Below are 144,179 nucleotides of genomic sequence, written 5' to 3' on the forward strand. Positions count from 1 at the left end.
CCACGTCATTTCATTGAAATTACGCTGACTCAACATGAAATAGAAGTTGAATTAACGTCTGTGCCCAGTGGGTTCTTATTTCGAGAAATGGCGCACCAGCCATCCACTTCCTGGGTCCTACTGTGGGTGGAATATTACAGACTAAAATCCATTACTTTAACTTAAATCCAAGAAGAATAAACACATGGTAAACCTTATCCCCCGAATGATGGCCTTGGAGCTTCAGCCCCGTAAGACATTCATCGTTTTAGGTATTCGAAGGAGGATTACGCACGGTGTTCATTTTCCTTACTAGCTTGTGTCCAGATTTTAAAACGGAAGTGTTGTGGGCATGCCATTTATGTAATACCACAGACAATGTGTTGGCATCTCTGTTTGAAATTGTACACGACTGGTATATAGGTATATCCCTGTTTCAGCGATTGGGCCTTTCAGTTAAGGCCTAGCTTGATTATCCTTCTCAAAATCAGTGTGCATATTAATTAGAGCGCATGCAGAAAACGCTGTTAGTGATTTCTGAGCTGGAGAATATCTGACAGTGTTGTGGACTACATGAAGGCTATTACAGGAAGGCTACTTGCACTTTGTTTGTTGTTGTCTTGCTATAGACGATAATGAATTCCACAAAGGAACTAATAATTAATTATTCTGCGTGGAGGCTTCGTTTACAGTAAATGTTGTTATTGGCTTTGGAGAATTAGCGCCATGTAGAACTCTTTATTGAAATGACTCAACAGCACAACGACAGTACATTTTCTGCAACCTGTCAATATGAATGGTTTATTATTATGTTTTCGACTAGTTTACTTTTTGGAATGTATGAAGTTCCCAATTAAACGTATTATATTACTTCTTGAGGCGCGCTTCTCCTAAATAATGCAAAGCGCCTTGAGCAAAAAGCGCTATTGTAATCCAATCATGATTTGTGATATTAATTATCCAAGATATAGAATTCCTTGCAAAATATGAATAATAAGCCTTCCTAAAACTGGATGGTAGCTTTAGGCCTATGCATTTGAGAGTCGAGCTATCGCTTCTTTGTGTGCGTTTATGGATTGTCTAAACCTGAATAATTAAATAGGCCTATATAATGCAATATACTTCTGTCATGGCCTGAATTCTATCCATATAGTTTATGGTCATGCGTCATGATATTCCAATGGTTTCCCAATATGGTATGCAAAGTCTTTGAATGTCATTATAGGATCCAAACTTTCACCATGTTCTATTAGGCTACAATATTAGACGCTACAAGCCTGAACGAGAGGGAATTGACTCACTGCGCTCTAGGCTATATATAGCCAGACTAACTAATGGTAGCTAAGTAACATTTGTACAACATAAGCTATTTTCGAAAATGCTTTCAACTTCTTTTACCCGTCCCTTGTGGTGTGACGTGTTATTGTCCATTTTGTGTTTTCATATAGAATCCTAAACGACGACTGCCTGGTTAGACTACTTCATATGTGCAGGGTAGCACTTATTAGTGTTCACAAATTTTTAACTCCTTACTCTCCCTCTCACTTTATTGTGTTCTATAGAACAAAGGGATTTAGCTTCTTCTTCCAGCCATTCGGCGTTTTATGGTTAGGCACGTAGAGGAGTTTAGTGGTCAAATTCAAGTGCTGTGTCTAGGCAGCTGTCTGCTTTCTTTGTACTTGGATGCAGGCATCGTGTACTTCAACCTTTTATCTTCTGAAAGGGGTCTGTAAACAAACATATGTCAATGCCACTGCAACATACCTCTCTCCAACATACCTAGGTCTACTTATTATAGTATTCTTTTTTCTGATGGTTTAAATGGAACAGCAGACGTGATGTGGGTTTTTCTTCCTATAATGTGCTTTAAGGTGACTACCAAAATGCGCCCACATGATAACATACTCTCAAAATCTTAAACGTTTAAACTATTGAAACAATAGGGTTTGGGCTATGCAATTATATCATTTGCATACAGATTACCCTTCAGAAAACATATTTTGGAACAGAGGAAGTTAATGATATTTATCATAATCAATACAATGATCATAGTTTTACTTTGTATTAATGATTGGCCAGTATGGTTCACGTGATTCAACAACAGTGAAAGTTTCCCACATAAGAGAAATCGCACACGGAGGTATTGTTTGAATAAATGCAATTACAGGATTTAAATACCATACATCCCTCTACTTGATCACATGGCCTAGCCAAGTTTGTGATGGGGATTCCAGACGTCATGTATATTTTGAAGGTAATAACCAATGTATGTCCTCTCTGGGAGCACTATAAAAACGAATCAATAACGAGATTTGTTTTCTCTCCGGAAAACAATGCATCTTTAATCGGGCATCTATGTACAGAAGTTACACGATGTAGTCCTAAAGATATACATACAGTAAAGGATTTCTTATTTCTCAACAGCTGTCAGAGTGAAAGTATTCCATGACAAATCGATTCATTTGTTGCCCAGTGAGACTGTAGGTCCTATGTAGAAATAGGTCCTCAAGCCTAATTCAAAACAAAATAAATGGTCTCCTGTAGACTTTTAGCTTGAATATAGCTAGGTCACCTCTCGAGTAGACTATCATTTTCTAAAACACTGTTCATTTCTGCAATTCAAAGTTAAGATTATTCTATATTTTACACTCTGCGGTTGGTGGATTACAGCTGTTTTGACAGCCGTCGTCGACCAAGGTTAAATTTCACTTGTTGCTCTTCTCTCTTCCACGTTCAGCCTGGAACCTTGGTCTTGAGTTTCTCGGCTATTCTCCTCCAGCTCTAACATGATCCAAGAGAAAGGAAATTAATGAAGAAAATTAGTGATTTTGTCGAACTAAGGTACCCTAAACGGTATGTTGTGTATTGTTTTATTCCCGTTTAGTTCACATTTATTTTGAGACAACACCAAGGATATAGGCTTCCATCAAGGCCATGTCTTGATAAAAATAAAATAAAATACCATCCCGAGAAAAACTAAATAGAAAAATGTCCCTCAAGCACGTGAATGTAGCCAAATGCGTATTCAAACATGTTTATTTTGAACATTGAGTTTTAGTGTTTTTTTTTCCTTATAGGGAAATGTTAGTCTGTTTAGTGGCTGTTAAAAATGTAAATATTGGCTATAAAACTGGTTTAGATGAAAAATACCCCACGTTTCAAAACTGCAATATTTTAAGCAAGACAACATCTATATCAATCAAAAACAGTCACAATCATTGCCTTGATCAGGAGCAGTTTCAGAGAGGTTAGTCATAGATTCACGAGAGATATTTACCTATAATCGCATAAAGCCTGCTAGGCTATGTGTGAAAACACACTTTTCAAAACAGGGCGCTTCGAGTGTGGTGTTGGAATCTTGGTCTCATTGTAAAGCATGGATTTGTTTTAACTTCGCAGTGATCTCGGTACACTTTGTTGGTAGTGTTTAGTCATACATTACAATGTGTGAGAGTAAATTCTGCTGTCTACCAGTAGGCTATATGCTATTGTACGATATACAACATGTAGTAAACTATGCTATAGTAGTAGTAGTAGTAATAATAATCATAATAGTCATAATAATAGTAAGGTCTTACCTGTAGAATTCAAAATCAAATTTAGTCTGCTATATCACATGCTAAACTATGCTACCCTAGCCCACTCTTATACATAAATAGCCTCATACTCAAGCTTATCTTTATAATTGCCATAACCTAAGCCAACAAACAGGATTATGTTACTGGTTTTCTTAGTGCTCCTGTGGTGTTTAAATGAATCGTTTGAACCTCCTAGATCTTACCTAAGTGAACTACTACACATCCAAGTGTTCCAAATTGATATATGACAATATCTACTTTCGATCACGTGTCTTTGGCGACTTAGACGGATTGCGCGTCATCTTGCCTTCCTAAATTTTCCCCTTCTGCAGTTCGAATCCAAAACATCTTTCTATAGTACGGAGTACGGGGGAAAGATGTTTAACTCGGTGAATCTGGGAAACTTCTGCCCCCAGACGCGCAAAGACCGGACATCCGAGTTTGGGGACAGAACGGGCTGCGCCTCAAACATCTACCTCCCGAACTGCACCTACTACGTCCCCGAATTTTCCGCCGTCTCTACGTTTCTTCCACAGGCCTCGTCGCGGCAGATAACCTACCCATATTCCTCAAATCTGCCTCAAGTGCAGCCGGTACGGGAAGTTTCCTATGGATTGGACCCTTCTAGTAAATGGCACCATAGAAGCAATTATGCATCATGCTACTCTGGAGAGGATCTGGTGCACAGGGACTGTCTTCCGTCATCCACCATGACAGAAATGCTTATGAAAACGAACGAGAGTGTGTACAGTCATCACCACCACCACCACCACCATCCCAGCTCCAACCATTCCTCCACAGGGTTCTACCCCGGCGTGGGGAAAAACAACGTCCTCCCTCAAGGTTTCGACCGCTTTTTTGAGACCGCATACTGCGGCGCGGACAATCAGTCAGCAGAGAATTGTTTACATAAGAGCGAGGCTAGTAAACTGGAAACAGAGTCCCAGCAGCCAGCGGCTCTACTGGGCGCCCCAGACCAGGACAAGGACCCAGAGGATGAGGAGGAACATACACATTCGGGCTCGTGTACTTCTTCAGCCACGAAGGACGGCAGTGCCAGCAAGAACAGCCACTCGAGTAGGTACCGAAGCTGTAAATGGGGAAAGGTTAAGGGACTAGCCGAGTGTTTTGTCGGTCAGATTTTATGTGGAGTTTTATAAGCATTCAAAGGATTTTATTATAACCTACAAAGCTCTTTCTTACAACGAGAATACTTTTTACGATGGGAAAGTGCTTTGAAAAAAAGCATGTTATACACAGACGCTTCTATCTTAGAGTCCGTGAAATTTTAAGAGCGCGCTATTGTGACAAATGCTAACTTTGATCATGAACTTGCGTTGGGAATTTTAAGGGATTTTCTCCTTGGTCTGTCGTGAGTAAAAACCAATTTGGCAGAACATTGCTTTTGGTATCTTGTTAATTTTCTTTTAGCAGCTTGCATGCAAACTAACCCCACTAAAAGATGCTGGGAGATTATTAGCCTTGTACACATGGAGGCAAACTAGTATTCTTAATTCAGCTATTGACCATATGACAGGCTCCATAAGTATCAATCTAGGCTATTTATATGTATCTGGAGACAAATTGAATTGGTCGTAGAGACTCGGTTATGTGTTTGTGTCCATATCTGGACCATGCTTGTGTCTGCAATTCAAGCTCTGTACCTCAGTATGAACAGTGCTGGGGAGTAGCGAACTACATGTGGGCTAGTTCAACTAGTAATTTCAATCAAATTTGCTGTAACTTTGGTCGTTGAAATAAATTCAAATCTTGGTACTGTTTTCAGTAGTTTATTACTGTTTTACCATGTAGCGGTGTAGCTAACTGCTGGAACTACACACGACTTTTTTGGCTAAAATAAATTATGGGTAAAGTAGGCAAGAATTTCCTTTCTTTTTCGGCATCAGACATCAGTCTCGGTAATGTCCTTTATCTGTCTCGGTAATATCCTTTATCTGTTTCGGTAATGTCCTTTGATATCTTGCCGGATTTTCCCTTGAAACATAGTTTTGGGGTTAAATAAGCTAAATTACACATTATGTTAACATCTAACTCCAGAGTGACCTGTTCTTGTCATTTGTAGTCAGATTAAGGTATGATACTTTTTCACGAAGTAGTTTGCATGATGCGAATTACTTTTTCAAAGTTACTTCAGTTAAGGTAACTATATGTTTCTTAAGGGTAGTTTTAGTGTATCTTAAGTTCTTCCAGTGTGAAGTAATTGATAGCTTGGTAAACTATATTTTCAAAGTAGCTTCCCCAACACTGAGTATGAAAACACATTCTGTATACACAGTCTATATAGCTACATTCTGTTAGCATCAATGCTACATCTATGTGTATTGAATTTAGTTATGAATTAGGGTATGCGTAAATTGTGGTCAGTTTGAACTGAGAACCCCTTTCCATTCGGTTAGCCCTGAGATATCTATGTCTGAATTTGCAGTGATTTATACAAACACACACACACACACACACATTGGCGTCTGTTTGTGTAGCCTGATGTTGCACAATCAGAGTATAACTGTAGAGATGTTTTATGTCGTTCTACTTTGTCTTTTTCATGAGATTTTGACCACAACTCTGATGTATTGCCATTTTGAGAGCCATTTTAGCTTTACAAGAGGATTAATATCTAATATAAACATGTCCATTTCAAACAACCATGAAGGAGTGTGCAAATGTATAGTTGAATTCCATGGGAATGCCCCGCAAACTGCAGCCATATACATTTTGTTATTGTATATTTGTAATAAATAAACACATACTTAGAGGCTGTAAGTTGATATTCTTTGCACTTTGAGTGCGTGGGATAATTTAACAGTCTTTATGGCTGATTGATTTGATCTATTACGTGCAGTGTTGGATGTTGACAGAATTGGTACCATTAAATTAATGCTTCTAGAAATACCTGAATAGTGTATTCACAGAAAGAGCCTACGTACTTTATGTTGATGTTAATACTGTTGGCTAGGCTACTTTAACTTCATGTGAATATCCGTGCGTGAATGACAAACTATTCCTTGAAACTTTCGCTGATCATGTCCTTCCTGTTTGATTACCCCAGGTACTCCTCGCACGAGGAAGAAGAGATGTCCATACTCCAAATTCCAGATTCGAGAATTGGAGCGGGAGTTCTTCTTTAACGTTTACATCAATAAAGAGAAACGGCTGCAGCTTTCCCGGATGCTGAACCTCACCGACCGACAGGTTAAAATCTGGTTTCAGAATCGAAGAATGAAAGAAAAGAAATTAAGCAGAGATCGTTTGCAATATTTTTCTGGAAACCCTCTATTGTGAACATGTGAGGAGTGTTAAAGCATAGGCCTAATGATTATAGTCAAAGGTCAATGACACTCTTTTCTCAGTGAATTCTTATCACCAGTAATAAACAAAGTTCAAGTTACAAAAAGTAGCCCAGATCAGCAGCCATGTTGAACAACTAAATGTTATGATGGGGTTATTTCTATTCCCAACATATGGGGTTTCTCTATGTATGCGTAATAAGCCGCCATTTTCCTGTAGCCTTCGTGCACAGAATAATTTCTATTTCAGATATAGGCCTACAGGTGATATAATAATCATTGATATGCCGTAGTTAATATGAATTTCCATGTATTTACCACGAATTTTAATTCTGTGTATTTACTTGTGCATTTCACAAGTATATTATTTGTTGAATATTAAATGTTACATCACAATTTGGAAGCAATGATAGGCCTGTATTGGATATTTAAAAATGTCCCTTCCCTCTGGTCGTTGTATAGGTATATGTATTGCCTATGTGTAGCCTACCATGAAACCACGATTCTCTTTTCGACTAGACTATTGAACACAAAATAGTATTTACAGGCTTCATTTTTGCCATTGAGAACAGTGACGTGTACAATTTGTAATAATGTTTTCCCTTGTACAGACTATGCAACTATGTGCATTCGTATTGTAAATATGATTTCATTTTTAATTTCCCACCCCCTTTCCGTGCTGCTATTTTCTTTACACCGCCCAAGCAAGCAGTGTACTTTAAAAGCTTTAATGTTAACGCTCCTTTAAATTATTTGCTTTATGCTCGGTGTTTGGCTATGGAAGAGGAGGAGGAAAATATGGAGCTGTGCCTGTGTATCATTAATATAAAGATACCTACGAAATAAACAGACATATAGACAACAAACAGACTCTGGTGGATTTTGTCATAGATTTCTATTATTGACCATGGCTATCTTCTGGTCATTTTTAAAGGGAATTGATTAAGAGTGGTAGCCAATGGTTGAAAAAGTATTGCCAAAACCTCTGACTGCATTTGAGTCTTAGGTTTTATTTTTTACCATTAAGTCTATCTGATGGTAATTCTAAAGGATTTGAGTGGGGGTTTCTATCCTGAATGGTTATCTTGTTAGTGGGGTATTTCTCGTGGTATTTATATATATCAACTATTGTCATCTAGGAATAGGCCTTCCCTTTTTACGCAAACATTTTCTGACAAAAAAGTTGAGTGAGTTTAGGAGTGCATATAGGAGCGCATATTTGAGCTTTTGCAAGCATACACAGGGTTAGACACAAACAACAACATGCAAACTAGGCTACATTTCAGATACGAAGAGAAAGAAAGAGGTACGGGATCCTTCTTTAGTGCCCACTAAATGGAATCGCCACTCTTGCAGTCTAGACACTGCCATAAAGACAAAGGCACTAAATTGACATTTTTGCTCTTAATTGCACCGTCTGTTCGTGGGGAATGGTGCTCACTTCCGCAGTAAATAGTAAACAAGTAAGACTGGCTGTCGGAACAAAAAAACTTGACAACTACACTGTTCAACCTGACCTCGGGCCGGTGTTGTGCACATACGACTGCACATTAGACACACACACACACACACACACACACACACACACACACACACACACACACACACACACACACACACACACACACACACACACACACACACACACACACACACACACACACACACACACACACACACACGCGAACACTAGCCATATGAGACAGACATTTCTGATAAAAACGGACCCCTAAAATTAAATCTTGGAATTCCAAGTCAATGGTGGTAGGTGTATGTGCATATCTATAAATATCGAGGACATTACTGGTGTGTGACTGATTTGATAGATTTTGTGTGTGTAGGTAGGCCTACGTGCCTGCGCCCGCGTGCTCACATAGCATATGTCTATGGAAGATTGCACGTGTATGTATTAACTACAATTTATAATTAAAAGTAGTCTTTGAACTTCAATAATGTCAAGGCTTTCACCTCTAACCCGCTGCAATAAAGTGGAATCAAGGAGCCCCTTTTGCCCGGAAATCTGTGCAGGAGGGGTATCGACCAATGGGAGTGAGTGGGAACAGAAAAAGGAATGTGTAGAGAGTCCAACTTTGACCCATGCCATTAAACTACAGCAGGTAACTTTTCCAGCTTTAGCACGCCCAGTAAATACACTTTATTGTCCCTGTAAAATGTATACGTTTTCACGCATGAGAAGTTTTATAACATGTTGGCATGAGCTTTAATACCTATTGTATATTTCCATCGTTTCTTGTGGAAAATAATGTATAGATAATGCATTTGGGTTATGTTCTTCTTTGAGAAGGATGCAGAATTCCATTCAATTTTGTTATCTCTCTCTCTCTCTCTTTGTGTGTGTGTTTGTCTGTTCTATGTAACACACTACCCACTCACCCTCCAAAATGAAGCTGAGGGCGGAAGAGGGGGGTGTTGGTTGTGACAGGGGATGAGGAGGGAGATGCTAGAAGGCAGAGATCAAGGCTAGAAGACTTCACTTGTCACACCCACCAACCTTGGCTCTGGGACGATGACGTCGGTAATTTGTTGGATTACTTTGCCACACGTATTCTCCGTCCTCTAACTGCAGAGGCTCGAGGCTCCTCAAACTGCCTATCGACCACAGGGGGCCAGAATTCACCCCGGAATGTGTTGGTCGCACAATGGGAGAGCAATGTTTTGTTTCCTTTCCTTCAATAGGCTTTATAAAGTTATAGGACATTAGAAACATCGTGTTATTCTTTTGATGGATGTTTTTATTCATACGTCATTAAAATGTAGGCCTACATGGAATCTTCGATATTGAATTACATTTTATTTTGTTTTGGTTGTCTTATAGTTTTAATGTGGTGACCGTGATTGATCCTGAGAGACAACGAGAGAGAGGATACTATGCAGCCGGCGGTTGGTTCAGTTGAGCTGACCCCGTTGGGCGCTTGGCTATTAGGAAGGAAAATGGCGGGTCTGTCACAGACGAATGCAATGAGACGGCCTGAAGAATGGCATTTCGTAAGAGCAACTACATGGCAGGTGATTCAATAAGGTTGAAAAGGAACTAACCTAACGAATAGCGAAATCTTTAATGACTCTTTTCGAAGTGATAGTAGCTAATGGTTATTTGAATGGATTGTATGTCATTTTAGGTACCGCTCAAATAATTAGAATGTATGTTTTTGACTCCATGTATGTGTCATTGTTATGGTTTATGTGTTTTGTGAGTACTGAAGGCCTATTTAATTTCTTTGATGTTTTTAACATTCCTTTATCTTATCCATACATGTTTTCAGTTGGGAAGGATAAATACACTGTCTAAATTACGTGTCGTTGTAATTAAACGTGGATTTCTTGAAATTATGTTTGTGCTCAATCATTTTCTCCACATTTTAGTCAGGTGCTATGTCAGGACTTTTGTGTGTGTCAGATTAAAGGGGAATGTTCAAGAAATAATGTGTTACCATGCTGGGCCTACCTCCACATTACACACGAACCTTTTCTCACACGCGATGCTTGTCAAATGTGTGCTGCTATTGATTTACACAGACGTTTTATGTAAACGTCTGTACAATAATAACCGTTGTCTCCCAAATTAGTACTGCTACCATGTTGTTTTGCTACCATGTTGTTTTGCTACCATGTTGTTGTCCTGTTGTGTTGCTACCATGCTGTTTTGCAATGTTTTGCTGCCTTGCTATGTTGTTGTCTTAGGTATCTCTTTAGGTATATATATATATATAATTATTATTTTTTGTAATTATTTTTTTAAATCCCAGCCTCCCTCCCATCAGGAGGTATTTTGCCTTTTGGTAGGCCGTCATTGTAAATAAGAATTTGTTCTTAACTGACTTGCCTAGTTAAATAAAGGTTAAATATTTAAAAATAAATAAAAAACGTGGTTTATAATAGGAGCGCAGTGTTTTGAAAGCACAAGCCCGCGCTATCAAGTTCCTCAGAGAGTAGCTTGTTATAGGCCTAGATATTGAAAATAATTCTGCAATGAGTTCTTACGTGAAGGGAGATAACGCACTCAACATATATCCTCTTGCATAAACAAATGAACGGGTGCTTACAACCAAAAAATAGATTACATCAAAAATGAAAAAGGGCCATTTGGATACAAATTGCAATTTAACATTTGTTTTGCAATGAGTTCTCGCCATAGTGCTTTCCAATGTACATACGCCTATACGTACATAGGTGGCTTACCTTCCCCCTATGTGATGAAAGCCCAAAGCTGTAGATATACAGTAGCCTACGTCGAAGAAACTAACCTGTGGTCCCTTGTGTGGTCGTAACCATATTGGAATGTAATATAATATCAATGTGTGCTTTCCGATTACCACCTTTGATTTATAATTGTCTTTAAGAAGCTACATGCCTCAACCATACATTCTCACATTCACAGGGTGTGGACGTCTGCTTGCAAGGAGCTCAACCTCGTTACATCAAATTGGAAAGATATATCATGGCGGTCATGGCGGCCTGCAATGCAAACTAGTTTTGGCGTCTCTCCGTCTCCATATGCGCGACATGGCAAGGGGATGGGCGGCATATGCGTAATCCTGAATGTGAGTAGCCTGTCTGTTTTCTTTACTCGGCATGATGGTACATATATTAGTAGACTGAATAAAGTTTAAAGACGTAAAACATAAATGTGCCTGTGCTTATTTTATACTAAATACAAATCAACAACTATTTAGTAATATAACGAATGGAGAGGACATACGTACGAGCAAATTAAACATTCCCCTACGTCTGTGTGTGCACGCACGCTTAAGTAGGCCGATACATACGTGCGTAAAGATCCATATGTGCACAAAAGAACATTAAAAAAACACAAAGAAAACATTTACACCTATAGGCATCCCAATCGACACAATTCACCCCCTCAAACACACATTGCAAAAAACAGGGGCAAATAGACACACATTGCCTACAAAGCTATAGTGATTCACATGTAGTAAAACATTCAGATTATGACGATACGTTTTATTATTGGGCTTATAGCTGAATAAATACATTGTTTATTGACCAATTACTGTTGTATGAGAAATGTTATGATAAGTACAGTTCATATTTATATTATGGAATGACCCAGATTCTAGGTGGGGTTTTAACCCAGCTAATCAAACTCCAAATGACCCGTTAAAGGTATCTGCGTCTCCGGGAATAATGCAATTGGGTCTGAATCTTCAATGTAGGCCAATTACAGAATTCATCCTTCTCTTAATTTAGATAATATGACTGGTAAGCGGGCATACACACACAGACACACACAGAGAGATAGCAGGGTAGCTACAAGCTCTCATATTCTCACGTCAGAATTAGACGTTCATCAATGTTCTTCAAACGCCAAATTTCGAAGTAGATAGAGAAAGGTACAACTCACACACACGCATTCTGCGTTTTCACTCAAGGTTATGACATCGGTGTTACACATATGAATGTCATGATTTCAGGATGCTGGTTTCAGTTTGCAAACTTAATAGCCTCCTAAAGGTGACATTACAGCAGCATTTAACATTATCTCTCTATCACAAAACAATAAAACCCCATTTGAGAATACTTTTTCATTTTATAGAAAATAATTGAATGCCATACCCATAGAGAATGATAGAGGCCTCTAGTGGCTAAAAGGCCATATCAGGATGGGCTCCCCATTGGAGTCATGTCCAACTGGGTCATCAGGAGGGATAAGAAATAGTCATGAAGAAAATTGACTACTTCAAAATAGAGATAGCCTCGATGGTGCTCATGCTGTCACAGGTGGCACAGATTCAAAGATGAGTCCTCTAAGTCTCTATAGCCATACTCCAGGGTCCATGTATTTGAAAACAAGAAAAGTGGTTTTAATGGAAATTGTAAGATCATAAACATAATATCCCTTTTATTTCATACATGTGTTCAATTATACTATGTTGGTGCACTAAACTTACTCTAAAAATTAAACATTGTTTTACATGTAGTTGCTTGTGTGTGGGTAATGTTCAGAACGAAATCAAGACACACAAAAATAGCGTTCAGCCTACAAGCTACATGTCATTGAAGAGCATGCATGGACAAAAACATAATTTTTATTGTAAATTTCAGTGTTAGATATTGTTAACTTTTTCTGAGACATATAAATACAAAAATTGAATTCTAGCTTTAGAATGGAAGACTGTGAGGCCTAGATTCAATCAGATCAAGCGCTAACCGGTGATAGCAGACACCTGCATAGCAGATGTTTTGGTGGTTTTGGAGGTGTAGCTGCGTTGGAGCTGTCAAAACGGTGAGCAGCTGCTCTTGTGATCATTGTATCGAAGCCACACCCACCTCACTCGCGTTAGAAGTTCAGAATGAGAAAGTGTAGGCGTTATAGAAATAATGACGCTCAAATGGAAATTCATTAAACGAAATAATGAAGGTTTCTATCATCCCAATGGAGTTGTAGATTACATCTCACATTCCAGGGTTCCAACTTGTAAACAAGGCCGCATGGATTTGCCAGGAGCCGCTTGTGGATTTGATAGCTCTAACGCAGTTCCACCTCGGACAACGCCTAAACAACCCCTATTCAAATGTTGGCTAAAGCGGATCTGATTGAATGGAGCCCTGGATTCCATTTCTAACAAGATGATGAAATGATGGACAGGTGAGGAAACCAATCAAAACAGTCTGGTATTACTTCTAGCGTTTAGTGGTTGGTAGATAAATATCTGCATTCTCCACAGCCTATATGTATTAGCCTAATCTTCCTATTTGAAATAGGCCACAGCATTTAGCTAATATTATTTATTTTAGGTGAAAATGGGCTTGGCATCACACCATTCAATATACATAAACATGAATAATGTACATGAATTTCTGTTAGGCTATTAGCTAGACTATTTGTTATTTGCTTCGAAATTAATCAAAGCGTCTCTAATTGTCAATATTTAAACCTTTTTCATCCGGTTCGTTTGAACTTTTTGCTATGCAACTGAAATTGCTCTGGTGTTATCTGAATTAGACTTAAGGAACAGAAGAAGTCGTGGGCCTATGGGCCAGACTTAAACAACCTCGAAATTCACGGACACGTTTCCTTCTATGTTCCAATTCAAATGAGACATAGGCCTAGTAACCATTCGTACATTTTTGCATCAGTTTAAAATACAAGACGTGCAAAGTCTGATAATCCCTACTTATCATTGCTCGTGGTGAAATGAAATGAAAAAAAAGAGGTTGGATTGCCCCTTTCATTATAAAGCGTCATAGCCAACACAAGAGCAATATCAACATTGATCACACAAGGGGCCCTGCATTGTTTGGCAGTAGTTGCTAAACCTGGTAGCCTACTGTTTGTCGATGTCACTGTACTACCTTAGTAATGGGAATATCAATCGTGTTGAGGATATATATTCGAGTATAAAACAACAAAACACTAGACATATTCCTTATGAATAGCCATTTTCATAGGCCTTCCTTCCTACTATGCGCATCTTTTTGATTCTGGTGTTGACTCACACTGTGAAGGTGATTCAAAATAAGGAAACACAATAATCTAATAACATGCAAACCGTCCAGCATATAGGATGTTTTAACTCGTCCTCTTACATTTGAACTTCAAAACAATATGTGAATAGGAATACAAAAAACACGAATTCAAAAATAAAATGTTACTTTCGCCTTGGTTTATCAATATCAGAAAATATGAACTAGAGCCCTTACTGGAAAACAAGATGATCGTTATGCAACGTCTTAAATGCTAGAACGTTATTTTCATGGGCAAACTATAGAATGTACCGTACACTCTGTGAAAAAGGTTCTGGGTAGAAGCAAAAAGGTTATATTGCTTGCTTCATATATGGCACCCCTAAAGGCTCTATACAAAACCCAGGGCTTCTTCTTCACTGCACCAAAACTGGTTCCACATAGAACCTTCGGGTTCCATATAGGGTTCTTTAATGGAATTAATCGATATAGAACCTTTGGGAACCCAATTTTGGTGATATATTGATCCTTAAGGGGTGCCATATATGAAGCAAGCATAGAACCGTTTTTGGTTCTATCCAGATTTTTTTTTCTAAGAATGGATATAAACGATATTATATATGTAGCAACATATATATTCGCAATGGATTTAAGAATGTCTGAGTCGAAGCTTCAATTAGTACTAAATTAAAAAACCTACACACATGTCTGCTTAATAGCCTACATGTACACTTGATATTTGTCTAAAAAAGTTCTGGTCCTTTGTCTTCAATTAACAATTTACACGTGGCATACATGTACATTTTTCTCCCTCAGTTTGATATCACCCTGCATTTATATGAATTAAATATTACACACGAATTACAAACGAGTTGGAGTGGAAAAGAAAGGACCAGGAGTGGAAAAGAAAGGGCCAGAACTATAATAATCCTTTATATAATTTTAAACGTAAAGAAAAAGATTTTGCCACCACCCATTCTTTATATCCTCATGATAAATTGTAGATGGATCATAGAGACCATATTTGATTGAATGTTCTTGCTTTTGGTCATAAAAAAACACCTACACATGCTTAGGCATTACTGGGACTACTAGGAGTATACATACAAGGAATAGCACTACCATAAAATGCTCTAGAAAAACAGGGCTGCTAAAGTAATTAAAGACAAAGATACACTTTGGAATACTCACATTGGTTAACATTTTAAATAGATTTTAATCGAACAAACGTTCTTATGCAACTGCTGGTGCAACAACGACTAGCTACAGTTATTTGATTGTATAGGTTAGGTTAATGCAAAGTCTACCTCTTATGAAAATCAGTTTGCCTAACAAGTCTAGGCCTACCCGAGAGTGGGGCTGGATTATCTTAATGTATTGACGAATACCAGAACGAAGTGACTTTCCTATAGTGGCATTTACACTTCCAAGAAATATTCAGATTTATCGAATTATTTGCGCGGTCTTGTTTTTATGTTAGCCTATCTTAACGATTACTTATCGAACTATATTTAATTTCGGCTATACTCACGTAACTGATTGCAAAATATTTTCTCCACCCCTTTGTTCCTTCCTCCCGTGGCATTCCCCCCTAAATCTCTCCGCTAGGTGGCGCCCTTTCACCGTGCAAAAATCTCTTTGCTTAACAACTTGACCGCGCTGACGTCACCTTAGTCTGGAGCGTCAATGCCACTTCCACGCCGCTATTGGTCTGAAAATCACATGACATGGCGCTCCAAGAATCCATAATTATGTTGCTGATATTTTTGGCTCCAAAAAGTTGTCAGTGTCCTACTGTCCTTATTCTCCTCGAGAAAAACCGTTACCACAGGAACACAAAAGACACCAACAACACCAACAATAAAAAATAATGTCATGCCAGGATAACATTGCTGCCGGTCATTTCCTGATGGATTCTTTGATGGGAGGATCATCATCTTCCTATAGAGGCGAGGGCTACTCCAGCAGCAACCCAGGAATGTACATCCACTCGGCTGCATCTGAGTATGGATGCTCAATGATGAGACATTTTGGAGTAGTTGGATCGCCCCTTCCCAAAAAAGAAGAGGTTCCTCCGAGTAGCCACCCTCTCGGCTCCTACCAAGATGCGCTTTACCTGTCATCCCAACTGGGCACTTGGACCTCAGTTCCTAAAACTAACAGTGAGGAGCAACCTGTTGCCCAGTCCAATTTACAACCGTGTTCGTTTCCAATCGACAACGTCAAAAAGGAGGCGTTCTGTTGTCTGTATCAGGGTGACAGTAGCAGCAGGGCTAATACGGACAATACAGAGTCGGCTACTTACATTCGGCTTGGGAACAATAGCAGCAGCCAGACGGACCAAACCGCTGTCTCGGAGGTGTCCGAATGTTATGGAGGAGTAAGACGGGTATACCCCGGAGAGAGCAGGGGACAGCGAGAGGCGCAGTTCGGGACAGGCTCTGCGTCTTTGGCCCCGGTGACGACATCTGTTGAATCACCAAGAGAATCAACGGTTAACAAATCTACGCAGGAAAAAGTTAGCGAGGAAACGGACCTCGAAGAGGAAGAACAGCGAAAGCGCAAGAAAGAAGAGAGAGCAAAGACTGACAGTTGTTCTGATAACTCTGACGAATTGAAAGGTAATCCAGAAAGCTCCCCCCCACTCTCTCTCTCTCTCTCTCTCTCTCCCTCTCCCTATCTCTCTCTCTCTCTCTTTCTCTCTCTCTCTCTCTCTCTCTCTCTCTCTCTCTCTCTCTCTCTCTCTCTCTCTCCCTCTCTCTCCCTCTCTAACACAAACACACACACAGTGCAATGTACTTACAATCCTACAATAAAGCCTCTGCTAGAGAGCATACTAAAATATCTTCTGCATGCATGTCATTCAGTGTTTGCGTTTTTATATTGTTGGTTTGCTACTGTATATCTACGCTATGTATATATCGGAGACATTCTGAACAGGCATTTCACGGTCTGGCCTAGCAGGGGTTACTGTGGCGACGGCACTTATCACCTTTCTATTTAATGTGCGAAGGTGAGTTGGGCAGTTATCATTGAAATAAACAAGCTCACACACTCATAACGCGCGTGCACCGTAAAACAGATAGACCAGACAGACACACACACGCCTCAATTTCCATAATTACTGTTTTTGGTAAAACAGTGACGGCCTGCGATTGACTTTTTAGACTGAAATAACATTCATAAAGATGGATAGGTAATACTACTTACCTTACATGAGATCTTTGATTGAGAAAAAAGCTTAAACGGCATTTTAATTATTATGGTGGAAAGATAGCGTATACAAGGAAGGAAAAATTATGAATATATATTGTTAACGAATCAATGTATTTTTATAATTATAATTATCATGACTATACAACTAAGATTCAACCAAACAACTATAAAATTCCAGTTGAAATTTGACTTTTAGTTAATTTATGCTGCTGCACTGTTTTCCTGTACCTCTATTTGTAGGCTAAATTCACCACACATAGGGTTATTTTTAACCGCTACAATGTAGCCTTCCATTTGATATTATGAACCATTCATTCAGCCTATATTATTCCCTTTGCGTCGTCTTTTAGGAGCGAAATAAGACCGTTGATGATCCAGAGATGCCCTTCTTATATTCTCCTCTTTTGTTTGAATTCATTTCATCAATCGTTTAAAAAGGTTGGGCATGTTTAAGTCAATCGAAGAGTAGGACTAACCAAACATGCTATCCGTGTACCCTGAAATATGGAATATGCGTAATTAATTATGAAACTATTTCCAATATAATTTCAAACCACATAAAGGCTGTATGGTGGCTGGGCTTGTATAGTACCCATATAGCCTCAAACCACATAAAGGCTGTATGGTGGCTGGGCTTGTATAGTACCCATATAGCCTCAAACCACATAAAGGCTATATGGTGGCTGGGCTTGTATAGTACACATATAGCCTCAAACCACATAAAGGCTATATGGTGGCTGGGCTTGTATAGTACACATATAGCTTCAAACCACATAAAGGCTATATGGTGGCTGGGCTTGTATAGTGTCTGTAGGCCTATAGCACAGGGACAGACCCTGTAGATTCCCGTCAAAATAAATAGGCCTATATGATGTTTCAATTAAAACTATTTGTATTTTCGTTCGAAGCGTTCAAAGAAAGTCCAAAAATAGATACTTATTAAACCCGTGTATTTAAAGAGCGTGGACATTTGATTCAAGCTCAAGAACTTGAATGTGCATTTGAGATTAAGACTGGCAGAGACCGTCCAGACATTGCGGTGCGGCAGTGCAGACCTGACGCAGACCAATTGGAATGCAGTATTTCTGATATAGTCTGTCTTGAACATGGAAGTAGACCTTCAGTAAGCCTATGCTCACCTTTTCCATGTTTTTATGTCTACAGATGATTTTACATTGGAAAATTCTCCAGGAAACTGGTTAAAAGCCAAAAGTGGACGGAAGAAGAGATGCCCGTACACGAAGCATCAGACACTCGAGCTGGAAAAGGAGTTCTTGTTTAACATGTATCTGTCTCGCGAGCGCCGCCTGGAGATCAGTAAGAGTATCGATCTGACCGATAGACAGGTAAAGATCTGGTTCCAGAACCGAAGGATGAAGCTCAAGAAACTCAATAGTGAAAGTCGGGGTCGCGATCATCTTATGGCGGCCTACAACTTCACCTGAAATTATATTATCTATAAAACATTTACACACACACACACACACACACACACACACACACACACACACACACACACACACACACACACACACACACACACACACACACACACACACACACACACACACACACACCGCACACACACACCGCACACACACACAAACAGTGTTCCGTCATACAATGACAATATTTCAACGATACCCAAGAGTACACGACTTTATGAAGGAAGGACTTCAGCACTTGAGTTTGCCTTTCCACACATGAACATGAAATAGTGGTGCGGTTGCTCTTGTCATCTAAAGCAAAAATATAAGTGAAGGCCTGTAATGAACACCAACACTCAAGCAGCTTAGAACTGCTGGAATGAAAAAATACTTTGTTTTGTTTGTTCTTGAGCAATGTCCCCTTACTCCCTAGCTTCATCGTGTCGTCTTTAGTTTTCTGCTGCTATGTGTGATAGGCTATTCGTGCACTGGACTTTTTGCATCCGCATTGTTGCTCGCGTCATATTTGTCCCGTTGATTATTCCTTATTCCTATAGAAAATATAGTTTGTCCTTCCCTTTATTATCAATTTGGCACTATGTTAAGAGAGAGAGAGAGAAAGAGAGGGAATGAGAGAGAGGCTGCGGATAAGAGAAATTGGGAAGATCATGGCCGTTTTAATAGGAGGGAGACCATTACGTTGATTTAATTATTATCCAGGTGAGCACAGTAAGTCAAGGTCATACAATTCTAACGTCAGGATCGTCTCGTGGTAGAAGCGCCCAGCTAGGGGTGGATTTTATGATCTGCAAATATAATGTGCTAGCTGGCTGCTGCAGTTAAGATGCATCGTTTAAAGGTGTGTGGAGGAGAGGAGGGACAGGCTACTCTACACAGAGGAGAGGGTCTGCTATGCCTACTGGATAGAACGAATGTGCTCGACGGGCTCCCTCTGCTATGGAGGCAGGCTGCAGCCTTCTATTTAGGATACTGCATCCCAGCAAGAAAGGAAACAGATGGATGATTATCAACAACAATAACAACGACAACAAGAACAGCATGGATAAATGAGGACCACCACGACAGAGTGTGTGTGAGGAAATGCAAGGTAGGACACAAATAGATATTTATTCTGCTGTGATTTGGAGATGAAGTAGCCTATGTCTGCCGGTTGCTCTGCCAATGGCGCTTGGTTGACAGCTCTTGTTATTGCTGCTACTGGTCTTGTCTATTATGTCTACATGATTGCGATTTCTGGAGACGTTAGAACTGTTTATGACATATTCTGATGTTCTTCAGAATTATGTCTAACGAGCTTTCCCGTTTATTGGTTGAGCCGTTTTTAGACACCATGTATTATTCTTATATTCATATTTTACACGATAAGCCTATTTAGGATAGCATGACAGAGACAAGAATATAATTCGGGTAATAGCTATGTTATTGTAGACAGACAATAAAATCCTTACTTGGCTTTGAATATTTTGCTGTTTGTTTTCTTTCCCTTCTGGTTGGAACACCACGTCTCGCGCAGCTGAAGCGTGGTTTAGGTAGTTTCATGTTGTTGGGATTCGCTTCCTGGCTCCGCAACAAGAAACTGCCTTGATTACGTCAGTTCGTCTTCATCAATGGCGACACTTTCCTTTAAATTACACCCTCGGCTCTGACTGAAGCCATCGCAAATGGCATTGTAAATGAACTGGAGCTTTGATAGCCGGGACGGACAATTTTTCTCCCCGGCTCTCATGTTTGTGGCGGGCTGTAAAAAGTACTTTAGCTACTCAGATGGAGAATGGGTTGTAAACAACATGGGGTAGACTTTAGACCGCTATTGTTACCTTATCATTGTGTTACTGGTTTTTGGTTAGGTTTCCCCTGATTTTGGTTTCGGTTGGGTTTTGGTTTCTAGACTATGAAATGATGGGAATGTCCTTTACAGACTTAGCTTGTTCGGCCACCATCTAAAGATCACATGGCTATCAGCCAGCCAAATGTTGACAGAATTTAGTTTTCTTTTCTCTAAAATGTGTAAAATGTTATTGATCTTAAAGCTGGAAACAATGTATGTTGCATTCATATGGGCTCTTTAATCTTCTTCTGAATATAAGTTTTCGTTGGTACACATGGTCCAGTATTTTTCTGATTGTGGCACTGTGTGTGTGTTTGGGTTAACTGAGTGGACCTTTGGATATCCCGTAGGTTTTGCTGACCTGTAACGCATTTGCCACCTGTTAAAATCAAGGGGAAATGACTCCATCGTCATAATATATTTACCATGACATTTTTATCTTATTTAACTAGGCAAGTCAGTTAAAGAACACATTCTTATTTTCAATGACGGCCTAGGAACAGTGGGTTAATTGCCTTGTTCAGGGGCAGAAGGACCGAGCTTTACCTTGTCACCTCGGGGATTCGATCTAGCAACCTTTCGGTTACTAGTCCAACGATCTAACCACTAGGCTATCTGCAGTCATAATTCCTTTGATTGTTTCCGTTTCCTCAACTTTCTCAAATGACAAAACGTATTCTGATTCAAGAAACTAGGTCATAGACTGGATTTAGACTATAATGCGTCCAGAGGAAGAAGTCGTGAATTAAAAAAAAAACAAATAATTTATAAAATGTTAATTCAATGGAAAGGAACTGGGTAGATTAGCCTATAGATGAAATACGCTGGGTATATTACATCATATTTCTTTATGTATTATGTCCTGTTCCTATTTCATTTGTGCATTTGTGGGCAAATTGTATTTCGCAGTTGTTATGTTATTATTCTTTATGAATCATGCATGTAACTAACTAGGTTATGTCAAGTTATGAGCATTGGAATGTTGGGCCATATAGGTTGATTTAATTTAATTTGAAATGTTTGTGGTAATAATTTAACTGATTTCATTCACATGACCCAAATGACAAGACGTGGCCGAGAAACATGTATTATCCCTTTTATTTGGAATATCAACTTTGTATTGTATTCATAATACACAACAAAATGATTTAATGTTGAAACGATTTCATGTTTAGCCAATAACTTTTTTACATGGCACAGTCAAAGTCCCCTCTCTGGGAGAGAAAGTGTTTATAAGTTCTTTCGCGGTTTTGTTTTCTCAACCCCCCATCATCACAGCAGTAAGTGAAACTAGCAGAGACCGTCTGGAATCCAAAGTCATTTTCATTCAGTTTAGTGAATAGGCGTCTCCCCCTGGAATGCATCACTCACAAAGAGTTTACACCACTCCAAATAGCACCCACAGGAAACACACATTGCTTACACCCTGAGACGTGCGTAATTCGCGCTAGTGCACAATTACGCACAGCCATTACGCACGTATGTAGCAACTTTTTTTTATAAAGGTTCTCGTTACATGGATAATACTTTTGCCTCTTTTGTCCACAAGTTATTCTTTCTCAAATTAATAGCAATTTCAATAGCAAATAGCATGCTGTCAGAAACTGCACAGTGGCATTTGAACAACCCATTTAAAATTCTAAAACAGGTAGAGCACGGAAGAAGAAAATAAGGGAATAGCTAGGCTAATGGAGGTATTTGTTATATAAGTCTTTACAGCCCACTAGGTCTGTATCTCTGTCTGTGGGCGGCTAGGGAAGTACTAGTTGTTAACTATTAATAAAGGGTAACTCATTGTCACAACCATCCGGGTGTCTGGGTATGTGTAGGCCTAATGCTGGCTGATGTAAGGCTGGATCGTGCGAGAGCGGATAGTACTGATTGTTGTGTGATTGCAAAACAAAATGTGAGCATGATTACTGCTATCTGAATAGGCATAACCAGAGGTATCTCGTACCGGATTCAAGCATTTGCGGTGGGCCTATATTCTGAAACGAAATGGTGCATCACAGTGGCAAGTAGCCTAGTGTAACCTTAGCGTGTGTGTGTGTGTGTGTGTGTGTGTGTGTGTGTGTGTGTGTGTTCGTGTGCGTATGCGTGTGTGTATCCATGCGTTATTAATTTTATGAATTGTCGAATATTATCAGAGTTATGAGGAGGTAATACACTATACAGGCACTATAGGCAATCATTTTCATAATTTCATAATTAATAAACATTATTTAAAAAAGGCGCCATAATATTTTTTAAAGCCACCGAAAATCCGTTATTTCTATGTCATGCGTTTGTGTTATCTTTCAGTCTTCTGTGATGTATATAAAGTGAAATATTGGAATGCAAAACTAAAAATGGAATACTATATCTGACATGGTACATGTGTCTTCTTTTTTTAAACCCATAACCATGTGTGTGAGGTGTATACTTGTTTCAAAGTAGATTTGTTTAAGACTGCCAAGAAACACTCTGTGACCCTGCCCACTGCAGTAAAACGTTCAATTAGGCCTATGCCTAAACCTGTGTAAAATGTTCAAATGCAACATGGATCCATCAAAACCCCTTCCTTATTCCTTAAACTACAAGCAGGCACGCAGTGCAAGCACATTGATTACATCATAATTTGTTTAAATATTGTTAATATTGTTTAGCAGTTTGTAAAATATATAATTAATGAACATTACAACAATGCTTGCATTCAACCATTTTTTATTTAATTAATAACAAATTCTTATTTACAATGAGGAACATTGGGTTAACTGCCTTGTCCAGGGGTAGAATGACAGATGTTTACCTAGCTCAGGGATTCGATCCAGCTACCTTTCGGGCCCAACGCTCTAACCACTAGGCTACCTGCCGCCCCACCTGCATAACTTTGTGCAGTAAAAATAAGCTATCTACACCACAGTAACCAGCTATATCTCTCTTCAGAATGTGCTAGTTTGTTATCAAATCACATGTTATTGGTCCATACACATATTTACCAGATGTTGTTGCGGGTGTAGGGAAATGCTTGTGTTTCTAGCTCCAACAGTGCAGTATATCTAACAATACACGACAATACACACAGATCTAAAAGAAAAATAATGGCATTAAAAAATATATAAATATTAGGATGAGCAATGTCATTAGGGTATGGCGTAAAGGCCCTTAAAGTTCCAATGCAGCCGTTTTTATCTCATATACAATTATTTCTGGGTAGCAATTTAGTTCCTTAATGTGATTGTTTTCAATTAAAATTGTCAAAAATAAACAAAAATATCTTCTTAGCCAAGGGCAATTTCTCAAGCAAGAATTTTGCTAGGACTGTCTAGGCAGCCCAGTCTCATAGGCCTATTAATTTGTCAATTCAAATGAGCTTTTGACAATACAACAACATGTCCCTTGTTCAAATATATGTATCATATAGGCTATGACAACAAGTATTTACTTGAGGTTCCTTCACGTAGTAATGCACGTAAATACACTGATCACTGTTTGTAATACGATATTTTCACAATTCATTCAGAATAATCTTAATCGGTTATGCGACATGGATGCAGGGTTCAGATCAAACCTAGAATTTACTCATGGAAAAATGTGGATTCAAATTCTAGTTAGCCAGTATACTATTCTCCTGATTTGTATATTATTTTAGCTCCACACATTTGCCATCATAGTTTCCAACAATGACTTTGATCCATATACGGTTACATAAGACGTTTAAAACTTTCCAAATGATTTAAGAGTAGGTCTATATCTAATCACATTTCAAATTAAGAATGGTTCCATGGATTCTGATGATTTTTTATTTAAACGTATTAGTGCGCAAAGTAGGCCTACTAACAAAGCGGAAAGGGACTTTTTTTTTTTTTTACAGTTTCCCTTCGTATTTATTGGAAATGATATCACCAACTTAAGGTCGTTATTATGTAGGCTAGCTAGTAGGCCTATGTATCGTAAACAGTAGCTTTATGTTTTGGACATACTTATGTTTTGGTTATTGATTGACTGAAACATGCATGCGCAAAAAATATGGATTTCTAATTAGCGTCTCTTGTAGCATTTCTGAATGAAGAGTTGGGAATCCGACTGCTAACAATATATTGCAGTCTGACCCCTGCACTGAGACGACAGCACCTTTGGACACTATTGTTGTCTACGGTGACAGTCTGCACCTTTTCATCTCCTGCAGGCCTCGCCCTAAATAATTCACCATATTTGGACAATGAATTCCAATGCCATTGCTCTAAACAAATGTCAAACCACAAGTTGACTGTCAGTGTAAATACATTATTTCAAAGCATTTCCTAATATTGAATGTCCAAGATACATGTACAACATTAGTGGAATTTGATAGAATAACATTGTTAGTGATGATAAAGTAGGCTATGGAGAAAATACAAAATATTTGGCTATTTAGTTAGACTCTTTTGATTCAACCAGAACAAATGACAAATAAAAAGGATCGCTTTTGGGTCGCACAGCATACGGATTGCTCTTGCGTATCATATCATGAAATGTATTTCATACATTGGTCAATAACAGAAAAGGAAATAAGCCTAGTATCCACAAAATATTATGAAAACCAGGATACATACATTGGATATTTTATTTTATTATCAATAATCATTAGGACAATAAATACATTCAAATATAAATAACAAGACAGCAAAGTAATGGCAAAAATAAGGGCTTAACCATGCTCAAATTAATATTTGTCTCCTGATATAATTAGCTAGCATGCTAGCAGATACCCATAGACTCCCAGTCATTGCGCTAACGCTAGTTAGCATTGGATTGTGAAACTACCTCTTAACTTCCTTCATACTGGACACAGAGACATAAAAGTGGTATCCACGAGTTCATCTGACTCTGGGGACGTATATAAAGGGCCTCATTGCCAAAATCCCGAAGTATCCCTTTAAATAAATGAATGTAATTTCTACTAATAAAATTGTAAATTAAATTACTAAACAATAGCCTACCCTTTTCCAAGGCTGTATGAGGAAGATCTGTTTAGTCAAAACGTGTTGCAAAATGCCGACCAGCTGTAATATAACTGATCTGATCCTAACCACATATAAATATATATATTAGTAGATATTATTGTGAATAGTTCATTAGTTTCATTAGTACCAGCTGCCTTTTATGCGTAAAATGATAGAGCGTGCATTACGCATTGGTTTGGTACAGTATGACAGATAGATGTATTTTAGACTTTTGTTAATGAAAGATTACCTTGGCTTTAATAGATACGCTATATTTAGGATTTCATGGTGTTGATATCAAGGGAAACCCCTAGGGTTAAAATAGGCTTGTGCTCTCATTGGGCCTGAATGTTAACTGTGTATGAGAAAATACTCAACGTTAGTGAGCTCAAGGTTTATGCTTTTTAATTTGAGTAAAATAGTTTCTATTTGCCTGCTGTACAGCATATACATGTTTTCATTACAGGAAGTTCAAATTGTGCAGTAGTTAGTGAGATAATTAAATAATCACATTGTGAAATGTAAGTTTGCATACATTTATTCAGTTTAAAGCAAAAACGAATGACCTCCCTTGATCTTGCAGGTCACCAACTCAATGACTTCACACTAGCAGTTGTCAAATTAAAAAATAAGATACAGTCGAAGGGGCCATCAGTTATAGTCCCCTTGACGAATCTAATAAAAATCTACTCTTCAAAAGTTACATAATAGGCTATGTCTATTTTGTCATTTTGGAGGCAACATTGTGCATTGTTGTCTGTTATTCGTTTAGACTGCAAAAGCTCAAATGTAATATTTTGATTATTAAAGTATGTATCTTACCATAGCATGCATACAACGAACTACAACATGTATCCCCAATGTCAACCCTTATCCACTAACTACGCACTATCCCTTAGAGTAAAGTCCGTCGTCGTTATCGCAGTTAATCTGAATTAACCTTATATAGTCCTCGTGTCACTATTTTTGTTGTTGTTGTATCTTTATCTTTAAGTCTGCCTGGTTGGAAAAGGACCCGTAAGTAAGTAATTCACTGTTAGTCTACACCTGTTGTTTACGAAGCATGTGACAAATAACCTTTTGATGTTACATGTTATTTTTAGATAGGCCTATACATGGCTGAGATGAGAAGATACACATTCGAAATACAGAAATGCACCTTTTGTTTTTTTAAGTATTACTGCACTGTTGGAGAAACATAAGCATTTCGCTGCACCTGCTAAAACAAATTACTGGACAAATACAATTTCATTTGACTTGATTAATATGTTTAGCTGCGCTATTATAATATTCGCAGACTTCTTCTCTAGGCATTATAATATTCGCAGACTTCTTCTCTAGGCATATATGACAAGACAAAGGCTTATTCTCGGATCATAGATCAGTGTATGCCATATTAGTCTCACAAAACATGAACGTGTATTCCTCCTGTTGCAAGCCTACATCTCTAGCCTGATTCTTCCCTGCAGCACAACATTCCCTTAGTCCCCGTCGTGGCTGTCTGTCCTCACTGTTCCAGTGGTGGTTTTATGTTAAGCTAGGAACTCGACTGTAGTTTTATTAACGACACGTTTATGAACAATCAAATGATCCTCGTAAACATTTATTGAAGGGCATAAAAACGTGCACTGCCACTTGCCGAATATAGCCGCTGTAGTTGGCCATGTTTCAAGCATCGTAGTAGTAACTCTTTCCTCTATCTATCCAAACATCATTTGGGGGGGAAAAATATCCCACTTCTGCTTCTTTGTTGTCTGTGCAAACTTTTTTCTTGTATATACATTTTGGTGCAATGATAGTAGGATAGAATGTACAACATTATCTATGCAGGCTGCCCATAAAATCAAGTAGACTATATTTTCTCCAAATGAAAAGATAAATACCGTTATACAATGAACAACGCAGAATAATTCAAAGCCTAATGTGTTAGAGAGTGAGTTAAATGATCCATTTTACTACTGAACTATGTCTATACGCGCATAAACCTGGACTACGGAGACATTAGACAGAGATTGATTACATCAGCAAATAGTGCCTACGATTTCATAGTTTGACGACTAGTTTCACATATTCTACTAATTTTTGCTGCTATTTGATCAACGTCAGAACATAATACTGTTGAATTTACCTCTTATGCATCCAGGAAAAAAAACATCTGAATATGATTCTATAATCCATGTCTAGTGCAATGCTATGCCAGGATAACTCGCGCATTGATCCACAGTGCAATTTTTGTGGGGGTAAATATAATCACGTGTTGCTTCGGCAGCCAATAGCAGCCGGGGAAGCTTTGAGAAATAATTACCTGCCTTGATTGTTCTATGGGTAGATAAAAAAGTACACATACACTCCAAAAAATTATCGGATGCATGTAAAATAGACGGGCAGCATCGACATGTCGGCCACGGGTCCCTTAAGTAATTATTATGTAGATTCCTTGATAAACCACGAAAGCGAGGATGTTCTTGCGGCTCGATTCTCGGCTTCTGGTTCGCACCCTACCGGCCCTCGTCCGACGTCCCTCGTATCGGAGTGTGGTGACTATCCCTCCTGCAGCTTTGCCTCTAAACCATCCGTTTTCACTACATCCTGGACCCCTGTTCACTCCCAGTCCTCAGTGGTTTACCATCCATACAGCCATCAACCTCATCTAGGAACGGACTCAAGGTATGTGCGGTCATGGCTGGAGCCGATCTCGGGGGCAATGTCCTTTCCAGGCTACCCTGCCAACGCCAGACACTATGGGCTGAAGCCCGACGCCTTCCAGGAGCATCGAGCCAGTGACTGCCTCGCCTCCAACGGACGCACCTACACGGATTATATATATTGCACCACCGCTGACATCCGAGAAAAGACCCAACCTAACATCCCTTCTCCCGAGACCGAGCCTTTGGCTTTCGGGAAGCATAAAGAGGAGAAGCCAGAATTAGACCCGAGTAAGTTCGAGCCCCTTCTTCAAAACCGGGAATGGGAGTGGAAATGGGATTCTGTCTGTGTTCATTTAATTTGGTTTAGAGCTAGGCTATGGCGTCTCTCTGCCACAATTTCATCCCCTTTTCTTTCCTCGACTGAATCTACTCGGCTAGGGGGTCTACCTTGAGGGACTGTAAAGAGACAAACGCTAGTTGGATTGGGCTATAAAACGAAGAGCGGGTTATAAAATAGGACTACTTGAAAAACCTATGGACGTTGTAAATTTTAGGGACTCTGCAACATGCCCGCATCTCAGCAAATCTGTTTTGGTGTTTTAGATGGCAAATACTTTTTGCCCAAGAATTGGGACTGTCAATATTAATAATCATTATAAACCATGTTGTATGGCCACTATGGTTTATGCTACTATTTTACAATGCTAGTAGACTATGCCGCTATATCCCCCATAGTCTACTAGTAAATAAACTACAATTATATTTTAAAGAGATATTATGTTGCTATGTCAAGTATATCCAGTAAAACTGGACCCTCCCTAGAAAAACACCGAAGATAAACCCTGATAAGGAACTGCAGTAGCATGGCAACACATGAACACGCGGTGTAGCGTAAGTCTATGTTGTCTGTTGTCATCCTACATACTCTTTTTCCATTCCAAACCAAATGTCGATATAACTCCAACAGTTGAGGAATGTTTGCAACATATTCGAGGGACTTTCACTGACATGTAAAGGCTTGAAATACAGGCCGTTTTTATGGGCCTATAAAGCGAATAGGCATTGAGTATTTTACGATGGCATTTCTCAGAAGTCCAAGAAAAGGAAAAGCTGGAAGAGCATCACTAAATTGGACGTTTGTTTCCTACAGCATTATATTTACTAATAGATTTGAGGGACCACTACCTCTGAGATCTAGCATAGCTTTTGGAAAAGTACAAGGCCTTATCATGCGTCATAGCTTCAAGTTTGATATTATTGCTGACTGATAATGTGTTATCTGTTTTTATGTGTTGATTTTCAGATAACCCAGTTGCAAACTGGATTCACGCGCGTTCAACAAGGAAGAAGCGGTGCCCTTATTCAAAATACCAGACTCTCGAACTTGAAAAGGAGTTTTTGTTCAATATGTACCTAACCAGAGACCGTCGATACGAGATGGCAAGAGTCCTCAACCTCACGGAGAGGCAGGTCAAAATCTGGTTCCAGAACCGGCGCATGAAGATGAAGAAAATGAACAAGGAAAAAACTGACCGCAACAAAGAACAATAATAAAGGAATGGTTACAACAACGACAAAGGACAAAAACAAGAATCAGACAACAGTAAAATAACCACTATTGCCATGGATAACAACAAAGATAAACCAAAATACATGACGCCCCCTTCTTAATGTTGGATTTTGTGTTGGATGTTGTTTTTGTTTATGTTTTTTTATTAACCCCACCTTCCATGTTTGATGCTAAATATTTTTTGTTTCTCCACATGCACCTTTCCTTGTCCAGGTTTAAAATGACCTTTAAGGAAAGAAAACATTTGCACTTGTGAAGATACCTGTAGGCCTATATGTTTACTTACACAAGGGACATTTTAATTAAACATATTTTGAACAAATGTATAACTGTCCCGAAGTATAAGGAATGGAACACTGGAATGATTTTAATTTCTACCCTCCATAATTTATGATGTCCGTGCGAATATTCCTTACATGTGTGTTTCTTGTGAATGTTATGCAGGTGTTGTGGCATATTTTGTACAGAAAGAGAACATCTGCACTCTTAACAAATGTTTGTCTGTCTTGTGTATATGTGGTAACGTATCCGTTCGGTGTACCTATTTGTGCGTTTCGTATTATTTTGATTGTATAGACACGTGCCATTCATTATAGAAAGTGTAGATATAGACCTACTCAAATATAAAAATTATCATGAGGCTCTTGTGTTTTCTGTATTTTCAAGCAATGTCTCTTAACAAAACAGACGTAGATATGCATATAGTCTTACTACCCATGCAAACCAATGTAAAACTAAATATTGCGACGTAGAGCACACATTTGAGGCGCTTCAAATAGACCAAGCCAGTGTATTAATGATGTCAACACAAATGCACACAAACCAGATTTCTGTTAATCTGGAGAGAAACAGCTTTAATACGTTAAATAGCCCAATTTCCCCGCAAGTGGAATATTGGAAGCAGATGGAACGTTTCCTAATCTTCTGTTAGCATTTCCAGGCTAGGCAGACTCTTGGGGCTACCACGCGCGCCCGTAAATGGGTGATTATTTCGAGTAGGCCAACACCACAATGACGTAACTAAATTTAATTTAACGAAACTTTTGTGCACTCCTTTTATATGCTGTTGTGACACAACTTATATTTGAATGCATTACTATATGTTTACAAGTCCACTAGGTATGCACAGGCCACCACAAGTATCCACAAACAACCACATTTAGGTCTAATTGTAAACATCAAAGACATATAAATCAACATTTAGTAGTCAAATGTTTTATTGAACAAATTAGATACCGTCATTACTCATAACTTGGAAAAATATATACATTTATTTCGTGAAAAAAATGGCAGACAAACAACCGAAATGTGGTTGTCAACTTCATATGCAAATTTGACAAATAAACCAGTGTGTCATCACAGACCTATCATATCTGTGTCACTTGAAATACTTTTTCAAAACAGGAATACTAACAGCTGCTGGTTAAGATATTATTATATCTTTAACCTTTAACAATTTGCCACATTTTCTAAATTGAATAAGGCCCTATAACGTTACGTGTTTGTAAAGCTAAGGGAAAAGTTTAGGGCCTGTAAGAATCGTGCGACTGAGATCCTGGATTAAAACCTAAACCTTCTTTCAGTCAACTTGCTGATAAGAAAAAGAAAAAAGAAATATTTTTACCTCAACTAAATTACAGTTAGAAACACATTTCGAGCCATTGGACCTATTTGAAAGGTAACGAAATTAAAATGTTCTAACGTGAAAATAAATTCCCATGTCTGGCATTTGTTTACTGGGTCTTGGCCTAAATAGCCTTTTTGTGGTGTCGAACAATACGGATAGGATGCTGTAATTTCAAAGCCCAATCCAGTGCATTTCCGCACAGGACAAAAATGCTGCGTTTACAGCCCTGCTAGAACTCAGTTGCTTGTCTGAAATGCAGACGAACAAAGCAAACCCGACTAACTGGCTAGACGTCTGGCCTAAATGACTTTATGGTTTTAATGGTGGGACGGTGTGTGATGTTGGGCTCGTTCAAAGGGGGCTTGCTGCAGCTAGTTTGTCTGTTGGGCCCACCGCAAACATGCCGCTGACTTTAAAAAATAGTTTTATTTAACCTTAATTTAACTAGGCCGGTCAGTTAAGAACAAATTATTATTTACAATGACGGCCTATTGGGGAACAGTGGGTTAACTGCCTTGTTCAGGAGCAGAACGACAGTGTTTTACCTTGTCAGCTCGGGAATTCGATCCAGCAACCTTTTAGTTACTGGCCCAACGCGCCCCTAGGCTACATTTGCCAACCTCTAAGGGCAGCTCCCTTTCTGAGCAGGTCAGAGTAGACCTAGGCTATCTGACCGCAAGAAGAAACCAACGTCAAAAGCAGCATATTCGCATTGGACAATGTACATGTATCTATAGTGGTTAGCAGACAACCCATAGGACAGTATCATGAAAAGCAACAAATATCCTGAGTCTACTGAAATAAAAGCAGACGCTAAACGTAGGAAGCCTACTAATATAGTTTATTTGACGGATCGTGAAATATATATTCAACACATTTGTTATGTCGTCAACTGCATTTTTTCCCTCCTGTAATATATGTGGGTTTGATAAAACCATGCATGGTGCAGTTGAATGTTGGTGATCGACCTTAACACTAGATGCCGCTGTTGACCGACTCTTTGGGCCTGTACCGCTAGTGCCTCCGTGCTGTGAATTTGCGTGATGCAAAAACAGGGAGTAGGCTAGGCGTATGCCTGTAGGTCTACTGATGAAAGAAATGCTGCTTCGGTCGTTCATCACATTTTTAAGAAAATGTAGAACTGGGTACAGGATACATAGATTATGCCTATTTAACCTTTCATGCGCTTGTGTTGTGTGTATAGCCTAGTAATTGTAGGCTATTTCTAGGATAGGTCTTTTTTGCATTTGTACATTCCTTTACCTAAATGTCCCATTTACACATTTTATGACATTTACATTAGTAGAACATTAGCCTAATATTTGTTAACACACTAAAGCTGTTTTGTATACATGTTATGGATTCATTATGCATGATTGTAAACTGTTAACAACTGCTAGCAAATCGATTAGGTTGATTCTGTATATGTGCACCAACATTGATGCTCAATTAACATTCGGACTAACATTTGAAAACATCACACTTTTAAAGTTAAGCGCACTTCTTTGCCACTGTTTTTACGCCAGTGGCGTGGCCTAGTTTTCCTGTGGAGAGGCGTGGACCATGCACCATAAACTTGTATTAGCCACCATATATATACTTAATAGAATATGACACATTTCCGTATCAAACCACTTTAAAAAGAAAACATCTTCAAACAAGTAAAATGAACAAATAAAGAAAGTATTTATTTCAATTTATTGACAAATAACACTAAAGGCTTCAATAATCAATTACCCTAATACAAATTTTAACATTAATACTATATCCTAATAATAATATTATAATTCGAGAAGAATAATTATTGTAATAATATTGTTATAATTAGCAATTATAGGCCTACATCAGAAGCAGTATTATAATAGTAGCCTAGTATAGTGAGGTTTTTATAGTTATTTTCTGTGTTTTTGTTGTTGAAATATGTCTATAACAGCAGCTCGAATTTCCACGACGGTAAATTGCAACAAAGACTAGCAATCAGCATATTTATAGACTGTACGACAAGTCTATAAATTTTCTGTGTGCCTTTCCTATTTTACGATCATGTGTAAAAATCGTCAGTAACACCACAAAACCCACATGAGCGCATTCAGGGAGAGACGTTGCTGCAACTACACTAGACACAACTGAAATAAATATTGTACCAGCAATATGTACGCAGGAATAACGAGACATCTAATGCAAACGGCATATTTACTACATCTACTCATAGGTTTAACAGGGTCAGTACAGTGAGTCGGGTATTCACAACAGGTCGTGTTTATATTTGAGCGTTACGGTGTTTCACGGCCTTCTGTAGTTTAAGTGCGCGAGGGACATGGGACATCGCTTAGACCTATATATATCTCAAGTATGAACACGTAGCATGGGCTAATGTTGCGCAACAAGGGTTAGACATTTGTATATTTTTGTGATTTTGGTAAAGATGTCATTATAGCCTTATTATTGTATGCTATTATCAGTAGACTTACGCACGTTGTATATGCTAAGCCTGGTCTACTCGTTTTTTAAAGTTATATAGGACTATATGTTTTGATTCACTGTCATAATAGCAGGCAGTATAGCGGGCCCGCAAGCAGTGCTATTGTGTAGGCCAAGTATTTATGGTAGGCTACGCTAACAGCATCCAATTTAAACCATTAGTTGATATAAGCAATGGCTCAGAAACATGAGGACTTTATGAACAAAGCCTTTTTATTCTATTATTTAGGCTATATGTGTGTACTTCTATGTATCATGTAAGCACCGTGTAAGAGTAATATGACCACAACGATATTTTGATTTGATAATTTTCACATCTTATGCATCAATTTGAACTCCTCTATCTAATAGAATGGTTAGCGCTATGTTGCCTCTTAAGGGGTATGTAGCCTACCCGCTGACAGCTTGTGGAAAAATTAAGGGGGGGGGGTGATTGGTGTTGGGAGGGGGAATTGTGGTGGGGGTGGTTGGGTGGGAAGCAACAAAAAAAAAAGGAACGCTTGTGACTCTGTCCGCGGAGCAAGCCAGCTTGAACCTCAATGCATCCAAAGCACACACCATGAGCCGGATTTGAGGCTGAAAAATAGAAGATACTGGAGATAGTGAGAGAGACTCGATGAGAAGAGTATTGGAGCGGGAGAGAGCTGCCTTAGACTGTCCAAAGGGGCAGCGTTTCTCCATCTAGTTCCGGTTTGTCAGTCTGCGCTGTGTGCGACTGGGAACCTAAACAAAAGGCTGCCACAATCCAAAAGAGGATATTCTACAACGAAGAAACCTCGTCTGTTGTTTAATGCAAACTAAACAATGAGCTCATATTTTGTTAACCCTCTTTTCTCCAAATACAAAGGCTGTGAATCACTGGAGCCAGCTTACTACGACTGCAGGTTCCCACAAAGCGTTGCCCGTAGCCACGCGCTGGTCTACGGACCCGGGGCAGCTGCATCGGGCTTTCAACAGCCGTCCCATCATGTCCAGGATTTTTTCCACCATGGGACCACGGGGATCTCCAACCCTGCATACCAACAGAACCCCTGCGCACTGGCTTGCCATGGAGACGCAACGAAATTTTATGGATATGAAGCTCTTCCGAGACAACCGCTTTATGGTACCCAGCAAGAGCCAAGCCTCGCGCAATACCCAGACTGTAAATCGTCTAACGGCTCTAACCCCGGTGAAGGACAGGGCCATTTAAATCAGAACTCGTCTCCCACTCTTATGTTTCCTTGGATGAGACCCCACGGTTAGAATTATTTTGTGTTATTTTTTATATAGCTACAAATGTGTGTCATATGTGTGTGTGTGTGTGTGTGTGTGTGTGTGTGTGTGTGTGTGTGTGTGTGTGTGTGTGTGTGTGTGTGTGTGTGTGTGTAACCTACGTGCATAAAAGCAAAATATGTAATAAGGAATGGAGGCTGTATCTATTTATTTATTACATTTTTGTGCAACAAATATACATTTCACCCAAAGTAAATGGATTAGGCCTATCTATAGCTCTCGCAAGTATACACAACATTAGCACTGTAATATGTAGGGTATAACATAAACATATACCCTTCTTACAAACAACCATGTTCTCATGTAATAATTCCCAAATAATTAAAAACCAATGCTGGCTAACTTGACGAAGGTTTTGGTGATAAAGATTGTGTTTTGCCTGAGAAAATCTAAAATGACAAAAAAACAACAACAGAAATCCAGTTATTGGAAGTACCTGAAGTACAACTAAGTCCATCCGAAATCAAATTGAAACCTACTCACCAGAATGCCCTAAAAATGTTAGGACCAATATGACCAAGTTATTACAGTAACAATAAATGACTTTTAAAATAAATATGAGGTACTTTGTAATGCTTCTAACATTACCATTTTACGTGATAGTCATCCCGTTCACATTTCCTTACCCTAAACCAAGCTAATAGGCTAGTGGATGTTAAATAGTTAGAATGAAACCTTATGGACTAGATCGTTTAGATTGTTTTTAATGTGATACTAGATAGATGTTTTTTAGGCCTAAATATACTTTCCTCCACCTTCTGCAGAAGAACGTGTATCTATTGTGTGTGTGAGGTGTGTGTGTTTTTGTGTGTGGTGTGCGTGCGTGCTTGTGTGTGTGTGTGTGCGCGCGCGTGCGTACACAGTTACCTGTTACATCATTGAAAAAGCAAATGTTAGGTTGTACTTTCTAGCTCATGCACATTTCAATGGAATGTGGCTATAAGCTAAACCGACTCCAAATACAAACCATCATAGCTATTATTGTTTGTTCTTTTATCTTATCGCCCGAAGATGATCTCATTTATTTAAGTCATCGCACTATGGGCCTATACAGTATGTGATTGAGAGTTGTTTTTTCTTTCATCCTGAAATTTTAATGCCACCATCAAATTCATTGTTATTTACTAACCTTATTTACTATTTAATTTAAGCACCAGGGAGGCGAAATGGAAGACAAACCTACAGTCGCTACCAAACTCTGGAACTGGAGAAGGAGTTTCTCTTCAACCCTTATCTTACACGCAAGCGGCGGATCGAGGTGTCCCATGCCCTGAGTCTCACCGAGAGGCAGGTCAAGATATGGTTTCAAAATCGACGAATGAAGTGGAAAAAAGAAAACAACAAAGACAAGTTTCCTGGCCAGAGAGGAGAGGCGGATGCTGATGCCGAGCCTGAGGAGGAGGGCAACGAGGACGGTGACGGGGAACAGGGGGAAGAGAAAGAAGTGGAAGAGAAAAATAAAGTTGATCACAAGGAGTGATTTTATGGTCATTTATGGTTTAATGGCAGAAAAAGAGAAACAAGGGGTCCCATATAGTAGACGGGGAGAGGAGAGAAGAAGGCAGAGAGCGTCAACTTTATGGCCACGGTTTTATTAGTCAACAAAGGAAAGGGACAAAAGATCTTACAGATATTGCTGGCATAATCATTTATCTATTTCTCCCTCCTCACGATGCTTTAGGGATACAAATGAGTTATTTTGTAGTTTTGGACGTTTCCTTACAATATACATTTGCCAATATTACATCTGGGAAAGATAATGGTAGTACATAGGTGATCTTTGTATGGGTTAACTTTAAACGCATGTTTAATTAACAGAGTAGGGTACTTTTAGAATATGTTTGGTTTGGTTTATCTGACAAAAGCATAACCAAACAAATGCATATAGGAAGACCGCGCAAGGTCCACAAACCTTGACCAATGCCAATCTAATCTTGTAAATACACAACAAATTCACAATAGACATCTTTGCGAATATGTGATTTAAAATCGTAAGCAAAACGTAAATAAAAACAATGTTCAATGTCATGACAGCAGTGTGACTTCTGAGGGAAATAACATTGATTAGCAGCAGGCTCATATGTAAAATACATGTTTTTATTGTTTTTATTATACTTCATTGTCATTTGTGGTGAATGGCCAAGACAAGAATATGTGGTTCTTACTTCATATATAGTTTTGTTAGAATTACCAGGGACATGCAATCGTTTAAAATTCTTAAGACGCTACCTATAAAACAGGGAAAATTGCAATAGAGGTTTCTAAATGGAGATTTCAAATGACAATGTTTTTATAGTGTTATATTAACGTTATATGATTCAATTATATATCATTTGCCCAATATATACCTATGCTTGTTTAAGACAATTTGTGAGTCTTAGGAAGACACAGTTAGCTCAAAGCCAAGTAAACGATTTGTCGTTCGAGATTGTACCACGGCACTACCTACTAAAACAGAGCTTTGCCTTTTACTTCATTTGTATTCAATAATAATGGCACTGCTATGTTTAGATGAAAACCTATATTTCCCCAACAACTAAAACTGCCTATAGAAAACGCACATGACTGTGTGTGATAATAATACCTGCTACAATTGCAAGGGTTTTAAGAAGTAAGGAGTGTTCTTTTAATGTGCTGGTGATAATAGAGTAGTTTTTTTGCACTGAATATAATCTTTATGTACGTCTTGTTATATTCTTGATGTTAATATGCTCGTTTGCTGGTATTTCCCATGTGAACGACGGAATTGTGTGTCCCCGCCATTGTTGTTGACATAAAAAGATGAATAAACAAGATGGCTCACAATCGTTCCTCTTCTTGGCTGTAAGAACTTGTTGACTGAATGACTAAATGACTGAGCGTGCATGGGCTAGACTACTGTTTCTACTGTCTGTCCTCTACACAACACCGAGCAACCCCTCATGTACACTGCAACGGAAAACTCAATGATATGCTATTTGTTTTAAATTATGAACAGTAAAATACTCTGAAAAGTTTTACTGCTGCAAACTGTAAACTAAGGTGCATTGTGGGGAAATGTTGTGTTCAGGAAATAATGGCTGTATTTTGAATACTACTGTAATTCCACCCCACATAATACAGTACCATACCGTATTTTTGGGGCACCCACAACCTTTTGACCATTAGTGGGTGCATGGTATTGTTGTTTCTGGCTCAATAGCATATTTTGAGACATGCATTGTCAGAGGCTATATTTGTTGCACATGTGTGTGAGAATGCTGTACCAACTTAGCTCCTATGTGGTTATCGTGCTCCACCAACTTAAAATGTATAGGGGAAAGATTGGAGCGGCAGCAAGTCTTGAACCTTAACATTTGCCCTGTAGTCGCTGCTGGTTTATAAGCATTTGTTAAGGTCTATAAAAGTGCATGTGATATAAAAACCAAATATACATTTTTATAAACTGGCTTGTTCAAGCCCTGAATGCTGATTGACTGACAGCCGTGGTATATCAGACCATGTACCATAGGCATGACAAAACATGTATTTTTACTGCTCTAATTACACTGGTAACCAGTTTGTAATAGCAATAAGGCACCTTGGGGGTTTGTGGTATATGCCCAATATACCACAAAGCACAAATAGGGCTGTATCCAGGCACTCTGTGTTGAGTCTTGCATAAGAGCAGCCCTTGGCCGTAGTATATTGGCCATATACCACACCACCTCTGGCCCTATTGCTTAAATATGCTGGAATGTTTGTAAACACTTTACCTAGCAGCCAACCTGCTTGCACCAATCCCTCACAATTACAGTAAAATAATGTGAAATACAAACTCCTCCCCTCAATTTTATTCATTCCGATTATGGTAGACTTTACTTTTTTACAGTATAATGCAGTCAATTTTATTGTATTGTAGTGTGTGTCGTTACACAGTACTTGCTTTGATACCAAATTTATATTACAGTAAGTGTCATATGAAATGCAGAATTTTACATGCCACCGAGGTGCCTGTAAGCCACTGTCAAAATCACAGTAACCCCATTTACCATGTAGGCTACATAGTAGACAAGAGCTGCCCAATCCTCTTCCTGGAGATCTACCATCCTGTGGGTTTTCAATCCAACCCTAATTTAACACACCTTATTCTACTAATTGCTCAACAAGACCTTAACTAGCTGAATCAGACATGCTAAATTACGGTTGGGCTGAAAACCTACATGACAGTAGATCTCCAGGAAGAGGGTTGGGCAGCCCTGGACTAGACTATACCCTCAAATGAATCTTGACTCAAATGGTTTTTGACTATACCCCCTAGACAATACCCTCAAAACATTTTAGAGGAATGGCACACTGTTGATTATTATTGTGCCAATACCCATTAAACTACACTATAAAAAGTAACTGTCTAACTCATTAAAGAAATTGAGTAGTGGCGACTCAAACATCTCCAACAGTCAGTAGAACTCAAATCATAAAAGTCGTACTAACTCAGATGTCAATAAGATTTCTTATAACTTAATGTTTTTGAGTACAGTTAACAAATATTAGGTTATTGAGTAAGTATAACTTCATTTATTTATGTTCTGCTAATCTAAAGTGATTGAGATTTTACAAGTTATAATTATTTAATATTTTAAAGTAAATCTAAGGTTTATTTAATAAGTTGTTCTTGCTTGATTCTATTATGTTTTGCATCTTTACTTAAATTAATAAAGTAAGTGTCAGACACATTGATATTTGAGTAAAAAACACTTCTGTGTTGTGCTGATATAGAATTATTACGTTTTTGCAAGTTATGAATATACTAGTGCTACGTGGGTAATTGATATTTTTTTACTTTATGATACTTTTACACAATGTTGTATGCATGTTTAAAGAAAGAAATTCATATTTCTAAAATACTATTAAGCATATGCTATGCTACAAGTTGTAATTGATCATGATGAATAAATATCAAAACCGTCAGACAAATTGATGTTGAATAATGAGACAAGCCATTCCCACCATCTAGAAGGTGTGTGCCACTCTTAATGATAGAGGCTAATACAGCTTCCTGTAATGATTACCGGCCTCTCTCCAGCTACTGCTAGAGGAATGAGCACTGTGCTCAACAATGCCTGCTATAAAGTGGGATAAAATGACAAGTTGTCAAATATATAAAACAATGTTAAACATTAAGACACAACCACTGAAAATGACTAATCCGAATTTAAAAAGAGAACCAAAACACTTCATTACTTTCAGTTCAGTGGAGGCTGCTGAGGGGAGGACAGCTCATAATAACAGCTGAAATGGAGTAAATGGAATGGCATCAAACACATGGAAATCATGTTTCATGTATTTAATACCCTTCTACTGATTCCGTTCCAGCCATTACTATGAGCCCGTTCTCCCCAATTAAGGTGCAACCAACCTCCTTTGTTTGAGTTGGGTTACTCAGATGATTCTTTGCAACAGGTTTCCACAACAACGGAAAATTGTTAGCAGAACTAATTACTTTTTACAGTGTAGCTCTGATGCAATATTGCCACTTAACTTGAAGTTGTACTCGTAGCCTGCATATTTCTCCATAGTCCACTTCGACGACCAGAAGCTTCTCAGTGTCACAGCCCCTTGACTTATTTCACATTTTGTTGTGTTAAATCCGGAATTCAAATGTTTTTTCTCGTCCATTACCGCATAATGGAAGTGGAAACCTGTTTTGAGAAATGTTTGCAAATTTATTGAATTTACTGTACCTCTGCCCCTCAGGAACAGTCACTGTCTTCTTGGTAAGCAACTCCAGTGTAGATCTGGATTTGTGTTTTAGGTTATTGTCCTGCTGGTGGAAAGCTCCTTTCCATTTTCTATTTATCCTGAAAAACTCCCCTGTCCTTAACAATTACAAGCATACCCATAACATGATGCAGCCACCACCATGCTTGAAAATATGGAAGTGGCACTCAGTCATTTGTTGTATTGGATTTGCACAAACATAACACTTTGTATTCAGGGCGAAAAGTGAATTGCTTTGTCACATTTTTTTTGCAGTATTACTTTAGTGGCTTGTTGCAAACCGGATGTGACAAAAAAATATATTTAATCAATTTTAAATTCAGGCTGTAACACAACAAAATGTGGAACAAATAAATGGGTGTGAATACTTTCTGAAGGCACTGTACATAGGCCTACACTTGACCTGTTCCACTCTGTAATGTGAACAGGGAAGTCTGAAACATATTAGTTATTGATATGATGACTATGTAGTTACATCTAGTAACACTTTAATCACCATATACATTGAAATGACCAGTAAGTGTAATAAACAATTTCATACAGCGTTAGAAATCCATCACTCATATTACCAATAGACAAACACTCTGTGGCTCGACATGTTTTGAGAGATAGTTTTCCAGTACCATGTACAATGACAATTGTTCTATCGGTCTATTGGAGACACAGTCAACAATAGACCTAGTATCTCAAAATAATTGCCCTAATGCTATTGATATCAGTTGAAGCTGTGGTATCAATAGCTAAAGAGTAACTACGTCCTGTTCAAAAGCAATCACAGTATTTTAAAAATTAAGGGGTGCGTAGTCTTGGTTACCCCAAAGTAAACTTCTCTTGCCAAAGTTTGTCATTTCCTATTTGACTTCTTGGGGGGATGCCGTTAACAATTCTTATGACCTTTGTGCAAACGGAGGAAGCGAAGTCTCTTCCCTCACAAACAATCCCCCCCCTCCCCTTCCCCTAATATCACCAGTGTTTATCATGGCCAAAGGGGACATTTTAGTTTTCATTCATTTTTACAATATTGCCCATTTTGACTTTGTGGCTGTGGAAACAGTTTATCCTCCTCACACGGGCTTGAAAATCACTGATCCAGTTTAAGCACTGCATTCGCCCAATCCTGATTCGTCCAAATAATCAATGATGAAAACCCTAAACCAGGAACTACTGCAGCTTCAACTGATATCAATAGCATTAGGGCAATTATTTTGAGATACTAGGTCTATTGTTGACTGTGTCTCCAATAGACCAATAGAACAATTCTCATTGTACATGGTACTGGAAAACTATCTCTCAAAACATGTCGAGCCACAGTGTCACGCCCTGGCCTTAGTTATCTTTGTTTTCTTTATTATTTTAGTTAGGTCAGGGTGTGACATGGGGGATGTATGTGTTTTGTATTGTCTAGGGGTTTTGTATGTTTATGGGGCAGTTTCTAGTTGAGGTGTATGTATGTCTATGGTTGCCTAGATCGGTTCTCAATTAGAGACAGCTGTCTATCGTTGTCTCTGATTGGGAACCATATTTAGGCAGCCATATTCATTGGGTAGTTCGTGGGTTATTGTCTATGTCTATGTTGCATGTTTGCACATTGTTTATATAGCTTCACGGTCGTCGGCTTGTTGTTTTGTTTAGTTTGTCAAGTGTTCTTCGTTTCGTGTCATTAAACGTAGAATGTATTCACTTCACGCTGCGCCTTGGTCCTCCTCTCTTCCACCATACGACGATCGTGACAAAAAGAGTATTTGTCTATTGGTAATATGAGTGATGGATTTCTAACACTGTATGAAATTGTTTATTACACTTACTGGTCATTTCAATGTATATGGTGATTAAAGTGTTACTAGATGTAACTACATAGTCATCATATCAATAACTAATATGTTTCAGACTTCCCTGTTCACATTACAGAGTGGAACAGGTCAAGTGTAGGCCTATGTACAGTGCATTCAGAAAGCATTCACTCACACCATTTATTTTTCCACATTTTGTTGTGTTACAGCCTGAATTTACAATGTATTATGTTGAGATTGTGTGTCACTGGCCTACACACAATACCCGATAATGTCTAAGTGGAATTACGTTTTAAGACATTTTTACAAATGAATTAAAAATGAAAAGCTGAAATGTCTTGAGTCAATAAGTATTCAATCCCTTTGCTACGGCAAACCTAAATAAGTTCCGGAGTAAAACTGTGCTTAAAAATTAACATAAGTTGGATGGACTCACTCTGTGTGCCAATAATAGTGTTTAACATGATTTTTAAATGGCTACCTTATCTCTGTACCCTACACATACAATTATCTGTAAGGTCCCTCAGTTGATCAGTGAGTTACAAACATAGATTCAACCACAAAAACCATGGATGTTTACCAATGCCTTGCAAAGAAGGGCACCTATTGCTAAATGGGTAAAAATATACATACATATATTTGCCTTTGAGCATGGTGATGTTATTAAATAAATGTTGGATGCTGTATCAATACATCCAGTCACTACAAAGATACATGCAGGCATCCTTCCTGGCTCAGTTGCTGAAGAGGAAGGAAACCTCTCAGTGATTTCACCATGAGGCCAATGGTGACTTTAAAACAATTACAGTTTAATGGCTGCGATAGGAGAAAACTGAGGATGGATCCACAACATTGTACTTACTCCATGATGGGGATCCCGATTGGCGCAGCTGTCTAAGGCACTGCATCTTAGTGCTAGAGGCATTACTACAGACCCTGGTTCAATTCCAGGCTGTGATTGGGAGTCCCATAGGGTGGTGCGCAATTAGCCCAGCATCATCTGGGTTAGGGTTTGGTCGAGGTAGGCTGTCATTGTAAATAGGAATTTGTTCTTAACTGGCTTGCCTAGTTAAATAAAGGTTAAAACAACAAACATAAATAACAGAGTGTAAAGAAGGAAGCCTGTACAGAATAAATATATTTGAAAACATGCATCCTGTTTGCAGTAAGGCACTAAATTAAAACTGCCAAAAATTTGTGAAAGAAATTAACTTTATGTCCTGAATACAAAGCGTTATGTTTAGGGCAAATCCAACAACACTCCTCACTGAGTACCACTCTTCATATTTTCAATCATGGTGGTGGCTGCATCATGTTATGGGTATGCTTGTCATCAGCAAGGACTACAGAGTTTTATTTAGGATAAAAATAAATGTAATAGAGCTAAGCAGAGGAGGAAAACCTGGTTCAATCTGCTTTCCAACAGACACTGGGAGACAAATTCACCTTTCAGCAGGACAATGACCGAAAACACAAGGTCAAATAGACACCGGAGTTGCTTACCAAAATTACATTGAATGTTCTTGAGTGGCTTACTTACAGTTTTGACTTAAATCGGTTTCAAAGTCTATGGCAAGGCTTGAAAATATCTGTCTAGCAATGATCAACAAACAACTTGACAGAGGTTGAAAATGTTTAAAAAAAGAATGTGCAAATGTTGCATAATCCAGGTGTGCAAAGCTCTTAGAGACTTACCCAGAAAGACTCACAGCTGTAATCGCTGAAAAAAGAGATTTTAACATGTAGTGACTCAAGATATATTAGTGTTTATTTTTCATTATTATTATGGTTTTTGTTTTACAAATGTTAGAATTTTTCTTCCACTTTGAAACGATTTAGTATTCTGTGTTCATCCTTGACAAAAAAAGACAAATCAATTTAATCCCACCTTGTAACACAACAAAATGTGAAAAGGTCAAGGGGTGTAAATACTTTCTGAATGCATCAAAAAAGGGTTCCACTATCTTTACAACCCTTTTGTGGCTATATAGAACCCTTTTTATGGTTCTTTATAGAACCTTTATGGATAATGCTTTCTCAATCTCAACGTTTCCTTGTAGAACCATGCTGGGTCTGGTTTAATACCTATATTATATTGTTAAAATTCCATAGGTTCATTATTGTGTTTATTAACAAGTTGAATCAGGTGTGCTAGCTCTGGAACAGCTGGGGGTCCTTGAGGAGAGAACTAGGAACTACTGACTAGTCAACCGTTCTCAATAGACACAAAAGCATACATTAGTCTTTCACAACACACCGTCACTGGCCTCAGTCATATAAAATATGGAACAGCACAACACAACAGATTAGATTAACTGCAATGACACACTCACTCACGGTTACACAAAAATATCTGTTAGTTAACCACGCCCCAAAATATTCGAAGGAGCCATCGCCCCCACATTTTAATTATCAATTAAAGATGAGAAAAAACGTTTTTGAAATGCAAAGAACCATTGAAGGGCTCTAAGTGTTCTTTGGGTCAGTATGGTTCCACATAGAACCATCACCTTTCCCAAAGAACCCTTGAGGAACCCTCATTTTTTGTGTGTAAGGTGACCAATGTATTTGTATACATTCATACATAACTTAAAATAAAATAAAAACACTTAATGCACTCTGCACATGACAGTATCACTGATTTATTGAGGTTAAATATTGGCCATGGCCTCAAAGCCTTTTTCAGAGCATTCATATACATAAACATTAAATACATTTTTACATACATACCTCCACATGCATAAACATTCATTGAAGTTGCAGGAAATGTATCACCTCTCACCACCCTCAAAAGAGGTAAGGTTTACAGACTGCTCCTCACCATACTGTTAATCATAATTATGATGGCTGCAGGCTGATTTCCCAGAGACAGCAGTGACTTACTTTGGATTTATGTGTGAACACGTGTGGAACATTGGAATTTAGATGTTATCAATCATAACTTTTAAATATGGAGTTAAGAGAAACCCCAGTCTTGTGCATTTGGACCATTGAGTATGGTTCTATGAATACAGGGACTGAAGGTCCAACAGTGGAGAAGCAATGGTTCAGCCCATAGAATCAGAGAAAATAATAGTCCTTCTATATTGCTTCATCAGAGAAAGACATTTTTTTTTTCTGTTCCAATCCTCCCAAAGACAAACACACCACACATTGGGAGGAGCACAGGGTCAGCTGCAGTGTAGCATGCCAGGAGTTAGCTAGGGGTTAAGTGTCTTGCTCAAGGGCACAAAGGCAGCCAATTGTAGCTTGGTTCTGAAACTAGCAGCCCTCCAGTTGTGGGTTAGTCTCTCCTATTGCCTGGCCTGGGATTCGAACCTTTGGGATTACCTCATTGTTTATGCATGGGTGAATGGGTCATATAAAACTGCAGTGTTGGAGACAACATCAGAAGGAGTCTGTTTATTCTTGAGAGATTAGAGCTCCCACATCTTGAAGAGAAATGTGTTTATGAACCAATCTGGTAATGTTATATTGTTATTTAGGAAACAAGTGTGTCATACCTTTGCTCTCTACTGTTTGATTAAATGTTCTCAGAGAAAGATACAATCCCCGTAACACAAGGCCTATTCCACAGGGATTCGTTTTGAGCCCGGGGTTGAGGCCCATTGCTATTCTGCACTCCCTTTTGTAGGACTTTAATTTTGTGCCACTGTACAGCTTTGGTAATGTATGGAGATGTATAGGAATCCCCCTCATCAGAATGTGTTTGCCGTTTTCGTTTCATAACAGGAGTACTGCTATAAGACGTGTTTACCGTTTTCTTTTCATAACAGGAGTACTGCTATAAGACGTGTTTACCGTTTTCTTTTCATAACAGGAGTACTGCTATAAGACGTGTTTACCGTTTTCTTTTCATAACAGGAGTACTGCTATAAGACGTGTTTACCGTTTTCTTTTCATACCAGGAGTACTGCTATAACATGTGTTTACCGTTTTCTTTTCATAACAGGAGTACTGCTATAAGACGTGTTTACCGTTTTCTTTTCATAACAGGAGTACTGCTATAAGACGTGTTTACCGTTTTCTTTTCATAACAGGAGTACTGCTATAAGACGTGTTTACCGTTTTCTTTTCATAACAGGAGTACTGCTATAAGACGTGTTTACCGTTTTCTTTTCATAACAGGAGTACTGCTATAACATGTGTTTACCGTTTTCTTTTCATAACAGGAGTACTGCTATAAGACGTGTTTGGGCATCTCAAGCAGCCTGGCTATCTCGAGCCATTTATTTAACCTTTATTTAACTAGGCATGTCAGTTAAGAACAAATTCTTATTTACAATGACGGCCTACATTTTATAACCAGTTACTACATGGAAATCAACCTCAATATACACCATCATAACTAGTCACATACTTAAAATAAATATTGTTTAACTTAATTTATTGCAGCAATATGCATCACCTCAATAACAATTGGATGTAAACATGCAAACAACAGTAGTCCAAAACCCAAATGATATTCAAAAATTGTCCCAAAATGTAATTCAAAATGCATCTTAAACATTCAAAACTGATACTTCACGATTTATTTTCTGTGTTGATATGTTTTTGTAAATCGAAAACAAAAGAAGAATGAGGAGGATAATATTTTAAAGGCCTATAGCCTATTTTCTAAAGCCTACAAGATACCTACTTACTTGTTTTTCTCAAATAGAATAATGCTCTCGAATGAAACGGCTATTCCAAAAAAAATCAGGAACTTACATGAATGCACATTGTAAAATTTCGTTCAAATTTTCTCGGTTGTCATTCCAAAAGTAGCACAAAAAATATAGGCCTATCAGTGTTTACATTTTTTCGTATTCTACTGCTAAATGACTTGGCATTAGGTAAGGTTATTTATTTTAAAACTATTCTTGCATGCTTGTAGCTTATTGAAAATACAGGAAGCTTCCGCGCAATGAACAATTATCCGTAAGAATTGTCTGACCGTCGGGCTTTTGTGTGTATACTTTTAACAGATTCCCGTTTAGGTTTAGTCTACTTGCCATAAACTTTAATAGTGCTATAAATGGGGTTAGCTATATCCGGAAACACGGTGTTTTTCTTTTAATGGTGTGCAATGTCGACTCATCCTGCGACATGGCACATCCTATTAGGTAAGTGTATATAGTTTGAGGCCATTTGCACCTCAATCAACACCTTCAATATAGTAGGTTTATGCTCAGGTTCAATTAATTCGATTCATCCATCTTCATTCGATTCATCAATCTTCATTCGATTCAAAGATATGCTACGATATGCACAGGCCTACAATACTCCTAATTTAGAGAAACGACACAGACCTATAACATGTGAAAATTATAGCCTTTCGTTTTTCATATTCTCATGAATACTTCATATAAGGTAAGTGTTAGATAGTTCCCACACCCAAAAGCTTGATTTAGCCTTTCCGTCCAAGAACATATAGAAGATTGGCAAAGCTTCACATGTGAATTTAAACATTTAGGCCTATTCGCTGAAAATGTTAGACAGAACATTGCTGTGAAGTGTAAATCTGAAAATCAGACGGAACTATGGATATAGGCCTATTTGAGCAAAACAAGTCAGTCGGCAGAATTCTTTTAGGATAATGTAAAATAGAAAGGTTCCAAATAAAGATGAGGTAATGTGAAGATCTAGCCCGGGCCTTATAGCATTTAAAGTTGGAAGAGTACATTACTCGGATAATTCAAAAGAGCAGGCCGTGATATTGGAGAGAAACACGTTTGATTTGTTTCGCAGTAGGTATACTATACGCCTACAATATTTGATAACATGTTTTCAGGCCTACAATATTTTCCATCCTCTTGGCATTCCAAATTTTTCTAGTCTTGCCGCTTAACATAGACAAAGGCTATATCATTAGTCTCTCTGTGAGATAAGAAAGAAAGATAGATCATTTTGTAAATTCCACAGCTATGATTAAGATATAAACACATTGTATACATACACCGAGGCAAGTTGCATCTTGTCTGTGCATGCCCTGTGTGTGTGTGTGTGTGTGTGTGTGTGTGTGTGTGTGTGTGTGTGTGTGTGTGTGTGTGTGTGTGTGTGTGTGTGTGAGTGTGTGTGTGTGTGTTTGTGAAGCTTCCAATAGTTTGTTCATTGCCAATGTTCACATTGGTGGATACATTGAGATATTGATATAAAGTAGCATGTTGGGGAATACTCTCACATCATTGAGCTGGAACAGGTATTTGCATTGCTTCCGTTTTGTTCTTTATTAAACCAGAAATATTAAGAAAGTATTTAGGTCTAGAGAACTTTATCCTCAAGAAGGAGAAAAATACTAGAATGTGCAACACATTCCTAGTTGTTTTGGGGATACATTTACAGCTGAGTAATCAACGTTTACGACTGAATCCATTCTGGGATTGGTTGCAGCGAGCCACGTGGCACACCCGCTCCGTGAACATGAACTTTAGGCTGTTCTCTATTCCTCGGACCTGACGTTATATCAGCAGCTCTCTCAGCAGGGGCATAGAAATGATGTCGCAAATACATTCTTCTCCTTCAGTGTAGACTAAATAGCAGTTAAGCTTTTGGATATGGAACACATTTGGTTTAGGCTATATTCCCTTCCCGACGTGCTCCTGCCTCGCGGTCAGAAATGGCTTCACGACAGTCACAGCCTTTACCAGCCCCTGTCTACGGTAGCATATCCTAGAGGAAAAATAACCCAACGGTTGCACAAAGAGAAAAAGAGAAAGCAGTGGACAGTAAATTACGCTGGTTACCAAATTGTTCAATTTAGTTTTTGCTTTTCGATCCGTCGGCAGATTTGGAGACATTTGCCATGCGCGGTGTAGCGACGTAGGGGTCCATTTGCCAGGATCACCGCCATACCCTTCCACTGGACCAGTGATCCTGCGTCACGGTCACTACAAACAACTCGGAGAACGCAGATGCGGGTAAGATAGCGATTCCGTGATCCTTCCTCACTGGCTTGAATCTGGATATGAACCGTATCTGTTAGAAGGGGGCATTTGAGACGTTATGCCATACAGGCTATATGGTATCAGATAAGTGAGGGGAAAGACATTGGATATGAATGCTATTGATGTATATTTTGCGTATTCGTGACCTGACCTGCAGGCTACTGTAACCTCAGCTGTTTCCCTATAGTAGGCAAGACTGCCTCCGCTTGTAAATTGATACTTCAGTAGTGCACTGTTCAGAAAATCAATGACGCACCGTCTAGATGTAATCATATGTTATGCTAGAGTGTGGTTTGTTTTGTCGAAGATAGCTTGCCTTGGGTGAGTAAATATTGCGAGAGGATCCACTGGGGGGACCATGTTGTTTTGTGGTAAGCAGCGCTATGTTCATTTGGGGCTTGAATCTTTCTTTGCCATTCTTCCAGATTATAGAGATGACATTGAACTGTATTTTGGACACACACACACACACACACACACACACACACACACACACACACACACACACACACACACACACACACACAACGGTTGTTCACTGCTATTAACAATGCCCCCTTGTGCCTACCGCTTCCACGGCGGGGGTGAGGGGTAGTGTAGGGGGAGTAGTGGGGTATTTGGTATTTTATTAGGATCTCAATTAGCTGTTGCGAAAGCAGCATCTACTCTTCCTGGGGTCCAAACAAAACATGAAACATGACATAATACAGAACATTAATAGACAAGAACAGCCCAAGGACAGAACTACATCTGTTAGTCAGTCTACAGGCTGGCTGTAACTTATATACCACAATAGTGTGGATATAACTTAATACAGAGCTGAAATATGTGCATACCAAAATGACTGAACCTGTCACCAGCATGCACGCAGCTTGGAATATTGTATGAAATATTTCAACCGTCCCCATTTTGAATTGATGTCTGTATTGGTGGGTTGTGAGACGGCCTATGAATAGAAAATAAACCTGTTATTTTCTGATACAATAATAAAGCTGTACACAACAACAAGGATTCAATATTTAATTACATTAATTGAAGGAACACCAGCAACAGCAAACATGGTCAAAATCAGAATAACAAAAATAACAATAAATCACTATCAAAATAATCGTCATGATCACATTCCCTATCAACAATCATATGCACACACATAGGGCAGAATCCTTGCTTAAGATATCCACGCCTAACTAGCCTACAACTTGCGCGTAAACCAAATTGTTACATATTGCGTATTTTCTATTTATTTCTATAGCCTAAAGTAAAGCCATTATTGGGCAAAGAGGAGTATTTGATCACTTCAGATATTTTATTGGGCTAATTGAAACTAGAACATGTCAATAGACATTCTCGCAGGAGCGTTTATTCATACTGGCACCTATCAAATGTCATGTCATTGTGCGCGAACCTATTTTCCCCCATGGTTTCCTATTGTGCTTGTCATGGGGGATACATGTTAGCTCTTCGGTGGGTTATCCTTGAGAAACAGAGAGAGAGAAATATCCTTCAAATTAAACATTCATAACACAGAAGCAATATATTACTAACATGCGAACTCGCTTCCCCAATCCCTTGTAACTAACGTTACACTTCAAAACCTTACATCAACGATTGACCCAACTCACTTGTAAAAATTCAAATAGTGTAGAATTTTCCAGATGTCAGTTTGCAGATATACACTGGCTTTATTAATGCAGAAAATAGGGGTTTATTGTTTGCCTGTATTTGGCTGCTTTTTTAAAGGTTTATCAAAAAACCCACATACATTTTTATATTTAGAAAATATAGCAAACGCCTATGGGGTATTTTTTATTGGGGATTTGAAACTTGTAATAGGGCCACGCGCTGTACAGTCAAAGGTTTTAATGTCTATTACACATTGTTATTGAATCATCAATCAAAATAGAAGATATTTGCTAATCAACATGATTTACGATGTGTTTTAGTCACCTTAAACAGCCTCATCTCTTATTAGCCTTGTGCATAACAGGCATAAAGCCTATACCCCACTGGGCAAAAACTGGTTAAATCAATGTTGTTTCCACGTAATTTCCACCCCCCCCCAAAAAAAAAATCTGTGATGACGTTGCATCAACGTGGGAAACTAATTGGATTTGCAAAAAGTCATCAAGGTAAGGGTATTTTGTATTTTTTGTCACCCAACTTTGAACTTAAATCCAATGAAATTGTGAATGTTTTGCTGTTGAATTTACGTTAGTTGACAAATCAACCAAATGTAAATCAAAACTAGACGTTGAACTGACTTCTGTGCCCAGTGGGAAGCGAGTAGACATACTCTTTATACCCAATCCCCGCAATATGTTAACATTATCTCATCAAAGCTTGTTCAGAGCTGGCATTGAGTATTAACTCCTCATGTTACAGTAAGAGAAAGCGGATACAAAAGCATTGCTTCAGGCCCACATGATCAACACATATATATGTTCCTTTGTGCTTCAAATTGTTGAACATGGAAAACTGAACACTGTACTACTTACTGTACCTTGTCTATAACTCAACATCATTTTGATCTTTTCTATTTTATTATGTTAGCCTATTTTGTTACAACTTAAGATAAAATGTTGCAAGAGTAGGCTATTACAACCAACAAGCTCTCACAGTCTCACTGCAGAAATATACGTTATTGCACTTATCTCCACATGTCAAATTTCGAAGTTGCGCCAAAGTCAAATTTTGAATTGTTTTTGACACCCTGGGTTGCTCCTCCTGATTACAACTACAAGTGTGTGAGACCATTATTAGGCCGAATTGGACTGTTCTGGCTTGTTTCCTCATTTACTAATAATAATAAGAGATCATTAAAATAATCATATCGTTTTGAGTAAATGATTAGTATTATTATCTGCAGCAGTAGTAGTCCTAGTAGATAATAGTAAGCTACACGCATATAGCCTATAAAGTGCAACAGTGCAGATGTTCGTCTTCAAAGAAATACGGGCCAAACGGGCTCTTTCCTCTCTGCTTCAAAAGCACGTAATTTGTGGGCTGCCATAAACCACTTAGGCATAGGCATACAGCTCATTCTCCCAGCTCACATCACTATACCGCATACCAACAGCTCTTGTGAATTATGCAATGGAACTACCACAAACTCCAGGGTATGAATACAAAAATCATCATAGTGGGTTTATAAACAATTATGTAAAATAGTTCGGGGCAAAACGTATAGAGCCTATAAAGGGTATAAAAAGTGAAATAACGAGGCAGTGAGTGCAGTCATATCATTGAGGTTCACACTCAGTCATCTCATCAGTCACAGTTGACAACACATTGAAGTACGTTATGTTGATACATTGTGAGTATTGCTGATTTCGGTAGCGCGCTCGGCTGTATGGCTCTCATCAATTACTAGACACCCAGACTTATGTAGCCCAAGCAGTAGGCCTATACAGTCTGCGACCATTTTGTCTTACTTGAGTGTAGGAGGAGAATCCTAATTATATTCACAGAATGGGGACACTATTTATGTAGGCTAGTGAAATGCAAAATTGTGAGTATAATGAAAGCAACTTTAATAGAACATTTAATGGGAATGATATAGGTATATAGGTCTAATTTCGGAGTTATGACGCACTTTCAACTGCCTTTAATTTCGTTAAGTAGTTAACACAATAACACATATGCCATACTGTTTACAATTAGAGGTTTTTGAGTTGAAATATTCCTTCTTGGTTTTCCTATTTTTCTCTCCCTGTTTGTCAGTCTGCGGATGTCACATATGGCCACTAATCCAGTGGGAAACATTTATTGCACCACAGACTTCCTCGTCTTTGTTCTGTCCTCGCTTTTATGGCCTGCTTAGGACCCAGAACAGGAGCATAGACCTACATCTGCAAGTTAAAGATTCGTTTTGTTGTAGTCTGTATAGATATCCCCTTGTCAAATACATCTGAATACATTTGTAGTTTCAATACTGTAAATTCTCAATGTATTTTCAATACTATATATTATTACTATTGATTTTTGAGAACAATTTGGAGATATCGGCAATGTTTAGCTAATATCGTTCTCTAATCAACGTTTTGTTATCGAATAGCTGGAAGGTTGTTTGAAAAATCAAATGAATCAATCTGAATTGATTTACGTGCAGGTCTGTGTTGAAGCTGTAGATGGAAAAGGCTTTGCAGTAGTCTATTGTTGAATGAACTTTGCCACACACGGAGAACAAAAGGGTTCAATGTGGAATATTGGTATCCAATCTGCAAGATCATAACAGTTGTGTCGAGTTTGTACCTCATTTTATCCGGGTATTCATTCAATGATTAATGACTCTTGTTAATGATAAATGACTCAATTTCCTCAGTTACGCACGAGCTCATGTCATAGGCCTACATAAAACACAATTATAAGTCTATTTTTGATTTGATTTGATTTATTAGGACCCCCATTAGCCGACGCCAATGGCAACATCTAGTAGTGCTGAGGTCCGACACATAACGAAAAAAACATTACAAACCTAATACTTTACAATTTACATATATATGGTGTAGAGCTAAAGTACTAGGCTATTTCAAAATATCCATCCTTGTTTAAGATATAGCCTACATCATGTCACCGATACTAAAATCATATCAATACCGTTCATGTATGTACTATTTGCGTGAAGGCAACACACATAACATATATTTAAGCAATAACGCATGAGGGGTGTGGTATATGGACAATATACCACGGCCAAGGGCTATACTTAATCAAGACGCAACGCGGAGTGCCTGGATACAGCCCTTGGCTGTGGTATATTGGCCATATACCACGAACTCCCCAGGTGCCTTATTGGTATTATAAACTTATTACCAACATAATTAGAACAGTAAAAAAAATATGTTTTTGTCATACCCGTGGTATATGGTCAGATATATCATAGCTTTCAGCCAATCAGCATTCAGGGCTCTAACCACCTGATATTACAGTATTTGGTGAGAGATTATTGTGGTTAGGTAAATAAATACCTAGCTCTAAATTTCTAAGATTGTATCCGTAAAAGTGCTCTGTGGATACATCCTCTGACATAGCCTGATCAATGCTCTACTCACGGTTGATTGTTGGATTATCAGGATAGAAGGTGGAAACAGTTAATAGCGTAGTAACTTTAAATAAAAATATTCTAGTATTTTTCCTTGAGATTATAATCCAACATATTCGTTTCAGAGGTTCGAGATTTATACATTGAGTTATTTATTGGTGAGCTGGGCAACGTCCGTTGGTTTTATTGCCCATCACAGAAGAGGCCCTAAACGCATTCTTAGCATCCCCGACCTTCCCCCTAACAATCGGAATGACCAGTTCAGAGCCGAGGCCCGATAATTACCTACGTCATGTAATGCATTTCATACACGATGTAAATCATGGAAAGAATGTGAGAAATTCTTGCTTCAGCAAAAACACAAGAACCAACAAAGCACGCGAGTTTTATGAGAGTGCTACCAATACATAAACGTCTACATGTACAACTCACCCTGAAATGATGTAGTGCTCAGGTCAAACAATTACATTATACAAATATATTTGTACATTGTACTTGTTAGTGGCATTTACAATATGCATAATATGCGCTTGCAAACTACCTTCTCTCTCTCTCTCTCTCTCTCTCTCTCTCTCTCTCTCTCACACACACACACACACACACACACACACACACACACACACACACACACACACACACACACACACACACACACACACACACACACACACACACACACACACACACACACACACACACACACACACACACACACACAATATTCCACTATTCCCCATAAGCAGGCTAAACAGATGTAAAGATATCAATTGAATTGTCCCATTTATAAAATGACATAAACTGTATTCTGGTTTTGGACAGGCAGCAGTTTGATATTGCTGACAGATACACATGTCACTCAGGTCAAACAATTACATTATACAAATATATTTGTACATTGTACTTGTTAGTGGCATTTACAATATGCATAATATGCGCTTGCAAACTACCTTCTCTCTCTCTCTCTCTCTCTCTCTCTCTCTCTCTCTCTCACACACACACACACACACACACACACACACACACACACACACACACACACACACACACACACACACACACACACACACACACACACACACACACACACACACACACACACACACACACACACACACACACACACACACACACAATATTCCACTATTCCCCATAAGCAGGCTAAACAGATGTAAAGATATCAATTGAATTGTCCCATTTATAAAATGACATAAACTGTATTCTGGTTTTGGACAGGCAGCAGTTTGATATTGCTGACAGATACACATGTCACTTATATGTTTCTATTGTCTTGTTTTCTTGCTCAGTAGCAAGACCCACTACCTTCATGCATGTGTTTCCTGACTGTGTTGTTAGAGCTAAAGCTGCTTACCTAAAAGCTACGGTTTCCATTTAACTCCTTGCTCTCAATTGGTGGAGAAGGGTCAGCTGACATTGTCATATTTTCCCTCTCGGAGCCTCAGCTATTACACTCGGGTTAGTGCGTCTTACTGGAAATTAATAATATTGAAATCTCAAGGAACCGTCCATTTTACAGAAGCAGATAACGTATAAAAGGAAGGTTTTGCAAAAGTGTGTGAGAAAGACAGAGTATAAAGAGAGACGGGAAGGGGGAGCTACTGAGAGAGGGAAGTGGAGAAAAAAAAGACGGATAAAGTGGTGAGAGTTAAAGGAGAGGGTTACAGGCAAGGTATGAATTCGTATTTCGCAAACCCGTCGCTCTCCTGCCATTTATCCGGTGGTCAAGATGTTTTGCCAAACGTGTCCCTAAATTCCACAACTTATGACACAGTGAGACATTTTTCATCGTATGGGGCTGCTGTGAACCAGAATCGGATATATTCAAATCCTTTCTATTCTCCCCAAGACAATGTTGTTTTTGGGCCGAGCCGGGCATCCTATGAGTATGGATCTAATGTGTTTCATCAAGACAAGGATGGGGGTCTTGCCAGTTGCAGACAAACAAGCAGAGGGCTGAATGCACAAAGCCACAGTGCTCAGGAGTACAGCTTGGATCACGCCAGAGGAGGATCGCAGGAGCAGAAAGCTAACGTCCAGATTTACCCGTGGATGCAGCGAATGAACTCTCACAGCGGTGAGTTTTACTACAACAAATAAATTAAGTAAATGGGTCAGTTTTACGATATGTCTTAGCAACAGAGCAACTTCGTTTTTATGGCCCCATAAAACATCATTGTATCGTCTCGCCCTGGTGAAAGGCCTCCTTTCTGAGAGTGCGTAACTATTCTAAGAGTTGCCCCAAATTGTATGTTTTGTTTAACCTGAATCTTATATATTTAATTTAAACAATTTGCATAAACGATGTATATTTTACAAACAGACGTTGGACATTCAGATTACGTGTCATGGTTTGGAGAACCGCTTGTTTATTTTACTGCATGCCAGATGCGTTACTACCCGGAGCAGAAATAGGCTATTTTGGACATGAATCACTGCCATCACATTGTCAGTACCTTTGTAATGATGTCTAATCTAGATTATAGTGATTAAATCATCTGATGTCAGAAAAATTTACAGATTGGTTATGTATAGTGTGTGTGTGTGTGTGTGTGTGTGTGTGTGTGTGTGTGTGTGTGTGTGTGTGTGTGTGTGTGTGTGTGTGTGTGTGTGTGTGTGTGTGTGTGTGTGTGTGTGTGTGTGTGTGTGTGTGTGTGTGTGTGTGTGTGTGTGTGTGTGTATATATATATATATAATCCAATAATTTGTTTTCTTTTCACTGCACAGGAGTTGGATTTGGGTCCGACAGACGCAGAGGACGCCAGATATACTCCCGTTACCAAACACTGGAACTGGAGAAGGAGTTCCATTTCAACCGCTATCTAACCAGACGTAGACGTATCGAAATAGCAAACGCTCTCTGTTTGACAGAACGTCAGATCAAAATTTGGTTCCAGAACCGTCGTATGAAATGGAAGAAAGAGAGCATTCTAACGTCTACGGTGACAGGGAGTGAATCAACAGGGACCTCCGTGGAGGAAGGAGACGGCGTGGAGAAGGAAGAGGGAAAAAAAAAATAATAATTTAAAGAAAGACATTTAAAACGAAATCATGAAACTCTAACTAAACTACCTAGCCATTCAAGGACCAGAAACTCGAACGCATGATATTATTCTGCTATTTGCCCACCCCCATCTATGTATCGGTTTGGATCACTTCAACCAATTCACATCGGTCATTCATAGGCATGGTTTACAAACACAATATGCATAAGCATTCCAAATGTGAAGGAAATGCGAAGGCACACTTATTTTGTTTTTGTTAATATAGGTATTTGACGTTTTACTTTCCCATAAATCCCGTCGTAATTTTGTGATGTGCAATATGCATCTTGCAAATATCCTGAAAGCTCTCATGGGGTGAACAACACTACCTAAATTGTAGATATGCCTGTATATATTCTATGTACGCTTATGTATACCCTGTGTAGCTCAAATGGACGTTCTCTTAAAGTGGCACTTACCACTGTTTAGCCTAATAACCGTTTTGGGTTACCCAAGACTACCTAATAAAGAGGACAAATAATACACGAGCAATCAATCACGTTGTTTAGGGTTGTGAATTTATGTTTGATCATAACTGTGTATCATTGAATAAAATGTTTTCAAACCATGTCCGTCCCTGTCTTTTGTACAATTCTGAGCAATGGGTCTTCACAATACAGATCACTACCTCCACTACAATCCAGAGAAGACAGTGATGTTTTTTTGCACAATTTGTGTGTTTAGTCTGGCAAGTATTTAATGTATTATAGGTAGCCTACAAAGTATGAAGTGAATGGTTCTTGCCATGTATGAATATTACTTGACATATTACTATTTAAGAAAGCATCCGTATTGTTTCTATAGTCATAATAGCCAATCCACATTTCCAAATGAAGAAGCAGCGGAAACAAGTTTGGAACACCAAAATAAACTCAAACATAAGCCATAGGCAATATTGTACTATGAAACTGATAGCTAGTCCAACCTTTAGGCTATCGGCCTATAAACAACGGCTTAGAGATTGTTTATGCTGCTCAATAAACGTTGATATGGGCAGTTTGGGCACATGGACCTATTTCTTCCGCACATCCGGGATGACTATCAACCCAATTTAAACCAAATTAAGATAAACCTACATAGCGTAATGGCGCCTCAAATAGCACAGCATTTTAATATAATAATAATTATTATTATTATGATAGCCGACTATGGAGCATTTGTCATTTTGTATTGCTCAATCAGTGTTACTGTTGCTGTTCATAGTGCCTCTATGGGGCAAACCGCCCCCGCCCCCACTAGAGGCTGGTACGCTATGTAATGCAGCAGGGCAAGGGAAGTGAGCCTATTGAGGGACATAAATGAGATGACAGCCCTGGCCTGCCTTACACCAGACACCAGATGACGCTATTGTCTTACAGTCGCGCCCTTGTCCTCACCCAGACCCCACCATGGTCCCCAACAGTCCAAAGCACAAAGTTTACCGGGCACATTCCCCCTATTCATCAATATACCCCCGGGAATATCAAGCCAATGCATGACTGGTCAACATCCGCACGTGATCCTATTCAGATTCCCCATATTTGGGCATTGCACGTCGAATCAAGAAAAAAACATATATGAATGCCACCACCTATAAATCGTGGTATTAAAAAAAAAGATACCCCTTGAACTTCCAAAGAGCTTCCTAGGCATAGCAAAACCTAATATAAAATAACAATACAACAGCAAAATATTTAGCCCAGGCTACTCTCGGATACGATATGTATTGTTAGTCTAGTGCAGTTTTTACTTGATGAATCCCTTGCGCACCGTTTTTGTGTGTTTCGTGTAAGATGAGCTCGTACGTAGCAAACAACATTTTCAAGGAGCACACGCACGAGGCATCCTCCTTTAACACCATGAATAGTTTTGGCAGTTATGGCTCTCTCTCTTCCCTCCATCAAGCCAATTATGCCTATAACGGAGGTCTTCATTTCAACGGAACATTCACCTCCTCTGATTCCACTGCGAACTCTCTGAAACTAGAAGAGATGGAAACTAGCCTGCGAGGCAATACGGACACTCAACCTCCACCACGACTACAGTCTTGCTCAGCTGCGAGCTCCCGGAACTCCGTGCAAAACTGCCTTCGTGATGGGATACTGAGCAAAGGAACTGGAAGGCCAATGGAAGTGGTCGAAAACCCTATGACTGAAGAAAACGCAATCAAAGTCGAAACTATGCAACCTGTGAAATGTCAAAACCATTCGAAGAAGCACCAAGACAGTCAACAGCAACCGCAGATTTTTCCCTGGATGACAAAACTACACATGAGCCACGGTAAACTGAAAAAAAAGTCTATAGCCAACTTAAATCCTACTACTTCCCTCACTCACTCACTCTCTCTCGCCTGCTATCCTGCTTTTGTCCATTCACAGTTTTTCGTCTTGAGTTTTATAGGCCAAACGCAGGAAATAATAAAACTGGCGGTCATAAATTTTATGACAAAGGCGTCTATTGCTCGTAAACCTGTTCTGTTACTGTGAAGAGGTGATCTGCCACGGTTAGATTTATGGCTGCATAATTGGATAAGAGAAACAAAAATATTAGAAAACGATAAACGAGTAGTCTTTTTTACGGTAATGTATTAATGCTTTCCAGCTCCTAACAGGTTATTATACTCTAAGATGAGTATAGGCTACAGCCTAGTTGAACTCGGAGGAAAACTATGTGCCCTGACCTCCGTGTGAACTTTTCACCTTGGAAAGCTCCTGATATAATTGCAAGATGGTATTCATGTCCAAAATCCACTATTGCCCATTAGGTATTAGCCTACTGCTGGAGTTACCACTAAATATTACCACTGCATTTTGTGCTTTATTAAAGACCAAAATTATAGTTCTGCGAGTGTTCTTCCTTATAATATTGATCTGGATTTCCCAGTGCAGCAAATGCTGTTATTTTGTTTGCTAAGATTTATTTGAAATGAACAAGCGCCAGAATAAATAAGCTGTTGTATTCAATGAAATAGAATTAGAAGAACATTCATTTCACTGTTAGTTTACACCTTTTACACCTGCATGTGACGAATACAATTTCATTTCATTCATCCAGAGCTTTTGTCCCTTGATTTCAATTTCAATATTTCGTTCAAGCAGTTAATTTGAATTGAAATAGTTTCACTTCTTTGGGGCTTAGTCACTTGAACGTTTCATCATTTGTAAACGATTTTAATCATTTTAGATGCTGCAACTCAAAATAGAGAGGCAGTATCTTCATCTCACGTCATTCGACATTAACCTTGACCTCAGGTTATTTTTATATGAATTAAGATTTTATAATATTCGATAACTCTTAAGTTTTCTTAAAATTTAGGCTAACGCATATTTTCTCTAATGCCACTTCAGAATCATCTGACGGTAAACGCTCTCGAACCAGTTACACCCGCTACCAGACTCTGGAGTTGGAGAAAGACTTCCATTTCAACCACTACCTCACCCGTCGCAGGCGCATTGAGCTCGCCAATTCCCTCTGTCTGAACGAGAGGCAAATAAAAATTTGGTTCCAGAATCGACGTATGAAGTGGAAGAAGGATTCGAAACTGAAATTAAAGGACTCAATATAAACATGGAGTTGATGACTGATCTGGAGACGAACTGCTAAGAGAAGTACTCAGAGGGAGACCATTATTCGAAACGTGAATGCCGTTTTCATAAATCAGCACTTGTGTTACGGACTATTACATTATTAGCATATTACGTGTTTGTAACTTTACATGTGGACTTTTATTCTTTGCTTGATGGATGTAAAAATGGAAGGAAAATATTGAACAAAAATATAGTCATGTGTTGTCTAAATGTAAAGATTGTGTAAAGACCTTTGGAAGTCTTAGGGAGGAGCTGACTATAAGGCCACTCCCTCTTTCATGTTTCAATGCAAATACATGAACATTCTGCCTATTCTTTTATCCTTGAGATAATAATTAAGAACATGTCAGTGAGTGATACTGAGTGGTAATACAATCATAACGAGAAGACCTAACTGTTCATGTGTCTTATAATGACGAACATTTTTTATTTGATTAAATGTCTTAAAATTCGTATTTGGGCGCTGAGTGACTTTGTTGTATTCGGGTTTACAGCAAACAGACGGTTGACTTTTTGAACTATGGATTATGTCCAACCAAATATGTAAGACTTTCGTGATGGTATTTGAGGACAGCACGCATACCTATAGGCCTACCATTCCATGTCTTATATATATGTTCGCAGTTGTCTGATCCAATCGAAACAGTGTACGTATTGAATACTCTGCCACCCCCATAGATGCACAATAATTGCATATGTACAGAAGTCCTATTATACAATTGTCTGAATAAGCTTGTGATTCAAACAAAACGCTTACAGGTGTTGAGAAAACGTTTGCATAAACCTCCCATACCGTATTACCAGCACATTCGTGTCGCACTTTTATATCATTACACATGTACAGGCACTTAGTATTAAGAAATAGATTCGAGGTCCCACACGTCTATTTAAAACATTTACAGTAGGCCTATCAATCCCTGACAGACAAACGCATGCACATACACGTTTAAGCCCCCAGTAAAACTGTTTTACTGTGTTTCCACCTCTCCACCACAGATATGAAATGGTTCCTGTTTTAACAGGATAGAGCCAGAGAGCATAGCTAGCTGCTTCTAAATTCCTATGGGCTGAGATGTATAAGCTAACTTTCTCCATAGGCCTAGCCACTCACAGACTTGGCTGTTTCAGTGGCCTTACTCACGGACCAAATGTAAAGCTATGGTTATGAAATATGTTAGAGTATGCTATATGTTTATATTCAGTCTATATCAAAACGTTTTTGTTCTTTTAAAGCTAACAAAAAAAAACGGTTTATTAATATAGCTTTAAGTAGATATTTGATCATGTGAGTCAATATTGTAAGCTAGTGTAGTAGACAAAACCATAAGTTGAAACACAGCTATGCATTGACCTGTATTTGGCACACTGCTGGCCTAACTATTGACACGTACTATAACAAGATGTCTTAACAAAACAAAAATCTAGGTCCAGGGAAAAGGATTAATCAGATGCCTTTTCCTGTAGGAAATGTTGCCCCATATGAAAAATATATATATTTTCACTCACCTTGCAGATTTGTAGCCTAGTTTCACTGCTATATAAATACAACAGAGCATGGGCTGCTTTCTCAATGGCACTGTCGGGCCTAACCGTGCTACATTGTTATATAGGGCTATCGCATTCCCCTTTTAGTGTCTCTTTCTTTTAGTAGTTTAAAGTTTGTAATGTTATTTATGCCAATTGCCTCGAGCAGGGCCTGTGAATGGTGCACAGGGAGCACGTGGGGCCATTAAAGTTGGGGTTTATGGCCTGGAAAAACTGACAAACCATCGATATATACACATCATATATAATCTTGTACTGAATCGCAGCTGCTGGCTTCTATTACCTGAGGTAGAAAGGGCTTTGTCTCAGTTAGTGTGGATTACCTTGGCCCGGACTAGTCCGTCTGTAGTGGTGGTGCTGATCTCTCGGTCACAAATGGATCCTTAAATACTCCAGTAAGTTTATAATATTTTTACTAACATTCATGTTGCGTCAACCTATCGCGTTTCTTTTGTATTTGATGTTGTGGTTCGGTTGGCTTGATGTTTTCGATACAACAGGATTTGTTAAATTGTGTTTGTGGTACACATTCCTTATAATTATTATAACCAATCTTAATGTTATATCGGGCTCTGCTTGCTGTTTGTTTGTCCGTAGAGGAGATATGTCTTCCAATAGATTAAAAACATGTTTATGTATGAATCATGCATGGTCCCTAACCCCCTAGTAAAATAGAGTTACTTCTGAATGACAGCTCTGTTCTAGCTTTCCTGACTGGGTACTATTTACTCTCCTCTCATTCATTAGGCATACGATACGTCTTTAAACAGAACACAATTTATTCATTTAGATAATGGTCTGCACATTGTTAAATGCTTCATGTTACTGTTACACAGTTGTCAGAGAACCAAAATAAGAGTTTGTCTGTGTGTGTGTGTGTGTCAGTGTGTGTGTATGTGTGTGTGTGTGTGTTGATGTCCCATCATACAGTACTAACTGAAGCTACTATGTACAGCTATGCTCCCACAAAAATGCAGTCAGGTTTCAGAGCTGGGATGTGTGTATAAATTACAAGTTCATACTTGTGCTTGAATAAACATAGCAACCCACTTTTCAGGATTGTCTTGGTAAGATATTGCTAAATCACACTGTTGACAGAGAGACTGATGAGTGTATCATGTTCACTGCTCAATGGTTCGACTATCTTTAACTTTGTAGGCCAGTCCAATTGATGCCTGTCATAGTATAGCAGTCCAATGGATAAATGTCATCCATCCCCTGCCATCCCATAATCAACACATAGACGTGATACTGTTTATTTTTGTAGTTGAGGAATGGAATGTTAACATAGAAAATGTTCTGGAAGGTTCTGGAAGCCAACATTTGTTTAAGAGCAGCATGACAAGTTAAATCTCAATTGTTACGTTGTATCTCACCCCACCTAATATAGAACTGGCAAGGATTTTCCATACACCGTCAGGACAGAGAAGCTGCGTCTGGTAAGACAAGGTGCGGGGGTGTCTAATGTTAAAGAAGTCTCGAGGTATTGCTCGCCGTGATGGCGCCGACAGAGATGGTCACCTCGCTTTCGCGTTCTTAGGAAGCTATGCAGTATTTTGTTCTTTAATCTATTATTTCTTACACTGTTACCCCAGGAAATCGTAAGTCTTATTACATAGAGCCGGGAGGAACTATTGGATATAAGAGCAATGTCAACTTACCAACATTATGACCAGGAATACGACTTTCCCGAAGCGAATCCTCTGTTTGGACCACCACCCAGGACAATGGATCGGATCCCAGTAGGCGACCCAAAACAACGGTGCCGCAGACGGAACGGTCTTCAGGTCAGGCTCCGTAGACGGGCACATCGCTCACCACTCCCGAGTATACTACTCGCCAATGTCCACTCTCTGACAACAAGGTAGACGAAATTCGAGCAAGGGTTGCCTTCCAGAGAGGCATCAGAGATTTTAACATTCTCTGTTTCACGGAAACATGGCTCACTCGGGATACGTTATCAGAGCCGGTACAGCCACCCGGTTTCTTCACGCATCACGCCGACAGAAACAAACATCTCTTTGGTAAGAAGAAGGGCGTGGGTGTATGCCTTATGATTAACCAGCCGTGGTGTGATCATAACAACATACAGGAACTCAAGTCCTTTTGTTCACCTGACCTAGAATTCCTTACAATCAAATGCCGACCGCGTTATCTACCAAGAGAATTATCTTCGATTATAATCACAGCCGTGTATACCCCCCCCCCCCCCCCCCCCCCAAGAAGACACCTTGATGGCTCCCCCCAAGAAGACACCTCAAGGCGCCCTAAATTTTATCAGCATATCGAATGCGTGACCCGGGCTGGCAAAGTAGAGTTGCAATTCAACGGTTCAGACACGAGACGTATGTGGCAGTGTCTACAGTCAAACACGGATTACAAAAATAAAACCTGCCCCGTCGCGGACCAGGATGTCTTGCTCCCAGACAGACTAAACAACTTCTTTGCTCGCTTTGAGGACAATACAGTGCCACTGACAGGGCCTGCTACCAAAACCTGCGGGCTCTCCTTCACTTGGTCTCGACCCCGCCCTGTGCAACTGGGTCCTGGACTTCCTGACGGGCCGCCCCCAGATGGTGAGGGTAGGAAACAACATCTCCACCCCGCTGATCCTCAACACTGGGGCCCCACAAGGGTGCGTTCTCAGCCCTCTCTGTACTCTCTGTTCACCCATGACTGCGTGGCCATGCACGCCTCCAACACAATCGTCAAGTTTGCGACACTACAGTGGTAGGCTTGATTACCAACAACAACGAGACGGCCTACAGGGAGGAAGTGAGGGCCCTTGGAGTGTGGTGTCAGGAAACCTCACACTCAATGTCAACAAAACAAAGGAGATGATCGCGGACTTCGGGAAACAGCAGAGGGAGCACCCCCCTATCCACATTGATGGGACAGTAGTGGAGAAGGTGGAAAATTTTAAGTTCCTCGGCATACAATTCACGGGCAAACTGAAATGGTCCACCCAGACAGACAGCATGGCGAAGAAGGTGCAACAGTGTCTCTTCAATCTCAGGAGGCAGAAGAAATTTGGCTTATCACCTGAAACCCTCACAAACTTCTACAGATGCACAATCGAGAGCATCCTGTCGGACTGTAGCAGCGCCTGATATGGCAACTGCTCCGCCCACAACCATAAGGCTCTCCAGAGAGTAGTGAGTTCTGCACAACGCATCACCGGTGGCAAACTACCTGCCCTCCAGGACACCTACACCACCCGATGTCACAGGAAGGACAAAAATATCATCAAGGATAACAACCAAGCGAGCCACTGCCTGTTCACCCTGTTATCATCCAGAAGGCGAGGTCAGTACAGGTGCATCAAGGCTGGGACCGAGAGACTGAAAAACAGCTTCTATCTTAAGGCGATCAGACTGTTAAACAGCCATCACTAACATTGAGTGGCTGCTGCCAACATACTGACTCAAATCTCTAGCCACTTTAATATTTAAAAATTGGATGTAATAAATGTATCACTAGTCACTTTAAACAATGCCACTTTATATAATGTTTACATACCCAACATTACTCATCTCATATGTATATACTGTACTCTATACCATCTATTGCATCTTGCCTATGCCGTTCGGCCATCGCTCATCCATAAATGTATATGTACATATGTACTTATTCATTCCTTTACACTTGTGTGTATACGGTAGTTGTTGTGAAATTGTTAGACTACTTGTTAGATATTACTGCACGGTCAGAACTAGAAGCACAAGCATTTCGCTACACTCACATTAACATCTGCTAACAATGTGTATGTGACCAATAAAATTTGATTTGATTTGATTTTGAGGTTGAGTACCTTATGATAAGCTGTAGACCACGCTATCTACCAAGAGAGTTCTCATCTCTATTATTCGTAGCCGTCTATTTACCACCACAAACCGTTGCTGGCACTAGACCGTACTCAACCATTTGTATAAGACCATAAGCTAACAAGAAAATGTTCATCCAGAACCGGTGCTCCTAGTGGCCGGGGACTTTAATGCAGGCAAACTTAAATCCATTTTATCTCATTTCTACCAGCATGTCACATGTGCAACCAGAGGGAAAAAAACTCTAGACCACTTTTACTCCACACACAGAGATGCATACAAATCTCTCCCCCGCCCTCCCCATTTGCCAAATCTGACAATAATTCTGTCCTCCCGATTCCTGCTTACAAGCAAAAACTAAAGTAGGAAGTACCAGTGACTCGCTCAATACGGAAGTGGTCAGATGACATGGATGCTACGTTACAGGACTGTTTTGCTAGCACAGACTGGAATATGTTCCGGGATTCATCAAATGGCATTGAGAAGTACACCATCCCAGTCATCGGCTTCATCAATAAGTGCGTTGACAACGTCGTCCCCACAGTGACCGTACGTAGATATCCGAACCAGAAGCCATGGATTACAGGAAACAACCACATCGAGCTAAAGGCTGGAGCTGCCGCTTTCAAGGAGTGAGACACTAAACCTACTACACCGGCTCTGATGCTCGTTGGATATGGCAGGTCTTGAAAACTATTACGGACTACAAAGGAAAACCCAGCCGCGAGCTGCCCAGTGACACCAGCCTACCAGACGAGCTAAATGCCTTTTATGCTCGCTTCAAGGCAAGCAACACTGAAGCATGCTTGAGAGTTCCAGCTGTTCTGGACGATTGTGGGATAACACTCTCGGTAGCCAATGTGAGCGACACCTTTCAACAGGTCAATATTCACAAAGCCGCGGGGACAGACGGATTACCAGGATGCGTACTCAAAGCATACGCGGACCAACTGGCAAGTGTCTTCACTGTCATTTTCAACCCCTCCCTGACTGAGTCTGTAATACCTACATGTTTCAAGCAGACCACCATTGTCCCTGTGCCCAAGGAAGCGAAGGTAACCTGCCTAAATGATTACCGCCCTGTAGCACTCACGTCGATAGCCATGAAGTGCTTTGAAAGGCTGGTCATGGCTCACATCAACAGCATCGTCCCAGATACTCTAGACCCACTCCAATTCGCATACCGCCCCTATAGATCCACAGATGACTCAATCGCACTCCACACTGCCCTTTCCCACCTGGACAAAAGGAACACCTATGTGAGAATGCTGTTCATTGACTACAGCTCAGCATTCAACACCATAGTGCCCACAAAGCTCATCACTAAGCTAAGAACCCTGGAACTTAACACCTCCCTGTGCAACTGGATCCTGGACTTCCTGATGGGCCACCCCCAGGTGGTAAGGGTAGGCAACAACACATCTGCCACACTGATCCTCAACACAGGGGCCCCTCAGGGGTGTGTGCTTAGTCCCCTCCTGTACTCCCTGTTCAAACACGACTCCAACACCATCATTAAGTTTGTTGACGACACAACAGTGGTAGGCCTGATCACCGACAACAATTTTCTTTAAAATAAATAAATAATTAACCTTTATTTAACCAGGTAAGCTAGTTGAGAACAAGTTCTCATTTACAACTGCGACCTGGCCAAGATAAAGCAAAGTGCGACACAAACAACAACACAGAGTTACACGTGGAATAAACAAGCGTACAGTCAATAACACAATAGAAAAAAAGTCTATATACAGTGTGTGCAAATGGCGTGAGGAGGTAAGGCAATAAATAGGCCATAGTAGCGAAGTAATTCCAGTTTAGCAAATTAACACTGGAGTGATATATGAGCAGATGATGATGTGCAAGTAGAAATACTTGTGTGCAAAAGTGCAGAAATGTAAATAAAACAATATGGGGATGAGGTAGGTAGATTTGGTGGGCTATTTACAGATGGGCTATGTACAGCTGCAGCGATCGGTTAGCTGCTCAGATAGCTGATGTTTAAAGTTAGTGAGGGAGATATAAGTCTCCAGCTTCAGAGATTTTTGCAATTCGTTCCAGTCATTGGCAGCAGAGAACTGGAAGGAAAGGCGGCCAAAGGGGGTGTTGGCTTTGGGGACGACCAGTGAGATTTACCTGCTGGAGCGCATGCTACGGGTGGGTGTTGTTATCGTGACCAGTGAGCTGAGATAAGGCGGAGCTTTACCGAGCATAAACTTATAGATGACCTGGAGCCAGTGGGTCTGGCGACGAATATGTAGCAAGGGACAGACGACTAGAGCATACAGGTCGCAGTGATGGGTGGTATAAGGGGCTTTGGTGACAAAACGGATGGCACTGTGATAGACTGCATCCAGTTTGCAGAGTAGAGTATTGGAAGCTATTTTGTAAATGACATCGCCGAAGTCGAGGATTGATGAGACAGCCTATAGGGAGGTCAGAGACCTGGCAGTGTGGTGCCAGGACATCAACCTCTCCCTCAATATGATCAAGACAAAGGAGCTAACTGTGGTCTACAGGAAAAGGCGGGCCGAACAAGTCCCCATCGACCGGGCTGTAGTCGAGTGGCGTTCACATCACCAACAAACTATCATGGTCCAAACACACCAAGACAGTCATGAAGAGGGCATGACAACACCTTTTCCCCCTCAGGAGACTGAAAGGATTTGGCATGGGTCCCCAGATCCTCAAAAAGTTCAACAACTGCACCATCGAGAGCATCCTGACCGGTTGCATCACCACCTGGTATGGTAACTTCTCGGCATCTGACCAGAAGGCACTACAGAGGGTAGTGCGTACGACCCAGTACATCACTGGGTCAACCTTCCTGCCATCCAGGACCTATATACTAGGCAGAGGAAAGCCCCAAAAATTGTCAAAGACTCCAGTAACCCAAGTCATAGACTGTTTTCTCTGCTACTGCACGGCAAGTGGTACCAGAGCGCCAAGTCTATGACCAAAAGACTCCTTAACAGCTTCTACCCCCAAGCCATAAGACTGCTGAACAATAAATCAAATGGCCACCGGATTATTTACATTGACACCCCGCCCTCTCCATTCGTTTTTTTACACTGCTGCTACTCGCTGTTTATTATCTATGTATAGTCACTTCACCCCTACCTACATGTACAAATTACCTCGACTAACCTGTACCCCCGCACATTGACTCGGTACCGGTAGCCCCTGTATATAGCCTCGTTATTGTTATTTTATTGTACTACTTTTATTAATTTTTTACTTTTGTTTATTTGGTAAATATTTTCTTAACACTTTCTTGAACTGTGCTGTTGGTTAAGGGCTTGTAAGTAAGTATTTCACGGTAAGGTCTACTCATGTTGTATTCGGCGCAGGTGACAAATAAAGTTTGATTTGATTTGTTCTGCCTCTGTTAATTTGGGAAAGTTATGTGGTTGATTTTGTTAAGTTCCTTTGTCAGTAAGATCCTGTGTTGACCTGAGTGTTATGTTCGTGTGACTAGCCCATGAACTCTGGGCCCCTTGTAGTACCTTGTAATTATGGCCCAGAGGTTTTCCTGGCCAGTTCACAGAAGGGCCAGGGAGGAACTCAGCAGCCTGGTGATGTAGTGAGTTGATGGGTTCCCGATCCTGAACAGCTAATCAAAGGACTACCCAGACCCCTCTTTTACACTGCTGCTACTCTCTGTTTATAATCTATGCATAGTCACCTTAACTCTACCTACATGTACATATTACCTCAATTACCTCAATTACCCACCTCCTGTATATAGCCTCGCTTGTTATTTTACTGCTGCTGTTTAATTATTTGTTACTTTTATTTTCTATTTATCTATTTTTTACTTAACACTTTTATTTTTTTCTTAACTTCTTAAAGTATTGATGGTTAAAGGCTTGTAAGTAAGCATTTCACTGTAAGGTCTACTACACTTGTTGAATCGGCACATGTGACAAATACAATTTTATTTGATGTTGAGTATAAACCCCTTACTTCCTGTTAGATGAAGAGAGTGGAAACCAATAATGCACAGTCAATAGGGGGTGCTATTAAACATGCTCCCCCTCCAAATAGAGAATAATGATGCTATAGAGCAGGGTCTCCCAAACTCAGTCCTGGGTCCCCTCCTGGGTGCATGTTTTGGTTTTTGCCAAAGCACTACACAGTTGATTCAAATAATCAAAGCTTGATGATGAGTTGGTTATTTGAATCAGCTGTGTAGTCCTAGGGCAAAACCCAAAACGTGCACCCAGTGGGGGCCTCAGGACCAAGTTTGGGAAACGCTATTATAGAGGGGATTCGCATGCATTATAGTGCATTGGGGTGGCTAAGTTATCCACTGTTCTTAAGCTCGGTATGTCGTACTCTTTACTTTTTCTATTCTTGTTGACTGTAATCGAGCCATGGTATTGCCATGGTGGGCAAATAATCATCCAATAAGAAAGCCACTGTCTAGTCTAGAATAGATCATGTGAGAGAGTTACCTGGCAATGAGAACATTGCCTAATTGTTGATAGAGGGACCCACCTCCAGAAGCCCAAACAGATTTTTAGATGAACAGAAAACTATATTATGTTTTTTATGCTTATGCATTTGTTTGTAGACTGAATGGTTTATTATATTGTAATATATTCAGATTATATTAATTTCCATTTATGAAAATCATTTCTTTATGAGATGAGATTGCATAAAACACAATAGGGAAGGAAAGGGATACCTAGTCAGTTGTACAACTGAATGCATTCAACTGAAATGTGTCTTCTGCATTTAACCCAACCCCTCTGAGTCAGAGAGGTGTAGGGGGCTGACTTAATCGACATCTATGACATTGGCACCCGGGGAGAAGTTGTTGCTGGGGGTTAACCTTTTAAATGTAAAGGCAAAATTTTGTTTACTGCCTAAATAGACATACCCAAAAGTAACTGCTATTCATGTGTAATTACATGATTCTGACATGCCAAAACTTGGTATATTTGGAAAGAAGACATCTGGGAGATTATAAGGAAATGATCAAAAGATAGATTGGAGTTACGTAGTTCAGAATACACAAGATTAAGCACACACAAAATAACCGTTTTTTTGTTGTTGTTTTTTAAAGTATTCTTTCATTGACAAGCTATGAGTGAATTATTGATGCCCAGAGCTGGAAACACATCAGATGGCTTCCACAACATGTGAACAATATCAGGGAACAAAATGGGGTTGATAGTCCTAACAAATAGAAATGGGCAGATGTTTTAGTAAGTGGTGTCAGGTGTGGTCACAGGAAGTGTCCCTAAACCTCTCCAAAGTTGCATGTCTGTAAATTAGATAATTTCAGTGCTATTACATATTTGCAATCCCTAAATGCTATTTGTTCAGTAAAAAAACACAATTTCTACCATATCAACTTCACCCAAACATTGTGGTGGTGTTATGGGGTATCCAGCGTACATTCAAGTGTCCTTTCAACCTCTCCAAACTGTCAGAATGTGGTAATTGCACACGGGATGTGCCTAAAAGTTATTGTTCACTATAAAAACAGAATTTCTACAACACCAACCTCTCTCAAACATTGTGGTGGTGTCTGGGGACAAAACGGGGGATATCCAAGTGTTTTTTAAACCTCTCCAAAGTGCCTGAACGTTTAACCTAGGCATAAATAAATAATTTTTAAAACATTTAAAAAAAATCCAATGTATTGGTCCCACATAGAAATGACCTGTTTACAAAAACAATAGAAAAGCAACAGATGTACAGTACCAGTCAAAAGTTTGGACACACCTACTCATTCAAGGGTTTTTCTTTATTTTTTACTATTTTCTACATTGTAGAATAATAGTGAAGACATCACAACTATGAACTAACACATATGGAATGATGTAGCAACCAAAAAAGTGTTAAACAAATCAAAAATAGATTTTAGATTCTTCAAAGTAGCCACTGTCACGATCGTCCATGGGAGAGAGATAGGACCAAGGCGCAGCGTGTAAATAATGCATCTTCTCTTTATTAAGGAGATGACCGAACGAAGCAAAACAACAAATCCAAGACCGTGAAACAAAAACCGACTAAATGCAAAACATGCAAACTTGACACAGACCTAGACACAGACTAAGACAATGACTAAATCAATGACCCAACAAACACATGATGCCTATGGCCGCCTAAAATATGGCTCCCAATCAGAGACAAATGAAAGACACCTGTCTCTGATTGAGAAACCACTCAGGCAACCATAGACATACCTAGAAACCCTCACTAAACCATAGACATACCTAGACATACTCACTCAACACAAAACCACACACACAAAACCCAACAACCCCTTAACCATATAACCACCCAAACACAAACCTTCCCCATGTCACACCCTGACCTAACAAACATAATAAAGGAAACAAAGATAACTAAGGCCAGGGTGTGACAGCCACCCTTTGCCTTGATGACAGCATTGCACACTCTTGGCATTCTCTCAACCAACTTCATGAGGTAGTCACCTGAAATGCATTTCAATCAACAAGTGTGCCTTGTGTTTTTAAAAATGTGTATTATTATTATTTTATTTTTATAATATGTTTATTATTTTCCAATAAAAATAAAGTAAAAAAGACAGCAATACAAACAATGACATTCATTGTACTGTTGAATGGGATGGCCAATTTAGAGGACAAAACAAAAGTTAACTCACACATACACAAAATAAAACAAAATCCTATTAGGTGGTACATGTATAAGAAGACAGCATATAGTCATTACAAGCAGTGTAGTTAAGCCAAAAATAAATATTGAGTGGAGTACAGCACAGAGTAGCAGCAGATCGTCAGCCCAGTTATGAAGCGGGACTAGACCATTTATCCAGTATCGGCTGCCATATTTTGTAAAACAATGGACTTCTATTGGAGGTGTTGTATTGAATCTTTTCCATATGTATTACATTCCCTACAGGTGTGCCTTGTTAAAAGCTAATTTGTGGAATTTGTTTCCTTCTTAATGCATTTGAGCCAATCAGTTGTGTTGTGACAAGGTAAGGACCAAGTCCATATTATGGCTAGAACAGCTTAAATAAGCAAAGAGAAATGACAGTCCATCATTACTTTAAGACACGAAGGTCAGTCAATCTGGAACATTTCAAGAACTTTGAATGAATGAATGAAACTGGCTCTCATGAGGACCGCCATAGGAAAGGAAGACCCAGAGTTACTTATGATGCAGAGGATAAGTTCATTAGAGTTAACTGCACCTCAGATTGCAGCGCGAATAAATGCTTTACTGAGTTCAAGTAGCAGACACACCGGGTGCCGATGACGTGGATGTCGATTAAGGCAGCCCCCTGCACCTCTCTGATTCAGAGGGTTAAATGCGGAAGACACATTTCAGTTGAATGCATTGTTGTACAACTGACTAGGTATACCCTTAATTTTAACATCAACTGTTCAGAGGAGACGGCGTGAATCAGGCCTTCATGGTCAAATTGCTGCAAAGAAATCACTACTAAAAGGACACCAATAAGAAGAAGAGACTTTCTTCGGCCAAGAAACACAAGAAATATGCATTAGACCAGTTGAAATCTGTCCATTGGTCTGATGAGTCCAAATTTTTGATTTTTGTTTCCAACCGCTGTGTTTTTGTGAGATGCAGAGTAGGTGAACGGATGATCTCCGCATGTGTTGTTCGCACCGTGAAGCATGGAGGGGGTGGTGTGATGGTGTGGGGGTGCTTTGCTGGTGACACTGTCAGTGATTTATTTAGAATTCAAGGCACACTTAACCAGCATGGTTACCACAGCATTCTGCAGCGCTAGCCAGCTCACCTGGTTTGCAATTAGTGGGACTATGATTTGTTTTTCAACAGGACAATGACCCAAAACACACCTCCAGGCTATGTAAGGGCTATTTGACCAAGGAGAGATGGAGTGCTGCATCAGATGACCTGGCCTCCACAATCACCTGACCTCAACCAAATTGAGATGGTTTGAGATGAGTTGGAACGCAGAGTTAAGGAAAAGCAGCCAACAAGTGCTCAGCATATGTGGAAACTCCTTCAAGACTGTTATACTTTTTTTGGTTAGTACATGATTCCATATGTGTTATTTCATAGTTTCGATGTCTTCACTATTATTCTACAATGTAGAAAATAGTAAAAAATAAAGAAAACCCCTTGAATGAGTAGGCGTGTCCAAACTTGACTGGTACTGTACATCAAAAATTATAACATGTATTATCAAACACAAACTTGGTAACACACGAGTACTTCACTAAAAAAGGTGCAAAAATATAAATAAACTTAACTATTTACAAATGGAATTTGTGTTTGTTTTACATCCCAGGCGTAGATGATTAGATTTCACCGTAGCTTGTGCATGTCGTCATAGTCTTTGAAGCAGTCCCTCTTTGCCAGGAAAAAAAGCGAACTGGCATTTCGTACAGAAGATCTGGCATTTTCCCCCTTTTTCCCCCCTGTGTTTTGTGCAATGCTTGCAGTTCTTCATTTAGTCTTTTGGAATGTTTTTTGGATAGCTACGCTCACCTTGAGTGGGGGGTCTTGTGATGGTTGTGAGGTTGCTTTTGTCCCCCAATTCAGACATTTCCAACACCAGCTGCTCTCGGAAGGCCAACTGGGAGAGAGGGGTTTGACCTTCTGCTTTGGTCATCTGCTTGTAGAAAATGACATAATTTACTGTATCAATGTCCACAAAATGGTTTTTAAAAAGTCTAATACCACTTCCTGGTCTTGTAGAGGACCTGGTAGTAGCCTAGCAGAACATCAGATAGGTCAACACCCCCAATGCTGGCATTGTAGTCCTTCACAGAAATAGGAATTGAGACATTCTTTTTTCACCCTCGTTGAGACATGGTCGTTATTGAATGCCTTATGCTGTGTGAGCATGGTTACTTCTCTAGTGTCCTTCCCTTTCACAAAAAGCAGCTTGTTAGTCCTGATCCAACGTATGGTCCCCCTCTCCTCTGTCTTTGTCATGTTGTTTACCTTGGTCTTGGGGAAACCAATTATGTTAGTACGAATGGTGCCACAAGCCCCTATTTTCTTTTTCAAGAGGTCTATGAAAAGTGGACGTAGAACCATCAGACGGGTGATTGACATAGCAGTGGGGGATGAAGACCTTGACCGGCGGGGGCTCTAGCTGGGGAGCGGTGGCTCCCAAAAGTCATCATCCAAATAATCTGCATCCTCCACTCGGTTGTGAATAAAATAAAGGGATATACTGTTGTAAGACACACAGAATTAGAGTTGACTAAATCTACAAAACAACATTACCGTAAAGTAAAAACACCAAGCCTACACTTTATCTGTGGATGTAGAACCATCAGACGGGTGATTGACATAGCAGTGACTCACATAAAAGGTGTGAAACACACACACACAAAGGCAAAGGTGAGAACCACAAATAAACAGTGGCCATGAGAGTTTAGTGGCCTCTCCAAAGTTAAAAGGAACAGCAAACTAATATGAATAACAGACAATAACTGCAATGGAATTACATAACATTGAAATGACTTGTTACATAGGCCAATGTAAACTTAATCCAAAGCACAAAAAGCAGACAACTCATAAAAAAGGAAATACATATAGTAAATTAGCTATATAAAGTCCTGAAAATAATGTACTAACAGATCTAAAAGTGGATCCAATCCTTCTAGAAGGTAGTCCTCATCGGCCGAGTCGAAATCCTCGTTATCCAAATCGTTTCCCTTATCCGAGTCTGACCAGTATTTTATTCAAAGCTTCTATGTCGGTATACTTATTCATAGCTGCCTTCTTTTTAGCTTCCTGTTCGATACTCTTCGGTTTACCTTTTTTCCCCCTCTGAGAAAACCATCTTTCATGCTAAAGCGATGAAATCTGTTTACAATGTAGTGTAACCTGCTCGATGCTTCTCGTCTCTGACCCAGGTAGTGATAGTTCGCATTACGCATAAAAGGTTCTAGGCCTTGCTTTGTCCCACCCAGGTCACCTGCATATCCCTGGAAAGCTTATCCCATTGGTTACAAGACTGTCAAGGTGCCATAGTAGCCAATCCCCTGTGTAATGGATGCAAACAATGTCATATTTTTCATGCGCAAAGATATAGTCACTCTGTGGATATTCAATGTTTCCATTAAATCATACATCATCAGATAGCATTGGCAATCAAATCAAATCAAATGTATTTATATAGCTTATTTATATAGCCCTTCGTACATCAGCTGGAATCTCAAAGTGCTGTACAGAAACCCAGCCTAAAACCCCAAACAGCAAGCAATGCAGGTATAGAAGCACGGTGGCTAGGAAAAACTCCCTAGAAAGGCCAAAACCTAGGAAGAAACCTAGAGAGGAACCAGGCTATGATTGGTGGCCAGTCCTCTTCTGGCTGTGCTGGATGGAGATTTTAACAGAACATGGCCAAGATGTTCAAATGTTCATAAATGACCAGCATGGTCAAATAATAATAATCACAGTAGTTGTCGAGGGTGCAGCAAGTCAGCACCTCAGGAGTAAATGTCAGTTGGCTTTTCATAGCCGATCATTAAGAGTATCTCTACCGCTCCTGCGGTCTCTAGAAAGTTGAAAACAGCAGGTCTGGAACAGGTACCACGTCCGGTGAACAGGTCAGGGTTCCATAGCCGCAGGCCGAACAGTTGAAACTGGAGCAGCAGCATGGCCAGGTGGACTGGGGACAGCAAGGAGTCATCATGCCAGGTCGTCCTGAGGCATGGCCCTAGGGCTCAGGTCCTCTGAGAGAGAGAAAGAAAGAAAGAGAGAATTAGAGAGAGCATACTTAAATTCACACAGGACACCGGATAAGACAGGAGAAGTACTCCAGATATAACAAACTGACCCTAGCCCCCCGCCACATAAACTACTGCAGCATAAATACTGGAGGCTGAGACAGGAGGGGTCAGGAGACACTGTGGCCCCATCCGATGATACCCCCGGACAGGGCCAAACAGGAAGGATATAACCCCACCCACTTTGCCAAAGCACAGCCCCCACACCACTAGAGGGATAACTTCAATCACCAACTTACCATCCTGAAACAAGGCCGAGTATAGCCCACAAAGATCTCCGCCACGGCACAACCCAAGGGGGGGGGGGGGGATCACGTCAGGACCAACTCGGAAAGATAGGTAGGAGCAAGCCCATGTATCGCTTTGTAGGTTAACAGTAAAACCTTGAAATCAGCCATTGCCTTAACAGGAAGCCAGTGTAGGGAGGCTAGCACTGGAGTAATGTGATCAAATGTTTTGGTTCTAGTCAGGATTCTAGCAGCCGTATTTAGCACTAACTGCAGTTTATTTAGTGCTTTATCCGGGTAGCCGGAAAGTAGTGCATTGCAGTAGTCTAACCTAGAAGTAACAAAAGCATGGATACATTTTTCTGCATCAGTTTTGGACATAAAATTTCAGATTTTTGCAATGTTACGTAGATGGAAAAAAGCTGTCCTTGAAACAGTCTTGATATGTTCGTCAAAAGAGAGATCAGGGTCCAGAGTAACGCCGAGGTCCTTCACAGTTTTATTTGAGACGACTTTACAACCATTAAGATTAATTGTCAGATTCAACAGAAGATCTCTTTGTTTCTTGGGACCTAGAACAAGCATCTCTGTTTTGTCCAAGTTTAAAAGTAGAAAGTTTTCAGCCATCCACTTCCTTATGTCTGAAACACAGGCTTCTAGCGAGGGCAATTTTGGGGCTTCACCATGTTTCATTGAAATGTACAGCTGTGTGTCATCCGCATAGTAGTGAAAGTTAACATTATGTTTTCGAATGACATCCCCAAGAGGTAAAATATATAGTGAAAACAATAGTGGTCCTAAAACGGAACCTTGAGGAACACCGAAATGTACAGTTGATTTGTCAGAGGACAAACCATTCACAGAGACAAACTGATATCTTTCCGACAGATAAGATCTAAACCTGGCCAGAACTTGTCCGTGTAGACCAATCTCTCCAAAAGAATGTGGTGATCGATGGTATCAAAGGCAGCACTAAGGTCTAGTAGCACGAGGACAGATGCAGAGCCTCGGTCTGACGCCATTAAAAGGTCATTTACCACCTTCACAAGTGCAGTCTCAGTGCTATGATGGGGTCTAAAACCAGACTGAAGCATTTCGTATACATTGTTTGTCTTCAGGAAGACAGTGAGTTTCTGCGCAACAAAGATTTTTCAAAAATTCGATATAGGCCGATAGTGTTTTTGTATTTTCTGGGTCAAGGTTTGGCTTTTTCAAGAGAGGCTTTATTACTGCCACTTTTAGTGAGTTTGGTACACATCCGGTGGATAGAAAGACGTTTATTATGTTCAACATGAAGCAGCTCTTTAAGTAGTTTAGTTGGAATAGGGTCCAGTATGCAGCTTGAAGGTTTAGAGGCCATGATTATTTTCATTATTGTGTCAAGAGATATAGTACTAAAACACTTCAGTGTCTCTCTTGATCCTAGGTCCTGGCAGAGTTGTGCAGACTCAGGACAGCTGAGCTTTGGAGGAATACGCAGATTTAAAGAGGAGTCTGTAATTTGCTTTCTAATGATCATGATCTTTTCCTCAAAGAAGTTCATGAATGTATTACTGCTGAAGTGAAAGCCATCCTCACTTGGGGAATGCTGCTTTTTAGTTAGCTTTGCGACAGTATCAAAAATACATTTTGGATTGTTCTTATTTTCCTCAATTAAGTTGGAAAAATAGGATGATTGAGCAGCAGTGAGGGCTCTTCGATACTGCACGGTACTGTCTTTCCAAGCTAGTCGGAAGACTTCCAGTTTGGTGTGGCACCATTTCGTTCCAATTTTCTGGAAGCTTGCTTCAGAGCTCGGGTATTTTCTGTATACCAGGGAGCTAGTTTCTTATGACAAATGATTTTAGTTTTTAGGGGTGCAACTGCATCTAGGGTATTGCGCATGGTTAAATTGAGTTCCTCAGTTAGGTGGTTAACTGATTTTTGTCCTCTGACGTCCTTGGGTAGGTAGAAGGAGTCTGGAAGGGCATCAAGGAATCTTTGTGTTGTCTGAGAATTTATAGCACGACTTTTGATGCTCCTTGGTTGGGGTCTGAGCAGATTATTTGTTGCGATTGCAAACGTAATAAAATGGTGTTCCGATAGTCCAGGATTATGAGGAAAAACATTAAGATCTACAACATTTATTCCATGGGACAAAACTAGGTCCAGAGTATGACTGTGGCAGTGAGTAGGTCCAGAGACATGTTGGACAAAACCCACTGAGTCGATGATGGCTCCGAAAGACTTTTGGAGTGGGTCTGTGGACTTTTCCATGTGAATATTAAAATCACCAAAAATTTGAATATTATCTGCTATGACTACAAGGTCCGATAGGAATTCAGGGAACTCAGTGAGGAACGCTGTAAATGGCCCAGGAGGCCTGTAAACAGTAGCTATAAAAAGTTTTGTTTTTATTGTAAATTGAAATTTGCTATCGTAAATGTTAGCAACACCTCCGCCTTTGCGGGATGCATGGGGGGATATGGTCACTAGTGTAACCAGGAGGTGAGGCCTCATTTAACACAGTAAATTCATCAGGCTTAAGCCATGTTTCAGTCAGGCCAATCACATCAAGATTATGATCAGTGATTAGTTCATTGACTATAACTGCATTTGATGTGAGGGATCTAACATTAAGTAGCCCTATTTTGAGATGTGAGGTATCACGATCTCTTTCAATAATGGCAGGAATGGAGGAGGTCTTTATCCTAGTGAGATTGCTAAGGCGAACACCGCCATGTTTCGTTTTGCCCAACCTAGGTTGAGGCACAGACACAGTCTCAATGGAGATAGCTGAGCTGACTACACTGACTATGCTAGCCTGCTGCCTGGCCTGCACCCTATTTCATTGTGGAGCTAGAGGAGTTAGAGCCCTGTCTATGTTGGTAGATAAGATGAGAGCACCCCTCCAGCTAGGATGGAGTCGGTCACTCAGCAGGCCAGGCTTGGTCCTGTTTGTGGGTGAGTCCCAGAAAGAGGGCCAATTATCTACAAATTCTATCTTTTGGGAGGGGAAGAAAACAGTTTTCAACCAGCGATTGAGTTGTGAGACTCTGCTGTTGAGCTCATCACTCCCCCTAACTGGGAGGTGGCCAGAGACAATTACTCGATGCCGACACATCTTTCTAGCTGATTTACACGCTGAAGCTATGTTGCGCTTGGTGACCTCTGACTGTTTCATCCTAACATCGTTGGTGCCGACGTGGATAACAATATCTCTATACTCTCTACACTCGCCAGTTTTAGCTTTAGCCAGCACCATCTTCAGATTAGCCTTAACATCGGTAGCCCTGCCCCCTGGTAAACAGTGTATGATCGCTGGATGATTCGTTTTAAGTCTAATACTGCGGGTAATGGAGTCACCAATGACTAGGGTTTTCAATTTGTCAGAGCTAATGGTGGGAAGCTTCGGTGTCTCAGACCCCGTAACGGGAGGAGTAGAGACAAGAGAAGGCTCAGCCTCAGACTCCGACTAGCTGCTTAATGGGGAAAACCGGTTGAAATTTTCAGTCGGCTGAATGAGCGACACCGGTTGAGCATACAGCATTTCCCTCCAGAAGCCATGATAAAGTTGTCGCCGGGACTGTGCGAGGGGATTTATACTACTATTTGTACTTACTGGTGGCAATAGACTAGATTTGTTCCTACCAACCTAAGGATTAATTTCAGACCTCCACATGTATCTATAGCTCAAACACAGACCAAATGGAAGCTTACCTTGTAAGATGTTTGGTGAAAAAGTTGTGTTAAATAAACATTTTGACTCTCGGGGTTGGTGATCAATAACAGTAGGTCACTGGCAGACAAATAAGACATCCTCATGATCTGTGGAGTCCCGGCTTTCGGTGTGTATCGACGTATTCCGTGTTTATTTCATTTATGCTTCACAACATTAACCGGAATGTAGGTAGCAGCCATCTTGAAATTAGGTAATCGGTTCGGCCTGCCCTTATACATTCGTATGCCTATATATGGCAGGAAATCACACCAAAGATTTTAAGGCACAGATTAATAGCCAAGACACAAAGCTTTCCGCAGACACCTTGCTTTTGCAGATAGGGCTACCGTTCTCATTTTTATGTATTTATTTTTTATTTCACCTTTATTTAACCAGGTAGGCTAGTTGAGAACAAATTCTCATTTGAAACTGCAACCTGACCAAGATAAAGAAAAGCATACATACAACACAGAGTTACACATGGAATAAACAAACATACAATCAATAATACAGTAGAAAAGTCTATATACAGCATGTGAAAATGAGGAAGGATAAGGGAGGTAAGGCAATAAATAGACCATAGTGGCGAAGTATTTACAATATAGCAATTAAACACTGGAATGGTAGAATGTGCAGAAGATGAATGTGCAAGTAGAGATACTGGGGTGCAAAGGAACAAGATAAATAAATAAATACAGTATGGGGATGAGGTAGATTGGATGCGCTATTTACAGATGAGCTATGTACAGGTGCAGTGATCTGTGAGCTGCTCTGACAGCTGGTGCTTAAAGCTAGTGAGGGAGGTAAGAGTCTCCAGCTTTAGTGATTTTTGCTGTTCGTTTCAGTCATTGGCAGCAGTGAACTGGAAGGAGAGGCGGCCAAAGGAAGAATTGGCTTTGGGGGTGACCAGTGAGATATACCTGCTGGAGCGCGTGCTACGGGTGGGTGCTGCTATGGTGACCAGTGAGATGATATAAGGCGGGGCGTTACCTAGCAGAGACTTGTAGATGACCTGGAGCCAGTGGGTTTGGCGACGAGTATGAAGCGAGGGCCAGCCAACGAGAGTGTACAGGTCGCAGTGGTGGGTAGTATATGGGGCTTTGGTGACAAAACGGATGGCACTGTGATAGACTGCATCCAATTTGTTGAGTAGAGTGTTGGAGGCTATTTTGTAAATCACATCGCCGAAGTCGAGGATTGGTAGGATGGTCAGTTTTACGAGGGTATGTTTGGCAGCATGAGTGAAGGATGCTTTGTTACGAAATAGGAAGCCGATTCTAGATTTAATTTTGGATTAAAGATGTTTAATGTGAGTCTGGAAGGAACCAGACACCTAGGTATTTGTAGTTGTCCACATATTCTAAGTCAAAACCGTCCAGAGTAGTGATGCTGGACGGGCGTGCAGGTGCGAGCAGTGATCGGTTGAAGAGCATGCATTTAGTTTTACTTGCATTTAAGAGCAGTTGGAGGCCACTGTCATGACGTTGCCCTCTTTGGGTACAGCGAGCACCCCCCCCCCCTCCCCTACCTCTGCACCAGCCCTTTTCTATGCACCATCCCCCTACCTCCCTGTCTCCTACACTCAGGCTGCTGTGTTCAGAGAGGTCGTAAACTCCTGGAAGAGATTATCTCCTCATGGCCACAGTATAGAGAGAGAGTGAGTTTTCATAGAGAGAACAAAGGAATTTCTTCCACCTCACAGAACTTAAGGTCCGAACAATATTTATGTTCTGGAGAATGTATAAAAGATCGGTGAAGAATCCAGCTACGAAGTGGTCCGTTTGGTACAATTTTGTGAAACTCATGAGAGACAATATGGCCACATTACCATGACGCTGTTTATACAATAGCCTCAGCTATGAGACTTACATCTAATTGTTGTATAAGATGAATGAGTGAGGATGATACTGTTTGTGAAATTGTGTAATGTGATTTTGGACTGTTTAATGAAGGAAACTCCAATTCCCTTTGGAGTTTAACTAAATCAGAGGACTACCCATGAGCACAGTTATGGTCTGGCATCCTGGGACAGGCCCTTTTCTGCTCTTCCGAATAAACCCCCCACCCGGGTTTTCTATCACCAGACCAGCTTACCTCGATAACGAGAGGGACAAGGTTTGAGAGGAGACCGAGCTTACCTCAATTACGAGATGGCTAAAGGTTGCAGACCAGCTTACCTCGATAATGAGAGGGCCAAGGTTTGAGAGGAGACCGAGCTTACCTCAATTACGAGATGGCTAAAGGTTGCAGACCAGCTTACCTCAATAATGAGAGGGCCTAGGTTTGAGAGGAGACCGAGCTTACCTCAATTACGAGATGGCTAAAGTTGCAGACCAGCTTACCTCGATAACGAGAGGGCCAAGGTTTGAGAGGAGACCCAGCTTACCTCAATTACGAGATGGCTAAAGGTTGCAGACCAGCTTACCACAAGAGGGCCAAGATTTGAGTAGAGACCATAAACCTAAGGTTTGAGTAAATGGCTGAATCTTTTAACCATACCACGTGGTTAAACTCTTAGACTATCGATACCGACAGAATAAGAACAAGTCTTTGATATGAATTACTAGTCTGCAGCTAGGAATTCGGAATCATTGAACGCGAAGACCGACAAACGCCGAAACATCTATTCTATAACGACATGAATGAATGTCACTCTGAACTATCCATTCTAACCACGACAGAGAGAGAGAGAGGGCGGACAGACTCTCCAACAGAAAATAACTTCTCAACAGAGATCCCAACGACACACTGAGCGTAAATATATATATTAACTGCAATTGTTCCCGAATGAGTGAGCGTTCATGTGCAAAGGAGTAGCATTTTAATTTTTATAATTATCATTCTGTCTAACAAGCCGCCATACCGGATTAGCCCACTAGGGCACACTCCCACTATCATTTCTTTGTAACCATATCTTGTTTGTTATGCATTTCTGTGCGTACTTAGTTAGTAAATAAATGATTTTAAGACAATTGATGTATGGATGACACATAGTGAAGACTGGGGTCGTGCAGATAACCAACAATTTACGACGTTTGGAATGAGACTAACGTAAGGTAAATAGTAATTCATTAATTCGAAGACTAATTGATCAGATATTAAAATATCTGAAAGTTATTATTATGAAAATTATAACTTTGTAATCTGAATATTTTCCTTGGTGCCCCGAATGCCTAGTTAATTACAGTTACATGATTAATCAGTTTAATCTGATAAATTGATAAATGAGTCTTCAGTTTTAATGATGCCAAAGACACGACACCACGGAAGGAGAGTTGTATGGCATTGAAGCTCGTCTGGAGGTTAGTTAACACAGTGTCCAAAGAAGGGCCAGAGGTATTCAGATGGTGTCGTCTGCGTAGAGGTGGATCAAAGAATCACCAGCAGCAAGAGCGACATCATTGATGTTCCAGAGAAGAGAGTCTGCCCAAGAATTGAACCCTGTGGCACCCCCATAGAGACTGCCAGAGGTCCGGACAACAGGCCCTCCGATTTGACACACTGAACTCTATCAGAGAAGTGGTTGGTGAACCAGGGGGGGCAATCATTTGAGAAACCAAGGCTGTTGAGTCTGACAATAAGAATGTTGTGATTGACAGAGTCGAAAGCCTTAGCCAGTTCGATGACTACGGCTGCACAGTAATGTCTCTTATCGATGGCGGTTATGATATCGTTTAGGACCTTGAGCGGGGCTGAGGTGCACCCAAGACCAGCTCTGAAACCAGATTGCATAGCGGAGAAGGTACGGTGGGATTCTAAATGGTCGGTAATCTGTTTGTTAACTTGGCTTTCGAAGACCTGAGAAAGGCAGGGTAGAATAGATATAGGTCTGTAGCAGTTTGGGTCTAGAGTGTCTCCCCCTTTGAAGAGGGGGAGGACTGCAGCAGCTTTCCAATTTATGGGAATCTCAGACGATACGAAAGAGAGGTTGAACAGGCTAGTAATAAGGGTTGCAACAATTTCGGCAGATCATTTTAGAAAGAGAGGGTCCAGATTGTCTAGCCCGGCTGATTTGTAGGGGTCCAGATTTCGCAGCTCTTTCAGAACAACAGCTATCTGGATTTGGGTGAAGGAGAAGTGGGGGAGGCTTGGGCGAGTTGCTGTGGGGGGTGGAGGGCTGTTGATCGGGGTAGGGGTAGCCAGGTGGAAAGCATGGCCAGCCATGGAAAAATGCTTATTGAAATTCTAAATTTTTGCGGATTTATCAGTGTGACAGTGTTTCCTAGCCTCAGTGCAGTGGGAAGCTGGGAGGAGGTGCTCTTATTCTCCATGAACTTCACAGTGTCCCAGAACTTTTTTGAGTTTGTGCTACAGGATGAAAATTTCTGCTTGAAAAAGCTAGCCTTAGCTTTCCTAACTGCCTGTGTATATTTGTTCCTAACTTCCCTGAAAAGTTGCATATCACGGGGGCTGTTTGATGCTAATGCAGAACGCCACAGGATGTTTTTGTGCTGGTCAAGGGCAGTCAGGTCTGGAGAGAACAAAGGGCTATATCTGTTCCTGGTCCTACATTTTTTGAATGGGGATACTTATTTAAGATGGTGAGGAAGGCACTTTTAAAGAATAACCAGGCATCCTCTACTGACGGGATGAGTTCAATATCCTTCCAGGATACCCGGGCCAGGTCGATTAGAAAGGCCTGCTCGCTAAAGTGTTTTAGGGAGCGTTTGACAGTGATGAGGGGTGGTCGTTTGATCGCAGACCCATTACGGATGCAGGCAATGAGGCAGTGATCACTGAGATCTTGGTTGAAAACAGCAGAGGTGTATTTGGAGGGCAAGTTGGTTAGGATGATATCTATGAGGGTGCCCATGTTTACGGATTTGGGGTTGTACCTGGTGGGTTCATTGATAATTTGTGTGAGATTGAGGGCATCAAGCTTAGATTGTAGGATGGTCGGGGTGTTAAGCATGTCCCAGTTTAGGTCACCTAGCAGCACGAGCTCTGAAGATAGATGGGGGGCAATCAATTCACATATGGTGTCCAGGGCACAGCTGGGGGCAGAGGGTGGTCTATAGCAAGAGGCAACGGTGAGAGACTTGTTTCTTGAAAGATTGATTTTTAAAAGTAGAAGCTCAAATTGTTTGGGTACAGACCTGGATGGTAAGACAGAACTCTGCAGGCTATCTCTGCAGTAGATAGCAACACCGCCCCCTTTGCAGTTTTATCTTGTCGGAAAATGTTATAGTTAGGGATGGAAATTTCAGGGTTTTTGGTGGACTTCCTAAGCCAGGATTCAGACACGGCTAGGACATCCGGGTTGGCAGAGTGTGCTAAAACAGTGAATAAAACAAACTTAGGGAGGAGGCTTCTAATGTTAACATGCATGAAACCAAGGCTTTTTTAGTTTCAGAAGTCAACAAATAAGAGCACCTGGGGAGTAGTAGTGGAGCTAGTCACTGCAGGGCTTGGATTAACCTCTACATCACCAGAGGAACAGAGGAGGAGTAGGATGAGGGTACGGCTAAAGGCTATCAGGACTGGTCGTTTAGTGCGTTCAGAGCAGAGAGTAAAAGGAGCAGGTTTCTGGGCGTGAGATAATAGATTCAAGGCATAATGTACAGACAGAGGTATGGTAGGATGTGAGTACATTGGAGGTAGACCTAGGCATTGAGTAATGATGAGAGAGATATTGTCTTCAGAGATGTTTAAACCTGGTGATGTCACCGCATATGTGGGAGGTGGAACTAAATGGTAGGTTAAGGCATATTGAGCAGTGCTAGAGGCTCTACAGTGAAATAAGACAATATTCACTAACCAGTACAGTAATGGACAAGGCATATTGATATTAGGAAGAGGCATGCGTAGCCGGGTGATCAATAGGGATCCAGTGAGTGGTTGGGCTGGCTGGAGACACGGCGATTCAGACAGCTAGCAGGCCGGGACTAGCAAGCTAGCAGACCGGGGCTAGCAAGCTAGCAGAAGGGCCTTAGAGGGACGTCTCGATGGAGGAAAGTCTGTTTTAGCCTCCGCGTGTGGTGATGTCAATAGACCAGTCGTGATGAATTAGTAGGGTTCCGAGTAGCAGAGGGGTCCAAGTCCAATGGGCAAAATAGGTATAGTGGCCCAAGAAATTGGCCGATGGATCTATACAGCTAACAGTCCAATATGCTCTAGACAGCTAGTGGGCCGCGGCTAGCAGCTAGCAGGCCGCGAATAGCGGATGGGCATTCAGGGGACGTCGCGATGTAGAGGCCAGTTGAGTACACCCTCGAGCAGATTACGTCGTAGTCCAGTCGTGCAGGATCGGCGGGGTTCCGTGCCCCGTACCGGCAGTAGAAGGGGTCCGGGTATTGTAGCCCAGGAGTGGCTGATGGGCCTCTTTAACTAGCTGGGAGAAAGGGCCTAGCATGTGCTAGCTCCAGGCTAATTGGTGCTTCCTCCGGGACCGACGTAAGCCAGTAGACACTCGGATAGCAGCTAGCTAGCTGCGATGATCCAGGTGAAAATGTCCAGAGCTTGTGGTAGGAATCCGGGGATATGGAGAGAAAATAGGTCCAGTATGCTCTGTTTTGAGTCGCCTTGTACAAACTGGCGAGAGCTTTTCGAGCTAAAGGTTAGCTGATGACCGCTAGCAGTGGTTAGCTGACTACTAGCTAGTAGCTAGTGAGCTGGCTAGCTTCTGTTGGGGGATTCCGGATTCGAGGTGAATAGAAATACTTTAGAAAAAAACAGATCCGCACCACATTGGGTGAGGCGGGTTGCAGGAGAGTGTTTTGAAGTTGAGGTGTAGAAAAAAAAAATATATATATACACTGCTCAAAAAAATAAAGGGAACACTTAAACAACAGAATGTAACTCAAAGTCAATCACACTTCTGTGAAATCAAACTGTCCACTTAGAAAGCAACACTGATTGACAATAAATTTCACATGCTGTTGTGCAAATGGAATAGACAAAAGGTGGAAATTATAGGCAATTAGCAAGACACCCCCCAAAACAGAAGTGATTCTGCAGGTGGTGACCACACACCACTTCTCAGTTCCTATGCTTCCTGGCTGATGTTTTGGTAACTTTTGGATGCTGGCGGTGTTCTCACTCTAGTGGTAGCATGAGACGGAGTCTACAACCCACACAAGTGGCTCAGGTAGTGCAGTTCATCCAGGATGGCACATCAATGCGAACTGTGGCAAAAAGGTTTGCTGTGTCTGTCAGCGTAGTGTCCAGAGCATGCAGGCGCTACCAGGAGACAGGCCAGTACATCAGGAGACGTGGAGGAGGCCGTAGGAGGGCAACAACCCAGCATCAGGACCGCTACCTCCGCCTTTGTGCAAGGAGGTGCACTGCCAGCGCCCTGCAAAATGACCTCCAGCAGGCCACAAATGTGCATGTGTGAGCATATGGTCTCACAAGGGGTCTGAGGATCTCATCTCGGTACCTAATGGCAGTCAGCCTACCTCTGGCGAGCACATGGAGGGCTGTGCGGCCCCACAAAGAAATGCCACCCCACACCATGACTGACCCATCGCCAATCCGGTCATGCTGGAGGATGTTGCAGGCAGCAGAACGTTCTCCACGGCGTCTCCAGACTCTGTCACGTCTGTCACATGTGCTCAGTGTGAACCTGCTTTCATCTGTGAAGAGCACAGGGCGCCAGTGGCAAATTTGCCAATCTTGGTGTTCTCTGGCAAATGCCAAACGTCCTGCACGGTGTTGGGCTGTAAGCACAACCCCCACCTGTGGACGTCGGGCCCTCATACCACCCTCGTGGAGTCTGTTTCTGACCGTTTGAGCAGACACATGCACATTTGTGGCCTGCTGGAGGTCATTTTGCAGGGCGCTGGCAGTGCACCTCCTTGCACTAAGGCGGAGGTACCGGTCCTGCTGCTGGGTTGTTGCCCTCCTACAGCCTCCTCCACGTCTCCTGATGTAGTGGCCTGTCTCCTGGTAGCGCCTGCATGCTCTGGACACTACGCTGACAGACACAGCAAACCTTTTTGCCACAGTTCGCATTGATGTGCCATCCTGGATGAACTGCACTACCTGAGCCACTTGTGTGGGTTGTAGACTCCGTCTCATGCTACCACTAGAGTGAGAGCACCGCCAGCATTCAAAAGTGACCAAAACATCAGCCAGGGGGGTGTCTTGCTAATTGCCTATAATTTCCACCTTTTGTCTATTCCATTTGCACAACAGCATGTGAAATTTATTGTCAATCAGTGTTGCTTCCTAAGTGGACAGTTTGATTTCACAGAAGTGTGATTGACTTGGAGTTACATTGTGTTGTTTAAGTGTTCCCTTTATTTTTTTGAGCAGTGTATATATGCGAATAAAAAGATATATACACGGGACATGACAAGACGAGGACAAAAGACGTCTGACTGCTACGCCATCTTGGATTGTACCAGACTGAATTTAATTGTAAAAATCTAATAGGGTCCCCAAATTCAAGGACATGAACATTGTTCCTTAATGGGGAAGGTTAAATGTGGTTTGTATTTTCCAAATACATTTGGAATTTGAGAGTTAAGAGTGATGTCGTTAGAAATGGGGATTTGTGTCGTATGACTTGATTTTTGTCAATTGATTTTCGATGACAAATTAACAAGTATTTAGCTATTTCTAACCTGCTAATTTATTAGATAATTCTCCAATAACAATCATTTTGTGGTTTATGAAATTCGAAAATGTTGCAAGCTATCCTGGCCCTCCATTACCAATACCGTATGTTGTTTTTCATGGCATCATAGGCTATTCTATTTTAGAGCTTTTATTAAAACCATTCCGAATAATTTGGGGTGGGAATAATATATAATTTTACTTATTTTAACTTTATTGGTTATCCCACTGATCATCTAATTTGATACATTTTTTCAATTTTGCAGACAACAATTGAGGACCGAGGCGGAATGAAGGGGAGCATGTATGTATGTTGTTTATTATTTTGTACACAAATAGGCTACTTGCCCTGTCCTTTCCCGTGTGCAGAGCCAACAGAGAGGGCAGTGGGCCCTGATAATGGCTATGAAGCTAAATGCTCTCATGCTAAGAAGTTGGTTTCATCGAAGCCTAGGTCTATGCACACAAATTCCATTGTGCAATGAGTTTATTATTAAACATTGCATTTCACACAGTTTGGCCTCACCGGGCCTCACCATGCACACTGTGGTTAATTTATTCTAATATTCTGAAACATATCTATTCAAAAATGATATTGGGCTCCCGAGTGGCGCAACGGTCTAAGGCACTGTATCTCAGTGCCTTAGACAATGAACAGTCTCTGGTTCGAATCCAGGCTGAATCACTGTGATTGGAAGTCATAGGGCGGCGCACAATTGGCCCAGCGTCATCCGGGTAGGACAGGGAAGGCTGCCATTGTAAGTAATAATTTGTTCTTAATTAACTGACTTGTCTGGTTAAATAAAATAAAATAAAAAGCATAATTCAGTGAAAGAACAACAAATCTTTTCTCATCCTACCATCAATGCTGCAGCTTACATATGTGTTGCATGTATTTCTGCATATCGTGTGTTATAGATATGTGTTGCATGTATATCTGCATATCGTGTGTTACAGATATGTGTTGCATGTATATCGTGTGTTACAGATATGTGTTGCATGCATATCGTGTGTTACAGATATGTGTTGCATGCATATCGTGTGTTACAGATATGTGTTGCATGCATATCGTGTGTTACAGATATGTGTTGCATGTATATCGTGTGTTACAGATATGTGTTGCATGTATATCGTGTGTTACAGATATGTGTTGCATGCATATCGTGTGTTACAGATATGTGTTGCATGTATATCGTGTGTTACAGATATGTGTTGCATGTATATCGTGTGTTACAGATATGTGTTGCATGTATATCGTGTGTTACAGATATGTGTTGCATGCATATCGTGTGTTACAGATATGTGTTGCATGTATATCGTGTGTTACAGATATGTGTTGCATGCATATCGTGTGTTACAGATATGTGTTACATGTATATCGTGTGTTACAGATATGTGTTGCATGTATATTGTGTGTTACAGATATGTGTTGCATGCATATCTGCATATCGTGTGTTACAGATATGTGTTGCATGCATATCGTGTGTTACAGATATGTGTTGCATGCATATCGTGTGTTACAGATACGTGTTGCATGCATATCGTGTGTTACAGATATGTGTTGCATGCGTATCGTGTGTTACAGATAGCGTGCATAGTGTTACAGATTGCATGCATATTGTGTGTTACAGATATGTGTTGCATGCATATCTGCATATCGTGTGTTACAGATATGTGTTGCATGCATATCGTGTGTTAAAGATATGTGTTGCATGCATATTGTGTGTTACAGATATGTGTTGCATGCATGTATATCTGCATATCGTGTGTTACAGATATGTGTTGCATGCGTATCGTGTGTTACAGACAGCCTATGCGTGTGAAAGAGAACATGCTGAAAGGTTTTCATGTCACAGAAAAGCAAATGTTAACCATTTTTCCCATGAACAAATGGAACATCAAATTAGTTCGCCTAAGTCCCTCGTTTTTCTGTAGTTCTACATTATAACTAGATATTGAACTAGGTGAGAGATCTGAAAGCCATTTGTGGGGAGAAATTATTTATTTATTTTCGCCTATCAATAATCCTTGGCAGTGAACTATTGGAAGTAGTCAAACACGAGGGTTGAAACGCAGGTCAGGCTGTCTAACGAATATTAAAATGCGTCCACAACACTGGAGCTGGGGTGAGAGGGGAGCTGGGGGCGTGCACAGGGCATGTGAAGGCGTGGGCGGGTGGGCGGGTGTGTGCAAAAATTATAATAATATGCCGGGATTTGCAGATGCTAACGTAAGATGAGAACGAAAGGGTCCTTTACATTTTGAGGATGTTTTCTTCTTCTCTTGTCTCATGGTTACCAAGGTAGCTGACGTCTAATGTAGGCCTACCTACACCTTTTCGATTATTTTCTATTCCATTGTAGGTATACCATTTTATCAAGTTAAGTGAACATGTTATTGTTTTGATTACTTAAAAAATAAAACATTCTATTGGATTCTATTTCAAAACTCTATATATTAAATATATTCACGATTTCAGTAGCCTATGTTTGCCCCTCTGGATTATTGAAACAGGTCACACTCACACCATGCAGGATATAACATTTTTCATCGCCGTCTTCTCATTAACTTCTGGAGTGGCAGGAAAAGAGTTTACGGCGCGGTCAGTATGGTAATGGCGAGGCAGGCGAGCACAAGAAATCTTTGGGGACAAAATAAACGTATATTTCATTTGTGCTGTCACGCGGTCGCTCGCTTTGTACCCGTAGTGCACGTGTTTTGCCTGAATATTCATATTTTAGAGAAGTTACCTCAAAGGCAGGGATTTGATTGAATCTGATAGAGAAAAACATATTAGGCAGGAGACTCTATTCGTGTGTGTGCTTGTACGTGTACGTGTGAGATAGAGAGATAGAGAATAGAGAGAGGGAGAGAGGTTTTCACCTAACCGAATTTTTCCAGTTGGAACTCTTCTTTTCAGGCTGCAATGGAAAGACTCATTAGTTGTCTATATGTACCCTGTAGAACCGAATTTGTGTTAATAGATAACAATCGCAAGTACGTCTCTACAGGAATACATGGGCTACTGAAATCCCACGTATGTCAAGATAATCGTCTGGTCAACCCTCGCTTCTATCCAGTAGGTTATAGCTGCATGCAGTGTTATCCGGAATAATAGGGCACGAATAGCATACATCTCAGAAGAAGTCTGTGTGCAGCATACACAGTATGTGTTCAACCTCCACATAAGTAACCTAGGCATTGCCAGGACGTCCCTAGGCCTATATTGTGTACAGTAGGCTATCTGGAAGCAAAGGGCTACTACGAGTATTCGGTCCGTACCAGTAAACATTTTTTTAAAACAGCGATCGTTTAAAGCGGACTGGTTTACTGCGTTTTACAGCCCTATAAAACGCCTCAAACATCGCTGCCAAAAGTAATAGAAATGGCGGGCGCGGTCTACACATAAACAAACCATAAACATCTGCCCTGTTATGTCATTTTCACCTGCTCATATAAGACTAAAAGAAGGCCACTACCGCTACATTAGATGATGATTAACAGGTGATTGACCTCGTATTATAACCCTTGTTAATATAATCTTATTATAATCCATCCCTAGTATGTAGTAGGCCATACATTTATAATATATTTATTTAATATTAATATTTAATATTTCTATATTTAATATGATTATTATTAACTCCATTGACTCACAAAGGTTACATTGATTATGTAGGTCTACTGTCCTGTGGTTTGTGGTGTCGTGCATAATTGAAGGCATGGAATTACCGCCACTGACAAACTTAGCCAGCAGTTAATGACAGTATAATAGTACCTGTAAAGCGTCTGTGGCAACGGATAGTCTACCAGACATAATTGTCAGCTTATCTGCAATGATTTACTTTGCTGAACACAACAGTGGATAGAGTTTGTAATGGACTTACTCCCCCATCTAGGTCTAACATCAAATTAATAACCATACACGTACACTTAGACAACCACTAGTGTTGATGGAGATAAACCTACGATTGGACAAAACGTCCCTACGAGTCATTTCAGGGCAAGTAAAGCTGGTTTCATCAACATTGCAGCCTTATGAAGATTTGTATTCAAATGCATACGTCTCTAAACATGAAGAGAGAGACAGAGACTTCAATGCAATATCCAATAATGACAGTGATATAAACATTAGAGATATACCATCATTAAAGAATATTTGCCTTCCCTTGTGTCCATTGCACAAGATAGCAAAGTAGGCCTATTTGACAACTATGAATGCTTTTGAAAAGTAGTAATGCATTTGAAAAGTATTTGGAATGCTATGTTTGAAAAGTCTCTCAGAATATTTACGAAGTGAAGTATTGACACAGTTTTTAAAGTTCTCAAATGCAAAGCAAAATACTTATTGTGTGGTTACTTCACTGATACGGTACCCATTTGGTGTCCACCTTCTTCTCATATGAGCCAAGCTCAGTTCTAGTTTTAAAAACAAAATCATAATTCGAAATACTATGTGAAAGTGAATTTTATGCGTAATTTGTTTAATCTATTTAGGATTTGGCCAACATTTCGTGTTGGATTATTTTATATTTGAGAAGGCAGCATCATAATATTCTTAGAGAGGGTCAGAGGCCAACTTTCTGTGATTTAGGCAGGCCTAACCATTATTGTTTACTGCTATTATTATTGTAGGCTATTTCTACCTCTGAAAAAAATGATGCTAATAATAGAACTATAATGACACTGTGTAATTCACATAAGAAGGGTTTGTGTTGCAATTTTTGCTGCAATATCAATGACATTGGTAACACAACAAGGGAGAGAGTGAGAGAGAGAGAAATTAAAATTGAATTTAGAGAGAGGGAGAGAGAGAGAGAGAGAGAGAGAGAGAGAGAGAGAGAGAGAGAGAGAGAGGGGGAGAGAGAGAGAGAGAGAGAGAGAGAGAGAGAGAGAGAGAGAGAGAGAGAGAGAGAGAGAGAGAGAGAGAGAGAGAGAGAGAGAGAGAGAGAGAGAGAGAGAGAGAGAGAAAGAGATTATGCACACAATGGCGACCGAAGGTATGTTTCAAAACCTTTGGTTCCTTATCCGGGGACTAGCTCTCACTCTGCCATTGGGCCGTGGGGTCACGTGGTAAAACTAACTTTACAAGGGCTGCTCGCAAGTAGGAGGGCTATATGGAGCAGAAAAACGACAAAGCTAGAAAAATAAATTTCCACTGCAGAAATTAATGATCATGAGCTCGTATTTGATGGACTCTACCTACATTGATCCGAAATTTCCTCCATGCGAGGAATATTCACAAAACAGCTACATCCCCGAGCACAGCCCCGAATATTACAGCCGCGCCAGGGACCCTGGCTCTGGTTACCAGCATCACCATCAGGAGTTATACCCTCCACGGGCGAGCTACCAAGAGCGCCAATATAATTGTGCAAGCATCCCTGAACCTGACACGCAAAAGGGACATGGACTACCCCATTCTGCGCACCTGCTTGCAGGGAAAGGGCAGCCATCCTCATGTGAGACCCCACAGTTACCCATGTCCCCCTCCACTCCACCAGCTGCATCCTCCGCCTGCAACCAAGCTACACCGGAGCATCCAAACAGCTCAGCCTCCTCCAAGCAGCCCGTGGTATACCCATGGATGAAGAAAATTCACGTCAGCACCGGTAGGCAACTTGTCTGTGTTTGTCTGTTCCCTCTCTCTACACTCTCCTACTCCTTTCTCTTCCTTTCCCTCCCTTTATCAGTGCCTCTGACTCCCATCTCCTTCCCAGCCCCTGCTAAGATAGGGGAGAAGCCTTTGAAATGGCACATTTGAGTCGGATTTACGACTCGGCGTCGGTAATTACACCCGCCATAAATTTTATAGCAGAGGTATACTCTGGGCAGCCGTATCACCATGTGGCTTCTGCTGTTATGTATGTGCGGGATGGAGAGAAGAGGGGGAGAGATGAACAGAAAAAAGACTGCGCTTTGGAATCTTGCATTAATAATTTAGTGCATACTTGGATGTGTGTCCCCTCATTATGGAGAAATAGTCAAGTTCTTAACTTCCCATTTCTATGATTTCTAATATCATAACTAGCATATCTAGCCATTCCTTCTGCCCTGCCCATCATATGTCTCAGTTGAGGGCACTATTGTTTACCCACTCCTTCCCCCCTTGTCTTTCTTTCTCTCTCTTTCTCTCTCTCTCTTTACTTCTTCCCCTTTACAGCGAACCCGAATTACAATGGACCGGATTCCAAGCGGTCTAGGACAGCCTACACTCGACAGCAGGTCTTAGAATTGGAGAAGGAGTTCCACTATAACCGCTATTTAACTCGACGGAGGCGCATTGAGATAGCCCATACATTGGTTCTCTCCGAACGACAAATCAAGATTTGGTTTCAGAACCGCAGGATGAAGTGGAAAAAAGACCATAGGCTTCCTAACACCAAAGTGAGATCCTCCACCACGGGCGTATCCTCCGGGTCCAACGCAACCTCATCAGCCGGCGTTGTCGCCACTTCCTCGGCCACTGGTAGCATTACTCCCGATGAACTGTCCGGAGTAGAGGATGGCGAGGATATTACAAGGTTATAAGGCGAAAAGAAAACCACTTCAAGAAGGGGAATAGAGAATGACTGATTATTTATAGTATATTATATATTTTGTTTTCGTAGGTATTTGTGCGGTTTCATTTAAGTCCAAAGTTATATAAAATGCATGTTATATAGCATGGATTTATACGAATACTGATGGGTTATTTTTACGTGACACAGGGTTTAAGTTATTTAATGCTGAATCAAGATGATGTTTTTTTATGAGAAAAATGTTTTGAATGAAGGAAAATAATGTACATTTTATCTAACTGTTATTGTGAGCCATTTGTTTGCCCTACCGCCCAAGTTGATATGCACAATCTATTTATTTCAAGCTCAACACTGGAAGAATATCATTATTAGGCAATCATAGTTATTTTTGGTAAAAATGCTGGAACGTACCGATGGAACATTGATCTTGAACGCATATGTTTAGGATTATAACAAGGTGAATTAGCTCCTTGCTTTCAGAAACAGGATTTTTAATTACAATCTAGTTTGTGGTGTGTTTAGCAGATTATTGTGAAATGCAATACACAGAGTTTAGTGTATTTGTGATAATCATATTGGTCAATAAAACAGTGAGTGTACTAGTTTTACGCCCGTTTGGATCGATTCATTCATGGCCAACAGAGTGCCTATTGTTTTGGTGACTGTGGCTATTGATGTGGTGGCCGTTATATAAAAATGGTATAGTCACAATTTACCAAGTTCTTTATTGATGGTTCAGCCTAACAACGCGTTATTTGTTTGGCAATGTTTAGCTTTAAATTGTTTAGCCTATGCCAAATATGATACTGACGATTTGAAATGTTCCTTTAGAATCGTTCTCGAGGTAGGCACGCGTATACAGATCCACCGTTCACATTCCCCCCCAATCCAATAATAATCCATAATTCTACTCCAAATAAAGGGTTATGGCCTGGCTGCATGCATCATATTATCCTACGTGTAGCTCATTAGTATCAAGGACATTCAATTAACTTGGCAAGCCATTCAACCAGGCCCTCAACCATGCCCCCTCAGATTATACTGACTGGCTGGAGCCCTGCTTCCTGCTCATTACTGATCATATAGCTCGGCACATACCTTTTGGAAATCAATTTCATATTGCCAAAATAGGACACATAATCAGTTGTGTTGATGGTATATGGATTCCTATTAATTCATTGTTTTGTATATTCATATTCATACATATTCATATATTCATACATATTCATATTCATCATATTCATACAAAATATTGTATTCGGATTATATCTACCAGCAAGACCTGTTGCCTCTTAAAAATATGCATCCAGATTTTCCAAGATGATCTTGTATAAAACAATAGTTTGGATAATAGTGTTTTATATGCGTGCACGTAGGCCTTCTCAATATGCAACAATTTGTACCGTATATACAAAGGAATGTTAGTTGTAAGGTTTAGATGTTCACCAATTGTCATTCGTATAATAGTCTATGTTTGTTGCGCCCTGAGACCTCCCCCGTCAAAGTGAAGAATATGCTTTTAAAAAGTAGCGCTTGAGGCAACGTCATCGTCACCTCTGCTCTTGGTAAGTATAGCCTATACTGCTCAAGCATCGTGGGGGAATTTTCGATAGGCCTATGGCAATGTTGTGGACGTGTTGTCCCCATGCACTGTAATAATACATAGGATAGTCATATTGCGCCTTTGATCTTATGTAGGCCCTAGCCTTATGTAGGCCCTAGCCTTATGTAGGCCCTAGCCACAAAACAGGCCGTCCAATTAACAGTTCTCCAAAACGAATTTCATTGTAGAATAACTTTTTCTTATTCTGCTCAAAATGTTGTGCAAAAACATGCAATGTTTGAAAAGAACGCAATAGTTTGATAGATTATTTAAACTGTGTGACTTGAATAGAAATGATAAAACGGCTTGCTAGGTGGGGGGCAAAGAGCACAAAGGGAAGAGGTATTCTAAACCATCAATCTTAGCGCCGCAGAGTAAAGAATTATTTGGGTCTGAATATATTCATTTGGCAACAGCCTCTCTCAGAAATAAACCCAAATTGCTAACTAGTAATTTTACGAAACAAAACTATCAGGGCTAAAAAGGAAACTTAACACCGTGACGTGGACATGACTTTGGAAGGGCAGTTTGAACGCCCGTAAAGCCCTAAAACATGCAGAATTCCAGTAGCATTTATATAGCTGCCTGGACAATTGAGAGAAATTAATATATAGCTACGCCAGAGTCTCACCATCCCTCCAATCTCTTTCTAGATCCTGTCGCCTCCATGTAGCGAGGCTGAAAATTTACTTTATTGAAGTTTGGGATCAACCGCGAGAAGGCCGAGTTCAGTCGGAGGACACATTTTCTGTCCCATTAGGTCCGTTTCAGCCGGGATGGTCGACCTTTGCAACCCCCCGTGACCTGACTGGGTCTCTATACTTGTACCTTCTGTGTGTGCCCTCGTAGGTCGTCCCCGGTCCTTGCGTGGCCTCGTCAGGGCTCTGGACTTTCTTTGTGTGTTTTTCTACTTGAGGGGCCGGTAGAAGGGCACCTCTGAATGTGTTGCTCTTTTGTTGCTCTCAGTGGTGACCTGGGAGTGCGGTGAACTGTCGGTCACTTCTCTTCCATTGTGCGCCCTGTAGGACCTAGACCCTTTGTAGGACATCCTACAAATTTGAGGGACTTCCAAGCGGTTACTTCGGAGCTTTATGATCCGTCTGCATGTGAGTGTTACTCATGTCGAATGCATTATTACCTTTTTATATCAGAATTATGTACATAACAAAAATACTTTTGTTGTGCATAGCTTCAATGTAATCTCGCGAGTACATGTTCGAGGATAGTAATTCAATTTCAATATGATTCAATTAAGGATTAGTAGACCTAGACCTATGTATATATGCACTTTCCGGCTTAAGCCTAACTACATTTACCATTTCAAATGCAATTTTGTTCCTGCACATGCCTTTGATTCTTACAATAACATAACCAGTTCTTAAATAAATAAAAACAAATGTTTTAACATATAGATTTTTTAATCCATATGCTGTTGCTATCATTTGTAGGCATATTGTGTATTTTATTACAAACTTTTGTACTTCATGCAAAAACCTATCTTTGCAGTTGACTGAAGGTCAGTTTACGATCTATGGTCAAAGTGGGCCTACGAATATCTTGACTTAATTCTCTCTCACCATATGTCAGCATCAGAGATGCTCATTAGAAATGCTGCCGGGAATCTCCATGCAATATATTACATGGCAGGTGTGTTTCATAGAACTGTATTAGGAAGTATTCCCCTCTTACAGTTTGAACATTTGACTTTCTCTCAGATTCATCTCCTTATAGACATTTAGGCTATGATGTGTTACAGTATGTATTTGTGTGGGTAACAGACTACATAGTGACTCGTAATCACTATATTAGTGAGGCGGCAGGTAGCCTAGTGGTTAAAGCGTTGGACTAGTTGGACTAGAAACCGATAGGTTGCACGGTTGAATCCCCGAGCTGACAAGTTAAACATCTGTCGTTCTGTCCCTGAACAAGGCAGGTAACTCACTGTTCCTAGGCCGTCATTGAAAATAAGAATTTGTTCTTAACTGACTTGCCTAGTTAAATAAAGGTAAAATATATATTATGAACTGTATTTAGAGGATTGACGTTCAAATGGACTTTTTAGAATTATTAAACACAAAATAGTGTTTTTTCCGAATAGAATGAACGATATTTAGATAATGCTTTGAATTGCTCCCAACGAGATATTAAACCTACTGCAGTCTATATGGCACAAATAATGTGTTTAGCATATGGGCCTACAAAATGTTTCTGTAAGCAATTAACACAAAATATCACGCGATATTTTATATGATGCATACCACATTTTATAGGAATTGAAATATTTTGGCTTTCGGTGCAATTTTATGAAACACTGTAGAACCCCTGTAGAACCCCGTAGAACCCCGATAGAACCCCGTAGAACCCGTAGACCCCTTGTAGAACCTGTAGACCCCCTGTAGAACCTGTAGAACACCTGTAGAAACCCATTTCCAGTTAACTTACTTTTCAATGGCCTGTAGTATTCGTACAACCCTTTCAAGCTAACATGCAACTATTTTTCTTTATCTGTGTGTCGCATATTGGAGTTCTTACACGTATAGGCCTATTCGTTATAAAAATGATTAGTGTAGCCTAAACTTGGACCTCTGTAGATTGTGTATAGCTCACGAATTTATAGCGAAACCTAGCTACATCTTGCATCCGGAATTTGACATTAAGGGTGAAATACGGTTACACCTTCCTCTGAGGGGCTTCTTCTGAGCATGCAGTCAACAGCATCTAGTTAGCCACCTCGCCACTGACCTCATGGCCTGAAGATGCCTGGAAGTTACAGTATGTGACAACGTTAATTTTCACGATGTCCAATATTATTTGAGTAAACACAATCAGCATAAAACACGTTATTGTTTCACTTCTGACTATAATTTAATTGAGTCATTGTACTTTGTGACACAATGCGAAAAGACACGGTCAATTGAAGGAAAATATTATTGATACTGCACAGAAATGATGGAGAAAGTTTTTTTAACAGACATTCTCTCGGGACTTAAAAATGCAAGCTGTCCCATCACACACCAGCTGCAACCTAATGTCTATTCAACTTGATTTGAAAACTTGATAACGAGTTTCAGCTTTCTATCAAATCTACATTTGAATGTAATTACTAAGAAAACTAATTTGAACGTAGAAAATGTAAATAATGATGTGGGTTTACATTTAAAGGAATTACGCACTAGCTCAAATTAAATGTTTTATTTACTTTGTAACTAGCTCCAGGCTAAGATCCGTCTTTTCAGAAATTGTTTATGTTCGTTTATTATTTATTTGTTTAATTGTCTAACTTCATGTCATTTATTTCAATTGGTGTGATTAATTCCCCCAAAATAAATAAAGAATACGTTGCATTTGTACAAATGTAGCCTATAGTGATATTTATTTCTTAAATATAATGATTTGATAACATTCCTGCAAAAGATAAGCCATTGTGAATCTTGTCTCTTCAAAGTATTTAGAGAATATTGAGAATTTTTCTCTCCATGTGATTCCAGGGAATAGAGGCGAACATTCCACTCTAGAATGTTGATTTATGGCAGGCCTTTGGCAAGGCGTCTCTCTCTCTCTCTCTCTCTCTCTCTCTCTCTCTCTCTCTCTCTCGCTCTCTCTCTCTCTCGCTCTCTCTCGCTCTCTCTCTCTCTCTCTCTCTCGCTCTCTCTCTCTCGCTCTCTCTCTCGCTCTCTCTCTCTTGGCTGACAGTAAAACGAAAACAAACTAGTATTAAATAGTTAAAATAAGTAGAAAGCATGTAACGAAGTCACATTCATCCATAAATCCCCCAAATAAATCAACAGTTGTGATGATCATTGTGGTGATAACTCATCTGTGCCTATTTTGAGATTTATGTTAGTAATGGATTATGCTTATAGCAACATTTCCTCTTCTTAGATGAGTGTCTTGTAAGACAAAAGGGCCATATCCAGAGTATTGTGATAGGGGTAAGCTAGTCTGTTTAAATGGCAGCCATGGCAGCTGCATAAAGGCGCTGAGTTGAAACAGGGTTCACGTCACCATGTTCCAGGGATAGGGGGAATAGGGCGGCTCACTCTCACGTTGACCAGAGGAGAGGAGGACGCGTCATAAATCCGTAAATCTACTCTCGCGTCTGTCGGATCTCCACCAGAGGAGCAGATGTGTCTGTCCTGTGTGCTTCTGCGCGCGCGCGCGCGTGTGTGTGTGTTAATGAATAGTATTAATGAATTAGTTACAAGTAAAGTTACCATCCAAAGCGCAATATTATAAATATTATAAGCACTTGAAGCTGACAATAGGTTGCCAAAATGTTATTTCTTTACCATCATGGGATTATTCATAATTTAGGTAATTATAGGCCTACTGCAATTACTTATAAAGCATTGATAAACATTCGTGTAGCATAATATAACATTTACCTACATTTCAGCCCCTGGTAACAGGCAAGTGTCAGAGTATTGAGCTATATACACTCTTAGAAAAAAAGGTGCTATATAGAATCTTAAAGGTTCTTCAGCTATCCCATAGGAGAACCTGTGGAAGAACCCTTTTTGGTTTCCATGTAGAACCCTTTCCATAGATGGTTCTACATGGAACCAAAAAAAGTTATCCCATGGAGACAGCCGAAGAATCCTTTGGGAACTATTTTTTCTAGAGTGTAGGACATTACAGTCAGTGGATGGACTGAATAAACTGGGCTTTCTGAATTATAAGGGGAGAGTGATTAGTTACAATAGCAAGAGAGCTACTGGTAACTTTGTGTCCTCACTAGTAAGCCCAACAGAAATTTAATTAATATGATTTGATTAAATAGATTTCTCTGGACAATGTAACAGATTTGGCACGGGTCCTCAGGTCCTCAAAAGGTTCTACAGCTGCACCATCGAGAGCAGCCTGACTGGTTGCATCACTGCCTTGTATGGCAACTGCTTGGCCCCCGACTGCAAGGCACTAGAGGAAGGCCCTAAAAATTGTCAAAGACTCCAGCCACCCTAGTCATAGTCTGTTCTCTCTGCTATTGCTTGGCAAGCGGTACCGGAGCGCCAAGTCTAGGTCCAAGAGACTTCTAAACAGCTTCTACCCCCAAGCCATAAGACTCCTGAGCATCTAGTCAAATGGCTACCCAGACTATTTGCATTGACCCCCCTCCCTCTTTACACCACTGCTACTCTCTGTTGTCATCTATGCATAGTCACTATAATAACTCTACCTACATGTACATATTACCTCAACTAACCAGTGCCCCCACACATTGACTCTGTACCAGTACCCCCCTGTATATAGTCTGGCTTTTGTTATTTTACTGCTGCTCTTTATTTACCTGTTACTTTTATCTCTTATTCTTATCTGTATTTTTTTGAAACTGCACTGTTGGTTAAGGGCTTGTAAGTAAGCATTTCACTGTAAGGTTGTATTCTGTACCTGTTGTATTCGGCGCATGTGACTAATAACATTTTATTTGATTTTGATTTGATCTGATACATTTCCAAGGTGTTGTATCATTCTCAGCAGCCATCAGTTCTTGTCATCTCTCCAAGTCTATGCACTAGGGCTAGGCCCATCGAATCAGTTGGGAGGGGTGGTGGACTACCAGTTGCATTCACTGAGTGTTCTGTAGGCTATCCAGAACTCAATGGTTCCAATTGCATTGTAGCAGAGACATGAATCATGAAAATACTCCATACATTTTTTTAGTCAGTGTTGATGTCCAGTATATTGCCCCACCACCTGGAAATGTTAGGGAATAACGGGACTGTTATTATGCTCAAATAGTTTATTAGGTACACCACCCCGTTCACGAAAAAGGTCACTCTTACAGACAGTGAGCCACGTGGTCATGGCTTACTATAAAAAGCGTGGTATGATCGTCGGTGCCAGGCGCGCCAGTTCCAGTATCTCAGAAACAGGGTTTTAAAAAGTATATATATGGGGGGGGGGGGGGGGGGGGGTCTTGGATGGTTGAGAGGAAGCTCTCGGGGGAACTGTGGTGGGGATCTTGGATGGTTGAGAGGAAGCTCTCGGGGGAACTGTGGTGGGGATCTTGGATGGTTGGTCGGCTGGCGGTTGAGAGCTTGGGCCGGTGGCCGATAGGTTCCTGGTTTGGGCCCCTGTTTTGATTTGGGTGGGAGATCTGTCGACGGGAGACGGTTAGATTAGTCAATATAATGTAAATGTTGAGTGGCTTCACTGCATGTAGTTTGTATGTTTTAATATTCTATATATACATAAATATTATTATTATTTTTTTTTTTTAAAGAAGAATTTGGCTATCAGGATTTGACATAAACAGCATGAGTACATCCCCCATCCTGCCTGGGGTCAGCGGTACAGACTGGTTGCGGTGGTTTAATGGTGTGGGGAATGTTTTCCTGACCCATGCTAGGTCCCTTGATACCAACTGAGGAACGTTTCAATGCCCCGAAGAAAGGCTGTTCTGGAGGCGAAGGGGTCCTACCCGGTACTAGATGGGTGTACCTGATAAATTGGCCAGTGAGTGTAAATTTAACAGTATAACAGTACTACAAGAAACAGAGCCCTGCCTAACATAAGGGGTCCCTAATGTAAACTGGATCTTGTTCCTCCATTGGAAAAGCCTACAAGACTGTCCCACTTTAGCTACTCCATGCTGTTCTACTTTAGCTACTCCATGCTGTACTACTTTAGCTACTCCATGCTGCCCTACTTTAGCTACTCCATGCTGTCCTACTTTAGCTACTCCATGCTGCCCTACTTTAGCTACTCCATGCTGTCCTACTTTAGCTACTCCATGCTGTCCCACTTTAGCTACTCCATGCTGTCCTACTTTAGCTACTCCATGCTGTCCTACTTTAGCTACTCCATGCTGTCCTACTTTAGCTATCTATGGTTGGTAAAAAAATCTTATCAAATCAAATGTTGGTCACTACACAGATTTGCAGATATTATCGCAGGTGCAGCGAAAAGCTTATGTTTCTGGCTCCTACAGTGCAGTAATCAGGCATGTCACAAGAAAGAGCCATCGTACCTAAACTTAACCTTTTGAGTTGTTTCTATTTTAACCCTGTAACCATGCAGAATTACTGGGTCAAAAATGAATGAGTCAAATCCCGAAGTGAAACTTTGAATAACAATACATACATAATCCAAAAAGTAAAAAACTGTAAATTAAGAAATATCAGAATGAGCAATATCAGAACAAGCAATGTCAGAGTCCGGAATGTAAATATTTATATATACAGTATATACAGTATATATATACTATCTATATATATATATGTATAAATAGTGGGTTTAGACAGTATGGACAGTATAGGAATAGAAAAGGTTTGTACAGCAGTAGTTATATAGGATGAGCCATGACCATAGTCCATACATATAAAGTGGGTAAAACACTGTAAACATTTTTAAAGTGACCAGTGTTCAATATCTCTACATACATTCGACAGCAGTCTCTAAGGTGCAGGGCAGAGTACCTGGCAGTGGCCAGCTAGTGATGGCTGTTCAGCAGTCTGATGACCTGGAAATGAAAGCTGTTTTTCAGTCTCTCTGTCCCAGCTTTGATGCACCTGTACTATCTCCGTCTGCTAGATGGTAGCAGGGAGAACAGACTGTGGCTCAAGTGGCTGAGGTCCTTCATGATCTTCTTGGCTTTCCTATGACAACAGGTGCTGTAGATGTCCTGGAGGGCAGGCAGTGTGCCCCCGGTGATGCATTGGGTTGACCACACCACACTCTGAAGAGCCATGCAGTTGCCGTACCAGGCGGTGACAGAATGTTCTCGATGGTGCATCTGTAGAAGCGTGTGAGGGTCTTAAAATGACTGAATTACAAAATGTAAACATAATATTGGCAGCTTTTTATTTTATTTTGATGCACTTGTACATAGTATGCACATTTACATCACAATTTGTCACATTGCATTATTTATGACAGTTGTATAACCTTAACAACAAAACAGAAAAAAAATCTGTCACTGATCTTACCGTGTCCTTTGCGGGTGAGATTCCCATTTGACTCTTGCTCCACCTCCCTCTATTATGTCACACCAATGAAGTGATGTGATGTTGATCATGTGGTGTCTCTGCAAGGGCTTAGTAACAATAGTTTTGATTTTCACTTCTCAGACCAAGAAATAAACGTGTCAGGATTAAGCGGTTCCAGTTTATATAATGTCCCACTTTTTGCATTTCTGGCTTCTGTAATCTCTTTTATCCCAACACATGATACATTTCTGAAATCTTCAAGATAATAATATAACAACAAAGTGTGAATTGAATTGTAATTGTGGTACAATTGGAATGTAATAATGGTGTCCCAGTTTATCTAACCTGCTGTCCCAGTTGACCAAATGCGGAAGAAAAATTTGGTTTTGGCTCAGCGTACACACATGGGTGTGTCATGCCTCATGTGAATATGATACCAACATTTGTCATTTTTGTGTGATTAACAACTTGAGGATTTCAGAAATAAATCATTTGTTGGGCTAATACTGTATGTTGGATAGAGGATGAAGGAGGTTTCAGAAGATTGAAATGCAGAAAGTGTCCCACAGTTTCAGAATTCACCCTGTATCGTGTTTTATCATGTGTTCCAGAATTTGGACATAACAATTTTTAAGTTATATACAATAGAAACGTATTAAAAGAGCAGAGAATCATTCCCAAAATAAGTGTGCGTAAAATAGAACTTCCGTCCGTGCTACATTTTGGGACGAAAATGTAGCACTCCCAGCACTCCTCTGAATGGACTGGATGTTCAATTTATGGTATAGGCCCAAGAGAGAGATATACAAATGAAAGGTAATGTCTATTGGACACAAACCAACATGCTAATTTCCCCAAATTTCATGTTGGCCAAGAAAGACAAAATAGCCAGTTTTAATCTGTTGCTTTAATGGGTTATTTAAGAGTTGCAGCCAATGTAGCTATGGTGCAGGGGTGGAATGGGACCAGAAATTGGCCCTGGCATTTGTAACACACCAGGCCATTTTGTTCCTGGAGGTACCCACACTGGCCGATTTTTTTCCTTGGGGCCCGATTATTAGTTAGATAATGAGAAAAAAAAACAAGCTTGACAAGCACACTAAGCTAAAAATGGACCAGCCTATGGTTGAATGGCGGGAACCCTGTTACAGAGATTTTCCACCCAAAACCACTCCCCTTTCCTGGGATATATAACAGCAAGAAAGTGGTAAATGACGTGAAATGGAACTGTTAAATGATATGCAGTGTCTAAATCTGGATTCTCTATAGTCTCTCTGGTCACTGCATGGTGATTCATCAAAGCTCAGGGTGGTGACTGACAGCCCATCTCAGTATGTAGACCTATCATCTCATCATGGTAACCTTTGTTATTGTTACAGGTAGACCTACATTTGCTGCAGCAGCCTATTCTACATAGCCTTACTCCACCTCAAGAATTGCATTTGGCGAAAGGCTCGGCACACGCATACTCAGGCTGACTGGCTATCATTCAGGCAAATGAGAAATAATTGCACTCACGCTATCCGGAAGGCCAAAGTTAGTTACTCTAAGGAGAAGTTCTCTCTCTGTGGGCCTAACCCCAAGAAGTTTTGGAAAACAGTTAAAGACCTGGAGAATAAACCCTACTCCTCACAGTTGCCCATGTCCCTTAATGTTGATGATGTGGTTGTTACTGACAAGAAGCATATGGCTGAGCTCTTTAGTCACCACTTCATTAGGTCAGGATTGCTATTTCACTCAGCCATGCCTCCTTGCCCGTCCAACATTTCCTCATCTCCCACCCCTTCTAATGCGACTATCCCCGATGCTTCTCCCTCTTTTTCCCTTGCCCTGCTACAAAGTTTCTCCCTGCAGGCAGTCACTGAGTCTGAGGTGCTAAAGGAGCTCCTTAAACTTGACATCAAAAAAACCTCTGTGTCAGATGGTTTATACCCTTTCTTCTTTAAGGTTGCTGCCCCTATCATCTTATGAAGCCTATCTCCAACCTTTTTAACCTGTCTCTCCTTTCTGGGGAGGTTCTCATTGCTTGGAAGGCAGCCACAGTTCGTCCTTTATTTAAAGGGGGAGATCAAGCTGATCCTAACTGTTATAGGCCTATTTCTATTTTGCCCTGTTTATCAAAAGTGTTGGAAAAACTTGTCAATAATCAACTGACTGGCTTTCTTGATGTCAATTGTATTCTCTCGGGTATGCAATCTGGTTTCCACTCAGGTTATGGATGTGTCACTGCAACCTTAAAGGTCCTCAATGATGTCACCATTGTCCTTGATTCTAAGCAATATTGTGCTGCTATTTTTATTGACTTGGCCAAAGCTTTTGATACGGTAGGCCATTCCATTTTTGTGGGCCAGCTAAGGAGTATTGGTGTCTCTGAGGGGTCTTTGGCCTGGTTTGCTAACTACCTCTCTCAAAGAATGCAGTGTATAAAGTCCAAAAATCTGCTGTCGCAGCCACTGCCTGTCACCAAGGGAGTACCCCAAGGCTCAATCCTAGGCCCACGCTCTTCTCAATTTACATCAACAACATAGCTCAGGCAGTAGGAAGCTCTCTCATCCATTTATATGCAGATGATACAGTCCTATACTCAGCTGGCCCCTCCCCGGATTTTGTGTTAAATGCTCTACAGCAAAGCTTTCTTAGTGTCCAACAAGCTTTCTCTACCCTTAACCTTGTTCTGAACACCTCCAAACAAAGGTCATGTGGTTTGGTAAGAAGAATGCCCCTCTTCCCACAGGTGTTATTACTACCTCTGAGGGTTTAGAGCTTGAGGTAGTCACCTCATATAAGTACTTGGGAGTATGGCTAGACGGTGCGCTGTCCTTCTCTCAGCACATATCAAAGCTGCAGGCTAAAGTTAAATCTATACTTGGTTTCCTCTATCGTAATCGCTCCTCTTTCACCCCAGCTGCCAAACTAACCCTGATTCAGATGACCATCCTACTCATGCTAGATTACGGATACATAATTTATAGATCGACAGGCAAGGGTGCTCTCGAGCGGCTAGATGTTCTTTACCATTCAGGCATCAGATTTTCCACAAATGCTCCTTATAGGACACATCACTGCACTCTATAATCCTTTGTAAACTGGTCATCTCTGTATACCCGTCGCAAGACCCAAGACCCTCATGCTTATTTATAAAACCCTCTTAAGCCTCACTCCCTCCTATCTGAGATACCTACTGCAGCCCTCATTCTCCACATACAACACCCGTTCTGCCAATCACATTCTGTTAAAGTCCCCAAAAGTCCCCACATTCTGTTAAAGTCCCTGGGTCGCTCCTCTTTTCATTTTTTCTGCAGCTAGGACTGGAACGAGCTGCAACAAACACTCAAACTGTACAGCTTCATCTCAATCTCTTCATTCAAGACTCAATCATGGACACTCTTACTGACAGTTGTGGCTGCTTTGTATGATGTATTGTTGTCTCTACCGTCTGTACCTTTGTGCTGTTGACTTTGCCCAATAATGTTTGTACCATGTTTTTGTCCTGCTACCATTTTGTGTTGCTACAATGTTGTTGTCCTGTTGTGTTGCTACCATGCTGTGTTGTCATGTGTTGCTGCCTTGTTATGTTGTTGTCTTAGGTCTCTCTTTATGTAGTGTTGTGTCTCATTGTGATGTGTGTTTTGTCCTATATTTATATAGTTTTTATTTTTATTTTATCCAAGGCCCCTGTCCCAGCAGGAGGCCTTTTGCCTTTTGGTAGGCCATCATTGTAAATAAGAATTTGTTCTTAACTGACTTGCCTAGTTAAATAAAGGTTAAATAAAAAATATATTAAAAAAATACTACAATAATATAAAGACCAAATACACATCTGTTTTACCCATCTCTATCTGGCTTTTGGGGGTCATCTTATTTTTTTACTGTAAGGATGTTTTTACATTTTTATTGCAGCTGCAGAGTTTTAAAACACTCCTATATCGTTGCTTTAAATCTTTGCACGAGCGAGCACTCTCTTGCAGTTTTTCTCTTTCTCCATCAATTCCATTCAAATTGCATCCCAAAATTACAATCCTGTTCAAGATTGATATATAGGCCTATATATAGATGTCCTAGCCTACCTCTTTCAGGTAAGACATTCAATGCAGTATTAGCCTTATATTTAGCTAATGAATGCTGGGCTAAGCATAATAAGTTTCTAACTTATAGCCTCTGTCTCTTGCGCTATACACACACAGCTGTGCTCCGCTGGCCTCCCTGTAAAAAAGGCTCCTTAGCTCTTGGAGTCCCATTCAGGAAAAGCTAGACTAGAAGAGCTTGCTTGACTTTTTTTTCCTTTTCATTTCTTATACCAATAGACTATTCGAGGATACAGAAGGCAATAGACCTCACGGGTAGTTTGAAACCAGAGTGAACACACAATGGCGGTAGGCTATAACAGTTATTGAGTCAGACCCATAACATTCAATCCTCATGAATAGAAGTGAAAGCCTTCTGCATCTCAATCTAGTCCAATATTATTCAAGGATATCATTAGAATGATGAAGATGAGGACAACAAAACATATTTCATTTAACTGTTGAAAGCGAGGAGGGAATGAAGCAACACTAGAGAGAGAAAGTAGGCTAATAACATTAAGGGAAATATTATGAAAAATTGTAGGCCTCATGTGATGCACTGGAATCACATGAACTCTCCCTGCTATATCATGGTTTGAACGATGTGACTAATTCCAGTCCATATAATACAGTATAATACAATAGAATACAGTACAGTAATACAGTTCACACTCAAAAAGATTAGCCTACTGAAGCTTGTTTCATTTATTTACCCAAGAGAGCATAGCTAGGCCTATATCTATGGGCTTTTATGTTTTTATGTCATGTGTAATGTGCAGTAGCCTATATACACTACATGATCAAAAGTATGTGGACACCTGCTCATCGAACATCTCATTCCAAAATCATGGTCATTAATATGGAGTTGGTCCCCCCCTTTGCTGCTATAACAGCCTCCACTCTTCTGGGAAGGCATTCCACTAGATGTTGAAACATTGCTGCTGGGACTTGCTTCCATTCAGCCACAACTGTATTAGTGAGGTTGGGTATTGATGTTGGGCGATTAGTCCTGGCTCGCAGTCTGCGTTACAATTCATCCCAAAGGTGTTCGATGGGGTTGAGGTCAGGGCCCAGTCAAGTTTTTCCACACTGATCTCGACAAACCATTTCTGTATGGACTTCGCTTTGTGCACAGGGAGCATTGTCATGCTGAAACAGGAAAGGGCCTTCCCCAAACGGTTGCCACAAAGTTGGAAGCACAGAATTGTCAAGAATGTCATTGTGTTCTATAGCATTAAGATTTCCCTTCACTGGAACTAAGGGGCCTAGCCCGAACCATGAAAAACAGCCCCAAACCATTATTCATCCTCCACCAAACTTTACAGTTGGCACTATGCATTCATCAGTCCAGAGAACCAATGGCGGCGAATTTTACACCACTCCAGCCGACGCTTGCCATTGCGCATGGTGATCTTAGGCTTATGTGTGGCTGCTCAGCCATGGAAACCCATTTCATGAAACTCCCGACGAACATTTATTGTGCTGTTGCTTCCAGAGGCAGTTTGGAACTCGGTATTGAGTGTTGCAACCGAGGACAGACTATTTTTACGCGCTAATTCTCTTCAGCACTCGGCAGTCCCTTTCTGAGCCGTTGTTGCTCCTAGACGTTTTCACTTCACAATAAAAGCACTTACAGTTGACTGGGGCAGCTCTAGCAGGGCAGAATTTGACAAACTGACTTGTTGGAAAGGTAGCATCCTATGACAGTGACCTGTTGAAAGTCACTGAGCTCTTCAGTAAGGCCATTCTACTGCCAATGTTTGTCTATGAAGATTGCATGGTTGTGTGCTCGATTGTATACACCTGTCAGCAGCGGGTGTGGCTGAAATAGCCAAATCCACTCATTTGGAGGGGTGTCCACATACTTTTGTATATCTTTTTATTGAACCTTTATTTAATAGGCAAGTCAGTTAAGAACAAATTCTTATTTACAATGACAGCCTACACCGTCCAAACCCGGACGACGCTGGGCCAATTGTGCGCCGCCATATGGGACTCCCAATCACAGCCGGGTTTCGAACCAGGGTGTCTGTAGTGACGCCTCTAGTACTGAGATGCAGTGCCCTAGACCGCTGTGCCATGATATATATGATATAATGTGTCATATAGCCTATGTATTGGATAACGACACAATCATTTGGGCTTTTTTTTTCATTTGCCCAAAATGCCAGATGGCCAGTCCGCCCCTGCTATGGTGTATTGCAGAAGGAAGTCGCTTATGTGCATATAGTTCAAGACAAGAACGCATGTTGGGAGGAAGTAAATTGACAGTGTCTTTTCCTTTTCCTCACTTATGAAGTGTTCTTATGAAGTGCTGAGTGCAGCAGCTAAGTCTCTGGTCCTTTCATTTCACTCTGCATTGTTTACAGCAATATGGGGCACCGGGCCATAAATCTCCCGCCCGAGCCGCCGAGACAGGACTATTTGTATGCACCGTTTTAACCGACAACATCCTCTGCCCATTAACGTCCTTCCCCACGCTCTCGGTCTCCTCTTATCTGCCCGAATCGAGCTTTATCCGCCGAAAACAAATTCGCAGATTCATGGCATGGTAGCTTTTTCTTGAAAAGAGCACTGTAGAAAACAGTGCGTTTTTGGAACAAAGGGGTTAGGAATGTTATTTTTGCTGCAAGTCTAACATGGTATACATGGAAAAAAATAAAATATCTTTGAGTGGAAATGCTAGTGTTGTGCGTTTGGTATATATTTTCTGAAAAATCGCCCATGTTTATACAAGTCTCCATATTCTGCCTGTTTTCATATAGGCTATGGGAGAAATATTTTATACAAGTATTTTTTATCGATGTTTTCCTGTTTTTGTCAGCCACCAAACCAAGAGAATGCAGAAGGCAATATGTTATACACCAACTCAAGAGCAGGGTAAGAGAGTGCAGAAGGTAAGGGGGGTTGTAAAAGGGGTTGACACCGGCGCCCGCTTTTGTGGAGAGAGAAAAAAATGATTTATTGCCACGCGAGCGGTTCAACCAGAGTTCACTGAGAATTGTGATGTAGGCGCGCGGAGGAGATAAATTATTGTCTTGCTGAGCTAGTATATCACAGATTCTATATCCAATGGGCTACAGGCGAGTGAGTGTGCTCAACGGTTTGAGGCAAAGAAAACAAACGGAATGTAATTACTTTAGGCCTGATTTCTCCTCTCCAGATAAAAGGACTGCCTGATGCTACATGTATACAAGAGGATGATGATGATGATAATGATTTAATAATAATAGCGTTATGCTGATAATTATCATACTAATCATAATACCAATAGTGTAAATCTAAATTGATCATTTGTGAAGGAAATTAAAAAGTGCATTAAATGCACATGAACCTCAAATAAACCTATCGAGTTCGGTTATTAGTATAATTTACCCATGTTTTAATTTATCCCGGGTTATGGATTGAATCTTCTCGCATTCAATGCACACTCCAACCAAGTCATATTTCATGTAAACTGCACCAATGTCCGACCTGTTATGTGCATAATGAAGGCCTCTATCTGACAAGTTATGTGACAGCAATTCACTGAACTCTAAATAACAAAAGTTCTTAAAACAAGATTGATTTTGGAAGAACAATTGGAAAGGGTAAGAACACAACGGGCGTCTTCTTATGTTATAAGGCTATTTTAATGTAATATGTTAAAGAACTGCATATATATATGACTTTGTATGTTTACACCGTCTTATTATAGACGTTAGTGAGATGGACTTATTTGTCCCAATCTCATATGATCTGAAAGAAATGTAGGCTAAATTCTCTCTCGTCGAGAATGCATTCTTAGGCTCTGAACATGACGGGAACACTCTTCTACGACCCATAAATCAATTTAGCCGGAATTCAAGTGGAGTAATTTGTTTATCCTGGTTATCACTTCGTGCTCTCAATAAACAATTGGTGTTGCCGGTGTTAACAAGTGTTGTGCCGAAAATCTCCCCACTGCCAGATTTCTCCCTCCCCCTTCGCGTTCTTCATTGCTGCGACTTGCTTGCTAGTTGAAATTTCTGCTCTTCACTCCGTTGTCAGTTTAGCCTACATTTCACTGATCTTAGTAGCAGAAGCCATTTTTGTCTGCAGTTTTCGGTTTGTCTATTTGTTTCACGTGTATGTGGCGGTTATAGCTCGTATAGCGCCTGCGCCCGCCCGCACCCACATCCGCGCCCGCCCATGTCGTCCGTACCTAAATCCGCTACTGATTTGTATTAGTCTATGAATAAATGTCTTTGCCAATATTCGTTATCTCTCCCATGTCTTATTCGACTAGTAAGGATAATAATTCAGCCATAGTTGTTCTGAAATGTTTATTGCTTGCCAACATTTTACTCCCTCATGTATGGTTAATATAACACACATACATTAATTATTATTTTCGGTTGCATATCCTGACGTAAAGTTTGTTCTATAGAAAGTATTTGACTTTTACGTGTGCCACAGAAATTATTTGACTCTAGCCACAAAATTAAGGAAATTAGAGAGAGGGGGGGGGGGGGGGGTTCTGGCAGGGGGGAGTGTTCTGGCAGGAGGGAGATTTTCGGCACAACACCGGAAATTCCATCTCTGCCCCTCATGCTATTCGTGTTGTTCTATTGCATTCTAAATTATGTCATGTATTTCCTTTCATCATTTGTTCTTACAATAATGATAAACATGAGATGATCATGTTGATATTAAGATAACTTATTGGAGTGAGTGTGTGAAGTGTGAATGCAGGTTTAGGGAGTGAGGCTGCTCTTGTGGCGGGGCTAGGAGGAGGGTGACCGGAAGAGGGATTAAATCAGAGTGGTGCTGGAGAGGGTGAGTCGTCCCTGTGCTGCTGAGACATCTACTGGAGGATTCTCCTCAACAGCGTTGGCGTATTATATTAGATACATAGGGGTACTGTAGGCTATACTTGTGGTAAAAGGCCTATAGAATTCAATCAGCTTTTCGAAATAAATGCAGTAGCCTAATGACGTCAGTGGCCCACTGTATACGAGGGTCTATGGCACTGCCATGTACACATATATTTGGTGTATATTAAGCTAATAATATTTTACATTATTACATTATTATAATATATTTTGTAATAGCCTACAAGTTTAAAAAATGTACCCTAACAAATTTCGTTAGTAGCCTACACTGTATTGCCTCAGTGTTAGCTTTGGGTTCATATGGCGACAGGATGTCATTATTCGACTACCTCTTTGTCTGTTCGTCCATATACCACACAGGTTTAATCAATCGAAAACTTCTCTGTATTATGAATGTTGCTGGACAGAGCGAACACATCCATGTTGCAATTGATTAGTGAAAGCAGATAAACAGACATTTGAGGTAAAACTACTATTATTTACGATATTCTTTTCGTTATCTTTGTGTGGCAATGATTTTCAAAACCCTTTGTTTTACCACTTCCATTTAATATATCAAGTCGTTTGCTTATAGGTAAGTAATTACGCTAATAACTCGGGTAGTTTATTCATTCAGTGCATTTTCATACAACCAGCATACGTTGTATGCATAATCACGTGCAAATAGAATAAATAAATATACAAAAAGTGAGTTTTAAGCCCATGCACTGTAGTCTATATCTGGAAGATGTAAGAACACAATTCACAATGGTTGATCATCATTTTTAATACAGTAATAGTTATGTTTCAACAAACAGCACACTCATATTAAAATTACACATTCAGTCAAAAATATATTTTTTAATATTTTGTGATAGCATTGATATGATCAAGGTAGCCTTACATATCATTCCTTCAAATAGGCTACTCAATCAATAGTTTCCAATAAGGAGCATTGCTATAACGTACCAGGAAAGTTCAAGAAACGAAGTAACTTTAATTGCGCTGGGTTTTCCTTCGAATATCTTCCCACTTGTGGTAGGCCTACTCTGTAAATAACAAATAAATAGATATTTAGGTCCAAATGATCCGTTCAGTGTGTGCCTCTCTGTCTGTCTCTTTCTCTGTCCTGCCTCTGTCTCTGTCTCTGTCTGTCTATTTCTCTGCCCTGTCTGTCTCTTTCTCTGTCCTGTCCTGTCTCTGTCTCTGTCCCGTCTCTGTCCTGTCTCTTTCTCTGTCCTGTCCTGTCTCTGTCTCTGTCCAGTCTCTGTCTCGTCTCTGTCTCTGTCCTGTCTCTGTCTCTGTCCTGTCTCTGTCCTGTTTCTGTCCTGTCTCTTTCTCTGTCCTGTCTCTTTTTCTGTCCTGTCTCTGTCCTGTCTCTGTCTCTGTCTCTGTCTTGTTCTGTCTCTATCCTGTCTCTTTCTCTGTCCTGTCTCTTTCTCTGTCCTGTTCTGTCTATGTCCTGTCTCTGTCCTGTCTCTGTCCTGTCTCATTCTCTGTCCTGTCTCTGTCCTGTACTGTCTCTGTCTCTGTCCTGTCTCTGTCCTGTCTCTTTCTCTGTCCTGTCTCTTTCTCTGTCCTGTCTCTGTCTCTGTCCTGTCTCTGTCTCTTTATCTGTCCTGTCTCTGTCTCTGTCCTGTCTCTTTCTCTGTCATGTCTCTTTCTCTGTCCTGTCTATGTCCTGTCCTGTCCTGTCTCTGTCTCTGTCCTGTCTCTTTCTCTGTCCTGTCTCTGTCCTGTCTCTTTCTCTGTCCTGTCTCTGTCCTGTCTCTGTCTTGTCTCTGTCTCTGTCTTTGTCTCTGTCCTGTCTTTAGCTCATCTCTGTCCTGTCTCTGTCTCTGTCCTGTCCTGTCTCTGTCCTATCCCTGTCCTGTCTATGTCTCTGTCCTTTCTCTGTCTCTGTCTTGTTCTGTCTCTGTCTTGTCTTTGTCCTGTCTCTGTCTCTGTCTCTGTCCTGTCTCTGTCCTGTCTCTGTCTCTGTCCTGTCTCTGTCTCTGTCCTGTCTCTGTCCTGTCTTTGTCTCTGTCCTGTCTCTGTCCTGTCTCTGTCTCTGTCTCGTCTCTGTCCTGTCTCTGTCTCTGTCTGTCTCTGTCCTGTCTCTGTCTCTGCCTCTGTCCTGTCTCTGTCCTGTCTCTGTCTCTGTCCTGTCTCTGCCCTCTCTGTCTCTGTCCTTCTCTGTCCATCTCTGTCTCTGTCCTGTCTCTGTCCTGTCTCGTCTCTGTCCTGTCTCTGTCTGTCTCTGTCCTGTCTCTGTCTCTGTCTCTGTCTCTGTCTCTGTCTCTGCCTCTGTCCTGTCTCTGTCCTGTCTCTGTCCTGTCTCTGTCCTGTCTCTGCCTCTGTCCTGTCTCTGCCCTCTCTGTCTCTTTCCTCTCTGTCTCTGTCCTCTCTGTCTCTGTCCTGTCTCTGTCTCTGTCCTGTCTCTGTCTCTGTCTCTGTCCTGTCTCTGTATCTGTCCTGTCTCTGCCCTGTCCCTGTCTCTGTCTCTGTCTCTGTCTCTGTCCTGTCTCTGTCTCTGTCCTGTCTCTGCCCTGTCTCTGTCTCTGTCCTGTCTCTGTCTCTCTAAAACGTCATACTGATCATGTACTGCTATTGTTCTCTTACTATTCATATTTTCTGATTGGTTGTTTTCATCCGTAGGTTAAGAAGAAATAAACGCGTATTGCTATGCTGCCTGAAGAATCGGAGTGGGTCCCTCGGTCGCCATTAAGTTCCTTTCAGACTATTGGAGGATAGCTGCACGTGACTTCACAGTTTATCCATCTGGTTATATTCAATACAGTCTTACATCTTATTCAAAGTAATTTAAGTTCGGTGTAAAGCTATATATTTATCATGCAAAAGTGCATTCCTTCCCAACTTTCAGGTCATATCCATAGTTTTATTTATCAGAGTAAATTTGAAGTGCACCCTGCTATATCTATGGACCACCACCAATCCCCCATATGTCATCTACAGGGCTACTACAACAATGCAACCGAACTTGCTGGATATGGCACTGGACACAGAAGAGGCCACGCACCACAATTCAGAGAGATCCCACTCTTTCATCCTACTGTCACCTCTTCTGCTTGTGTCAGCTGCACTCTGTACCTGTCTGACCCATTCTGAGGCCCCCCTGGCCCGGTGGATACCCGCCATGGTAAGGCAAAGCTCTCTTCAGAGGAAAGAGGTGCATTCCACCCACCCCTTTGCCTCTCACCAAGACATCTCTTCCCCTGGATGACAGAAACTTGTCAAAAATGCAATTTCAAAATGTGGAGGGGGGTTAGGCCCCTGGTTTGATCAACTCCTTATCATTTATGTTAGTTCACAACTGTATTACATTCAATACTTTCCTCCTAAGTAGGTCAGATATCCAGGGGTAAATTGGGATTATAAATCCTGCACACAATACTGACAGGACTGTTGTAGCACATGTGACACTGAAGGTGATTGTTTCCAGTGGTGGTCTCACTCTTTAAGTGATGCGTTGAGTTGACACTGCCATGTGTAGATTTTATTAATGCACGTGTCAGATGTTTCCCCTCCTAGTCTTTGTCTTTAGAAGGGGGGAAGATGTAACACAAGATGTAATTATGCCTTGTCATGTCTCAGACACTTGCAGTACAGCATTACTTTTAAATGTTCCTTTTGTCATTCAGTGTGCTGTCATAACGAGGCTGGTGGTCTCCTAAGTAGAGGAAGACATGGAAAAAGACGCAGAGATGGAGGGAGAGACGGAGGGAGGCGAGAGCGTTCACCAGCACCCAGCTAGTGTTGCTAGAGAAGGAGTTCTACTTCAGGCCCTACCTGTGTCCACCCCGCAGGCTGGAGATGGCTGCAGGCCTGAGGCTCACCGATCGGCAGATCAAGATCTGATTCCAGAACCGACGCATGAAACACAAGAAGGACCATAAGGAGGACGGTGTCATAGAGACTGAGACGCCAAACCATCCTTCTCTACCACCACACACGTTGTCCTCCCTCAGCCCAAGGTTCTCTATTGATGTTGGGTACTCAGTTCTTGTCTGGTGAGAGCGCCTAAATCTCCAACCCTCCTCTTCATAGATTATGATCGGACCCCTGCTCTGGTTGGTTTTAACATTAGAAATGACAGTGAATGGTTTTGTGTTTCCTCCATGGACCTTCCCCATCTCACCACCATACCTGCACCTGTCTCTTACTGTTGTAGACAGCAGTTGTTTGTCCACAGGTCTCTCAGAACCTTCCTCAGGGCACAATGATGCACACCTATCCTCTTATGACATCAGCGCACGCTTCAAACGTCACGGCTGCCCCCTAGAACCTCCTACTCACCTGTGAGAGTAGGCCACAACGCTAACACCTAGATTGTGAGTCGAAGGGCTCAATTCAATCAAAGCAGCATTGTAGACGTTACCTTTCATTCAACGTTTTGATAGCGGCTTCCTGAACAAGGCATAATTATTACCTGTAGGGTATCCTGAGTATCCCTGGGACTAGGTTTCTATTCCAAAGCAACCACTACTGCCCCATCTGTTGCTATTCTATTATTATACCTTGTGGCAGATGTAACGCATGATGTACTGTACATAGCATACCAGTAATCTTTTGGCATAATTGACCTGATTTAGCTTATAGCAATAAACTCCTCAAATACCTTCCGCTGGTATTACTGTACTGTTTCGCATGTATATGTTTTGAACACATTCATTTAGTATTTTCATGTGTCAGATAATTGACTTGTGGTTGTCATCTATGTAAATCGTAGAGAAAATAATTTTACTTTGCTATAGTTGTTAGACGTTATGTTCTGATCGTGTAAGTAACATAATTTACTAGCTATCAATTTAGTATTTTCAAGACCTCTTCCTGTGTCAAATACATGTGGCTGTTGTATCTGTAGATCAGAGGGAGAGGAATTTGACTTTGGCTGTAGGTGTCATGTGTTAGGTCTTGTTTCATGTGTTCTTACCATGTTCATAGCTGTTTATATGTGTAAGTTGTTTATATGTGTAAGTTGTTTATATGTGTAAGTTGTTTATATGTGTAAGTTGTTTATTTGTGTAAGTTGTTTATTTGTGTATGTTGTTTATATGTGTAAGTTGTTTATATGTGTAAGTTGTTTAAGCTAAGTGTGAAAACGCTTGCTTCTAGCAAGCATATGTTCATACTGAATGAAGTTCTATTTTTGCTATGTATGTATTTGCATAAACTAAAATACGTTTTTGATACTGTTCTTGATTATTTTAGATGTTTAATAAATGCATTTGTGTAAAATCAATATCAGTGGAATCCTTATCTTCATTCATTTCTTATCAGAATGACTTCATTCTCTAACAGCATTCGATTGAGTTGAAAGAGCGTATGCTACTTCTGGAAAACAGGGTTTGTAATGAAATGAACCCATTCTGTAGAATAGATTCAATAACAACTCTGTGATATTATGTTTTCATGTTACACAATCTCTGGAAACAGCTTCTCTCTGGCGCCTGCTTCCTAGCTACCGTACATTAATCATGGAGACAAGGTAGCGTTACCAGCCATCCAATCACAGGCTCTCAACTCAACCCTCTCCTTTTCAATTGGCTATTCGAAGCAGTGCAAGCTGGGACTAACAGGCTTAGAGTATTGGTTGCTTGGCTGAGCACCCTATAGGCTACAGCACCCTATAGGCTACAGCACCCTATGGGCTACAGCACCCTATAGGTTACAGCACCCTATAGGCTACAGCACCCTATAGGCTACAGCACCCTATGGGCTACAGCACCCTATGGGCTACAGCACCCTATGGGCTACAGCACCATATATTCTACAGCACCCTATGGGCTACAGCACCATATATGCTACAGCACCCTATGGGCTACAGCACCATATATGCTACAGCACCCTATGGGCTACAGCACCATATATGCTACAACACCCTATGGGCTACAGCACCATATATGCTACAGCACCCTATGGGCTACAGCACCATATATGCTACAACACCCTATGGGCTACAGCACCATATATGCTACAACACCCTATGGGCTACAGCACCATATATGCTACAGCACCCTATGGGCTACAGCACCATATATGCTACAGCACCCTATGGGCTACAGCACCATATATGCTACAACACCCTATGGGCTACAGCACCATATATGCTACAGCACCCTATGGGCTACAGCACCATATATGCTACAACACCCTATGGGCTACAGCACCATATATGCTACAACACCCTATGGGCTACAGCACCATATATGCTACAGCACCCTATGGGCTACAGCACCATATATGCTACAGCACCCTATGGGCTACAGCACCATATATGCTACAACACCCTATGGGCTACAGCACCATATATGCTACAACACCCTATGGGCTACAGCACCCTATGGGCTACAGCACCATATATGCTACAACACCCTATGGGCTACAGCACCATATATGCTACAACACCCTATATGCTACAACACCCTATGGGCTACAGCACCCTATGGGCTACAGCACCATATATGCTACAACACCCTATGGGCTACAGCACCATATATGCTACAACACCCTATGGGCTACAGCACCCTATGGGCTACAGCACCATATATGCTACAACACCCTATGGGCTACAGCACCATATATGCTACAACACCCTATATGCTACAACACCCTATGGGCTACAGCACCCTATGGGCTACAGCACCATATATGCTACAGCACCCTATGGGCTACAGCACCATATATGCTACAACACCCTACGGGCTACAGCACCATATATGCTACAACACCCTATATGCTACAACACCCTATATGCTACAACACCCTATGGGCTACAGCACCCTATGGGCTACAGCACCATATATGCTACAACACCCTATGGGCTACAGCACCCTATGGGCTACAGCACCCTATGGGCTACAGAACCATATATGCTACAACACCCTATGGGCTACAGCACCCTATGGGCTACAGCACCCTATGGGCTACAGCACCCTATGGGCTACAGCACCATATATGCTACAACACCCTATGGGCTACAGCACCATATATGCTACAACACCCTATGGGCTACAGCACCATATATGCTACAACACCCTATGGGCTACAGCACCATATATGCTACAACACCCTATGGGCTACAGCACCATATATGCTACAACACCCTATGGGCTACAGCACCATATATGCTACAACACCCTATGGGCTACAGCACCATATATGCTACAACACCCTATGGGCTACAGCACCATATATGCTACAGCACCTTATGGGCTACAGCACCATATATGCTACAACACCCTATGGGCTACAGCACCATATATGCTACAACACCCTATGGGCTACAGCACCATATATGCTACAGCACCCTATGGGCTACAGCACCATATATGCTACAACACCCTATGGGCTACAGCACCCTATGGGCTACAGCACCATATATGCTACAGCACCCTATGGGCTACAGCACCATATATGCTACAACACCCTATGGGCTACAGCACCATATATGCTACAACACCCTATATGCTACAACACCCTATGGGCTACAGCACCCTATGGGCTACAGCACCATATATGCTACAACACCCTATGGGCTACAGCACCATATATGCTACAACACCCTATGGGCTACAGCACCCTATAGGCTACAACACCCTATGGGCTACAGCACCATATATGCTACAGCACCTTATGGGCTACAGCACCATATATGCTACAACACCCTATGGGCTACAGCACCCTATGGGCTACAGCACCCTATGGGCTACAGCACAATATATGCTACAACACCCTATGGGCTACAGCACCATATATGCTACAACACCCTATATGCTACAACACCCTATGGGCTACAGCACCCTATGGGCTACAGCACCATATATTCTACAGCACCCTATGGGTTACAGCACCATATATGCTACAACACCCTATGGGCTACAGCACCATATATGCTACAACACCCTATATGCTACAACACCCTATATGCTACAACACCCTATGGGCTACAGCACCCTATGGGCTACAGCACCATATATGCTACAACACCCTATGGGCTACAGCACCCTATGGGCTACAGCACCCTATGGGCTACAGCATCCTATGGGCTACAGCACCCTATGGGCTACAGCACCATATATGCTACAACACCCTATGGGCTACAGCACCCTATGGGCTACAGCACCCTATGGGCTACAGCACCATATATGCTACAACACCCTATGGGCTACAGCACCCTATGGGCTACAGCACCCTATGGGCTACAGCACCCTATGGGCTACAGCACCATATATGCTACAACACCTGTAGTAGGCTTTCAGGCAAAACAGTTTCTACTTGTAATTACACAGAGAGTGTGTGAGAGAGAGAAAGGGAGGGAGGGAGAGGAGGAGAGAGAGAGAGAGTGTGAGCGAGAGAGAGAGAGAGAGAGGGGGAGAGAGAGAGAGAGAGAGAGAGGGGGAGAGAGAGAGAGAGAGCGTGTGTGTGTGTTACGATCGTCTAATGAATTAACGGACCAAGGCGCAACGTGCGTAGAGTTACACATGTTTAATCAAATGAAACTCACAAAAACAACGAAGAATAAACGAAACGTGAAGCTCAAGCAGTGCTCACAGGCAACTACACAGAAACAAGATCCCACAAAAACCAGTGGGGAAATGGTTGCCTAAATATGACCCCCCCCCCCCCCCCCCCCCCAGTCACACCCCGACCTAACCAAAATAGAGAATAAAAAAGGCTCTCTATGGTCAGGGCGTGACAGTACCCCGGCCCAGACCACGGGTCCAGCCATGGAGCCGGGTAGAACGCCGTGCCCGGACTGGGCCTCGGTGCAGAGGGGGACCCCAGCCATGGAGCTGGATTGAACGCCGCACCTAGACTGGGCACCGGCGCCGAGGAACGCTCCGGTCTTGGAGCGGGACTGGACGCCGTGCCTGGGATGGGCACCGGCGCCGAGGAAGGCTCCGGTCTTGGAGCGGGACTGGACGCCGTGCCTGGGCTGGGCGCTGGCGCAGAAGGAGGCTCTGGCCTGGACGCCGTGCCTGGACTGGGCGCTGGCGCAGAGGAAGGCTCCGGTCTTGGAGCGGGACTGGTCACCATGCCTGGACTGGGCACCGGCGCAGAGGAAGGCTCCTGCCATGGAGCGGAACTGTACGCGTGCCTGGACTGGGCACTGGCGCAGAGGAAGGCTACGGCCATGGAGCTGGACTGGACACCGTACCCGGACTGGGTACCGGCTCAGAGGGAGGCTCCTGCCATGGAGCGGGACTGGACGTCGTGCCTGGACTGGGCATCGGTGCAGAGAAGGGCTCCTGCCATGGAGCTGGAGGTTCTGGACCGTGGACCGTCGCAGGAGGTTCCGGACCGTGGACCATCACAGGAGTTTCTGGACCGTGGACCGTCGCAGGAGGTTCCGGACCGTGGACCGTCTCAGGAGGTTCCGGACTGTGGACCGTCTCAGGAGGTTCCGGACTGTGGACCGTCTCAGGAGGTTCCGAACTGTGGACCGTCTCAGGAGATTCCGGACTGTGAAACGTGGCCGGAAGCTATGGACTGGGGACCGTCGCCTGAAGCTCTGGACTGGGGACCGTCGCCTGAAGCTCTGGACTGGGGAGGCGCACTGGAGGCCTGATGCGTGGGGTCGGCACAGGTGGCACCGGACTGGTGACACACACTTCAGGGCGAGTGCGGGGAGCAGGCACAGGACGTACCTGACTGAGAAGACACACTTGAGGGAGAGTGCGAGGAGCAGGCACAGGACGTACCGGACTGGGGACACACACTTCAGGGCGAGTGCGAGGAGCATGCACAGGACGTACCTGACTGTGAAGGCGCACTTGAGGGAGAGTGCGTGGAGGAGACACAGGACGTACCGGACTGGGGAGGCGCACTGGAGGCCAGAAAATGGCTCTCTATGGTCAGGGAGTGACAGTGTGAGAGAGAGAGAGAGAGAGAGAGAGAGAGAGAGAGAGAGAGAGAGAGAGAGAGAGAGAGAGAGAGAGAGAGAGAGAGAGAGAGAGAGAGAGAGAGGGAGAGAGAGAGAGAGAGAGAGAGAGAGAGATACAGTAAATGCCAGCAGTGTTATCAAATCAAATCAGACTTTAATTTGTCACATGAGCCGAATACAACAAGTGCAGACCTTACCGTGAAATGCTTACTTACAAGCCCTTAACCAACAGTGTAGTTCAAGAAGAGTTAAGAAAATATTTACCAAATAAACTGAAGTAAAAAATTATAAAAAGTAACACAATAAAATAGCAATAACGAGGCTATATACAGGGGGTACTGGTAATGTGCGGGGGTACAGGTTAGTCAAGGTAATTTGTACATGTAGGTAGGGGTGACTATGCATAGATAAGACACAGCGAGAAGCAGCAGTGTACAAAACAAATGGAGGGGGGGGGTCATTGTAAATAGTCTGGTGGCCATTTGATTAATTGTTCAGCAGTCTTATGGCTTGGGGGTAGAAGCTGTTACACTTTCTGCGCACAGATCCCGATTACGTGATCATTTCCCTAAACAACCGCTGAATTGCAGGGCTCCAAATTCAAAAATATTACAAAAAATATTTATAATCATGCAATCACAAGTGAAATATACCAAAACACAGCTTAGCTTGTTGTTAATCCACCTATCGTGTCAAATTTTGAAACTATGCTTTACAGAGAAAGAAATCCAAGCTTTTGTGAGTGTATCAATCAATGCTACAACAGCTAGCCCCAAATTAGCATGGTCACGAAAGTCAGAAAAGCAATAAAATTAATCGCTTACCTTTGATAATCTTCAGTTGTTTTCACTCATGAGACTCCCAGTTACACAATAAATGTTATTTTTGTTCGATAAATATTACTTTTATAACAAAAAAAACGCCATTTGAGTTGTGCGTTATGTTGAGAAAACTACAGCCTCGTTCCGGTGCTGAAAGGCAGAAGAAAATTCCCAAACGTATCAGATACAAAAATATTACAAAAAATATTTATAATCATGCAATCACAAGTGGAATATACCAAAACACAGCTTAGCTTGTTGTTAATCCACCTATCATGTCAGATTTTGAAAATGTGCTTTGCAACGAAAGCAATCTAAGCTTTTGTGAGTGTATCAATCAACGCTAGAACAGTTAGCCTTATATTAGCTTGTTTAGCTTGGTCACGAAAGTCAGAAAAGCAATTAAATTAATCACTTACCTTTGATAATCTTCAGATGTTTGCACTCACGAGACTCCCAGTTACACAACAAATGTTCTTTTTGTTCGATAAATATTACTTTTATAACAACAAAAACGCCATTTAGGTTGCGCGTTATGTTGAGAAAACGACAGCCTCGTTCCGTTCAACGAAAATTCCAAAAAGTATCCGGAATGGTCGTAGAAACATTTAAAAATGTTTTTTATAATCAATCCTCAGGTTGTTTTTAACAAACACAGTCGACAATATTTCAACCGGACCGTAACCTATTCAATAATAGAGAAAAGGAAAATGGAGAGCTCCCCTCTCGCGCGCAGGAACTATTCAGAGGACACCTGACTACTTTAAAAAAAATCTTGTTCATTTTTCAAAATAAAAGCCTGAAACTATGTCTAAAGCCTGGTCACAGCCTGAGGAAGCCATTGGAAAAGGAATCTGGTTGATACCCCTTTAAATGGAAGAAAGACTGGCCAGGAAACACAGATTTTAAAAAATATATATCACTTCCGGGTTATATTTTCTCAGGTTTTCGCCTGCAGAATCAGTTTTGTTATACTCAGAGACAATATTTTGACAGTTTTGGAAACTTTGGAGTGTTTTATATCCTAATCTGTAAATTATATGCATATTCTACGATCTGGTCCTGAGAAATAGTCAGTTTACCTTGGGAACGTTTTTTTTTTTTTTTAAATGAAAAAATCTGACCCCTAGCGTCAAGAGTTTTTAAGGAGCCTTTTGGTCCTAGACTTGGCGTACCGGTACCACTTGTTGTGTGGTAGAAGAGAAAACAGTCTATGACTTGGGTGACTGGAGTGTCCGACAATTTTTGTGTCTTTCCTCTGACACGCCTATTATATAGGTCCTGAATGGCAGAAAGCTTGGCCCCAGTGATATACCCTCTGTAGCGCCTTACGGTCAGATGCTGAGCAGTTGCCACAACAGGCGGTGATGGAACCGGACAGGATGCTCTCGATGGTGCAGCTGTAGAACGTTTTGAAGATCTGGGGACCCATGCTTTTTCAGTCTCCGGTGTGGGACAAGGTGTTGTCGAGCCCTCTTCACATCTGTCTTCGTGTGTTTGGACCACGATAGTTCGTTGGTGATGTGAACACCAAGGAACTTGAAACTCTCGACCAGCTCCAATACAGCCCCGTAGATGTTAAGGGGGGCCTGTTCGGCACGCATTTTCCTGTAGTCCACTATCAGCTCCTTTGTCTTGCTCACATTGAGAGAGAGGTTGTTGTCCTGTCACCACACTGCCAGGTCTCTGACCTCCTCCCTATAGGCTGTCTCATCGTTGTCGGGTCAGGCCTACCACTGTTATTACCACTGTTATGTTGTCAGCAAACGTAATGATGTTGTTGAAGTCGTGTTTGGCCACGCAGTCGTGGGTGAACAGGGAGTACAGTAGGGTTACTAAGTACACACCCCTGAGGGGCCTCAGTGATGAGGATCAGCATGGCACACGTGTTGTTGCCTACACTTACCACCTGGGGGCGGCCCTTCAGGAAGTTCAGGATCCAGTTGCAGAGGGAGGTGTTTAGTCCCAGGGTCCTTAGTTAGTGATGATCTTGAGAAGGCACTATGGTGTTGAACGCTGAGCTGTAGTCAATGAACAGCATTCTCACATAGGTGTTCCTTTTGTCCAGGCGGGAAAGGGCCGTGTGGAGTGCAATTGAGATTGTGTCATCTGTGGATCGGTTGGGGCGGTATACGAATTGGAGTGGGTCTAGGGTATCCGAGAGGATGCTGTTGATTTGAGCCATAACCAGCCTTTCAAAGCACTTAACCTCTCTTGGGTACGTGAAACGTTAGCGTCCCACCTCTTCAACAGCCAGTGAAACGGCTTGGCGCCAAATTCAAATACAGAAATAGTCATTATAAAAATTCAGAAAACAAAACATATTTTACATACGTTTAAAGATTAACTTCTTGTGAATCTAACCACGGTGTCAGATTTAAAAAATGCTTTACGGCGAAAGCATACCTTACGATTATTTGAGAACATAGCCCAGCAGACAAATCATCACAAACAGTAACCAGCCAAGTAGAAGAGTTACACAAGTCAGAAATAGAGATAAAATGAATCCCTTACCTTTGATGATCTTCATATGGTTGCACTCAGCAGGCATTCATTTACTCAATAAATGTTCCTTTTGTTAGATAAAGTCTCTTTTTATCAAAAAACCTTTGTTTTGTTCGCGCGTTTTCTTCAGTAATCCACAGGCTCAAACGCAGTCAAAACAGGCAGACAAAAAATCTAAATTGTATCCGTAAAGTTTATTGAAACATGTCAAACGATGTTTATATTCAATCCTCAGGTTGTTTTTAGCCTAAATAATCAATAATATTTCAACCGGACAATAACGTCATCAATATAAAAGGTAAAGAAGAAAGGCACTTTCTCGGTCGCACACATGAAAAAGCTCTGTGACACTTCAAGGTCCACTCATTCAGACTGCTCTTACTTCCTCATTTTTCAGAATACAAGCCTGAAACAATTTCTAAAGACTGTTGACATCTAGTGGAAGGCATAGGAACTGCAATTTAATGGCATTGAATAGAAAACTACAAAACCAAAAGAAAAACTACTTCCCGAATGGATTTTTCTCAGGTTTCCGCCTGCCAAATAAGTTCTGTTATACTCACAGACACTATTTTAACAGTTTTGGAAACTTTAGAGTGTTTTCTATCCAAATCGACCAGTTATATGCATACCATATCTTCTGGGCCCGAGAAGCAGGTAGTTTAATTTGGGCATGCTTTTCATCCAAAATTCCAAATGCTGTCCCCTACCCTAGAGAAGTTGATGGCTACTGATGTGAGTGCTACGGGGCGGTAATCATTTAGGCAGGTTACCTTCGCTTCCTTGGGCATAGGGACTATGGTGGTCTGCTTGAAACATGTAGGTATTACAGACTCGGTCAGGGAGAGGTTGAAAATGTCAGTAAAGACACTTGTCAGTTGGTCCGTGCATGCTTTGAGTACACGTCCTGGTAGTCTGTCTGGCCCAGCGGCTTTGTGAATGTTGACCTGTATAAAGGTCTTGCTCACATCGGCTACGGAGAGCGTTATCGCCCAGAACAGCTGGTGCTCTTGTGCACGTCTGGGTTTCCTTTGGTCCATAATAGTTTTCAAGCCCTGCCACATCCGACGAGCATCAGTGCTGGTATAGTAGGATTCAATCTTAATCCTGTATTGATGCCTCGCTTGTTTGATGGTTCGTCTGAGGGCATAGCGGGATTTCTTATAAGCATCCTGATTAGTGTCCCACTCCTTTAAAGTGGCAGCTCTAGCCTTTGGCTTGATGCGGATGTTGCCTGTAATCCATGGCTTCTGGTTGGGATATGTACGTACGGTCACTGTGCGGATGAAGTCTTCGATGCACTTATTGATGAAGCCGATGATTGAGGTGGTATACTCCTCAATGCCATTGGATGAATCCCGGAACATATTCCAGTCTGTGCTAGCAAAACAGTCCTGTAGCGTAGCATCCGCATCATCCGACCACTTCTGTATTGAGTGAGTCACCGGTACTTCCTTCTTTAGTTTTTGCTTGTAAGCAGGAATCGGGAGGATGGAATTATGGTCAGATTTGGCAAATGGGGGGGGGGGGGGGGGCGAGGGAGAGCTTTGTATGCTGTATGCATCTCTGTGTGTGGAGTAAAGCTGGTCTAGATTTTTTTCCCCTCTGGTTGCACATGTGACATGCTGGTAGAAATGAGGTAAAATGGATTGAAGTTTGCCTGCATTAAAGTCCCTGGCCACTAGGAGCGCCACTTCTGGAAGAGCATATTTTTTTTCTTCTTATGGACTTAAATAGATGGCTACAAATAATATAGAGAACTCGCTTGGTAGATAGTGTGGTCTACAGATTATCATAAGGTACTCTACCTCAGATGAGCAATACCTCAAGACTTCTTTAATTTTAGACATCGCGCACCAGCTGTTATTGACAAATAGACACACACCCCCACCCCTCATCTTACCAGACGTAGCTTCTCTGTTCTGCCGATGCATGGAAAATCCCACCAGCTCTATATTATCTGTGTCATCGTTCAGCCACGGCTCTGTGAAACATAAGATATTACAGTTTTTAATGTCCCGATGGTAGGTTAATCTTGATCGTCGGTCATCGATTTTATTTTCCAATGATTGCACGTTGACCAATAGAACGGATGGCAGTGGGAGTTTACTGCTTCCCTACGAATTCTCAGAAGGCAGCCCGACATCCACCCCCTTATTCTCTGTCTTTTCTTCACACAAATTACAGGGATTTGGGTCTGTTCCCATTAAAGAAAAATTAAAGAAGATTCATTAAAGAAAAATTATTCTTACAGTTCGAGGTGAGTAATCACTGTTCTGATGTCCAGAAGTTATTTTCAGTCATAAGAGACCGTAGCAACAACATTATGTACAAAATAAGTTCAAAAATGAGTTACAAACAACGCGAAAAAACAAACAAAATAGCACAGTTGGTTAGAAGCACGTAAAACGTCAGCCATCCAATAGGCGGTATCAGAGGAAAGCCCATAAAATTGTCAGAGACTCCGTCACACGACTGTTTTCTCTGCTACCGCACGGCAAGCGGTACCGGAGCGCCAAGTCTAGGACCAAAAGGCTCCTCAACAGCTTCTACCCCCAAGTCATAAGCCCGCTGAACAATTAATAAAATCGCCACCGGACAATTTACATTGACCCCCCCCCCCCCCTTTTTGTACACTGCTGCTACTTGCTAATTATTATCTGTGCATAGTCACTTCACCCCTACCTACATGTACAAATTACCTCAACTAACATGTACCCCCGCACACTGACTCGGTACCGGTGCCCCCTGTATATAGCCTCATTATTGTTATTCTTATTGTGTTACTTTTTATTATTACTTTTTATTTTAGTCTACTTGGTAAATATTTTCTTAACTCTTCTTGAACTGCACTGTTGGTTAGGGGCTTGTGAGTAAGCATTTCACGGTAAAGTCTACACTTGTTGTGTTCGGTTTGATAAAGTTTTATTTTATTTTATCCCCTCCGGCGCCAATATTGGTATGACCAAGTGGCCTATGGCCTCATCATTGCAGTCTGTCTTAGATAAAAGGTACAGTATAATGAAATCGATTGACTCTGAACACAAAACAGAAAATGCAAACCCATTTAATTCAGCATATAATATGTTAATAGGATTAAAACGTGTACCTTTACAAGAGAGAGAGCGAGCGAGCGAGAGAAAGTGCGCGCGCGCGAGAGAGAGAGAAAGAAACCAATCAGGGAGAGATTGAGTGAGAGAGAATAGAAGGCAGGCAGCAGCGTTGGATTCTTTGCATTGTTGCATGTGCTGTGTGAGTAGAACAGATGTGATTTATTGTAGTAATACAGAGCATTGCTTACATGAGGCCTGGCCCAGTATCTGAGGAGCTCTGCTGTGCTCCATCCTAAACATTAAACTTTTAGACATTTAAAACCAGAGACACACCACACTAAACAATGCCACTACAAACACTGTCAGTGCCATTGCAGAGTATGAAACAGAATCCAGGTTTAAGAATGCATTACATTATACATTCAGGAACTTGAGGTCAGATTCTAGCAGGCTAGCAATTCAAAACAGAACATAGATTGTTTTTTGTCAATTGGTGGTCACATACAATAAGAGACAGTCTCTCTCCCAAACTGCCCATAACACTTTCAAAGTGAGATCGTTCTTGGTGACCATTTTTTTATCATTGTGTTGTTATATTTTCATTAGGTTTATTTTTGGCCAAGCAAGTAACTATTATAACTGTATTATACTCGACTCCTCCAATGATTAACGAGACACTAAACTTCACGGGTGGCCTTTAGCCAATCATGTCTCTCTCTCTTTCTTTCTCTTTCTGGCCCCCTCTCTCTCCATTCCCAGCAGTAATTCCCACTGTTCATGACTCTATCCAGGTGCTTGTTGCTCAAGAGAGAATTGTTAAGTATCAATTTCCTGTGTCATCTTTATAGGTTGTATTTCTTTGTCTGCTCTGTGGTGTGTAACGGAGCGAAGGAGAGCATCACTCAGGTAGATGGATGATAATAACTCACCTGCTCATCCATCTCAGGATTTGACTTCCTGGTTGACCAGGCAACTGTTACTGTCATATTAAAGCAAGATCAATTACATTTTAAATGCACCCCAGTTAAGGACAATCTGTGACAGTAAAAAAGGTAAAGCCACTGACAAAAGTGTGTCAGACAGTACAGGACAGGAGTGCTCAGAGTAAACAGAGAGTGTGACCTACTGTACTTGTCCTGTGGTCCTGTGGGGCTCAATTGGTAAGCGCCTTGCAAAATAGCAAAGCCAAGGTTGTAGGTTCAAGTCCCAGAGGCATCAGGTACTGTAAAAATTGCTTTGGTTAAGAGCATATTCTGACTGGCATTTATATCTGCCACTAGAACAAATTGGACAGTTAAATGAAGTTATAATCACACCAGTCATCATGAATAAATGTCAACATGTTGATCGCCAGTGATCTTTCAGGAAGGACAGGAGATATGATGGAAAGACCAAATGGCTTCATTATACAGCTTCAAAACCAACACATTCTATGGTAAAACATGAAATGAAAAACCCAGCCCTTTGTGTTACAAAAATTTGAAAACTATTATTTTCCACAATAAAGGTATTAAAAACGGCTTTGTCTTCCTGTTCTCATTCTATTTCCCACATTGAATTGTGTGATTGTGGACAGAGAATGTGCTGCTATGATGAACACACCGACACACACACACATTTCCGTTAGTAGGTGCTCCGGAAAGAAACAGACAAGTGTGCACAGCAGCTTGTGGGGAAAGGAGATGATGGATGCTTTTTTGTCATGATGTATGGATACTGCTTGCTGATAACCTCTCTGGGGTCCGAGGATCTGTGAAGCATCATACATACATATTGTTGTGGAGCATCAGGATGTATTCATATTGTTGTGGAGCATCAGGATGTATTCATATTGTTGTGGAGCATCAGGATGTATTCATATTGTTGTGGAGCATCAGGATGTATTCATATTGTTGTGGAGCATCAGGATGTATTCATATTGTTGTGGAGCATCAGGATGTATAGATATTATTGTGGAGCACCAGGATGTATGGATACAGGATGTATAGATATTATTGTGGAGCACCAGGATGTATAGATATTATTGTAGAGCACCAGGATGTATAGATATTATTGTGGAACACCAGGATGTATAGATATTATTGTGGAACACCAGGATGTATAGATATTATTGTGGAGCACCAGGATGTATAGATATAATTGTGGAACACCAGGATGTATAGATATTATTGTGGAACACCAGGATGTATAGATATTATTGTGGAACACCAGGATGTATAGATATCATTGTGGAACACCAGGATGTATAGATATTATTGTGGAACACCAGGATGTATAGATATTATTGTGGAACACCAGGATGTATAGATATTATTGTGGAGCACCAGGATGTATAGATATTATTGTGGAACACCAGGATGTATAGATATTATTGTGGAACACCAGGATGTATAGATATTATTGTGGAGCACCAGGATGTATAGATATTATTGTGGAACACCAGGATGTATAGATATTATTGTGGAACACCAGGATGTATAGATATTATTGTGGAGCACCAGGATGTATAGATATCATTGTGGAACACCAGGATGTATAGATATTATTGTGGAACACCAGGATGTATGGATACAGGATGTATAGATATTATTGTGGAACACCAGGATGTATAGATATTATTGTGGAACACCAGGATGTATAGATATCATTGTGGAACACCAGGATGTTGTCACGTTCCTGACCTGTTTTCCTTTGTTATGTATTTGTTTTAGTTGGTCAGGGCGTGAGTTGGGTGGGTTGGTCTAGGTTTGTTTTTCTATGTTGGGATTTTGTGTTTGGCCTGGTATGATTCTCAATCAGAGACAGGTGTGTCTCGTTTGTCCCTGATTGAGAGTCATACTAAGGCAGCCAGGGTTTCACTGGTGTTTTGTGGGTGTTTGTTTCCTGTGTCAGTGTTTGGGCCACACAGGACTGTTTTCAGGTTAGTCACGTTTGTAGAGTTTGGTAATTTGTAGTGTTTGTTGTTTGTTCATTAAAACATGAATACCTCCTACTCCGCATCTTGGTCCGATCCATGCTCCTCCTCGTCTGAGGAGGAGAACGACTACGACAACCTTAACAGATGTATAGATACAGGATGTATAGATATTATTGTGGAACACCAGGATGTATAGATATCATTGTGGAACACCAGGATGTATAGATATTATTGTGGAGCACCAGGATGTATAGATATTATTGTGGAACACCAGGATGTATAGATATTATTGTGGGACACCAGGTTGTATAGATATTATTGTGGAGCACCAGGATGTATAGATATTATTGTGGAGCACCAGGATGTATAGATATTATTGTGGGACACCAGGATGTATAGATATTATTGTGGAACACCAGGATGTATAGATATTATTGAGGAACACCAGGATGTATAGATATTATTGTGGAGCACCAGGATGTATAGATATTATTGTGGAGCACCAGGATGTATGGATACAGGATGTATAGATATTATTGTGGAGCACCAGGATGTATAGATATTATTGTAGAGCACCAGGATGTATAGATATTATTGTGGAACACCAGGATGTATAGATATTATTGAGGAACACCAGGATGTATAGATATTATTGAGGAACACCAGGATGTATAGATATTATTGTGGAGCACCAGGATGTATAGATATTATTGTGGTGAACCAGGATGCATACATACAGTTGAAGTCAGAAATGTACATACACCTTAGCCAAATACATTTAAACTCAGCATAGTGATCCCCACTAAACAGATCGATGCAGGCCTCAACACGTATATCACCTAGCTGCTTACACTGCTCGGGTGGGCCCCACTGAGATCCTCACCAGTGTACAGATCGCCCAGCTTTAACTGCTCAGCCCCACACTGCATTAAAGGCCGGCTGTGACCTCTCTGGTTGGCGTTGACAGTTATCTGTCATCGCACGGTTAATTCCCAGAGCTCCCAGAGTCGAGAGATGACACATAAAGAGTCGTTGACAGTGTTCCTGGGTTAGACCAGGGCCTCATCCTCATCGTGTCAATGTCAGCACCATCACCACTGCAGCATTATTACCGACCACTGTCAGCAAGGTGTGTGTGTGTACGTGTTTGTGTGTGTGTCAGCAGGGTGAGGGGTCAATACAAACCTATAGGAGATGATCCCATCCGGGCATCACCACCACCATGATCCCTGGCCCTCAGCAGTTCAGCTCCTCTATTGACGACAGATCACAGACATCACTGACATCAGAGGATGGAGGAGAAAACTAATTAGCAGTATGAGTCAATCAATAATCCGGGGGGGGGGGGGGGGGGGGGGGGTACTGGTTTGTTATATTCCAGTTTAATTTTTTAAGCTTGAATCTTTCCCTTCTCCATTCTGAACATGAGCCCAGATTGTTTATCATCACCTGTCCCTGTAAATGTGTCTGTTTTGGGGATACAAGCTGTTGAGAGAGACTCCAGATGACTTGTTTTTCTTCCTGAGGTCTATGTGATAATATCCCTCCTGTTGCCAGGAAGTGTACAACCACTTTTATTTACGCTACTGAAAAGACAGTTGCACTTTTCTTGTATTTTTTTTAATTTTAATCTATTTTTAATTCGTCCAGTGGCTACTGGGATCATTATTATTTTTCATTCAAATATGACATGTATTTCCATAAAAGGAAAGGAGAGATGCTCCTACCAGTTTTTTTCTTTATATCCCTGCAAACCCCTTTCCTCCTCCCTCTGATGAAAGCCATTAGTGAAATACAATTTCTAATATCTCCACACAGGTCTGCGATCAACTGAAAACAAATTTATATTCAGGCAGTAAACAGAACGAGTTTTATTTATTGAGTGTAGGGAAGAGAAACAAGCTAGCGTGTGAACCCTGGGTAACCTCGCGAGCTGACAACAAGATGGATAAGTTTAGCATGCAAATGCGCGGAGGGAAGGAATATATCGCACTCAGTCATTCAGCTCATCGCTGCCTGTAGAATTCCATTACCTCCCCCAGCTGCGACCGGCTTTCTGGGCTGTAGTCTATACAACCTTGTATGCGGTTATAGGCCTAAATAGTTGATTATTTAGAATTGCTTTGTAATTACTGTTGTGGATAAATATTATGTGATCAGGTTAGTAATATGGTCTTTGATAGAAAATAATGTTATATGTGATAATAATAATTTAAACAAAAATGCAGATGACAAATACAATGAATAACAAGAAAACAAGAACAGCAGAGTAACAATGATATATGCTCTATAATAATACGATAATTAGTAGGCCTACAATAATACAAATAAATAAACCATTACTTTATTGCAATGTTGGTGTACCGGTATATGTTATATTACACACACTCAAGACTATCCACAAATTAATTTGAAGGAGAAAAAAACAAAAGTTTTGTGGCATCCCCACCTACTTCGGTCTCACCCAGTCAATATATGGAGCGCAACAGACATGATTACTTTATCATTAATGACGTTGTAATTATCTTTATTTCTAAACATCCTTCAATTAATGCTAAATACAATTGTGTCGTTTGTTCACGAGCTCATACTAATGTGTTTTCTCATGTTATGTGAATGTGGTGGTATAGTTTTTTAATGTAAACTGAACAGATACACATTTAATGTAAAGGGCAATTAAACAGGTTTAGCTCTGCTTATAGTACAATGAAATGAGGATACGCGTCCAGGAATATACACGTAACTATGGGAATTATACCGGCTGAACAAAATGGAATATAAAGTTTGTTGTTGTATTCCTTTATTTATTGAATTAGCACTTTTACAATTTCCCATGCCACGTCTCGAAAAATGAAAATATACTTTACTGTCGAGAAAAAGGCTTGCTGTATTTGTGGAATAGTAAAGATCTAGTCCTATTTATCTGAAATAACAGCATTGAGTGTGCAATATTGACATAGTTAGATCCTTTATAGTTACTAACTTTATATTAGTTTAGCATCCCATTTCATTAAGTAAACTGTGTATGGGCTACATAGCTAATTGTCGATAATTGGGAACCCAAACCGGAACGTGCATGTCCACCTGTCACCACCGATGTTCCTAGTTATTCGGAGACTATTTACAGTTTCGATGCCAGTGGGTCGCCTAGCGGTTAAGGGCATTGGGTCAGTAACCGAAAGGTCGCTGGTTCGACTCCCCGAGCCGACTAGGTGAAAAATCTGTCGATGTGCCCTCGAACTAGGCACTTAACCCTAATTGATCCTGCTAGTCGCTCAAGATAAAAGCGTCTGCTAAATGACTAACATGTAAATGTCAGTGAAGAGCTCAACAGCCGCGGTCACGACCTTTGAACCCATTAAGTGTGTCTTTCACATGACCTTTAGCCCTGCACTGATCACGGCCTCTGCTGTTGAAGAAACCCTAATCGCAGGATAATTGTGTACGAGACTAATGTCAATGACTAGTCTGGATTCCCTTAGTCTATTATATTTTGAGGGTTTTTGTATAATGAACGGCTTAGGCCTATATTCTTATTGCCAAACATTTAAATCCAGGACCTGCTAACAAATATTTATATTTCATTACTTGGACCTTAAAACCAGTTATAAAAAAGATCTAGCCCTAATCGTTTATAACTGATAACAACAAAGCTGGCATGATAGTCACAAAGTTGGTAGATCACCGCAGGCCTGCAGCACTGTGTGGTACAGAAAAACATACCACAGCTGACGTCATCTTACCCGTGCCTGTTTTAAAAACGAGCAGTGATACTTTGATGAAAGCCAGACTTCAGAAGCGTCGGTCCATCGTCTTAGCAAACTTGACTTACTTGCTTCTCCATATCCCAGTTCTATATGATGACCAAGTACCTCTTCTATGTCCATCTAATGTGTAAATTGTACTCATTTAAACAGCCCTGTTTGAGAAAAGAAAGTTACCATGAATGATGGGGACTGAACAGCTATTGTCTGCTGTACTGGAGTCCATTCATTTGACCACCTGAAATTAGTCTACAACTTGATTGGCTTGGTTAGTCAGTGTGTTGTCCCCGGTGGATGACATAGATGTCCATCTATTGGCCAAGACCAAGAGGGCACGTCATCTCCATCAATCAGAGATCGAATTTTTCCAGGGCATGTCCCTCTGACTGTCTATGGTCGCTATCTCGGTCATCCATGCGTTGTTGGGTGTTAGCTAGAGGCCACCCCTCCATGAGTCCTATAACCGTTTGACCGATCCAATGATTATGCGTAGGTGATAATGAATTTGTATCAAGAGTTAACGTGCGATGGGGAGAGTAGCGCTCTGTTCGCAGGGGGACACCGACCAGGGGAGGTCAGGATAGGTGACTTGGACCAGATCATTTCTCCAGAACTTGGAGCTGGCAATGAGGGTAACTCTTCATCAGAGGGTGACCCGGGATATTCATTACAACACAGTTACCCGTCTTTCTCCGGTGCCAATTCTGCAACCGACTGTACGGTAACTCAGCTCCCAGTCTACTCAGGCTCGAGCAGCTCTCCTCTGACACAGAGTCAGGGCTTTTCAACCACGCCACCGGCCTGCCTTCACTACTCTCGTCTCCCCTCCTACCTCCGGGTGCAGGAACACGACTTCCCCGGACTTGGATACTCCTCTTCCACACACATCACCGGGACTGAGGCGCTGGCGCACGCAGAATTCGGGTCTATAAATGCGCACATTAAAATCTACACTCATGATGGGTCTAATGTTCACTTTGCTGTTGTGGACAGTAGCTCTCACTCCGAGCCCAATTGTAAGGTAGCTGAACTAAGTCACAGGAGCAAAACTTTTGATTGGATGAATGTGAAGAAGAGAAGTCATGCTCGGACGGGTAAGTTTTGGAGTTTACATTTCCATTTGGAAAGACAATAAGCATCTTATTGACAAACTACTTCTTAAACATTGTATTTATTGTTGATACGAAAATCAATAGCACCTATAACTTTTAGTAAACTGCCATTCATTCATCAACATAGCCTACTATTGGAAAGTAAACATTTTAATGTGCCATATTCACAATTCAGTATGAAGGACAGTGCTGTGCTGTGAGAAACGCAGACTAGGCTACTGTGCTACGGGCAACAAAGTGTGACGTGTTCTAGCGTGGATGAAGTTTCGTAAAGTCGCTCAACATCATCAACAACATTTTTTTAAATAAGAAAATGATACATTTGGATGCATGTAGGCTATTTTTCAGCAAGTGATGGCTCAAAATGTACAAATACATGCATACTTGTGAATGTACCTTTAACAAAACTTCCAGTAAAAATATTAATATGATAACTGTAATACTTACAATTCCTGAATCAGCCTACTACAATAACCATATGTGACAATTGAACTATGTATTCTACCCGGATTGGGATAATCGGAATGGACTGGGATACGGGCAGGGGAGGCTGGGCGAGGTGTACATGGTTATTATACAGTATAGGCCAACTTTCCTCTCTCTACCTATTGGGCACAGAAAAAGGATGGAGATATTTCCCACACTAGAACACAATAGAAGGGAATAAAATAATAGAATAGAATGAAATATAAAAGCTATCCATGTGCTTTGCTTTCACATCACTGTGTTCTGACAACATTGCCTGAGCATGCAGTGTGCAATGCAGCTAATGCTAAGTTTAGCCAAACTCACTCCCTATAACGTCAGTAACATTAGAGCTCTCTGCTTATTGATTATCTGTCTGTACAGTAATGAGAGCCTTGTGTATTGATCTCAGTGCCCAGCACCTTTACATGTGTCCGTTTTAACATAATCATTGTCACATATCATCAGTCTACCAACATCCAGTGAGCCTTTAGTGTGACATTCAGCATAAACGTTCTGATTTAACAGAAATTAGATCATACAACTCATGTAGAATACGTGGTATATTTCAAAAAATACCTTGAGCATCTTGACTTTGCCCATTAAAAGTAATTTCTCATCCTGACAAAGAGATGTCTTCTCACAAGACCTCACAGCACAATATCTAAATCTGAGTATCCAGTGTGAAGTGAAAAGGGAAAACTGTGAGCTCACAGCCTTCGGTAGCAATTTTATCTCAAACACATTTGAATAAAGAGATGCTTTATTGGGGTGATATGGACCGAATAGAGATCCTTCTGTCTGGTTCTATGTGCAATCTGGGCCTGTATTCACAAAGCGCCTCAGAATAGGAGTTCTGATCTAGGATCAGTTTGCCTTTTTGACCACAATTAATACAAATGATATGGACAGGGCGAGCGCTTCATGAATAAGGGCTCCAGAGTTTGAAGATGACATGGATGCCTTCTTTGTTGTCTGTCTCAGAGACATAGAATACAGTAGAACAATTAATGCTGTCAACGTTTATCAGTTGGTACCAGGCTGACAGTTCATATAGTCACCACATATGTCTTCATTTATATTGATTGTTTATGTTGCTTGCCAGGACTGGTATCAATGTCCTCTAGCCAGCGTTCTAAGCTATCATACAAACAGCTGCAAAGATATTGATATAGTATCTGTAAGGATGATTTCCAGGGTTGGAGTAGATCTCTTTAGCGCTACATTGTTAGCAGTAGTATGATTAGTGACAACAGCAGCGATGTTTCAGGGGGGTATATTAGTCTTGGCACGAAGCAAAGCATCCCTATGTTCTCTCTTGCATAAAGGCCTACCACCCCTCTGCCTCTTGCTCTGCTGGTACAATGTATATACTCCCAGTGTGTCATTCTTCGATTATGCTCTGACAGCACCTGAATTACTGTGGGCAGGATGTCCAGATGGCTGAGGCAATGTGTATCGATCTCTCTCTCTCTCCTTATCTTCTTCTCTTCTCTCTCTCTCCTTATCTTCTTCTCTTCTTCTCTTCTCTCTCCTTATCTTCTTCTCTCTTCTCTCTCTCTCCTTATCTTCTTCTCTTCTCTCTCTCTCCTTATCTTCTTCTCTCTCTCTCTCCTTCTCTTCTTCTCTTCTCTCTCCTTATCTTCTTCTCTTCTCTCTCCTTATCTTCTTATTTTCTCTCTCCTTATCTTCTTCTCTTCTCTCTCTCTCTCCTTATCTTCTTCTCTTCTCTCTCCTTATCTTCTTCTCTTCTCTCTCTCTCCTTATCTTCTTCTCTTCTCTCTCTCTCTCCGTATCTTCTTCTCCTCTCTCTCTCTCTTTATCTTCTTCTCTTCTCTCTCTCTCTCTCTCCTTATCTTCTTCTCTCTCTCTCTCTCTCTCTCTCCTTATCTTCTTCTCTTCTCTCTCTCTCCTTATCTTCTTCTCTTCTCTCTCTCTTTATCTTCTTCTCTTCTCTCTCTCTCTCCTTATCTTCTTCTCTTCTCTCTCTCACTCTCTCCTTATCTTCTTCTCTTCTCTCTCTCTCCTTATCTTATTCTCCTCTCTCTCTCTCTCTCTCTCCTTGGCTGGGAAGGCCTCGACTCGGCGGCTTGCCCTGGCTTTGCTGGCTGGCTATTTCTAAAGCGTGCAAGTCATTCCTCAAATATTTTCATTTTACGCCTTCTGGCCAGCGCCAATTTCTATTATCTTAGACGTCATTAATCAGAATGTGATTATCTATTCATGAGAGCCAAAGCGCTTATTTACTTACTGTACTGTTTTGTCTGTTTGGGTTTTTTCATATTCACTATTGGCTACTGCACTCTCATTTCAGGTTAGGTTTGGTAGCCTCTGTATATGTAACCTGTCTCTGACATTCTTCTATGTCTAAAACATGGATGTCAACATTTATCATATGAGCTTTCTGTTCTCTCTGATATAGGCCCTGTTAGATAGCCTATACCTGTACTGTGATGTACGTTATTACATCCAACACCTGTCCTCGTGGTACAGATACAACAGTATCAGGAACTTCACAGCTGAATGTTTGGCACAAGAGCATGTGAATGTGGCGCTATAACCAAGTTTCCCCCGCGCAATCATCTACTCCAGTTTATAGATGTTAATACACTTAACCAATTAACTGAATTAACCTATTTAATATATGTTTTATAAGTAATTGTGATTGATATAAACCGGTAGTGATTGATATAAACCGGTAGTCATACATTTTGTACTGTCTATATTTTATGGCTGGGTTACTTCATTGAATTCAACCGATGTATTTATACTATACCTGTGTTTTAACTGTCTTTTCAGACAAGATGCACATGGCCTGTGGATTAAGTATAGTCGCTCCGGGCGTCAGTATGGACAGAGGAGGTGGAGGTAACCACAGCATTCCCACCGATGGGCATCATATTACCGCTAACGGGGTACTGAGGACCAATTTCACCACCAAACAGCTCACGGAGCTCGAGAAGGAGTTCCACTTCAACAAGTACCTGACGCGAGCCAGACGCGTGGAGATCGCGAGCGCCCTGCAACTGAGCGAAACGCAGGTGAAGATTTGGTTCCAGAACCGGCGAATGAAACAGAAGAAATTAATGCGCGAGGGCCTTCTCCCGGTGGCCCCTCCCGTGTCCTCAAGCTGCTCAGAAAGCTCACGCTCCAACAGCCTGGACACTTATTCCTCTCCTGGACAACTTGAACCGACCTCATGCTCTCCCAAACACCTGCCGCCCCTTAACACTCAACTAGAGGAACTGTCTCATGCATTACAGAACAGGGTGTGTAATAGTGGCAGACAGTATCATCAACATGCAGGTTCTTTGATTCTCCATTAGGAGGAATTTCTTCCTAATTGGTTAATCAGGGTCATGTTGTTTTTCACAAAAAAACACGGAAAGCAGGGTAAGTTTTGTGAACTCCAGAATGTGTTATTGTAAATGTTTGAGTCAGTGATTACTCATTTTTGAGGCGCATATAGGCCTACCTGAGACTTTTAATTGGAGTAGCCTATTCAAGAGGACATTTGAGTTGCGCTCGCTTGTCAGGGGAAATAATATGATGATTATTGCACTTTATGAGTTTATACCAAATAACATAACTTTGTTCAGACAACCAATATTATTATAGTAATTGCGTATTTGGTAGGCCTACTTAACTTATTGATTTAGTTATTTATTGTCTCTTGCATGTCATTAAAGCATCACTACATTAACGTTGTGGCCAGCTCTTTCTTCGGAACAGCCTACTTAAAATGTTCTTGACTAAAAAGTCTACATTTCCGTCAGGGTTTATCTTGTTTTAAAAGAATATCCAATGCATTTTAAATTTTCCAGTGAGTTTCAAGGACCGCATAAGGCTGAAAGCTATTTCCAAAATAATTTCTGTCAATAGTCTATCTAAAGTAAATGTATTTTGTTTATACACATTTTGAATAACTTAAAAGTTATTTGAATTGTATTATGTTATATTTACCTATTTCATGTTCTTGAATATGAATAATTCTTGCATTTATTTTTCTTTCTCTATTCAACATTGTTGGTTCCTCTCTCTCTCTCGTTTCACTTTCACCCGTTGTATTTCCATATCTCTTAATGGTTTTAATTATCCCGCCAGCACTGAAGGATTCATGTGGTAATTGACTGATAGATCTCTTGACTGGCAGGTTTAATGCATTGATCAAAGTTAATCATACCATTTGAATCAAATATTTGAACGCATTTCAACGGAACTGCAAGTGCAAATGATTGTAGAATCCTTTTTCCTAAACGAGTGAGCTATAGCCTTATCATAAACATATTTCAGAAAATAAGAATCCACTTCTGAATACTTTTTACTGTTTGAACAGTCATGGCTCGACGATAAACCGCTCTCTAAACTGTCATGTTCTCTTATAAATTAACACATTAATTGCCTGGGCACGCACGACACCTCTGAAATGCATTCGGTAGAGTTTCGTTTAATGCCTCATAAAAACGTTATTAATGGTGTAACAGGTTATCCGGGGTGTTAATATATAGGACTTATAGCTTAATGTCACCTTTAAAACCACACAAGGGATAAACCATTTTTCTGTTGAAATATCGAATACGCTCCTAATTTAATTTAGTAGATTAGTTTTTGTGTGTGTTATTTATCACCAG

General features: G+C 40.9%; 8 protein-coding genes and 1 pseudogene across 11 annotated transcripts; all 9 read left to right on the forward strand.

Moving 5' to 3' along the window:
• Positions 1-3,563: 3,563 nt before the first annotated feature.
• Positions 3,564-7,671, forward strand: LOC129829359 (homeobox protein Hox-C11a). Its single transcript, XM_055891028.1, has 2 exons — positions 3,564-4,634; positions 6,625-7,671. The coding sequence occupies exons 1-2, from the start codon at positions 3,935-3,937 to the stop codon at positions 6,855-6,857; spliced, it is 933 nt and encodes a 310-aa protein (XP_055747003.1). The 5' UTR covers positions 3,564-3,934; the 3' UTR covers positions 6,858-7,671.
• An 8,369-nt stretch (positions 7,672-16,040) lies between these two features.
• Positions 16,041-18,969, forward strand: LOC129829360 (homeobox protein Hox-C10a-like). The gene is made up of 2 exons (XM_055891029.1): positions 16,041-16,929; positions 18,689-18,969. Exons 1-2 carry the CDS (start codon positions 16,179-16,181, stop codon positions 18,967-18,969), a joined length of 1,032 nt encoding a protein of 343 aa, XP_055747004.1. The 5' UTR covers positions 16,041-16,178.
• Positions 18,970-28,125: 9,156 nt separating this feature from the next.
• Positions 28,126-31,826, forward strand: LOC129829704 (homeobox protein Hox-C9-like). Its single transcript, XM_055891566.1, has 2 exons — positions 28,126-28,700; positions 29,716-31,826. Exons 1-2 carry the CDS (start codon positions 28,160-28,162, stop codon positions 29,961-29,963), a joined length of 789 nt encoding a protein of 262 aa, XP_055747541.1. The 5' UTR covers positions 28,126-28,159; the 3' UTR covers positions 29,964-31,826.
• A 2,789-nt stretch (positions 31,827-34,615) lies between these two features.
• On the forward strand, positions 34,616-38,130 carry LOC129829705 (homeobox protein Hox-C8a-like). Its single transcript, XM_055891567.1, has 2 exons — positions 34,616-35,330; positions 36,517-38,130. Exons 1-2 carry the CDS (start codon positions 34,895-34,897, stop codon positions 36,843-36,845), a joined length of 765 nt encoding a protein of 254 aa, XP_055747542.1. The 5' UTR covers positions 34,616-34,894; the 3' UTR covers positions 36,846-38,130.
• Positions 38,131-49,307: 11,177 nt separating this feature from the next.
• On the forward strand, positions 49,308-120,267 carry LOC129829707 (keratin-associated protein 16-1-like). Of its 4 annotated transcripts, XR_008755439.1 has the most exons (4): positions 49,308-49,793; positions 90,344-90,381; positions 117,663-118,164; positions 118,667-120,267. XR_008755439.1 is itself a non-coding variant. In XM_055891569.1 (3 exons), the coding sequence occupies exon 1, from the start codon at positions 116,679-116,681 to the stop codon at positions 117,660-117,662; it is 984 nt and encodes a 327-aa protein (XP_055747544.1). In that variant the 5' UTR covers positions 116,326-116,678; the 3' UTR covers positions 117,663-117,822; positions 117,981-118,164; positions 118,667-120,267. The 4 variants fall into 4 exon arrangements, 2 of the variants coding, with proteins under 2 accessions (XP_055747544.1, XP_055747543.1); XR_008755438.1 differs by lacking the exons at positions 49,308-49,793; positions 90,344-90,381 and adding an exon at positions 98,068-99,307; XM_055891569.1 differs by lacking the exons at positions 49,308-49,793; positions 90,344-90,381 and having other exon boundaries at positions 116,326-117,822; positions 117,981-118,164.
• LOC129829710 (homeobox protein Hox-C6a-like) lies at positions 56,360-58,425 on the forward strand. Its single transcript, XM_055891573.1, has 2 exons — positions 56,360-56,953; positions 57,604-58,425. Exons 1-2 carry the CDS (start codon positions 56,551-56,553, stop codon positions 57,894-57,896), a joined length of 696 nt encoding a protein of 231 aa, XP_055747548.1. The 5' UTR covers positions 56,360-56,550; the 3' UTR covers positions 57,897-58,425.
• Positions 59,510-61,939, forward strand: LOC129829709 (homeobox protein Hox-C5a-like). Its single transcript, XM_055891572.1, has 2 exons — positions 59,510-60,179; positions 61,247-61,939. Exons 1-2 carry the CDS (start codon positions 59,693-59,695, stop codon positions 61,462-61,464), a joined length of 705 nt encoding a protein of 234 aa, XP_055747547.1. The 5' UTR covers positions 59,510-59,692; the 3' UTR covers positions 61,465-61,939.
• LOC129829708 (homeobox protein Hox-C4a) lies at positions 93,717-97,206 on the forward strand. The gene is made up of 2 exons (XM_055891571.1): positions 93,717-95,689; positions 96,241-97,206. The coding sequence occupies exons 1-2, from the start codon at positions 95,248-95,250 to the stop codon at positions 96,606-96,608; spliced, it is 810 nt and encodes a 269-aa protein (XP_055747546.1). The 5' UTR covers positions 93,717-95,247; the 3' UTR covers positions 96,609-97,206.
• Positions 120,268-138,332: 18,065 nt separating the features above from the next.
• Positions 138,333-142,839, forward strand: LOC129829711 (homeobox protein Hox-C1a-like; annotated as a pseudogene).
• The last annotated feature ends 1,340 nt before the right edge of the window (positions 142,840-144,179 follow it).

Source organism: Salvelinus fontinalis, chromosome 31, assembly GCF_029448725.1.
Source record: "Salvelinus fontinalis isolate EN_2023a chromosome 31, ASM2944872v1, whole genome shotgun sequence".
In the NCBI taxonomy this organism is placed as follows: Eukaryota; Metazoa; Chordata; class Actinopteri; order Salmoniformes; family Salmonidae; genus Salvelinus; species Salvelinus fontinalis.

Excerpts from the sequence above, each read along its gene's own strand:
- LOC129829359 (XM_055891028.1), top strand. The coding sequence starts at position 3,935 with ATGTTTAACTCGGTGAATCTGGGAAACTTCTGCCCCCAGACGCGCAAA. Across the intron at positions 4,635-6,624 it reads CAGCAAGAACAGCCACTCGA|GTACTCCTCGCACGAGGAAG; the intron begins GTAGGTACCGAA and ends TGATTACCCCAG.
- LOC129829360 (XM_055891029.1), top strand. The coding sequence starts at position 16,179 with ATGTCATGCCAGGATAACATTGCTGCCGGTCATTTCCTGATGGATTCT. Across the intron at positions 16,930-18,688 it reads TAACTCTGACGAATTGAAAG|ATGATTTTACATTGGAAAAT; the intron begins GTAATCCAGAAA and ends TTATGTCTACAG.
- LOC129829704 (XM_055891566.1), top strand. The coding sequence starts at position 28,160 with ATGTCGGCCACGGGTCCCTTAAGTAATTATTATGTAGATTCCTTGATA. Across the intron at positions 28,701-29,715 it reads GAAGCCAGAATTAGACCCGA|ATAACCCAGTTGCAAACTGG; the intron begins GTAAGTTCGAGC and ends GTTGATTTTCAG.
- LOC129829705 (XM_055891567.1), top strand. The coding sequence starts at position 34,895 with ATGAGCTCATATTTTGTTAACCCTCTTTTCTCCAAATACAAAGGCTGT. Across the intron at positions 35,331-36,516 it reads TCCTTGGATGAGACCCCACG|CACCAGGGAGGCGAAATGGA; the intron begins GTTAGAATTATT and ends ATTTAATTTAAG.
- LOC129829710 (XM_055891573.1), top strand. The coding sequence starts at position 56,551 with ATGAATTCGTATTTCGCAAACCCGTCGCTCTCCTGCCATTTATCCGGT. Across the intron at positions 56,954-57,603 it reads GCGAATGAACTCTCACAGCG|GAGTTGGATTTGGGTCCGAC; the intron begins GTGAGTTTTACT and ends TTCACTGCACAG.
- LOC129829709 (XM_055891572.1), top strand. The coding sequence starts at position 59,693 with ATGAGCTCGTACGTAGCAAACAACATTTTCAAGGAGCACACGCACGAG. Across the intron at positions 60,180-61,246 it reads AAAACTACACATGAGCCACG|AATCATCTGACGGTAAACGC; the intron begins GTAAACTGAAAA and ends ATGCCACTTCAG.
- LOC129829708 (XM_055891571.1), top strand. The coding sequence starts at position 95,248 with ATGATCATGAGCTCGTATTTGATGGACTCTACCTACATTGATCCGAAA. Across the intron at positions 95,690-96,240 it reads GAAAATTCACGTCAGCACCG|CGAACCCGAATTACAATGGA; the intron begins GTAGGCAACTTG and ends TCCCCTTTACAG.
- LOC129829707 (XM_055891568.1), top strand. The coding sequence starts at position 116,679 with ATGTCTCTTTCTCTGTCCTGTCTATGTCCTGTCCTGTCCTGTCTCTGT.